This window comes from Ochotona princeps, chromosome 23 (genome assembly GCF_030435755.1).
Source record: "Ochotona princeps isolate mOchPri1 chromosome 23, mOchPri1.hap1, whole genome shotgun sequence".
NCBI classification, from domain to species: Eukaryota; Metazoa; Chordata; class Mammalia; order Lagomorpha; family Ochotonidae; genus Ochotona; species Ochotona princeps.
Window position 1 is genome coordinate 7,067,869 of NC_080854.1, and position 144,179 is coordinate 7,212,047.

Sequence of the window (144,179 nt, forward strand, 5' to 3'; positions counted from 1 at the left end):
TGTCCTTGGCGTAAGCTAACCTCTGTTATGGACTACCTTGAAAGTACACGTCAGAGTTCAGCCAGCTTCTTTTACCAGTACATTGAATGGCATACTTTGGGGAGCTAATGAACATTTCAACTTAAGTTAGTGGTACTGGTAAAGATCAAATTGCACGATTCATCTTGTCAATACCACACTGGCACACACACTGCATATATATGTATTACCCTAAGATAAAACTCTTCTCAGAATTTCGTTGCTTTTTATTATACACCAACTAGTTTATATTTTAGTTCTTTACAAAGAAAAAGGCTAAGAAAATTAAAATCACATGTTATATGGTTTAAAATCATAATTCCAGATTTTATACATATAAGATGGAATGGTTCAGCAGCTATGTCCACTGTCACAGACTTACGTTCTGTTCAATGATATGGCACATCCTGCAAAATGAACTAGTCACACACAAAAAATGTCTCAAATACAGTAAAAATGTACACACAGTAACGGTAATTTACAATGATGGATAAGGAATGTAATTTTTCTCGGCTGTGCTTCAGCAACTCGGGGTCGTAGCCCTGGTCAAGGCACAGAGCAGGAGGAGTGAGCACAGCTGTCTAGGAGTGGCGGAGTATGTACAGTCACGGATGAGGTATGCATGCACGCTAAGGGTCAACTGCGCGGTCTGGCTATGGAAACTGAACCGAGTTCAAAGGACACACTGTGGCTTCCCCTAACAGCCACCTCTGGATCAAGTCCACAACCCGACTCCCTCCTTTAGCAAATGAAATTGGCAAGGATCTCCAAAAGCAAACCACTACTGGGTAAATGAAATGTAATGCTTCACCAATCCCAATTCTTGTTTGTGCCTCCTGGACTAGAAGCATTCTGGAGGCGGAGGTGGTTCACAAAACTGAAATGTCATTCAGGTGAAGGACAAGACATTTTCCACAGACACGTAAAATCTTAAAACTTTCAAATGGCCCTTACAGCTAAACCATGTCCGTTACAGTATTAAGGGTGCTGGGGGGTCCTTCAGCAGCAAGGCCAACTTAAAGGGCACGGGGTCTCTTCGGGTTGATTTGCTTGCTGGCTTGTTCTTCTTCTTGTAGGGCAGCACGAAAAGATTTCACTTTATCTTGGAAAAGGAAAAGAATAAGAGAGTAAGTATTGCAGTACATGCAATATATTGTTCAGTGTTGAGTATAATCAAGTCAACTCTCTTAATTTATTTTACGAATTCCTTTTGGAATATAAACAGGTTTATGGATACATACAATCATGTCCAAAGGGAAAACTGAGTCTTTGTGGTTTTTGCCTCCTAAGGGAATGTCTAGAGACATTTTTGATCACCATTGGTGTGGTGCCACCGTCACCTACCAGGTGAAGACCATGGACGTTGGCAAACACTGCACAACATACAGGACTTGGCTCAGAATTTAAATAATGCCAAGCTTCCAAACCTGCTCCCTACTCAGAAGACAGGAGGACAGAAAGCCACAATCCTGACTCCCTTCAGCTTTCAGATGTGCAATGATGTTTAAAAATTTACAAATGTAAGGAAATGTCTACTGTTATTCTAATGTTCTGCTAAATGGTGAAAATAAGATGCTGAATTATCCATCTAGAAGGCAAACTTCTTCAAAGTTATGGGAATTTGAAAAAACTGAGAGTCAAGTGAAACGTTACATATTACAAAGAAAAACATACTAGAGTGTGTATGGTCTCCTGAATAAAATGCACATAAAATAAAAAAAGCTGTGAATTCTTGCAGATTAGCAAAATGACCAATTTAAATCAAGGCATGCATATGAAAAGCATGTACTATATAAGGAGACAGCCACTGATGGCTTCCTAAGAAATAATTTTGTATAACCAACTTATGAAGGACTTAAAAAACGTAAACAGTTTATTTACTGTTAAAAACTGGCAATTTAAATCTGATTTCATGTGCACTCTGTATACACATACATGGAGATGCCTCCTGGCATCTAAACGACCAGTAATTTGCCAGTGCCTGAGAAATTCACATACAAGAAACAAACACTTGAGCTAAATAGGTAAGCCAGTTAGAAAGCCAAAAATACATGGTGTGTAGCAAAGCCACATGCTTCCCTTCATCGTTCCACTTATAACGAAGACACATGTCAGGTGCACCGAAGGCAGACACATCTGAATAGACCTGGCCCCAGACAGATGGCCAAATCAGAGACCTGAGAGGGCAAAGAAAAATGTACAACTTCTCAAATCCCTCCTCTTTAATCAAATGTAAGCTGTCTTCATCTCAAAAGGATAAAGACAAAATATGATAAGAGCGAACTGGAAGTGACACTCCATATTTTTACAGAACAGAACGGCTGGTTTGTCTAATTTGAGGGACAGTGCTAAAGATGCCAGCGATTTTCAGTCAACATGTTGTCTTGGGATATGAAAGCCTCCCACTAATACACAGACTAACACCAAGCAGATTTCAAATACTAGTTCACCAGAGTGGAAAGAATCACCTCGCAGCTCAGTTAATATGTCTATCTTCTGCTCAAGAATTGCTTCGAGTTGTGTAGCATATGAATCTACGTCGTAGTCCACTTCTTCAGTCATCTCGAGGAGAGCCTTTTCGTCCTCCAGCCATCGGATCGATTCCTGAAGAACATTCAATAGTCCAGTAAGCGATTTATAATTGTTACAGATAATCCAATGTATTTAAGATGGTATTCTCTTAAATATTCAGACATAAAACAATTTACTCAGACAGTAAATTATGAGATAATTCATACAAATACATAGGAGGAGTCAAGCATGATGACTTCATTTCTCTAGTCTATCCTGAGTGGGGATTTGGGGAAGGGAATGAATTAAACAATAAATATGAATGAGACAGTCTCAGAACGTTAACATCAATCCTAAAATAAGGGAAAAACAGGTATGCTTCTAAGTTGTCTGGAAATAACACCTAGCCCAAGAGGTGACTAAATTCTGAACACTGGCTCTTCAAAAATACTCAGGTTTCTTTTCATTTTATTTGAAAGATATACAAGTGACATACAGAGATCTTCCATCTGTTGGTTCACTCTCCAAGTGTCCACAATAGCGAGTGCTGGGCTAGGCCAACAACTTTCATGTGGGTGGCAGGAACTCAAGTTTGTAAACCATCATCTGCTGCTTTGCGGGGCATGCACTAATGCATCAGAAGTGGAGTAACAAAAAAAAAAAAAAAAAAAAAAAGAAGTGGAGTAACAGGCTTGATCCTTGCTTTGAACCTGCCAGGATCCCATATGGGTGCTGGTTCTAGTCCCAGCAGCCCCACTTCTCATCCAGCTCCCTGCCTGTGTCCTGGGAAAGCAGTTGAGGACAGCCACGTGGCTGTGGCTGGGGGAACCCATGCCGGGCCAGCTTTCCTGCTGGGGATCACAGCTCCCCATCCACTGTTGCTAGAGTTGGGGGGGGGGCAGGTCCTGGGCTTCTGGGCGGCCAGAGTGCCAACTGGCGCTGGGCTTTGCCTGCTGGCTGCCTAGTGGCAAGCTTAGGGGTATTGGGGGTATGGTATTACTGTCTAGGAACATCATGGATAAGGCCACTGTACATATAGGTGAGAAATGAATCCTGAGGGATACCCAATGACAGGGCCATTGTACTTGCAGGTAAGCGAGGGGAGAGAACAGACGTTAAGATCTTTATTGGTCAGAATGATACACCAGCCCACAAGACAGTCCTCGGTTGGGCTTGTTAGCATGGAACATGGCTGACCACCACACGCCAGCTTATATGCAAGCTATGGCTGGGGGCCTGTCTGGCAGGGTTGGATCTCAGTACCTGACAGTTATGGTCAGATCAGTGGATGGGTCACATTTGACTGGGCCATGACATCAACCAGCATGCAAGAGAACCAGGTCTGGGGTGGATTCTGTGGGGGAATATGCAGGCCCAACCCTATGAAACTACAAGTCCTACTAGTTAGCTTGAGAGTTGGAATGGTGATGGGCTGAGCTAGCATGACCATGGAATTCACTGATGCTCACCAGTACTGGAACTGGGAACAAGTAGAACAGGTCCAGGCTGCAGCACCTGCATGAGCACCTTAAAACAGGGTGTGGGGTGGGATGGGCTGCACCAGCTCATACAAAGGCTGGCTGGATGGGGCAGGCTATGCTGGGTAAGGGCCAAGCATCCATTGACATGTATGAGAACTGGGTCTGGGAGTGGTCCAAGTGGGGGAACCTGGGAAACTCCCCTAGTGAATCATAGTTCCTTCTGATAAGCACATGGTACCAGCCTGGGTGTTCGGCAAGCTTGGCAGGATAGCTCCATCCATCAGCAAGTGTGTGAGTTGGTTTTGGAAGGGGGCAGACCAGGTAGGGCCGAGCAAACCACAGCCCACTGGTAAGTGCAGAAACCAGGATGGAGTACAGGTCATGCTAGACTAGGCTGCCACAACTACTGGTTTGCATGAGACAGGGATGAGAGCAGACTGAGCAGGACCAGCACCCACCAGCGAGTTAGGACTAGGGGCTGGCTGGGTCAGGCCAGGCTGCAACATCCGAAGGCAAAGGCCAAGACAGGAGAGAGACTGTGCCAAGCTAGGTACAGCAACCACTGGCATGCGCGAAATCTGTGGCTGGGAAGAGGTCTGACTGGGTAGTAAGGAGGTGCCTTGGCTGGGTTGTGGGTCCCACTGGTGAGCGTGGGCTGAGGTTTGGTCTGGACATAGCTACAGTCTCCCTCTGCATGGGTGTGCACTGGGTCTGGGGTGTGCCAGACTGGGCTAGACTCCAGTACCCATTGGAGTTTGTCAGAACCATGATGGTTGCAGGATGGGCTGGGCTGGGCTAGATCCCTGTCCCTGCTGAGCCATGTGTGAGCTGTGTCTGGGTATGGACCAGGCTTAGCTGGGCTGTAGTACCCAACAATAAGAACCAGAATGGGTGATGGCCAGTCAGGAAAGACTATTGTTCTTGCCAGGACAGGAGGTGGACCACATAGGACTGGCCCATGGACTCGTTGGTGTGCGCTGATATCTGGCACTGGGAGAGGTTCTGATGGAGTAGCGTGGGGAACTCCTCTGTCAGGACAGTCCCTGCAGGTGAGTGCAAGAACCAAGAAAGGGAACAGCTCAGACCAGGTCAGGCTACGGTACCCACAGGCTTTCCTTTGGCTCAGGTCTGGGGCGAGCCAGGCTCAGCCAGTTCATATCACCTGCTGGCAAATCCGAGAGCCAGAATGGTGTGTGGGTCATGCCAGGTTGGGCCGCAATACCAGCCAGTTCATACTAGGGCTGGGACTAGGGGCTGGCTGGGCTGGCTAGGCTGTAATCCCCACCAGCGTGAGCTGGATCTGGGGATGGGCTGGGTCAGGCCAGACTATAGCACCCACTGGCAAATGCCAAAGTGAGGCAGGCCATGCCAGACAGGGCTGCAGCACACAACCAGCACATGTGACACTCAGGGGGAAGGAGGCAGAACTAGTAGCAGGCTGCAGGGAGCTCTCCCGTTGGGCCACTAGTCCCACTGGCAAGCATGAGCGCTGGGACTGGGGGCAGACCATGTTGAGCAGGGCTACAACACCTGTTGCCCTACATGTAATCTGGATCGGAGACAAGTCAGGCTGGGTGAACTGTACCTATTGATGCATGCATAAGCCAGAGTGGGTGAAGGTTGGTTGGCCTCTCCCGCAGCATCAGCTAGCAGATGCTGGCACGGGGGGAACTCTGTCAATCTAAACTGCAGTACCACCTGGACAGAGAAAGATCTAGGAGTAGGAGTGAGCCCATTAGGAAAACAGTGGGCACTTCCGTCTTGGGTTGCCACTCTGACAGGTGAGCATTAAAACCAGGATTGGGACAAGCATGGTTAGACAGATTAGCACCCGCCAGCACAAGTGTGGGCTTGATAGGGGGACTGGTTGGGTTGAACAAGGCTTCAATGCCCACTGACATGTATGAGAGATGAATGGGATGTGGGACAGACTGGACCAGGCTGCTATACATACTGGCAAGCACGGGAACCAGGGTAAGGGGCAGGCCTGGTGGGGGTTATTTGTTGGTCACTCTGACTAGGCTGCAGCTGCCACTGGTTTGCACGGGGGCCGAGTGTGTGGTGGGCACGATGAGCATGGACTGCAACACTCATCAATTTGCAGAGAAGACTGGGCTGGAGACAAATGACCCAGCAATTGCAACTAACAGTGTGAGTATAGGCCAATTTGGGCAATGGACTGTACCGGACCCTGTACTGACAAACACACACAAGAACCAGGTCTGGGATCGCCTCAAATGGAGTTTCTTTGTGACTCCCCCAACAGAACCGCTGGACTCATATTCTGACCACGGAGGAAATTGCAGGTTCCATGGTCGGATCAAGGAGTGCAAGTGTCAGAGCTGGGCCTCCTCAGTGGCTTAGATGGAGCATTGGACAACATATCCAGGTGCACATGGAGGATATGGCAGTACACTGGAGCCTGCCGAGGATACCTGATACCATAACAGAGGATGGAGGACAGAACAAATCAATCATCCCCCCAGCAAAGAGCTGGCAGTGAATATCTGGGCAAATGGAGACTCTAGGGTGGAATGTGTCAGCCAAAGGTGTCTGGAGAGATTTCATCATGATTGGAGTATCAAGCTCGGCAGCAGTACAGAACTGTTGAACTATCGAAACTACTTGTGCTGGACCCTCAGAGCATGCCCCACGTCAATGACCCTGGGATGGGTGGGAAGCCGGGCGTGGCTTCTCCCCTTATCTCTCTCCTCCCCCAGATACAGGAAGGAAACAAAGAGAATGTGAAAACAATGGTCTCACCCATTTTCCTAAAGCCCCTGACTCTTCACGCCCTAATCAAATACGTAAAAATTATAAAAAATAAAATGTATACAATTAAAAAAAAAGGTGGAATTGCGGGCAGAGCTGGAATTTGAACACAGGCATTCAGCTATGGAGAGTAGACACTTAGCTGGCCGCTCAAGTGTTGGGCTAAATGCCTGCCCTCAAAACCCTATTCCAACAAAAGGAAGACTGGTCCTAGGAACAGTGCACGGACTTGAAGAGGAGTGAGACTGGGGCGGGCACTGGCACTGGCACAGGGGATACCATGCTGCCTGAGGCACCTGCTGCCCACCTGGGGTGTCTGGGGTCAAGGCAGGCCCCGCTTCTGGTTCCAGCTTTGTGCTGCGGAGCAGAGGCGGCAGGGACGGCTCACACTCTCAGCCCCTGCCACACGCGTGGGAGACCTGCACTGAGCCTCGGGCTTTTCATTTACTGATTTTGTTGTTTGTTGTTGTTGTTAACAAAGATGTAGTTTTTAAAACTTATTTGAAAAAGGCAGGGTTAGAGAGAAGAGGAGAGACACAGAATGTTCCATTTGCTGGTTCGGTCAGAGAAGTTCACTCTCACCTAAAGACCGGCTTGTTAAACTGTCCCAAAAAACACTTTTTCTCCTCTTTTTTTTTTTTTAATTGCATTAAATAAGCTGGTCTAAACTGAAGAAAAGAGAACTCATGGGCAGAAGTTCAGCTCTTAACTAAACTCAACAGCTGACAACAAAGGAGAAAGGTTTTTGCAAATGAAGCACATCTTCTCAACTTGAGACAGAAGAAATATTCGCATCCATCATTCTCCTTTTTCTTGCCCTCTAAGCACACACACGCGTATATACAAACAAGTATCTTAAAGACACTAAGATAACTGTAAAAGCTAATCTCCAGATTTCATTTTCTCAAGATTCTGAAGGAAGGTCCTTTGCTGCTTTACCTGGAACACCGCTCTGTGATCTTCCACAACCTGTTCTTCCATTTCCACCATTTGGGAGACCGCTTCATGGAAAGTAAACAACTGTGGAGACACCTCTTCCTCCTTAAGATAAGAAGCGGACAACACTGACATCGAGCATAAACTTCAAGTGTTATACAATTAGTTTTTCAATGTCACTTTGAATTTGAGGAAGCTTGAATGATAAGGATGACTTAAAGTAAGTGCAAATACGATGTCTTTAATGACTGTGGCTATGTTTAGTGTTCTGAGAGTCTCAACTCTTACTCAAGCTGAATTTTCTAATTACAGTACACAATTTGCTTACCAGTTTTTATGGATATTTGAATCGGTCGTTAACACCTTTTCATTACCAAAAATAAAACAGGAAAATCAAACCCCACACACCACAGTCTTGCAATGCAAAACGATGATCCCTTAAGATAAAATGGAGCTTAAAAATTCCTATCAGGCTGTAGCCATTTTAACATAGTGGTACAATACCTCATATTTATAATAATGTTGGCATAAACCTACTGTGCATCTAGTTACATAAAATAAACACATCCAATTACGCAGAGTACATAAGATTTGATATTGATCACATTACTGGCTAATTGATTTCTATTTCTCAACATTATTCAACTTCTGTATTTATCTGAAATCTCAGTGTGAAACAGTATGCTATGCCATGCCAGGAGCAGCTACACACCTCCTGTTTACCACCTCTACTCTTGCACCTGATTCAACGTCAAGCTGTTTTGTTCATCGCAGCTCTTGGGACAACAGGTGCGCGCACACACACACACACTCATACTACTGCTGACTGAGGCATACAGCCTATGTGTGTAGCAGGTTATTCCGCAGCCTGTACTTTGTGTAAGCACCTCTTCTGTCACACAGGCCCAACAATGAAACTGCCTGATGTATTTCTCAGAACATTGTTGGCTGAAGGTACACAACCTGCTCTCATTTTGGTCCAACATCAAGTCAAAATTTCTCTGGTCTAATTTTTTTTAGTACGTCTCCTTCCCAGTGTGTCTGATGACATAGACAACCATGTAGCCTATTTAAAATTGTTTTGTAAAACAAGTAGTTTTTTAAAAGACAAATGTGATTCTAAACATATGCACATATTTTCATTAAATCATTTAAGTATACATTTAACTCTTTCATCAAGAAAGTTTATACAGGGCCCGGCCCCGTGGCCTAGTGGCTAAGTCCTCGCCTTGAATACACCGGATCCCATGTGGGCGCCGGTTCTAATCCCAGCAGGACCCTGCTTCCCATCCAGCTCCCTGCTTGTGGCCTGGGAAAGCAGTCAGGGACGGCCCAAAGCCTTGGGACCCTGCACTCATGTGGAAGACCTGGAAGAAGTTCCTGGCTCCCGGCTTCGGATCGGCGCAGCACAGGCCATTGCAGTCACCTGGGGAGTGAATCATCGAACGGAAGATCTTCCTCTCTGTCTCTCCTCCTCTATATACTTGATTTTAGCCAAAAGGCCTAGAAGTGATCTCCTCCTCTCTGTATATCTGACTTTGCAATAAAAACTAAAAAATCTTTTAAAAAAGAAAGTTTATATAGGGGTCAGTGAGGTGGCTCAACAGGTCAATCCTTTGCTTGTCCATCTCAAATGAGTGCCATTTCTAGTCCCAATTGCTCCATTTCTGCTCCAGCTCCTGGCTTATGGATTGGGAAAACAATGGAAGATGGCTCAGTTTTTGAGCCCTTGCATCTAGATGAGAGACGCATAAAAACCTCCTGGCTCCTGACTTCAGATCGGCCGTTTGGGGGCGTGAACCACCAGATCGAACATCTTTCTTCCTTTCTTTGCTTCTCTCTATAAATCTGCCTTAAAAATAAAAATAAACAAAACTTTTCTATGTAAAGCTTTATGCAATTGAGTTAGTAAGAATTTTCTCTTTGGGAAAACATGTACTTATTTTTGAACAGGACATGCTGGAAGTTTATCAAATTCTCCCTATACTTTGAATAAACACACACATACTCTCTCTCATATTACGCCTTTACTTATTTTTCTGGCCACTTCCCCAAATCCTATTTCTTTCCTTTGCTTCAAAATTAGACAAGTGCTACTACTTCCATAAAGTTTAGTTCAAATATATATATACATACATATATATATATATACACACATATATATGTGTGTGTGTGTATTTAATATCTGACTACTTTTATTAGAGAGATTTATATAGAAAAGGAGAGACTTCCATCTGCTGGTTCATTCTCTCAATGGCCACAATGGTCGGAGCTCAGCTGCTCTGAAGCCAGGAGTTCCCTTCGGGTCCCCCACACAGGCGTAGGGTCCCAAGGCCCTGGGCCACTCTCCACTGCTCTCCCAAGCCCCAAACAGTGAAGGATCAGTTGAGTGATCGCTCTGGCCCTGAGAGAAAAATTCCTAAATTTGCTTTTTAAAATCCCCCAATTTTAATGCTGGCATTACCTCTGGAAAAGCCACCATTTGCATCAGGTTAGTGAACCATTCAGTGTGCATTCTGAGCTTGTGAGCTATACAGCCTGTTCTCACTGGTGTGGGTGCTACACAGGAGTAATCATGGCTATGTTTCAACAAAACTTTATTAGTAAAACTGGTTGAATGGTCCATAAGCTATCATTTGCTAACTCTTGATTTAGATGATGATAACCTTCAATCTAAATCAGTAACTCTGTCACCACGAAATAAACCAAGACTGAATTAATCTCAGGTATAGGAAATCACTCACATTTTGTTCACAGAGCAGCTTGAGATCATCTCTCTGAGGGGAACTCCCCACACCCCACTGGGCCTCGACATCGTCAATCTGGCTGGGTGGGTGATGTATTACTGGACGGACATCACCAGCAGCAGTGGGATCTACAGTCAGTTCTTTCACCCTAGAAACATACAGGAAGGACCGGACATCAACAAACACTCCCAAAGAACACGAACATACCAACCTACTGAATAATACAAACACAATTCAATTAGCATACTATGATTGATGATGTCACCTTTATGTCTATTTTAACAGAAACGTGTGTCAAAACCCTTAAAGGGGAGGTTGGGTTGTTTAATTTTAGGAATCCACTCCACCAATTTTATAACTATTTCAAAAATAATTACTGTACATAACAAATGGTAACCAGCAAACTATATAGATGCAGCATGTAAAAATACTCTTTGACATTGAGGTCAACAAATGGATCATTACTTTCTGGTCATAGTAACGCTAATTAACAGAAGTATGAGAAAAAATTTTACATTCCATCACTTAAAAAAGTGTTTACTCAGTACACTTAAATTTAAACATCTGGGCAAGAGTACATTTTCAAAGTCATAGAGATCTTCGATTTTTTTCCTTGCCGACAAAGAAATCTGTAAGTGCATAGTGAACAAAGGTAAACTCTTCATTTTAAACAAGACAATTTATTTTTTAAAGATAACTGTGCAAAAGTGACATCATACTTAAAAAACATGAGGGGAAACAGGAAGCCTGAATTTTAAATGAATACTTTAAAGCAAATAAATTAATAAAGGACATAAAAATGTAGGCCATGCATTACAACCACCACCTGCCAAATGAAATGAACAGGAAAAATCAAATGACTTAGGACAAAAGTAAATGAAATGTTTATATACAGCACAGTTCAAAAGAAACTAGTAGAACAAATATCTTATGGATAGAATGAAGTAGACCTGGTAATCGAAGGAGAAAAGTCGTCATACTCATAGGAAGGAGAGAGATCGGGGCGACTGCCAGTACCCTGTGAGAAGGGAATGTCTGATGGACTAATTCCAAACTCCTTTACTCTGCAGCACCAAAACAGCAACAAAGTACAAGAAAAATGCTCTTGTAAACATAGCAACCCACATTGCATGTTTTCATTTAGTATGCAGTTTTGTTTAGAAAATTACATCAACATTATGTGACAATGTATTCAGAATACCAACTTACAGAGAATCAACTTTAAGAAGATTTATGAATCCCTCTGTCCTATTGTCCTAAATCCTTCCTTCTGGTACACTGTGACCCTCTCTCATAATCTTGCTTAGAAGAAAAAAAAAGAAAGAAAGAAAGAAAGAAAGTCAGAAAGAAAGAAAGAAAGAAAGTCAGAGAGGAAGGAAGGAAGAAAAGAATGAAGGGAGGGAGGGACAGAGAAAAAAGGAAGGAAGGAAATAAATTAGTTAAACTAGGCTACCATCTAAATCTGAAATGTCTTGATCTAATGTCCTCTCATGGTTAGCTCATGAATATTTTATTAGCATTAATCAATCTAATATTTTTATAATCTTTCTCAAACAAAAAAAGACATGAGAGAATTAAGTTCTAATTATTCAAACATTCAATGTACTGAGTTAATCTGTGTCCTACACCCTAGAATGGGATCAGCTATGCAGCATCCCTGGTCACTCAGTTCTCTGTGGTTGGTGATTCAGGCGAAGAACCTCCATGAAGAACAATCTTCAGCGATGGAATTAAAACTGTTTTTGCGGGGCCCGGTGGCGTGGCCTAGCAGCTAAAGTCCTCGCCTTGAATGCCCCAGGATCCCATATGGGTGCCGGTTCTAATCCCGGCAGCTCCACTTCCCATCCAGCTCCCTGCTTGTGGCCTGGGAAAGCAGTCGAGGACGGCCCAAAGCCTTGGGACCCTGCACCCGTGTGGGAGACCCGGAGGAGGTTCCTGGTTCCCGGCTTCAGATTGGCGTGCACCGGCCCATTGCGGCTCACTTGGGGAGTGAATCATCGGACAGAAGATCTTCCTCTCTGTCTCTCCTCCTCTCTGTATATCTGACTTTGTAATAAAATAAATAAATCTTAAAAAAAAAAAAAAACTGTTTTTGCTAACGTCTCTCACAGTTACAATTAACCAGACTATAACTTTTCTCACCCCTTCTACATGATTCCCTAGGTCCTTTCTGGCTCAATCGCATTTTAAAATAGCAGGTGGTATTTACCAAGTATGCCAGGTATTAGGATTGGTAATTTTTAGGCATTATATTATGAAATCCTAATAATACCTTATAGTATTATCTCCGTTTTAAAGATGAGAATACCATTCAGAGAAATGAAGTATCTTAACCAAGGCCTCACCTCAGTAAGGAATGCGGCTTACGAGGCCTCACTGAGAACCAGTCTTATGCTACTTAAATATTATAACACACTATCCAAATTCTTTTCTCCTTACTTCTTAGAATGACTAAATGGGATTTCCGTTCTGTATAGGTCAATAACAGCCAGTCATAACAATTCATATATATTAAACTTAAATGAATATATCTTCAAATCCACCCCCCCAAAAATTTTTAAAACCATTCATTTATTTATTTTGATTGGAAAGGCATATTTCCAGAAACAAGAAGAGAAAGAGAGAAAGATCTTCTAAGCTGATCTGAAGCAAGGAGTCAGGAGCGTCCTCCAGGTTTCCACATGGGTGCAGGGTCCCAAGATTATAGACCATTCTCTACTGCCACTCCAGGCCACAAGGGAGCTGGATGGAAACTAAAACAGCCGGGACACAAACCAGCACCCACCTGGGGTGCTGGCACTTTAAGGTGGAGGACAGCCCATTGAGCCCCAGTGCCAGCTCCCTGAAATCCAAAATTTTTGGAGCAGATGCCGCAAGCAGAAAGTTCCTTATATGATCTCATCTGATGAGTCACAAAATTCAAGTGCATGTACACTAAAAATACTAAATACAATTACCACCAAGCTATGTGTATAGGGTGTACATGCAACATAAATGGATGTTGATATCTGGGTTCCAAACCCAAGATATCTCACTACATACATGTAAGTATGTAAGTGTTCCAAATCTGAAACACATTGACGCCTCAAGCGCTTCTGGGCCCAAGCACTCTGGATCAGAGACGGTCAACTCGAATGGCATTTTTATGATGGGGAAATTCTTTGAAAATGAAATTTCAAAACACAGAGGGGCTTTTGCATGTTTTAATTCTTCAATATATTTTACTACTAATAAGCCTTCACTTCCTCAGAAAACATTAAAAAAATAAGCACTTTGCTTGACATTAATGATGGAAAAACCCCACAATCAAAAAAACACAAGTTTTCAGCTAAAAGTTTATAATTCAAAATTTAAGAAATTGAATTTTTAAAATGAAGCTATGTTACATGTTTTTAACAAAAGGTTTATACTTTCCAGCAGTGCTTACTATCTGTGAGACTGCTCTGTTGAGGCAATGCAGGAAGTATAAGGAACTAAAAGGCCTGTCTTGCTAAGTTTAGGCTAAATCCAAACATAGCTCTCTTGTCTTTCAAGAACAGATACACAGGTAATAAAAAATCAGTTTTAAAAGGAGAAGAAATAAAGAAAGATGCTCCAAAGAAGTGAGAATAATGGTTGTGGGGCAGAGATGAATGGACTGGGTCCTGTTAGAGTGCGTGTTCACGAAGGAACACGCATGAGCAAGGCTGGGGGACCCGGGGGACTAAGGCTTTACCTCCCAAGGTGACGGCAGGAATTTCCCATCTTGTGACTATTCAAATATTCATTACCATTCACTTACGGTTTGGATAGTTTTCTGTATATACATATACTTCACATTTTAATAAAAATACAGTTCCGTTATTAAAACAAAGAGACAGGAAAAAACATTAAGGAAATCTCCGCACTAGAAATGCATTGTAAAGAGTAATTTTGTCTCTCTCTATTAAAATCACAAATGCTAACATGTGAAAATAGAAATTTAAAACTATATAAACATGAACACTGGGGAAAACAAATCTACAGACCAAATTCCAAAATAACCCCAATTCCAAGATACTCCATGAGTATAAGAAATAAACAGCTTCGCTAGTGTGTGATGTATTTTCTTTCTCTCCATCAATTCTAATGCCAGGAGCAACAGAAGTAAGTCACACAAGAACACCACAAAGAACTGCGCGTTCACGCCCTATTCAGACCTAGACTCCTGATACGCAACATTTCACAGTGTCCGGAATAACGGCGAGCACACGCCAGAACAGCTGAAGGAACGCTGACTGGCCCCAGGGTTCCCACTTCCCCTTGGAGGGGTGGGGAAAGAACATTCTGTGGTCTCAAGGCATTTGGTCTGGTCTGCGCAAGGCAACTGCAGGCAGGATTTGGAAATTCAACCAGTCTATACCAGCTGATAACTTTGAGTGGTCCGTGAGTTATAAATATTCAAATTGCTGTTAATAGAAAAAAGGCCTTCCCACCCCCTGTCTGAGAGTGTTAATACAGCAGGAAGACTCTATTTGGTTTAAATGTAATAAAATATCATAAAATATAACTTGCTGAAATGGACAGAAAGACCACTTTTACTAAAAATTTCTGTATCTTTTCCTAAATTTTAAAACACATTTCCATTTATTTTTAGAATTGGACAAAAATGAGTCTAAATATTACCTAGATTAATTCGAAGGTTTTTTTTCCCCCAAAAATTGAAAGAACAACACAGTTAAGATATTAAACGATGCTATGTGCTATACGGGGTCCCTCAAATGTCAGACTTCAGAAACAATTCTCCTACCTATTTGCATATCTTAATGTATTGAGAGTATTTTCACAGGATGCCATTCCTGGAGAGATTGTGGCAATCTAGGAAGAAGATTTGGAAGTTAAGAAAACATAAATGAGCAAGACAGTAATACTGACAAAAAGCTTGCTAACCCCACAACAGCCATTTAAGGTTCTCACGATGCTCTTCTGAACTTGCAACATAACTTGCCATTTCATACCCACAACCAGATAATAAACATGAAGCCTGGTTAACACATAGCAACTGTCTGAAGGCATGAGGAAATCATCAACTCCAGTAGAAAAGTTCGATGAACATCTAGAAGGAAGCAGCTTGTGGGTCTCCCGACACCCACACTTTACAGCCAGTTAGTGGCGGCACGCACTGTGGCTGCCACATCACCCTCTACCAGAGGGACAAGGCACCGCATCTTAAAACACTACTGTATTCCTCACAAAGGGAAATCAAGCTATTGCCATTAAGACACTTTGACTTTCTACAAATACCAGGCAGTTCTTTCTTCAGGATCAAAATGAAACAAACAAAAGCCACAAGCACAAACTTACCATGCAGGTACGGGAGTTTTCACCTATGAAGGAGTCCCTTAACACCTGAGTGAGTTTACTCGCCCGGAAAGGAGTGTGAGGTTTATTTCTACCTAAGGCTCGGATGCACTCCTGCAAAATAGGCAAGCAAACCTCACAGATTAGACTTTCTTTTCATCAAGAGAAATCCTAATGAACATTTTAACAACTTTATTGCTATAACTTTTAACCCTGAAGGTCTGGTCATTCTGAAAATAGAAAAGCCGCTTTACAACATATTAAGATGCTAATAAAGTGAATAACAAACCAACTATACAATTCCAAAGGATAATCCTGGAAATTATGACTGTCTAAACCTTTTTAAAAGTGAAAAGCAGTAGGATTAACTAGAAACAATTACATTTTGAAAATGGCACTTGCAGGCAGCACTGTGGCATACTGGGCTATGCCCCAACTTATGGCACTGGCATTCCATATGGATGCCACTTATGTTCAAGCTGCTCCACTTCCCATCCAGCTCCCTGCTGTGGCCTGGGAAGGCAGCGGAGGATGGCTCAAGTCCTTGGGATCTTGCATCCATGTGGAAGACCCAGAAGAAGGTCTGGCTCCTGCCTTTGGATCAGCTTAGATCCAGCTGTTAAAGCCATCTGGGGAGTGAACCACTCCCAATCTCTCCTCTCTGTAGCTCCGTCTTTCAAATAAAAATAAGTGCAAAGAATGGATTATTGTGTGTGTGTGTGTGTGTGTTTTTTCACCTTGTGTTTTATATTTTTTTTCCCTAGTAAAGGAAGAAATACAATGTGTGCAAATGAAAACTAGGTGGACTAAAATCTAAAACTGTCAAGGGCAAGTGACTGAATTTTAAAACTCTTTTTGTAAGGTAAAACAACTATTTTGTACTTGAATAAATGAAATTCAAGTCAACAGTACAAGATCTTTCACAACTGAACGCGTTCTCCTCACCTTGAGTGCTAAAAGGCTCTTATTAATTTCAGCACCTTCAAGCCGCGTTTGCCTGTCCGCACTGGAGGTATCGGCTCCTCTTTCGTTTCCAGCCAAGTCAATGAGAGAAAATTTGCCATGTAGTTTTCCTTTCCTTCTCAGAATAATCTGGAACACTGCATGGCTCCGAGATGAATGCGCATTTGCAGATGTTTGACCAGATGTTCTACAAGGCAATCAAGGACATCTTGATACACAAAGGTTTTCATTTACATGTTCAAAGCATGATAGTTGTGTTAGAATAAAAAGCAACATACCCTCCCCCCCCTATTTAGCTAATGTTAAGCACTAAATACAGAAGAGACGCTTGGTATAGCCAGATTCAAAATACACACACATACACACACACCCAACAAACTTGAAATACATTAGCTGGTATGGTATCAATACAACAGATGTCACTCAAATCTATACGTAACACAAAAATCTATAATGATTTTTACTTCCAACCTATGCAAGCCATGTTAAAGAACTTATCTGTTTTGTTTTCTTTTCTTTTTGTTTTTTTTAAATTTAATTGGAAAGTCAGACACACTGAGAGGAGTGGATCAGTGGACGGAAGATCTTCCTCTCTATCTGATTTTCTAATAAAAAAGTAATAATAAAAATAAATTGAAACTTCCCTTTCTTAATCAAAATGAGATTTACCTGCAGCTGTTGCCTATGTCAATGAGTTTCAGAACATCTTCAACACATTTGACCTCACGTTCCTGTAATCCTACCACCTGAACCTGCTGCTTTCCATCTTCCAGAACTCTTAATTTTGTTTTCCTATTTAGCAGGTCAAATACCTGTGAAAAGCCATATTCAAATTAGACTCAATCACCAGAGGAAACATTTCACAAACAAAAATAATTATCAGAATAATAACACTTAATGAGCTTGAAGAATCTTAAGGCTCATTAACAAAGCAAACTCACGACATAAATTCTAAGATAACATTCCAGACACACAAAACATCTCTGTGGGGTGAGTGTCACGGCACGGCCAGAGACCGGCCGCTTGTCAGAGTGCTACCCGAATCCCGCTCGCTCTGTTTCCCATCCTGCTTCTTGGAACGCGTCTGGAACGGCAGAGAAGACAGCCCATCCACCTGAGCACCTGCGGCCCATTCCGGGAGACTCGGTGGAGGTGTCGGCCCCCGGCGCTGCCCTGCCCAGACCCTGCCACACAGCCACTTGGGGTGTGAGTCGGCAGACCGGACCTTGCTTGTCTCCTCTTTTTCTGTCTCTCCCTCTTTGCTGCTCTGCCTTTCACACAAATAAGCGAGTAAAACAAAACATTTGCCATCATGAGGGCTGCAAACCACATGCAACTGAGTGAATCCCCTTTAGAAGCAGTAAAAGTGGGCACATTTTATGCTGTTGTCTAGTTTACTACAAAAGCTAAAATTAAAAATTTCCCCTTACCTTTCCACTGTAAATTTCAAAAAAGGTTGCATATACTTGAAGTTCTAGCTTCTTATAGTTCGGCTTCTTGAGCATTAAAAAGACATCTCGAGCTGTAAAAAAACGTCATATACAGAAAACTGTAAGACACATCAAATACAGCAAATGGAACCTTTTTATAGCTTAGCTACCAAATGACTAAAAGTAATCTCCACCAATGTACCAGACTACACTAACAAAAAGAGCTATAGAGGGCTCAAAAGTTTCATGGAAAATGGAATAAAATGGTGTTTATTTTGACACAAAATTTTTATCCTTGGGCTGGGATTGAGGCATAACGGGTTAAGCTGCCACCTAACACTGGCATCCCACGCTCCACTTCCAAACCAGCTTCCTACTAATGTGCCTGAGAAAACAGCGTGATCTGGGTCGTGTCTTCGGGCCCCTGTGCACCAGTGTGGGAAACAGGATGAAGTTCCGGCTGTGACCTTCCGCGGCCCTGCCTGCTGCAGCCATCTGTGAGGTAAAACAGGATGGATGGAGGAGCTCTCTTTCTCCCTAACTCTGCCTTTCCAATAAACGAAGTCAATGTTTAAAAAAAAGTTGTTTGAAATGTATACCTAGTCTTGTCATAAAACGCATTTTTCCATGAAGTTTGTGAAGTACCCTCATATAGTCACGATTTCTGTCCTCCAAACCTAACAGTTTTTTGTAAGCATTTGAAAACCTAAAAATGATATCATAAATACTGACTACAGCATATAGCTGCTGGAATAATACCCAAGAATGTTATAAACTATATGAAAAGGAAATTACCTGCTAATGCATAAATTCCTTTAGAACAGTCTTGATTCTTTCCTGAAAAGTCACCACCCATAGTCTGTATTTTAAAGAGAATAAAGAATAACAGCTATTATTCAGGAATAAGTCTTGAGATTTAGATCTCGGAAATAAGCCGTAAGAGACAGAAAGTGCAGCTCACACCAGGATGTAACCTGAATACATTACTTACATGAGTTTTTCCACTTCCAGTCTGCCCGTAAGCAAAGCACGTAGCCATCCCCCTTTCGAATATAGTTTCCACTAGTGGTCTAGCAGTAAACCTTAAAAATAAAATCCAGCAGGCAGAACATGTTGACAGTTTAAAAAAAATAGGAAAGTCACAGCAAATAACAAAGTTCATTATTAATAAAACTTATGACAAATTTTAAAACAAATCTTCATGAAAAATTTAAATAACCTCACAGGGGTATTTCAAAAAGTTTGTGGAAAATGGAATTTAAAAAGCAATTTTATTGGCATAGTGGGTAGGGCTGCCAACCTACTGCGCTGGCATCTCATATGGGAAGAGGTCTGAGTCCCAGCTCCTCCACGTCCAATGCTGATGTGCTTGGGAAAGGCAGGGAAAAGTGGCCCATACGGGCCCCTGCACCCATGTGGGAAAGCTGGTCAAGTTCCTGGCCCCCAGCTGGCCCAGCTCTGGCCACTGCGGCACTACAGGAAATGAGCTCACTCTGCCCTTGTCACCTCAGCAACTCTGCCTTCTAAATAATCAAATAAACCTTTTAAAAAAAAGTAAACTTACTTCGGTGCAAGAAATTTTGAGTCCACATACATATAGTATCTGTTCAAAAAATTCAAAAGAAAATATCCGAACTTTTACACAAAAATAAACCTATCTTCTAATATAACTGCTAAAAGCTACTTAAGTTTTAAAGTATAGTTTCCAAAGAATGGCCACGCTAATAATGATGTAAAAACAACAACAACAACAAAAACTAGAAGTATCAATTACAATTCTGACAGAAACAGAATCAAAATACAGTAATTACTTCAAAAATTTACTTTTCATTTCATTCAAAAGACAGAAGACAGAGGAAGAGATTCCATGCACTGGTTTATTCAGCACACAGCTGCAACAGCGAGGGCTGAGCTAGGTTAAAGCCAGGAGCCAGGAATTCCATTCAGTTTCCCACTACGGTGCCAGGCCCCACACTGTCCGCAAAACCCAAGTGTAGGCCAGGCTGAAGTTACAAGCCCAAACTCAATCTATGTGTCCCAAGTGGGTGGCAGGGACCCAAGCACTTGTTGGAGCCATCGTCCGTTGCCTTTAGGATGCCATTAGCAAGCAGAGTAACTGGCACTCAAACCAAGCACTGCGACAGGGCATGCGCATATCCCGAGAAGTGACATCAGCTTCCTGTGCCAAATGCTAACCTCCAGAGTGGTCATTAGCCAATAGAGAAAAAAAATAATCAAAGAGGAATCTACATATATTCTCAATCAGCAGGAAAGTGATGATGATCTGGAATGTAGACATGAAAATTTACACTTAAGGAAAACAACATAAATTATGCTTATAGGACATGGAATCTATCGCTTCTTGACCTTTTGGCTAAGATCAAGCATGGGACATGGAATCTGATTTGACAATTCTAACTCAAGAAGAGGATGACTAAATATTATGATGATTACCTATCAGCAAATTTGTTTAATCCACCATTAGAGTTGGAAGAAAAAGGTGCACAGGGAAAAGAAATATCACTTCACTGTACAGAGCACTGACAAGTATGATACAAAACAAACCTACAAGTAGAATATTATTACATGGATTTCCTGATTTTTTTCCCCCAAAGATTTATTTATTCTTATTGGAAAAGCAGATTTACAGAGACAGAAAGATCTTCCATCTGCTAGTTCACTCCCCAAGTGGCCGTAACAGCCAGAGCAGACCAGATCTGAGGACAGGAGCTGGGAGCCAGGAGCCAGGAGCCAGGAGCCAGGAGCACCCTCTGGGTCTCCCATGCAGGTACAGAGTTCTAAGACTTTGGGTCATCCTCCACTGCTTTCCTAGGTCTCAAGCAGGGAGCAGTGCCCATATGGGACCCCAGTTTGTAAGGGAGAAGATTTAGCTACTGATTCATTACGCTGGAACCAAAATTACAAGGCGTTCAAGTTGAGGACCTCGCTACCGAGTCATGACGCTGGGTCCCCCTTGGTTTTTGCTTTAAAGACAAAAGTGGGTAAGATGCAAAATAAAAGCAGCAGAAAAAGTTTTGGATAAAGACAATAAAAATAAGTCTGTAGGATTCCGAGGCCAAAAAATCCATAAAAGTCTGTGTGTATCACAGGATCAAGACAAGAAGAAGAGCAGCACGAAGAGAGTGAGACAATGCGCACTCAATCCTTTAGATGTACCGCAACGTACACCGGAGTCTTGAGAACCATTCGGAAAGTCAAACACACTGACATTTTCTAGAACAGAGCAAGGGAGGACAGAGGGACAGCACCCTTCTCAGTGAACTACAAATCACGCAGGGTACAATGACACATCCCTAGGTCTCTTCATTGCGTTGTTCACAACACCTTCGTGGGGCAGTCAGACACCAATTCCGTGATCCTCTGTTTGCCACTGAACTCCCTGTATCTTGGCAAAGCCCAGGGAAGCTGGTATTTCATTTGGTTGTTGGTTTTCTTACAATTTTTTTAAAGTAACAGTGGTTTTTCTAATTATTACTTGTTGAATCATTTATTTGGTGGCGGGTTTAAATTATGATTATAAACCAGACTGAAAGTACGTCATTGTAAAAAATTAGAAAAATGGGAACAAGAAGGGAAGGATAGGGTGAACACGCAAGTATCGCTATGCTCTCTCTCTCTCTTTATTTACAACCAAATCTTTGGTTTATTATCAAATAAGAAAATATATCCAGAGAGCGGCTAACTGCCCATGTGGATGGAGTTGAACGCGTCGCAGGAGCAATCTTCATGTTCTTAACTCCATATGAAAAACATTAAAAAAATTAAGATTTCCTTTATTTGAGAGCCAGAAGAGAGAGAGAGAGATCTCTTCTGTCTTCTTGTTCATCCCCAAAGGCCCATGTCCCTGAAACTCAAGCAAAGCTTCCCACATAATCAACGAAAAAACCTGATTTGGAGTTTCACGGCAAAGAGTAACTATTAATATTCATTACAGCATCACTACACTTTCTTCTATTTAAAATCAGAATGAAGAAACCTATTACACCTCCAGAGAACCACAGCAAGAGAAACATTGAGTTTCAGTAGGAGACCAAAATTCTGATTTAAAATAAATTTACCTACCTGTAAACCATTTCATTAGGAGCTGAGTCATCAAAGGCATAATCAAAACGAAACGTTTGGTTTTCCAGGTACCGTGTTAAATCTACCTTTTGTTTCGGTTCATGTACCATCACAACATCTTTGCTAGGGATTGTGATAACGTCAAGATCTTTCATCTGAGTTTCTAAAAGAATAAATGAGAATCAATGTTCAGTAATCTTCACAGCATCTGACTTAATACACAAAACTTATTTAAGGTGAATGCAGAATAAAAATAGTAAGTCCTATAAGTATAAACTGCAATAAATACATCATTCAATAAGACAGAGTATTTCAATAACCAAAAAAAGTCAAGATTTTTGTGAAGCAAGAACTACGAATGGCAATGATTCAAAGCATGAACAAACAGGTCCAGCCACAGCAACATGCGTGTCACTGAAAAACGAAAGAACCCAACATTTTAACTTTTCCAAACCAATCTGATTTGTGCTGTTATCAAAATATAGTATGAGTAAGATACAATGAACCTTGTGGTAGAGCTTAACGAGTATCATACCTTTTTTATTGAGTGGTCGTTTTCTCACACAAACACATATCCTGTGTTCATCAATCTAGAAAAACAGGTATTTTATTTAAGTGAGTGTCAACAATTCTATTAAATCCTAACACAGCCTGCTAACTAACGCGCATCAGACGCTAGGTGAGGTGGATTACTTATCAATTATTCACAATTAGTATTCCCTGTGTACTAAATTCTCATTCTTCAGTAGAGAAGGAGATGGACTAACAAGTTAGAACATTTTCCAGCAAGTTTTTGGTTCATTGGAGCCCTCAACAACCATCATTTATTCAGAGTTAGAAAGGTATTTATTTCAAGTAATGAATGAACTACCAACAAACAGCAGTGATGGTGGGCTCTGCAGTCCAAGCCAAGGAGGAAACGTACTTGGAGCGGGATGAAAGTTAGGTGTGGTTGGGAAGGAATATGGGTTTTCTGACGTGAGTCTTTTTAGTTGCTCTGCCCTCCAAAGGGGACTCCGCTCCGAAAAGAGCATCCTTACACTACAATACAGCAAATCACAGGAGATGAACATGCAAGTGCTGTGCTTTCTTGGAGAGAACACCCACTGGACAGGGAAAATGAACTAACTAATCACAATATCAACTCCATGCGCACAAAATACAAGTGGTTATTTAGAGAGAAAAACAAAACAAAACAACAAAGACTCTTACAGGATCCGCTGTTGTCAAAGGCCTATAATCCAAACTTCCTCTAAAGTCTCTGATCATGCACATTATTTCATAGTTTGGATTTGTAGCATCAACATCCTATTAGAAAACAGAATACAATGATTATAGCATTGTATATGTTGCATCTGTTATACATATGGTTTGAAAATTAAAATAGATTGTGGTATTTGTCATAATCAACCCCAAATTCAAACTGGAGAAATGACCCATTTTAATTACGCTCAGGATTATATTCAGATTAAAAGCACAATTCCATTAGTATGCATGCATCTTGGTAATTCGAACTAAAAGGTTTCTCATTAAAGCCACCCCTTAATTTTTCTAAAAGCCTGTTACACATATGCCTTAATTTTTCTAGAAAATGAAGAAAGCAGGACTGTCTATCTATCTGTCTGTCTGTCTATCTAGCTATCTGGCATGGTGAAACAGCCCTAAAGCATTAGGACACAAAACTTATAGAATCAAATGCCAAAATAATTTTTAAAAACTAAAGTCACTAAATGCTGAGTACAATTTAATTCTTGACTTCCAAACTAAGAGAATATACTAGTAAGTTAGACAGTAACAGTTAATAGCTTCTCCTGGTCATGAATGAAAAACTACTGAACAGAAGTTCTATTTTTTTTAAACACATAAACAGCCTTACTGTGAATGTAATTTAACCTCATTATCATTACTGAAACTTACTTTCAATTCTGCTCTGTGAAATCATTTTAACCATGCCCTTGGAAAAGCGGAACGTGAAGTGAGACTTGAAGAACCAAGATGTATGATGCAGTACTGGGAAGAAACAGCAGGTGGCACCTGTGCTGTTCCAGCGGATCCCTACTGCACACGCCGATTCAGGCTCAACAGAGCACTGGGGACACAACTGAATAGCAAAACCTGTGACCTGGTGGGCCGACTTGGTTAAGGGCGTTTGAACATGCTACTAAATTAATAACCTGTTGTTTTATTATGGGAAACAGCATGCACAGATGGAGGAGTTACATGAACAACAAAATTTCTATTATGAAAAGACCTTAAAAGGATTAAAAACCCAGTTAAAATTTGTGCTACCACCAAAAGGAAATGCTACAGCAACACAATGGAGACCACCTCTCATTATCCAACACAAATCTGAAATCAAGAATTTCTTTCTTCCTATGATGTGTCGAATTTACTAACCATGGAGCTTCTTCTCCCAGGTGGGTGTAGGGGCCCAAGGACTTGGGCCATCCTCTGCTTTCTAAACCTCTTAACTATTTTATAACTCACATCACTTTCATTGATAGTATCGTCTTTGATTCATAAACAAAATCAAATACACATTTATGCCACATACCTGGGCTCTTTTTTCTCTAAGTTCTTGCTGTTGCAGTCTCCTTTTTTCTCGTTTTTCTTGTAATTTTTCTACTTCTTTCACACAATTAGATTTTCTACGTGCTTAAAAAAAAGAAAAGATGAGCTATAGAAGTACAAGTATAGCTTTCTCTTTAGGATACGGCACTTATTATAAACATTTTCTGTATTACTTTATCACATACAGCAAAAAAAGGACACAGTGACGAAGCATGCCTGTGGTAATGACATGAGCTTACTTCTGAGCTGCTTTGAACAGATGTGGGAACAGGACAGGATACAAATGAAGAGTCAAGGAAAAATGACTCCACCATACTGATACATGCCGTCTCTTGGGTTAGGGTCACAGATCTGTGGACTGATAGGATCTAGATCCTTCGGAACTCTTGTCAGATTATCATCTGGCCAGAATTCTAAATCCAAAGCTGGCGAGACACTGCAATTTTACATTTAATTTTTTTTCCTCCAAGACACAGATGTGAAAATTCAATTAGCAGACTAAAGCAGTCAGAAAAACAAAAAAAGAAAATGTTTCATAACTGTATAAAACAAAATCCACAATCCAGTTTGTGAATGAGACTTTGCCAGCAGGGCACTTACACACAGGATGACCAAGAGAGAATACATGTATGTCTAAAGTGACTGAATCTTTGATACGTAATTTACATACAAGGGGGTCCAAATTCCTTTTTTGCAGCTTGAACTGGAGATATATCGGAAACACTACCATTCTGTTGTGCGGAGGAAGACTGCTCAGGGAGCTGAGTGGGCCGGGCACGCGCAGAAGCAACCACTGTGTGTGAAAAGCATTCAGATCAAAAACAAGATTAGCAAAAACTGACCTTGGTAAAAACAAGACACACCTCAAAAAATCCAAAATGTAAATGCTACACTATTAAATTGCCAAATTTTCCACTTATTTATGCCTTAACAGAGAATATATGAAATTCCTAATAAACTGACAATAAGCTACAAGCAGTTTCCAAGGTACTATGTGCAGAACCAGCTCCCATTCAATGTGACTCCAGCTCTACAATGCGACCTGAATAACTTACATAACCAACGGCAAAGGAATTCTAACAACAAAAGATATGAGTATGAACTTTTTCATTACTTCACAATGAAAAACAATCTCCTTAAAATGCTACGTATAAAACATGAATTAAAACAGATTCTCAGATTGAAACATTTATGCTATTCAGATACACACACTGTAAATCTCAAAATGCCTTCACTGACCCTTACATTCTAAATCTCATTCTTTACCCCTCAAAATATACAAATCTTTACTAGAAAATTTCCCAATGTAGGTGTTGTAAAATTGGAAAAAGGAACCAAAAAAAAAAAAAAAATCAGCAAATGTATAAAGAAATGCATGATTGAAGAGCACAAACGTTGTTCTCTGCCTTTAACCCCTCCTGCCAGCGACTCTGTCAGCCCCTCCTGCGAGCCCCTCCTGCGAGCCCCTCCTGCCAGCCCACAAAGAAAGCTCGGGGCTGCCCACACACAAAGAAACAGCATCGGGAAGGCGAACCCTGAATGCCAACAGGGAAAGATTATTTATGTTTTACATCTTCTGGCTGAAACTATATAGCAGAATACGAGACAGGGGATTAATTAGGAATTCTCCGTAGCTGCTTCGGAAGATAACCATTTTCTCCAGAAGCCCCTTGGCCAGAACATCATGGAAAACACGGTGCTTCATATACTCGTGAAATCGGTCAACTGGCTCCTTCGCCATCACTTTCTTTTGCATATACTCTCTCCAAATACACAAAACCATGAACAAAATAAAATTAATGATTACAATTTTTTTAAAAAACTACATTTTATGGGGTTTAGACTCATGACACGTTTCCAGGTCATTTGTATGAATGCCACTGCATTAGTAAATCAAGAAGAAATAACACTCTTAAAATGAGTCCCACCAAATTTAAATAACATCACTAGGAACATTTTTAAGGGCATTTTTTTTTAAAGATTTATTTATTTTTATTGGAAAGGCAGATTTACAGAGAGGAGAGACAGAGAGAAAGATCTTCTATCCGCTGGTTCACTCCCCAAATTACTGCAATGGTCAGAACTAAATCAATCAGAAGCCAGGAACCAGGAGCTTCTTCCGGGTCTCCCACATGGGTGCAGGGCCCAAGCACTTGGGCCATCCTCAACTGCTTTCCCAGGCCACAGGCAGGGAGCTGGATGGGAAGTGGGGCAGCCAGCACATGAACTGGTACTCATATGGGATGCCACACTTGGAGGAGGAGGATTGCCCAGTTGAGGTATCATGCTGGCCCCATTAAGCAAGTTTTTAAACTTACTTTTATTTCTTGGAAAGGTCAGAAGAAAGAGAGAAGAAGGCGGGCAACAGAAAGGAAGTAGAGAGATACTAACATTAAAACTGTTGTGCCACACGCTTGTCTAGTATTTACTTGTGATTTACTACATTAGAAACTCAGGAGAATAGGCAACACTGAGATAAATTATTACTTTACCTCTGTTATCTCTTGGAGGAGGGTCATTTTTAATAGAAGCCACAGTCCGCCGATTCTAAACAAGAAAAAAAAAAAGTGTGTGCTTTTTAATCTCTTCATACGTCACACTTACATTTATCATGATTTCAGCTTGTTTTTTCTTTTTAGAAAAGATGTATGGAAGTATTTTTATTTGAAAGGCAGATTTACAGAGTGGAGGAGAGACAGCTCAGAGCTCTTCCATCTGCTGGTTCACTCCTCAAGTGGCTGCAACAGCCGGAGCTGAGCTGATCCGAACTCAGGAGTCAGCAACTTTTTGGGGGGCCTCCCACATGGGTGCAGGGCTCCCAAGACTTGAGCCATTCTCCATTGCTTTCCCAGGTCACAGGAAGGAAGCTGGATGGGAAATGGAGCAGCTGGAACATGAACCAGTGCCCATGTGCACTGCTCAGGCAGGCGGGAGGAGGATTAGCCTACTGAGCCCCTGCCCTGGCCTGTGGGTTTATTTTGCCCCCCGAGCTAGCTCACTGTTTCCGCGCATCTACTCCAAGGAACAGGCGTCCTTTCCTTCATACATCTGTCAAGTGAAAATATAAATCAATTGTTTAAACGTACTAATAAAATCCATTTAGGCCCCATAAATACAATTTGATCGTATAATTTTATACAACGTTTTTACATACTCTGATGTTTTGATCCATTACAAGAGCTCAGGTGTGGAGTTTTTCCACGTACACCAGGATGACAGAAAGAACTAGTTTTCTTTTATCTTTTTAAAGGATTGTTTATTGAGAAACAGCGATCTTCCATCTGCTACTTTACTCTGGAAAAGGCTACATGCAACAGCCAGGGCTGGGTTAGGCCAAAGCCAGGAGCTTCTTCTGGGTCTCCTACATAGATGGTAGGGCCTAACCACCAGGGGCATTGTCTGCTGCATTAGCAGGAAGCGGGATTAAAGGAGGAGCAGTAGTTGGGTCTGGAGCAATGGCCTAGTGGCTGAATCCTTGCCTTGTATGTGCCAGGATTCCACGCGGGCATCTACTTGTGTCCCGGCAGCCCCGCTTCCCATCCAGCTCCCTGCCTGTGGCCTGGGAAATCAGTTGAGGATGGCCCAAAGCCTTGGGACCCTGCACCCTCGTGGGAGACCTGGAAGAAGCTCCTGGCTTCTGATTGATTTAGTTCTGACCACTGCAGCCATTTGGGGAGTGAACCAGCAAGATCTTTCTCTGTCTCTCCTTTCTATAAATTTGCCTTTCAATTAAAAAAAATAAATAAATCTTTAAAAAAAAAAAAGGAGCAGTTTAACCAGTTCCCACGGGAAATGCTGGCCTTGCAGATGGTGGCTTACTGTGCTATGCCACAGTGCTGATCCCAAATATTACATTAAATAAAGCACACACATCAATACTTAAATTGCTCTGCATAGCACATCACTACCAAAGCAGCGCGCACACGCACACACGCACACACACACACTCCTTCCTCCGAGAGTCATCACCAACCTTTACAATTTTGTTTACTTTGGCTGAGGCTGTCGGAGGTGGAGGGACTTCTGGACTGGGTTCAATGTCCTCATCAGGGACGAGGTCAGGGTTAAGGGAGAAGATGCTTTCCAGGTCAATCTATTTAAAAAAATTATTACAGGAGATTTTTGACAAATGAATCTTTCATTTTCGAAACAAATTTGAACAGAACAACTCTTAAACGAATTCAGCTTAATGAATGGTACTGCCCAGCTTATATTTAAAATCTCTTACAATAGCGTGTAGTGCATTATAAATTGGCAACAACAGATGAACAGAACCATATAATTAAGCGTTACAGTATCAACATTTTTGAGCTGAGTTAAAACATCTGACATGTGAAATTACATAAAGCATGCACAGAGGATTCTGAGTGAAAAGGTTTAATCATTGCAAACTTTTCAAGAACTGATTAAGAATACAGATATTACATAAAGATGCTTTTTGCATTTTCTTGACTAAGCACGGAAGTGAATCTCTCCCATGGGTCATACCTCCTTGCCTTTCGTGTCTCCGTTTTCTATCCATTCCACAGTTACACTTTCATTGTCCTCATTTAAAGATGTTACCATTGCTTGATGTATTCGGCCTAGGCGGGAACAAAACGCACATTTTTAAAGCCACAAATTATGGCAACCTTAAACTGTCAAATGTGATTTTATACCTAAAAAGATTTTCACAGATCATCAAGAACAGCAAAGAGACTATGTGCAGAAGCCATAAAACCAAGTTACTGCTTGACAAGGCCAGGCTTCAGGAAACTGGACGGGAATTACAGCCTGTTTCCAGCACCTCTGATAAACAGTCACACAGCTACATAGAAATCCTTCCCATTTTTTCTTGTTAAACAGCTCTAATCATTAGCTTATTTACTATAAGTGAATTACCAGATTTACAAAATGATTTACTAAACAACTCTAGAATACAAAGCAAAAAATCTTAAGCCAACTTAATACTATACTGATACACTTTTGCTAAACATTTTCCAAAAAGTCACTTTATCTTACACTACGCAAACTGGTAAGATTGTTCAATATGTCTTTTAAAAAATACTTATTTATTTTTAATTGCAAAGTCAGATGTACAGAGAGGAGAGACAGAGAAGATCTTCTGTCCATTGATTCATTCCCCAAGCAGCCACAATGAGCCACAAAGCGGAGTTGAGGTGATCAGAAGCCAGGAGCCAGGAACTTCCTCCAGGTCTCCCACACTGGTACAGGGTCCCAAGGCTTTGAGCCGTCCTCAACTGCTTTCCCAGGCCACAAGCAGGGAGCTGGATGGGAACCAGGGTGCCAGGATTAGAACTGGCGCCCATATGGGATCCTGGCGCATGCAAGGTGAGGACTTTAGCCACTAGGCCAGCACACTGGGTCCTTAACATGCATTTTAAAAAATTATTTTATTTGGGCATGGCATGATAGCGTAGTGGTTGAAAATTATTTTATTTGAAAAGATTTATTTTATTTGAAAATCAATGTAACAGAACTAGAGAAGAGACAAGGAACAAGAGGAGATCTTTCATCTGCCGGTTCACTTCTGAAATAGCCATAGAAGCCACACAGGGGCTGAGCTGGCCCTCGGGAGCCTGCAGCCCCACCATCAAGTTTCCCACTGGAGAGACAGCAGTCCACACATTTGGCTCATCATGCTGCTTTTCTAGGAGGATTAGTAGGCAGCTGGATCCTAAATGGAGTAGAGCCAGGTCTCAAGCCAGTGACTGGATATGGAGTATCATAGTCTATCCCAGTTCCAAGCAGTGGCTTACCCTACTAAGCCACAACACTGGCCCCAGCTCAAAAACAAAGGCTTCTAAATACAAAAGTCCGAAAAATGCTTAAGAAAAAGTCCTCTTCTATGGGCAGGCTTTTAGTACATCAGCTAAAATATCACTTGGGACTCTTGCTTCCTATATTGGAGTGTCCGAGTATTGCTTCCAGTTGCAGGCAATTTTAATGGGTCCAGTGGTCAGGTCCCTACTTCCCGGGTGTGTCCTGAGACCTAAACTGAGAGAGTCCTGGGCTGCAGGCCCAGCTGTCGTGGGAATCTGAGAACTGAAACAGTGACTGGGACACTCCTATCACCTGCCTTTCCACCAACAAATAATCCTTAAAAATGAAATGTTCCGGGACTGGTATGGTGGCTCAACTGGCAAATCCTCCAGCATTAAGTGCCAGCATGCCAAGTGGGTGCTGGTTTTTGTCCCAGCTGTTCCACTTCCCATCCAGCTCCCTGTCTGTAGTCTGGAAAGCAATAGAGAATGGCTCATTTTCCTTGGGCCCCTGCATCCATGCGGGAGACTATGAGGGGGCTCCTGGCTCCAGATCAGCTCAGCTCCAGCCGTGTGGCCATTTGCAGAGTAAACCAATGCATAGAAGCTCTTTCTGTTTTTCCTTCTCACTATAAAACTTCCTTTCAAAAACCAACCAACCAACCAACCAAAAAACAAAACAACAAACAACAAACAAAAAAACACAACCACACCGTAAATGTTACCTATCTAGATCTACTTCACTCCCTACTTTTCCCTGACTACTTCCGTCTCAGTATCTGTAGAGATGTTATAAATAATGCAATAAACTTGCTTTACCTCTCTTAAAATACGTTGTATTGGGCCGGTGCAGTAGCCTAGCAGCTAAAGTCCTCACCTTAAACAAATCAGGATACCATATGGACGCTGGTTCATATCACGGCTGCTCCACTTCTCATCCAGCTTCCTGCTTGCAGCCTGGGAAGGCTGGAGGATAGCCCAAAGCCTTGGGACCCTGCACCCATGTAGGAGACCTGGAAGAAGCTCCTGGCTCCTGGCTCCTGTCTTCAGATCGGCTCAGCTCCAGCCATTGTGGCCACATGGGGAGTGCATCATCTGACAGAAGATCTTCCTCTCTGTCTCTCCTCCACTCTATATATCTGGCTTTCCAACAAAAACAAATAAATCTTTAAAAAATATATTATATACCTTCCTAGTAAATAATTATGTATAAATAATTACTTTAAGTTATTATCTAATATTCTGTTATCATGCAAATAATACCAAAGACCATCCTTACTTATAATTTGTTTTTTCTTAATGTTTCTTTCTTTCTTTTAAAGATTTTTTTATTATTATTGGAAAGCCGGATATACAGAGAGGAGGAGAGACAGAGAGGAAGATCTTCCGTCCGATGAGTCACTCCCCAAGTGAGCCGCAACGGGCCAGTGCTGCGCTGATCCGATGCCGGGAACCAGGAACCTCTTCCAGGTCCGCCACGCGGGTGCAGGGTCCCAAAGCTTTAGGCCATCCTCGACTGCCTTCCCAGGACACAAGCAGGGAGCTGGATGGGAAGTGGGGCTGCCAGGATTAGAACCAGCGCCCATATGGGATCCTGGCGCGTTCAAGGCGAGGACTTAGCCACTAGGCCACGCACGCCGCCGGGCCCAATGATTTTTTTAAAGAAAGTTTTACTAGTTCATTTTCATCCTATTTTTCTAATTTTTAGTACAGAAGGGAACTCTGGTTAAATCTGCATTTTTAATATTACCTAGTAAAAGCTGAACACATGAAAATTTCCTATGAATTTCTTAGTGAAATCTTTAAGAAATGCATAATTTACCTTAGGATAATTTACAGCTCTCTAAATGATTAAAATAAGTTATGAAGGTCTTTCAAAGTTTATGGAAAAGTTATTTTATTTAGGTATATGTCTATACATAATTTTCTTCATAATACACAATTTTCATGAAATTAAAAAATATTTTATTTTTATTGGAAAGTCAGATAAACAGAGAGGAAGATCCTCTGTCTGATGATTCGCTCCCCAAGTAATTGCAGAGGCTGGAGCTGAGCCAATCTGAGGTCAGGAGCCAAGAACTTCCTCCGGGTCTCCCACGCGAGTGCAGGGTCCCAACGTTTTGGGCCGTCCTCAACTGCTTCCCCAGGCTACAAGCAAGGAGCTGGATGGGAAGTGGAGCAACTGGGATACGAACCAGCATCCATATGGTATCCTGGTGTGTTTAAGGCGAGGACTTTAGCCGCGAGGCTACTGAGCCGGGCCTCAATTTTCATGAACTTGTTGAAAATTCTTTATACGTAGGACATAAGGCAATGTTATTATAATAAGGCACATAATATTTTAAAAATTGCACTGTAATAATTCACAAATTAAATCCATAAGCAAGATTTCCTAAATTGTTAGAGTAGAAGATAAAATGATAAAAGCTGAAAGATGGCAGAAAGAAGGCTGGGCGTGGACCAGCTTCCCACGGTGATGCAGATCTGGAGCCCAGGCAAAGGGGCTACGAGGAGGACTGGGCACAGTAAGCCTCAGTGCTGGACGCAGACCTCACAGACTCCTGGCCAACCCAGCACGGAGCCATACAGCCAGCAGCCCATCGGAGGGGTGCCACACTGCACCAAGCCACACGAGGCCCAGTCCTCACACTGTGCTCTGCCGGAGGGCTCCCAAGTGCAAGAAAAACCATAGCAAGTCAACGTTTTCCCAGAGAAAAATCTACCTTTTACCCTTGCATCCAAAGACAGCATAGAGAGATGGGTGGTAAGAAGATGAAGAAAATCAAAGAGAATCACCCAGCTTCGGTAGTCTCCTCTGAATGCAGACACCCGGAAAGCCAACACCACCTAAAGCAGGGTCACAGGCAGCCTGATCCACCTGCCAAGACTCAAGTCTACCGAGGCTGAGCAGAGCAGAAGGGAGAATAGGTTGTCTTATCTCTCCGTGTCAGAATCCAACTTTCTCATGAGACAAATCCTGAATGCGAAACTCCAGCGATAAGAAGGGAAAGGCTGAAGCTGAGTGAAGGGCTTGCTTTTCTGGCTGGGTGATGAGACAACCAGAAATGCCTGCAGCACTCATGCGACACCTCGACAGCCTGACTTTCCCCAATGTGTCTTTGCAGAACCTTAAAAATGTATTCCTTTTTATCTACTTGAAAAGCAGATCAACACAGACATCTTCCAGCCTCTGGTTCATTCAGCAAAGGTCCATGAAAGCCAGGACTGGCCCAGGCTGCAGCCAGGAGCCAGGAGCTCACTCCGGCTCTCCCCGCCAGGGGCATGGGCCCAGGGGCCTGGGCTGCCGCCACCTGGAGCTTCCTGGGGAGCATCAGCCAGAAGCTGGACTGAAGAAGAGCCGGCTCAGCTGGTTCCCTGGCACTCTGAGCCAAGACATGGGCATCCCCACCAGCAACTAAACCCAGTTATGGCACACACCCCAAAAGGGTGTTTTGTTGTTGTTGTTATTGTTTTAAAGATTTATTTATTTTTATTTGAAAGGCAGAGTTATAGAGAGAACTTACATCCGCTCGTTCACACTCCCAAATGGCTCCAGCAGCAGGAACTGGGCCAATCTGCAGCCAAGAGCTTTTTCTTGGTCTCCCACATGGACGTGGGGGCCCAAGGACCCACTGCTTTCCCAGTCCGCAAGCAGGGAGCTGGATGGGAAGTAGGGCAGAGGGATTCCAACCAGGCACGACAGGTGGAGGCTTAGCCTACCATTCCACAGTGCCAGCCCCTATCCTGCATGGAAGTTACAAGATTACTAAGAACCACACTACAACTTAAGAGAAACCACAACTGGAAGAACCTTTCCTTAGAGCCTGGGACAATGCTTGCAGGTGGCCCTCCAAATATCATTTAACTTCTCCAGCTTAAGGTGTGAGGAAGATGGGAAATGTAACCTATCAGGATCATAACTGGTAACTCACAGACAATAGATTCGAGTCAGCATTAGACAATAGCAAAACTACAAAAGCATATGGGGGAATCAGGAGTAATCCTAACAACCTCTTAACAGGAGGTCATACGCATAGAGCAGGGGGGGACCCCAGAGTGGAGCAGGCGGACAGGAGGAGGCTTTTATCCCAATCCTGAAGACTCCCAGATCCTCACCAAGGAGCACCGAGGACTACATCCCTACTGCCAAGGAGACCACGGGGAAATGGAGTGCCTTCGAATCCCCATTTGGATCTACCACATGGGATGGAAGAAGCCCAAATCCTGCCTAGCAGGTTCCAAGGTCATCGGAACAACAACCAGGATCCCTGAGCAGTCCGCAGAAACAGAAGAACAGTAAACTTCCTTTGGGACTTAGGGAGAGGAGCTTTCTCTGGTCCTTGCCTGCTTCCAACTTTGGGCCCCCACCCCCCTCTCGTAATAACCATCAGGAGTGCTCCAGAAACCCCTCAAAACAAACAAACAAACAAACAAAACTAGAATAGACAGAGAACAACAAGAAAAGCTTAGAACCAGACAGGAAACGGTCAGCGGGGATGCACTTATACCTCACTGAGTGGGACACAAAGATTAGTTACTCCTAACTGGGGTATGGAAGATTTCTCTGCACACCCCTCCTAAACATGCTCACCTAAACTGTTGACATATATCCTGTTACAATTATAGAGTTAGACCACCCGAAAAACAGCCAGGTTCAGCGAAATCATGCTTCAATGCTATAAACTGCTAAAGACTAAAATTAAAATAGGCATAAGACAGCTGAATAGCAATCTAAGCCATTTTAAGGTGTATACAATACGGGTGAATGTAAACCAAAATTGAAATGTCTATGAAGAAGTCACAGGTTGTGGTTGAGAACCTGCATTTTCCTATTAACATATTGGTTAATCAATACCATGTCAATTAATGCCATAATGTCGTAAATGGTTGGAAATATTATGTTGGGACTTTTAATTGATTGGAATGATACTCTGCCGGCTCTACCTTTAGACCAGAGATGGTCTCACCAAGAAACCATTGAACTTACCAAGACAATAAGATGCTGGACTTTATGCTTGGTAAATACCTCCAATGAAAGAATGTCAACTGAATTTGAACTATGGAAACGCAACAAGGTGGAGCAATCCACCGTGGGGGGAGGGTTTGGGGAGGCGCGGGGGGAATCCCAGTGCATTAAAAAATGTATCATATAATGCAATGTAATTAGTTTAAAAAAAAAAAGGAAATGCAATAAAAATATATGTTAAAAAAATAAACTAAATATTTTACGAAAAAGCAAAAAAAAAAAAAAAAAAAAAACTTTTCTAGCTCACTTGAGAAAATTCCTGTATTCCATCTTCACTAATACACCGCTGTTTGAATCCCCCCATTCACCCACAGTTAAGTAAGTCTTGTATTGCCACATCAAAAATTAACTTTTTTTTAAAAAAGGTCAAACACATGTGAATCCATTACCTACCAAGTTAAAAATAACACTTAACCACATATACGCATCTTTTAAATTGAATCTCACTCCCCAGAGGTAATTACTACCCTATAATTAAGACATTCCTACTCTGATGTTTTTTCATAGTTTTACTGCCTATAAACATACAGCATACAAACGTTCAGATCCCAACAGCCCATGCACCTAAAAAACCCCAGTAATTCTCCTATTTCAAAAACCATATAAATGAACTAACATTTAAGACGTGTCTTTTAGGCTCGACATGGTAGCCTAGTGGCTAAAGCCCTTAGCTTGCATGTGCCGGAATCCCATCTGGATGCCAGTTTCTAGCCTGACAGCTCCATTTCCCCTTCACTTCTCCACTTGTGGCCTCAGGAAGCAGCAGAGGATGGCCCGAAGCCTGGGACCCTGCACCCGCACGTGTGAGAGCCAGAGGCAGCTCCTGATCAGCTCAGCTCTGGCCATTGTGGACATTTGGGGAGCGAACCAGCGGATGTAAAATCTTTCTCTCCATCTCTCCTTCTCTCTGTAAATCTGACTCCAATAAAAAGAAATAAATCTTAAAAGAAAAAAAAGAATCTCTCTAGCTCTCTCCTTCCCCACTGTCATTCTGCCTTCCAAATACATCAAATAATTTAAAAAAAAAAAAAGCCGTGTCTTGCTCTGGTATACTACTCTACATGTACACACGCTCCTTTTGGCCCCCGCCCTGCATTTCACGCCTGAATATGCCAAAACACACTCACCTAGCCTACTGTTGACATCTGAGGGGTTTTGGGTCTTGTCTGTGTTATTAAAAACAACAGTGCTACGGGCATTTTCCAGATATTTTCTGGCAGATGCCAGCATGCCGGCACACCAGCAGACCAGCTCTGGGGACCTGCATACATTCTTACAGGCCCATCGGCAGACCAGACTTGGGGACCTGCGCACTCCAGGGCATGGTCTGTGGACTGCTCAAAGAAGGGGTTAGGGGGACGTGTGGGAGGGGGAACTGCTGAAGGAGTACCTTACAGGTGAGGAATGATTTGTGGATGATTTCCACCAACCAGGACACCACACTTTCAGGTAAACCAGGGGACTGAGACTGGGCGGTTTGCAAGAGTAAAATGGAGGATCTTTCTGGGTCAGACCATGTATGTACCCATGAGGGAGACCTGAGCCCGGTCAGTTGGCACTGACCACTGCTCATCGGTGCACAAAAAAGCTAGGGTTGGGGAGGCTGCCTGGCAGGGTTAGATCACAGTACCCACTAATGAGTGTTGGGGCAGGGGGTAGGTCACATCAGGCTGAGCCATGACACCTACCAGCAGGCAGGAGATGCGGGTCTGGAGGCAGATTCTACAGGGGACTTATGGGCCCACCCTATGGACTGTAGTACCCCCTGGTTTGCCTGAGGGCTAAGGGTGCTGATGGTCTGAGCTAGGCATGATCATGGAATTCAACAAGACTCATGTGACCTGGGGTTGGGAACAGACTGGGCTGGTCCAGGCTGTAGTATCCACAGGTGCACCCCCTCCTCCCCAAGATACAGGAGGAGAAAAGGGAAGAGAAGGAAAATTGGAAGCGTTTGTCCCACCCGCTTTCCCCCATACCTCAACCCTTCCCACCCTAATCAGTGTTCTTCATTGGTATATTCCCTCGTCAACTACGTAAACATCAAAAATAAAACTAAACAAATGTGTTATGCTATAAATGTGCAAGGATTCCTCTGGTGGGTGTGTATGTGTATATACATATACAATATATATGTTCATATATGGAATACTAGAATATATACACATAACACTTCTCTAGTCAGTATCATGATTTTTTATATTGAATGCACAGTAAGTTGTAATTCCCCTAGCAGTTACTTTCCATCCACAATAACGCTTAACAGTTGTCATATTTAACATACTGTGATTGCATGATTGTAGTTCCTTTGGCTGCATCTGGTCAAAGCCAGGAACCAACGACCCCATTCAGCTCTCCCACATGGGGGCAGAGACTTGGGGGCCTGGCCCGTCACCTGCTGCTTCCCAGCTCTGTTAGCAGAAAGTGAGAACGCTGGATCAGAAGCAGAGTTGCAGGGGCTCGAATCATGAACTCCAATATGGCATGTGGGTGTCACCAAGTGGCAGCTGTAATGCCTGTTCCAGGTTTATTAATACCCCTCTCTCTTCATTCCTGAACCTAAGCTAGTCGTCGATCTTCTTGGAGTGTGTGTGTGTGTGTGTGTGTGTGTAAAGCAAAGAGATATTTTATACTGCTGATTTGCCCCCTAAAATGTCCAAAATAGCCAGGGCTGGCCTGGACAAAGCTGAAGCTAGAGCTAGGAACTCCGGTACAGGTAGCAGGAGGCTAGTTGCTGAACCCTCACGGCTGTCTCTAAGGGTCTGAACTAGCAGGGAGTTAGCATAAGGAGCTGGCTGCACATCAAACCCTGGTACTTCAGCAAGGGGTGTGAAACACCTTAACTGTTAGAATCACACACACACGTGCACACTTCAAAAAATATGTATACATAAGCCTTAGAATCAGTCTGGCAAATTTTAAAAATCAAACTAATAATAACAAATACTATCTATGGAGATTCTGATTGGAAATGGGTCGAGTATTTGCCTTAGATTTTGCTTTAGATTTTTGCATCCAACAATGATACTGGAGGCTAGAGTTATGGCATCACAGGCTAAGCTGTTGCCTGCAGCACTGGCATCCCACATGGCAGTCAGGTCAAGTACCAGTGGACCACTGCCAACCCAGCTCCCTGCTAATGCACCTGGGAAAAACAGTGGAAGACAACCGATCGCTGGGGTCCAAGCTGGAGAATCCGAGGAAGCTCCTGGTTCCTGGCTAACCCAGCCCTAACTGTGCAGCATCTGTGGAATAAACCCGTGGACAGAGGACCTCTCTGTCCTATCTCCCTCCGCAGGAAATACATTAACTCTTCAACAAACAAACAGCTGTGTAGTAGTTTACCTAAATATCAACTTTGACTAGATTTTGGTGTCAAGGCTAAGTTAGCCTCATAAAATGATTCTTTAATGACAAAGCTCTCCCTTTCCAAACATTTGTGTAAAATTAGCATTTCAACATTGTCCCTTTGGTAGAGACTGATTAAAACTCTCTTAGCTTTGGACACGACGAAATGATCCAAATTGCTTTAATTAAGTTGACAGAAATCCTTAATTGTTTAAAGGTTTGTTTATTTTGCTTGGAAAAGCAGATATACAGAGAGGAGGAGAGACAGAGGGAAGATCTTCGTCCGATGATTCCCTCCCCAAGCAGCCACAACGGCTGGAGTTGAGCCAATCCGAAGCCAGGAGCCAGGAGCCTCCTCCAGGTCTCCTACACAGGTGCAAGGTCCCAAAGCCTTGGGCCATCCTTGACTGTTTTCCCAGACTGCAAGCAAGGAGCTGGATGGGAAGTGGGCTGCCGGGATCAGAAATGGTGCCCATATGGGATCCTGGCGCGTTCAAGGCGAAGACCCTAGCCATTAGGCTACCACGCCAGGCCCGATTTCTGCCATTTTTAAGCTTTCAGTTTACCTTGTGCGTATTTGTATTTTCCTATTTGTTTAAGAAAAATGTTTATTCATCTTATCCATTCTTCTTTCTAATAAGAATTAAGACTCACACTTTCTCCACGAACTGCCTCAGCAGCGCTGTAAAGTGCTTGCAGGTAGTATTTTTGTTATTGTTCAGTTCCTACAATTATCCTAAATTTCCTTATGATTCTTGACCCATCAGTCACAGGAATGTTCTAAAGGGAAGACATCTGATCCATCAGAATAAATAACTAACATGACTTTCTCTGGCCACCCTGGCTGCACATCTTTGTACAAAGCACAAGACATTTGTAGGAGAAAGGAGCTAAAAGCTTTCTATCTTTATGTACAGAATTTTTAAATCCAAGAATACTTTTTTCATAGCACTTTTGGGAGACCTCTTGCCTTTCTTTTCTTCTTCTTCTTTTAAGATCTGTTCATTTTTATTGGAAAGGCAGATATACAGAGAGAAGGAGATAGAAAGATCTTCCGTCCAATGGTTCACTCCCCAAGTGTCTGTAACAGCCGGAGCTGAGCTGATCTGAAGCCAGGAGCCTGGAGTTTTTCTGCCCGGTCTCCCACGCAGGTGCAGAGTCCGAAGGCTCTGGGCCGTCCTCGACTGTCTTCCTAGCCCCCAAGCAGGGAGCTGGATGGGAAGCGGGGCCCATGTGACTCCAGGTGCATGCAAGGTGAAGATTCAGCCAACGAGCCATGGTGTCAGCCCAACCCTTGTATTTATACCTCAATTGTACTAGAATGCCTTCTTGGAGAAAAATATTCAAAAAACCAACTTCCAGGAAACAAATCAGCAGCAATTTTAAATCAGTATCTTTATTTAGCAGAGGAGTCAGAGTTCTTTCCTGCAAACAGCAAACAGTTGCAATTCTTTTTTAGCGCCCTTAACCCTGCAGTCCTCCAGGAGCCTGACTTGGCCATCTGCCACCGCATTCCCCAGCCCTCAGCAGGGAGCAGAATCAAGAGTGCAGCAAGCAGGACTACAACTGGCGCCTAACAGGATGCTGTGGATGTAGATGGAGGATCAGCCTGCTACGCCACTACAAGGGCCCCCAAGCAGCATTTCAACAGCTTCGCTCAACACTGCTCCTCTGACTAAAAAAGTTGAAGAAAACACTGAGAATAGGGTTCAATGGTTAACTCCAAACTCTGCAAGTGATGAGATCCCATGAGTGCCGATTCGTGTTGTGGCTACTCTTCCCATCCAGCTCCCTGCTTGTGGCCTGGGAAAGCAGTCCAGTTTGGCCCAAAGCCTTCGGACCCTGCACCCACATGGGAGACCCAGAGGAAGCTACGGGCTCCTGGCTTCGGTTCAGCTCAGCTCTGGTAGTTGTGGCCACTTGGGGAGTGAACCAACAGATAGATCTTTGTCTTTCCTTCTCTGCACAAATCTGATCTACCTTTCCAATAAAACTAAATTAACTTTTTTTTTCAAATCTTTTTATCTCCTTTTTCTGTGTAACTGTCTTTCAACAAAACTTTGGTCATCAAATCTTTAAAACAAATATGTTAAATCAAAGAACATAATATCTTAAGGCCATAACACTGATTTCAAAATCATTTTATGTTTGGTTTGCAACATTTACGGTTAAACTTTTTATTATGATGGAAGCAAGGGAAAAAGATTTCAGCTTAAGAATCTGCTGGTAGGGCCCGGCACGGTGGCCTAGCGGCTAAAGTCCTCGCCTTGAACACCCCGGGATCCCATATGGGCACTGGTTCTAATCCCAGCAGCTCCACTTCCCATCCAGCTCCCTGCTTGTGGCCTGGGAAAGCAGTCAAGGCCGGCCCAAAGATTTGGGACCCAGTACCCGCGTGGGAGACCCAGAAGAGGTTCCAGGTTCCCCTCTTTGGATCGGCGCAGCACTGGCCGTTGCGGCTCACTTGGGGGGTGAATCATTGGACAGAAGATCTTCCTCTCTGTCTCTCCTCTCTGTATATCTGACTTTGTAATAAAAATGAATAAATCTTTAAAAAAAAAAAGAATCTGCTGGCAAATATTAATAATGCCTTTTTTCCCAAAGAAAATCACAAATGATAGATTTGAAGAACACAGGCCCAAATTCAAGCCATCTTTGTCCTAAAGGAAAAAAACAAAACAATAAATGGATTAAATGATTCAGGACTTTCGAATATTTAAAATGAACATAACTACTTAAAATTGATATTAGTGTTATTTAACTTGCAGTGAGCTCTCATATATATTCAGCTGTCAAGAACAAGTTTTACATATTGACAATTGCCTTTTGGTCTCTGAAAACAGGATCCTATTATATTTTTCCTCATTAACAGCTGAATTCACAGCAGCTGTGAAGCTGAGAAATGCCAGCAACCAATTAGGCTGGCACAAACCTTGTCTAGCATGGAAAGTATAATTTGGTTGCAACTGTAGCTGACAAGAACCAAAATAAATCAGCCAAGAATACTAATAAAAGTTTATTACAAGTATTTAAAAGTCAGAATGTTTAGTATATAATAAACATGTGTATTCTGCTAAAAGGATACAGTAATGAACATCAAGAAAAGTGTGAAAAGGCAATTCTTTTCAGACCTCAGGTTTTTTTTTTTGCTTAAGATTTATCTATTAAATATTTTTATTGGAAAGTCACATTTACAGAGAAGGAGAGACAGAGAAAAAGATTTTCTGTCCACTGGTTCACTCCCCCAAGTGGCCATAATGGAATCTGAAGCCAGGAGCCTCTTCCGGGTCTCCCACACAGGTGCAGGGTCCGAAGGCTTTGGGCCAAACTGGACTGCTTTCTCAGGCCACAAGCAGGGAGCTGGATGGGAAGCGGGGCCGCCGGGGTTAGAACCAGCACCCATATGGGATCCTGGTGGATGCAAGGGAAGAACTTAGCCAGTAGGGTGTTGTACTGGGCCCCAGTAGTTTACTTGAAAAAGGAGCAGTTAGCCCTGATGTACCTAGGATTATAAACTCAAATGTATTTTTCTTCTTCTAATTACTTTAATCATATGGTGGAGGTATACAAGAGCAGACACAAGACAAGTTAATAAGATTAATACTCACTTTTATCAGTTTCTTCCAGAGATGCTATGAAACTTACTCTTCTCAGACTTTTAACTTAAGGCCTTAATCAAAATTTCAAAGCCTAAATATGTAAGACTGCAACACAATTTAACTGATTTGTAAAAGTTGAACTTGAACTACAAAACTGTTACAATGGTAACAAAAAACTGAATTATTAGAATCTACAGGTCCTGTTTAAAGTATCAGAATTTTTTTTTTAAAGATTTATTTTATTTTTATTACAAAGTCAGATGTACTGAGAGGAGGAGAGATAGAGAGGAAGTGGAGCTGCCTGGATTAGAACCAGCGGCCATATGGGATCAAGGCGAGGACCTTAGCCACCAGGCCACGTTGCCGAGCCCCAGAAATTTTTGATTATGCTCAAATTAATGGTTCATAATTAAAAATATAATACCCATATTGGTGCCACTTCACGTTCCACTTCCAATCCAGCTCACTGCTTATGAGCTGGGAAAGCAGGGGTTCATGCTCCAGTCTTTAGGCCCTGCACTCATATGGGAGACCCAGATTAAGCTCCTGGCTCAGCACAGCTTCATCTCAGGTCACTGCAGCCATTTGGGGAATGAGCTAGCAAATGGAAGATTTTCTCTTTTTCTTTCTGTAAATCTGTCTTGCTAACAAAAATAAATAAATTTTTTTAAAGTAGCTCTTTTTTCCATATCTCTCAGGGACTAACAATGAAACCAAGCATAAATACTCATTCTCAGAAGAGAACTTTTATAACCATACTTTCAGACCAAGTGTTTGGATAACAATGTCTCCAGCAGATCTGCAGAGAGGAGGAGAGACAGAGAGGGATCTTCCATCGGCTGGTTTACTCCATAAACAGCTGCAGTGCTTGGACCTACGCTGACCCAAAGCTAGGAGCCGGAAGCTTCCCCTGGGTCTCTCACAACGGTGCTGGGGCCAAGGACCTGAGCTACTCCGTTGCTTTCCTGGCCTCTTGGATTGGATGGAGAGCTGGTGGGACACACACCAGTGTCCATTTTGGATGCAGGCACCACAGAAGAAGGCTTAGCTCACTACACCAAGGTGCTGGCTCCTATCTTAAACATTTTTAAAATTTCCTCTTAAGTAACTAAATATTGTATAAAGTATTTACCATAATTAGCTAGATATTTATAGTTACAGATTACGAATTTTTAAAATTTCCAAACAGTCATAACAAAACATGTTATGCTAATTATCCTTTGTTGCCTAAAGAGGTCTAAAAGATGCTTCATCAGGAACATGAATATAACTCACATATTAAATAAGTTAATACAATGATTTAATATTGTTAACACTAAAGTACAGGAAACTAAGACTGCCAAATACTGCTTTAAAATACACTACACATACAAGGATACTAAAAAACAAACAAACAAACAAACAAAAAACCTCAGAAAATCGGAGATACTATTACCAAGCAGAAATATGCTTAGTTAGATTACTTCTTGGTTTTAATGTTACTATAATCTCTCTTATAGTACATGTCAATCTGTTCTTAGCGTCACACACTAATAAATGAGAAGAGCCTAGCAATCTGGTGATTTGTCAGAAACCATACAAGCAGACCAGTAGTAGATCCAGCAAAGTCAAACTCTCCAATTCTGTGATCCAGGTTTTGTTAGCTAACCTAAGCAGTGATGAAAAGAATTCTTAATGAAGACCATGCAAGCACTCCGCCTTCTCCAAGGGCTTTGAGGGAACAAGGCACCAGTACAGAGGGACACAAACACGGTCTCAGCTGACACAGGGAACAGAGCTGCTGCTGTTCAGTAAGTCCACGGGGAGTGGGACTTGGCCAAACATAGCGACCTTGCTGGTGCGGCTTATCACAGTTAAGACGTTACTGTTTGAAACTAAATTAAAAAGCTCAGGCATTCCCTTCATAGACTTTCAGTACAAAATTGAAATTTTGACAGCACAGAAAAAAAGGAATATTGCGGCTAAGATTTTCAGGAATACAACTTAAAAATGGGTTAAACTTTACTAATGCTGTATACAGACTAAACATTTTCAAATTCTTACCTCATCTGTTCATGTTTTGAAACTGGGTGTGTAAATGTAATATTGCTTGGTTTCGTTCGAACAGCTGAGAAACTTTAAGGGGGTGTGTGTGTGTGTGTGTGTTCTGGATGACTGAACTGTACTGCATAGCAACAATCTGGGTAAAATTATCATCTGCAAGGGCTCACTGTGTAACCTCAGAAAGGTTCTAACTTTGCATATAAGGCAACAACAGAAATGTCACTAGGAGCCTGTCTTTTTTACAAAATCTTAAATCACTGCCTCGCGCAATGGCTCAATTGGCTAATCCTCCCCTTGTAAACTCCAGAATCCCACATAGGCATGGGTTCACATCCCTGCTGTTCTACTTCCCATCCAGCTCCCTGCTTGTGGACTGGTAAAGCAGTAGAGAATGGCCCAAAGCCTTGGGACCCTGCACCTGTATGGGAAACTCCTGGCTTCAGACTGGCTCAACTCTGGCCACTGTGGCCTTTTGGGGGATTAACCAACAGATGGAAGACCTTTCTCTGTCTCTCCACCTCTTAATATATCAGACTTTTCAAAAATGAATAAATACAATAAATAAATAAAGCTGGAAAGAAAGAAACAAAGAAAGAAAGAAGAGAGAGAGAGAGAGAGAGAAAGAAAGAAAGAAAGAAGAAAGAAGAGAAAGAAAGAAGAGAAAGAAAGAAAGAAAGAAAGAAAGAAAGAAAGAAAGAAAGAAAGAAAGAAAGAAAGAAGAGAAAATAAAAGAATGTCATAAATGACTGTCGGTTCTCAGTATAATTTTGCACACTGAGAATGACAGATTTAAAATCTCACCAAGGGAGCAGGTCTAGTTCAAGTCCTGCTTACTCCTAGCTTCCAATCCACCTTCCTACTAACATATCCAGCAGCCAGCAGATAAATGCTCCAGTATTCGGGGTCCCTGAGACCCCCATAGGAACAAGTATGAGTTCCTGTTACTGGCATTCAGGAGGCGACCTAACAGATGGAGGGTAACTGTTTCACAGACAAAAAATCAATCTTATTAAGCCACAACAACAAAACACAACTGCCTGAAGCCACTTGTAAAGAGAATATCAAAACAGAAATTCTAAAATCACAATATTATAAATTGTTAATCTAGCTAAAATTATTTCACATACAGACACCAAGGAAATAAGTTGTCAACAAAGGAAATCAAGAAGTTGCCAGGAAAAAAACAGAAACAAAAACAGGAAGGCGAGCCAATGGAAAAACTGTCCAATGCTATCAAGTCAAAGGAAAGCAATGTCTACAAGCGAGGCCAGGATCGAGAGGGTTAAGACGGAAGAACTATCCGCACTTCAATATGTTAATGAGAGTACTTCAACAGAGAAAACATTGAAAATACAGCACAGACCTACTCTAGCGATGACTTTTAGCAGATCTAGTTAGAACAAAAGAGGAAACGGAAAGGAAGCACCCCATCAAAGTAAAGAAGGCAGAGACAGAAACACAGCTAAGGATGCTGGGAGACGTGGAGCCCGTCTCCAACTGTTTCTCTCTCACAGGTGTAACGGCAAGCAAGATCATCTATACAGTATAGGTAGATCAGACGCGAAATTTCTCAGGAAAGAATGAGAAAAGCTGGTAATCTCTATAAAGTCTCTATGTTGAAAAACTTGGTTTATGCTTGGTAAATGTTTCCATTAACCAATACATAGAACACAGGAAATACAGAAAGACAGGAATAAAACCAACAGACTTTATTTTTGATGAAAATACATGTGATAATGTTTAGAAAGCAGATCTGAAATTCAAGAGAAAAGTTAGGTTGACAGAAGCATTTAAAAAAACACTTATTAACTTGGAAAAGGAACAGAGAATGGTCTGCCATTCTTTAGTTTACTCCTGTAATAGCTGCAATAACCAAGAATGGGCCAGGGCAAGGCCAGAAGCCAGGAACCCCACCCTGGTCTCCAACACAGGTAACAGGGGCCCAAATCTCAGGCCATCTTCCACTGCTTTCCCAGGTACATCAGCAAGGCACCGGAGCAGGAGCTCAGCAGCTGGCATGCTGACTGGCATGCTGGCATCAACTTAATCTGCAGCAACACAATACCAATGCCCCAGAGGTGTTTTTTGAGAACAGTTTTTATATAAAAATTTTTAAAACTAAAGACTGCAATTTCTACAATATAATAAAATACCCCTATATTCAGCTTCACTAATGTTTAAAACATGGCCATCCTCCAGCTACTCCTACCACCAACACTGCTGGATTATCTGGAAGCAAACATCACATGTATCACATCAATTTACCCACATTCACTTTAGTGTATATATAGATAGATATTTCTTAAAAGAGTCAAATGTTATTTTTCCTCTTATCCCAGATGTTACACTACAACTGGTATGCCTTACAAAATTGAATCACATGCATATTTTTTCAAAGATTTAGTTCTTTACTTGAAAGAGTTATGGAGACATGCAGAGATCTTCCATCTGTTCACTCCCACAGGTATAATAATCTTTACCATAGTTGGAGTTTAAACTACACTTCCCATGCATCTTTAAAATTCAAAAACAAAATTACTTATTTGAAAGGCAGAGAGTCAGAGATGAAGGAGATCTTCCCTCCCCAGGTTCATTCCTCAAATACTTAGGACAAGGATGGTCCACGCCAGAGCCCCAGAACTGAATTCAGTTCAGGTTTCTCACATAGGTGACAGGGACCCAGGAACCTGAGTCATTAACTGCCACCTCCCAGGGTATGAACTGGCAAGAAGCTGAATAGGAAGTGAAATAGTCTGTCCTCACCCAGGCACCTGTGATATGCAATGTGGGTACTCCAAGTGGTGACCACAGCCCCTACTGCCACGAGTCTTTTGGGATTTATGTTATGCTTATTAGGATCTCTTTAAATCTTGATCCCTGACACTACACGGTATCATGTGGAATGATCAGGACACGAACCAGTGCCGATATGGGATCCTGGGGCATGCGAGGCAAGGGTTTAGCCATTGAGCCATGGCACTATCAATGAAAAGAAACTAAATAGTTGACTTTTCTTGTTGTTGTTGTTAAAAACTAAAATGCTTATTTTTCAGCAAATTTTACTAAAATATCATTTTCATCTTACAATCAGATTTAATGTATATTTTCCTTTTTTCTTTTGTATCTTATTTATCACTGAATTGAATGTTAATGTTTCCCATGGTATGTCTGGACCTCATATACGCTCTATAAATCAAGCATATCATCTCTTATGGTCAGAGAATTCAGAGAGACATTCCACGGCTGTAATGAGAACTGTAGAATCCAAACTAACAAACCTCAGGCACACACACAATAAAGGTCTGAGGAAACAGGCATTTTGGTAGATGAGCTAAATCTATTCCCTACAGAATCAACTGAAAAGACCTGCCAAATTTACAAATATTTAATTCACTTAACAGCAATTATATTTCCAGGATTTTATCCCACAGAAAGTTATATATGTAGCAAACGACAAAATTTAAACATTTTTCAACAACAGTGTTGACTGCATAGTAGCTACAGCTTAGGTACAAACGTAATTGAGACTACAAGACTAGTTAAATAAAAAGTGGACATGGGAGAGAATCAAACTACGATTCATGTACCCAAAGGTTCAGAGTGTGTCATTATTAGGTGAAAATAAAATTAAGCTGAATCTGTGGGTGCACTGAGCAGACCTTACCCACCAACAGACCTTAGATTTCCTCAACTCTGGTACAAATGAAATTGGCTCCCTCTCAGGGCTACGGATACCACTCAGGTTACACCCTCGAGCCCTTTCCCATCGGGTTCTCTAAGGCAACATCAAATGACCATCCCAGATTAAAGAGGCTGGTCAGAGTGTTCAGGGACACCAGCAAGCCATGCTCAGGCTTTACAGAAAAGGCAACAGAAATCAAGGAACTTTTTGAAGCTCTTGAACAGGTGATCAGGATTCAAATCTGTATGTTTAAATGGTTACTCTTAAACAGTGAACTAATCAAAGACCTGTAAGGAGCTGATTGCAACAATACTGATAAGACTCAACGCCAGCCTTTCCAAAGTCATATCACATGAAGACGCACGTGAACAGCTGACCTGGAGAGTACCTCTAGGGGCCAGTGTTTGGCAGAGCGGTGTAAGCTATCCCCTTCAACGCCAGCAGGTTGTTCTACTTCCAACCCAGATCCCTGCTAACAAGCCTGGGAACCCAGTGGAAGATGACCCAAGATCCTGAGCTTGTGGAGAGCCAGAAGAGCCCCCTGAGCTGCTGCCTGACCCAGCCCAGAGAGCAGGAAAGACAGAGAGGAAGATCTTCCATCTGATGTTTCACTCCCCAAGTGAGCCACAACAGGCCGGTGCGTGCCGATCCGATGCCGGGAACCAGGAACCTCTTCCGGGTCTCCAACGCGGGTGCAGGGAAAGCAGTTGAGGATGGCCCAATGCACTGGGACCCTGCACCCGCGTGGGAGACCTGGAAGAGGTTCCAGGTTCCCGGCTTTGGATCGGCGCGCATCGGCCGGTTGCGGCTCACTTGGGGAGTGAATCATCGGACGGAAGATCTTCCTCTCTGTCTCTCCTCCTCTGTGTATATCTGGCTGTAATAAAATGAATAATCTTAAAAAAAAAAAAAAACAGCTGGTGCTGTGACGATCCAGAGCCAGGAGCCAGGAACCTCTTCCAGGTCTCCCACACGGGTGCAGGGTCCCAGTGCTTTGGGCCGTCCTCGACTGCTTTCGCAGGCCACAAGCAGGGAGCTGGCTGGGAAGTGGAGCTGCCGGGATTACAACTAGCGCCTATATGGGATCCCGGGGCGTTCAAGGTGAGGACTGTAGCTGCGAGGCCACTGCCGGGCTTGATTCCTAAAACTCTTAAAATACCAATCCTATTTCAAGGTGGACTTGATTTGTAACCCTTAATGTTTTTATATCCTACCAAGAGGAAGGTACAGAGATTTCCATATTCCTCTTTCCTCCACTTACACACAGCCTCCAGCAGTAAACATTTTATACCATGTACACCTGTTACAACAGATGAACCTACATCACATTGTTACATCCAAAGTCCACAGTTTAGTTTATGGTTCACTCTTTATGCTGCACCCTCTAGGGTTTTGGCAACTGTATGACATGTATTTATAAATATCATGGAGAATAATCCAACTGCCCACAAATCCTCTGTGCTCTTTTTAATCCCTTGCATATTAATTTTTTTAAAAAGATGCATAACCGGGCCCGGTGCCGTGGCCTAGCGGCTAAAGTCCTCGCCTTGAACGCCCCGGGATCCCATATGGGCGCCGGTTCTAATCCCGGCAGCTCCACTTCCCATCCAGCTCCCTGCTTGTCGCCTGGGAAAGCAGTTGAGGATGGCCCAATGCATTGGGACCCTGCACCCAAGTGGGAGACCCGGAAGAGGTTCCTGGTTCCTGGCTTCTGGCTTCGGAGCAGCACTGGCCGTTGCGGCTCACTTGGGGAGTGAATCATTGGATGGAAGATCTTCCTCTCTGTCTCTCCTCCTCTTGGGATAAAGAGGAAACTCAAATGCCATCACAAAAAAATAGACCAAGACGGAGAGTAGAGAAGATTTAAGGATGAAGCAGCTGCATTTCAAGAATCAAAACACTCCATCCTTTACAGATGAAGCCATGTTCTTTAAGCATTCACTTCTCCCTCCCATCATCTTCCAGGCACTCTGAGAAGGTCTTGGCTCGGTCTTAAGGCGATAGCAGAGCAGCCAGTTACAGCCCAAGTAAATTCCTACTGCTTAGAAACATTTGTTGATAGTGTCCCAGATCTTCAATTTCCAGATACCAGTGGCAAAAGTGATAAGCTGGTCAGATTGGATACTACACCGTACACAGGCTCTCAGGTTCTCTATGCTGTGTTCATGAGTAGGATTAACTTGATTAAACGCAAATAAAAGAGATTTTATCACCTAGACTCAAAGACTCCTCAAATGTGAAGTCCATTCGTTTCAACTCATCCGTCCTTTATGTGACACAATTAACACATGACTGTATAACACCTCACAATGTTCTAAATCTCACCTGTTCTGGACTATTCCTCACCCTCCTAGATGGATGCAAACACACCCACATTTAGCTCTCGTTTTCAGGGCCACCACCCCTCTAGCCTAATCTATCACTAATCACTGGCTGACTCCTGTTACTGCTCTTAAGAGATTAAGTCCTACAGTAGTTTCCAAGTGTCCTTAATTCCATGATCCCTATCTTTGTTTCCAAGCCTATAACAAAGTGTCCCACGTTGTCCTTCGTTCCTCATTTGCTATCCTTCCATCTGTGGAAAGTTTTATTTTGCTTGAAAGGCAGTGTAGCATCTCTCTCTCTCTCTCTCTCTCACACACACACACTCTATCAGCTAGTTTATTCCCTAAATGCCTGCAATGGTCAGGGGTGGGTTAGACTAAAACCAACAGCCTGGAACTCAATCCAAGTCTCCCATGTGGACAGCAGAAACCCACCTCCTTGAAAGTTATCGGTTGCTGCCTCCCAGGGGACATATGGGCACCTAATACAGGATGCCCAAGTGACCACAGGCCTGGAATGCCTCCCTCCCCTCAGGCAATCAGCTGATCATCTTCTTCTCCCCTTTTAAACACCATTTTCCAGGAAGCCTTATCATATCAGAATGTTCTTTTAAAATAATGTAGCCCAACCTCAGATGAACAATGAAATCAACAGTGTGTGACACACACACAAAATGCTATAGCCTGGGTTCCACAACAGACCCAAACAAAACAAAACAAAACACCCAGAAACTCTAGGCAAAAGGCTCAGCAGTTTTTTTTTTTTCTAAAGCCTTCTAAGTGATTATGAGAGCCCAGTATGTAAGCCATTACACTAACCCTACCCAGTCTAGAATTAGAACTCCTGAAACTCCATTGATGCAATATGTCCTCTGACTGTACTATATCACACCCCTAAAATACACTCAGCCACCCAGTCTTGGCCAATGCCTCGACCGTAAACAAGTGAAGCAGCCTTGACCCCTCGTGGACACCCGGCAGCACAGTTTCTATGCTCTGAGCATCAGGTTCCTCTGCTGTAAACTGGGTACCTTACAGGCTCTCAGGGAAATCAAACAAGACACAACAGACACACATTTGGCAAATACACATTTTGGTTTCTAAAAGGTAAAGATGTTACATCCCTTCAGACCTTAGGACTACCCCTGGATAGACTTTCAACCAAAGACAGTTCAAGCGGCAATGTGAACAGACAGACCCTCTAGAGGAGGCTGACGAGAAAGCTGGCCATGTGCAGCACGGCCACCATTTGGGCTCCCCTTGGTATCTCACTTTCCTTTTTTACAAGTTTTTAAAGATTTTTTTTTTTTTTTGGAAAGTCAGATTTTACAAAGAGAAAAATAGGCAGAGAGAAAGATCTTCCATCCGCTGGTTCACTCTGGGGAGATAATAAAATAATAATGATAATTCTATTTCACTTAAGCTTGCATTTGATAAGATAATGACCATGAACTTGACTTTATTTAGTTGTCTATATTAACAGGAATGATGTATATGGCACAGCAACTATATATAATCAAGTACTTAAATATTTAATATGGCAAAGTTCTAGTGTCTACTTGCACATGCGTATCCCTTATCTGAAATGGTTGGAAGGAGAGGGGAATTTCCAGTCCTCTACTTCCCCTCCCAGATTTTAGAGTATCTGCATACACACAATGAGATAGCGGGGGGGGGGGGGGGATGATCCAAGTATACATACAAAAATCACCCATGTTTCCGAAATATCCTAGGAACGTAGTCTAAAGGTAATTTTACATACAGTATTCCTATCATATATGATTGACACTTATCCTTTAAAGCCAGGAATAAAATTTCCCTCTTGTGACACTGAGTCAGCATTCAAAAGTTTTAGATATTGGCTCATAGGGTTTCAGATTTTTAGATAAGGATTCAGTATAATGTAACATCATTTTGACCAAAGGTTGACATGTGACGGAAGGGCAATCTAAACAGTATCTGCCATACAACTGGACCAGCAAGGGCTAAAAACTATGTCTTACTTTTTAAACTGGCGTGAAGGTCTCGTGGCTAAATCCTCATCTTGAACATAGTGGGATCCTGTATTGGCACCAGTTCATATCTCAGATGTTCCACTTTCTATCCAGCTCACAGCCTGTGGCCTAGGAAAGCAGAGGAGGATGACCTAAAGCCTTGGGACTCATAGCCATGTGGGTGACCCAGAAGAAGCTCCTGGCTCCTGGCTTAGGATTCACTCAACTCCAGCAGGTACGGTTCTTTGGGGGAGTGAACGAGAGATGGAGCACCTTTCTGTCTCTCCGCTCTGTAAAACTGACATGCCTTTCCAAAAAAAATAAATAAATCTCTCTTTGAAAACCAGCAAACAAAACAAAAAAGTTATATCTGCTCTGAACCTAAAAATGATCTCAACAACGTCGTTTTAAAAAATTTGGGCCCGGCGGCGTGGCCTAGTGGCTAAAGTTCTCGCCTTGAACACGCCATGCCCCGGGGTCCCATATGGGCGCCGGCTCTAATCCCAGCACCTCCACTTCCCATCCAGCTCCCTGCTTGTGGCCTGGGAATGCAGTCGAGGACGGCCCAAAGATTTGGGACCCTGCACTTGTGTGGGAAACCTGGAAGAGGTTCCAGGTTCCCGGCTTCGGATCGGCACAGCACCAGCCATTGCACTCACTTGGGGAGTGAATCATCGGACGAATGATCTTCCTCTCTGTCTCTCCTCTCTGTATATCTGACTTTGTAATAAAAATAAATAAATCTTTAAAAACAATCGAGTGTCTGAATCTAAGCTACTTTGTAAGTAAGCACTGGAATGGGCACCGTAATACAGCATGTTATGCTGTCGTCTGCAACACCAGCACACGAGATGAATGCCGGTCCCAAGTCCTGGCTGCTGCACTTCTGCTCTAGCTCCCTGTGAACAAGCCCAGGAGCTTCTTTGCAGTCTCCCACAACGGTGCAGGGTCCCAAGGGTCTGGGCCATCCTTGACTGCTTTCCCAGGCCACAAGCAGGGAGCTGGACTGGAAGCGGGGCCGCAGGGACATGAACAGGAGCCCATACGGGATCCTGGTGCTTACAAGAGGAGGATCAGCCAATGGAGCCATCATGCCAGACCCCAGTTACATACCTGTAACTAAAAAACGACTGTATTGCCATGTGATTCATTTTTATTACCTAAACAATGATATATAAAGTTGAACTAGCAGAACAATAAAGTGACAAAGTATATAAGGCATTAGGCCATTTAAAAATATTTTCTAAAGACTGTCTTCCTTCCATGAGCTGCAAGGTTCCTGATGTTAGCTTGAAATCTTCAGCTTGCTCCACATTTCAGAGCTTCAATGAACACAACCTTTTCATCTACTTTAACTGAACAATATCTTCCTCCTACAGTCTGGTATTTTGAGACCCAAAAACGGTATCACTTTTTTTTACCAGAGACCATTCCAATAAGGGTCCATAACACTGCTCTTTCGTGCCTTTTCCAAGAGCAAGAAGTAATTTTCTGCATCTTGCTCAGGCTGTAGAAAGGTGAACGGAACCTAAATAACAGAATTCTTCCCTTACTCCCATACTTCTTGACTTTCATAGACAGATGGGATTTTACTAACTGGTAAAATTTCTACACAATCATTAATTACAATGTTTCAAAACCAAGAACCAGCCTGGCCCTGCATTACGTGGTGGGAGTAGCTGCCATGTGGCCCGAGTTCGGCCCTGAGCAGTTCGTTTGAGCAGGACTTGGGGGTGCAGACTTGTGGGGGACCTGGGGGATGTTGATGGCCAGGGCGTAAGGAGACTGGGGGCCTGGAGTCCATGCAGGCGGAGTGAGTCTGGGGACTTTCCTCACAGGCGTGGTCCATGGATTGATTAGGAAAGGAGGTAAGGAGACGTGTGGGAGAGAAGGCCACTGAGGGAATGTGTTGCAGGTGAGGAATGACTTCTGAGGGACTTCCATAGACAAGGCCACTATATACTTGCAGGTAAGCAAGGGGGCTGAGACCAAACGGTATGGAGGGTGGAAGCCACAGGACTTCAATGGATTACAGAGATGTACCAGCCCACATGGGAGATCTCAGCTGGGCTAGCTAGCATGGATTACAGCCAACCACCACTCACCAGTGCATACTAAAGCTAGAGCAGAGGGCCTGCCTGGCAGGGCTAGATCACAGTACCCGCCAGTGAGAGTGGGAACAGGGCCATGACACTAACCAGCACGTGAGAGAATGAGGTCTGAGGACAGATTCTGTGGGGAATATGTGGGCCCACTCCCACGAACTGCAATTTCTGCTGGTTTGCTTAAGAGCTGGCGGTGGCGACAGGCTGAGATAGGGATGACCAGGGAACCCCCCTACCACACACACACTCATGGGTTGGGAATAGGCCAGCCAAGTCCAGGCTGCCATATCCACAGGTGAATCCAAGGGTGTGGGGTGGGCTGGGTCACAATATCCACCAGCTCGGAGGAGGCAAACTATGTCGGTAAGGGCCTATTACCCACTGGCACATATGAGGTCTGGGTCTGAGAGTGGACCTGATGGGGGAATCTGGGAAACTCCCCTGGTGCGCTAAAGCTCCCAATGGTGAGCATGTGATTCAGGCCTCAGTGTTGGTCAGGCGAGGCAAGGTAGCTCACCCATTGGCAAGTGTGTGGGCTGGTTTTGGAGAGGGGCAGGCCAGTCAGGACCAAACTGACCTTAACTCTCTGAAACGTTCAGAGGCCAAGCTGGAATGCGGGTCATACTGGGCTAGGCTATCACACTTACCATTCTGCATGAGCCAGGGACGGGAGAAGGCTGGTCAGGGCTGAGCTGCAGCACCCACCAATAACAGCTGGGACTGGGGCAGGCTGGGATAAGTCGGGCTGCAGCATTAGACGGCCAAAGTCAAGATGGGTAATGGACTATGCCGAGCTGGGTCAGAATGACCACCGGCACATGCACAATCTGGGGCTGGGAATAGGTTTCTTTGGAGATCTAAGGGGACATCCCGACTGGGTTGCGATTCCCAGTGGTGAGTGCAACAGCCAGAATGGGGGTGGCGTTCTGGGCTGGACACAAATGCAGTATTCCTAGGCGTGGGAGTGGGCTGGATCTAGGGTGCGCTGGACTGGGCTAGACTCCAGTGCCCACTGGTGCTTGTGAGAGTCAGGGTGGGTGTAGGAAGGGCTGGGCTAGGTCTTGACATTAGCTGAACCACATGAGAACTATATCTGGGTGTGGATAAAGTGTGGCTGGGCAGCAAACCCCAGCTAGCCTGCACCTACTCTGGTTTATGTTTACATCAGTGGCTCTCCCCCAATCCAGCTCACATAGAGGCCAACAGGTGCTGTAGCCCTGCCTAGCCTGATCTGCCATTGGTTCCAGTTCTCACACTCAACAGCAGAAGCAGTGAACTCGGCTGCTGGGTTTCTGTGGCGATTCCCCCAACTGAACCACTGGACTAAGAACTCCAACCATGGGGAGAATTGAAGGATCTGTGGTCTGACTGTGGAGCGCATGTGTCAGTACTGAGCCTCCTCAGTGGCTAAGATGGAGCAGTGGACAACATTCCCATACACACATGAAGGATATGGCAGTCCATTGGGGCCTGCAGAGGACATATGGTATCATAGCAGAGGAAGGAGAGCAGAACAAATTGCTCAACTGCCCCAGCCAAGCATTGACAGTAAACATCTAGGCGAATGGAGACTCTGGGTGGACTGTGTCAGTCAACTGCCCCAGCCAAGCACTGACACTAAATATCGGTAAGTGGAGACTCTGGGTGGACTGTGGCAGCAGAGACACTTGGAATACCTCATATTTGAACTGGCAAGATGGACAGCATTTCAGAACTATCAAAATCACTCGAATGAAACCCTCGGAGCAGACCCCACACTGGGGACCCTGGGATGGCATCGGGTGGCTGTTCGCCATCCCCAGGCACTGAAATGGCATTTGGGACACTGGATGTGGTTTCTCTCCTAATTTCCCCCAGATATAAGAGGAAGAGGGGGAAGATCTGGAACAGTGATCTCACCCACACTCCCCTAGTCCTCAACCCTTCCCACCCTGGTAAACTATGTAAACATCATCAAAAATAAAAAATGAAATTCAAACACAAACCAAAAAAAAAACCGGGGCCATGATTGTAGAGTAGCAGGGTTAAGCCACTGCCTGCAATGCCAATATCTTATGCAGACGACCCTTCAAGATACAGGCTGCGGGCCCGGCGGCGTGGTCTAGCGGCTAAAGTCCTCGCCTTGAAAGCCCCGGGATCCCATATGGGCGCCGGTTCTAATCCCGGCAGCTCCACTTCCCATCCAGCTCCCTGCTTATGGCCTGGGAAAGCAGTTGAGGACGGCCCAATGCATTGGGACCCTGCACCCGCGTGGGAGACCCGGAAGAGGTTCCAGGTTCCCGGCATCGGATCGGCGCGCACCAGCCTGTTGCGGCTCACTTGGGGAGTGAATCATCGGACGGAAGATCTTCCTCTCTGTCTCTCCTCCTCTCTGTATATCTGGCTGTAATAAAATGAATAAATCTTTAAAAAAAAAAAAAAAAAAAGATACAGGCTGCGCCACTTCTAACTCAGCTTCCTCTAACATGCCTGGAAAAGTGGTGGAGGATGGTCCAAGTATTTGGACCCCTGAAGCCACATAGGAGACCCAGATGAAGTTTCTGGCTTTGGCCTTGTGATGAGGTGCAGCCAGTTAATACCCACTTGCCAGGTTAATTGACAGCATGGAAAGTGCAGAAAACGGGGGTTCTCCCACCCTTCCTATCTCCTCTCGCACCATTCAAGTTTGAGTGTGTGAAACCAGCTCCAGAGGTTCCTCTCTTCCGCCTCCCCATCATTCAGATTGACTGACAGCATGGAAACATTTCCAGAGGCTCCTCCTGCCTGGTCCCTCTGGCACGACTTTAGATTAATTAACTACAGGAAAACTTTGGGCTCCAACAGCTCCCTTCCTGCCTCCTGCCACTTACTTAATTGAATGCGGAAACTGTCCACATTGGTCTAAGTCCGACTGGAGAGTGGCAGCTTAAAAACCCCTGGCTTGGCCCTGCTTCCCATCCAGATCCCTGCTTGTAGGTTGGAAAGATAATCGAGGACAGCTGAAGGCCTTGGAACCCTGCACCTGTGTACCTGTGTGGGGGACCCCAGGGAAGCTCTTAGCTCCTAGCTTCAGATCCGCTCAGTTGCAGCAGTTGTAGCCTCTTGGGGAGTGAATCAGCAGTTGGAAGAGCTTCCTCTCTGTCTCTCCTCCTCTCTATATATCTGACTTTCCCATAAAAATTTAAAAAAATCTTAAAAAAAAAAAAAAAAAAGCTGATTCCACTAAGGCCTGCTCAGTGGCTCTGGGAATCTAACAGGAGCTGCTGCCAACAAGCTTGGCCAATAAAGACTCCTCCTAACATCCCACATTTGTGTCCAGTATGATCTTTTTTGTACTCTACAACAGTCTGACTTATCCCTTGTCATTGTGGGTTTTGGGGAGTCAGCAAATGGAAGATCCCTCCCTCTAATAATTAAATAAATCTTAAAACAAACAAACAAACAAAAACCAGTAATGAAGACTCACTCTATATGCAAGGGCCAGCACCATGGCATAGAGGGGAAAGGCTCTGCCTTTGGTATGAGCATACCATATGGGTACTGGTTTAAAGTCTCAGTTGCCTCACTTCTGATCCAACTCCCTACAATATGTGTCTGGGAAAGCAGCATAAATGGTACAAATCCTTGAGTCCCTGTACTCTTGTGGGAGTTCTAGAAGAAGCTCTTGGCTTTAACCCAGCCCAGCTCTGGTCATTGTGGTCCTTTGGTAATTTAAGAATCTACTAGCTGGGCCCGGCACAATAGTGGCTGAAGTCCTGGCCTTGTGTGAGCTGGGATTCCATATGGGCGCTGATTCGTTTCCTGGCTGCTCCACTTCCCTTCCAGCTGCCTGCTTGTAGCATGGGAAAGCAGTCAAGGACTGCCCAAAGCCTTGGGACCCTGTGCCTGTGTAGGAGACCTGGAAGAAGCTCCTGGCTCCTGGCTCCTGGCTTCGGATTGGCACACTAGTTGTTGTAGGCATTTGGGGAGTGAACCAGCGGATGAAAGAGCTTTCTGTCTTTCCTCTCTGTAGATCTGATTTTCCAATAAAATCTTAAAAAAAAAAAAAAGAATTTACTAGCCAAAATATTTTAATTCTGCAATACCTTAGCTTTGGCTGAAGTGGGATGTGGGGAGCTGGACACTGTTCCTTTGCATTCCCTACACGCCCCTTGTCCCCAGTGCAGCTGGAAAACATAACAGAAGCGCCATGGACCCAAGTGTTAACTTAAGGAAATATGCTGCCTCATCAGTGATACAGAGTGACTTAGGGATTTGGAGGCTAACAGGCCATCTGGTTTAGTCATCACTGAAGATTTATCAGGGTGTTTTGTGTTTTCCAGCAGTGTCTTGAAAGACAGGATAAGCTCATTTTGGCTCACCTGTTCACCCTCAGAATCTGTTTTATTAATATATGAGCATTACTGATGGGAAAAGCGTGGCATGAAACAGACACAAGGATCACTGCCAAGGAGCAAAAACATCAAGTAACAGATAAGTAGCGATCCTTTTCACTCCTGTGATTTTCACTGCCTCAAACATTACATCAGTGTTCATCCAACTAGGAAGCTTATTTCTGCAACAAAAACCACTAGTGTTTTATCTAACATAGGTCTGTTACGGGAGTGGGAGGAAGCGAAACAGCTTTTTGAAAGTAAAGACCAAAGGAAAGTCTCCTAAATTTTAATTTTTACTGTGAAACACCCTCGTCTTAACTAATGATCATTTCCTTCTTTGTAAGTCCTCCACATACTATTTGCCTTCCATCAACTCCATCCGGCATCCAAGATATACTTCTAAACCTGTATGTTAGGATGATACTCAATACAGTGATGTCCATTTCTTATGGGAAAATACTTTCAAAATGTGTGTTTTCCCCCCAAAATGTGGTTTTAAGTATCACTTATATATGAACATAAAACTGGGCCCAGCACAATGGCTCAACTGGATAATCCTCCCTTGCAAACACTGGATCCCATATGGGCGCCTGTTCATGTCCCAACGGCTCCACTTCCCATCCTGCCTGTGGCCTGGGAAAGCAGCAGAGGATGGCCCACGGCCTTGGGACCCTGTACCTGCGTGGGAGACCCAGAAGAAGCTCCTGGCTCCAAATCAGCTCAACTCCCGCCATCGTGGCCACTTAGGGAGTGAACCAGCAGATGGAAGATCTTTCTCTGTCTCTCCTCTCTACAGATCTGCCTTTTCAACAAAAATAAATGTTTAAAAACTTAAATATATATACAAACTCTTGTATGTGAAGGCTGAAAGATTATTAGAAACCTATATCCTAGGGGCTGGCTCTGTGGCATAGTAGGCTAAACTTCTGCTTCAGTGCCCATATGGGTACCTGTTCATGTCCTGGATGCTCCATTTCTGATCTAGCTCCCTGTTTATGCCCCAAGAAAGCAGTGAAGGATGGCTTCCTTGGATCCCTGCACCCACGTGGGAGAGCAGGAAGAAGCTCCTGGCTCCTCCTGGCTTACAACTGGCTCAGCTCAGGCTGCTGCATCCATTTTGGGAGTGAAACAGTGGATAGATTTTTCACTCTGTCTCTCCTTCTCTCTGTGTAACTCTGCCTTTCAAATAAAAATTTTTAAGAAATCTATATTCTAGAACCCTCCCCAAGAACCAAAAGTGCTTCATGTCCAGCAAAAATCAAAACAAAGATATCTCCTGAATGCTACACTAAACTTAAGGATGTAAAAATGTGTATCTTTTGTACCTACAATTCTAAAAATAGGCAAACCATTTGTTAGTAGAAAGAATTGGCCTAAAGATGAAATAAAGCTGAAGCGAAAAAATATGAAAGAACTCCAAATGCAAGTAAAAGAGAGCTCTCTTTTCCACTCGTGTCACTGTTAACTTCTACACCTCTAGACAGTATGACTTATTTCTTCACACATAGGGTACTGCTGCTCCAGTTCTTACCACAAGTGACCTCAAATAGAAAAGAATCATTAGCACAGTGGGGTCTCCCAGTAGGTCCAAGAGCCAATGTGGAAAGTCAGCAGAGCTTCATACAACTTGCTCAGACCTGGTCAAAACTGGGAGGGTGTGAATGTGGTTGGAATGTTACTACTGACCACGCTAAGAGCCATGAATAAAAGGAATAGGTATAAAAGGGATGGAGGTCAAGAAGGCCTCCGGATGCTAAACCCTACGCATCTCCTTTGGTGCTCAGACTGAAAGGGAGAAAAAAAAAAAAACTCCCTCTAAGCATTTTCTCATTTACAGCATAAATGATGTCCAAAGCTGGCAAGCTTATCTCACTCCACACCCCAAGTGAATGACATAAAACATTTTCCCCCAGAGGAAGCAACAAGAAAAATACATAAGCCTAAGGCTCTGAAAAATAATACAAGGGGAGGGAAAAATCCCAGCCAGGCTCGTGCCAGCACCTTGTCATACACTTTACTCAGCCACCTCTCTCTCCCCTGGGTGTGAAAATATCAACATCCGGCACCCACCCCCACCCAGAGGTCGCGCGCGCGGCGCCCTGACCGTGTCCATCTCAGAACCGTCACCTTGGAGCGGCTGACCAGCTATTTCTCCCCACCCCGATTCACGGCCGAGCGCAACATTCCCTCTATCCTTCTCCCAAGAAAGGAAAAAAAAAAAAAAAGGCAGCGAGCATGCACAACCGCGAAAAGCCTCAGAGGCCTGGCAACCACACGCCAGTGTAGACCCATCGGATCGGGTCAGAAAGGCCCTCGCCGGCGCTCGGTGGTCGGCTCCCTACACCCCCAAATCCCCGCTCCCCCACCCCATCATCACCCCTCCACACACACACACACAACCCCGCCAGGTCAAAGGAAGAAGCCAGGGCGCAGCGCGCGAGGCAGGCTCATCCTTCACGAAGCCGGCTCCCTCCCGGGCTCACGTCCCTGGGGAGGATGGAGATGTTGGGAGCAGCCAGGGGCGCCCGCCCGGAGCCCCCCCAGGGACGGCCGGGCAGCCCGCGACACCCCGGCCGGCCTCGCCCCACACCCGCCGCGCACCGCAGCGGTGCCCGGGCGGCCCCCACGCCGGCCTCGCCCGCCACACACGCCACACACAAAAGCGCCGCGGCCGCCGCCTTCCCGCCCCCACAGCCCCGCGGAGCAATCAATGAGGCGGCCGACGCCCGCGTCCCCAGGCTCGGTGCACACGCGAAGGCAGGGTCCGGGCCCACCGGGCCAGGCGAGCGGCTCACCATCGCTCCGTTTGATCTCCACGTAAATCCCGATCTGGATCTTGCCGAAGTTGGCCGTTGCCATCACCTCATCTGGAGCAGAGGCAGCGGGCCGAGGGAGGGGACCAGGAGGGCGGAAAAGGCGGGGAGGGGGCGGGGTAGGTGCGGGATGGGGAGCGGTTGCCCGCGGCCGCGCCGGCCCGGGCGACAGCGTGGACGGGAGGAGCGGGGGCGCCCCGCGACGAAGAGCTGCGGGCGGCCCGAGGCAGCCGGAGGCCCCGGGGCCTGCAGGTCGGCGGCAGGACGCGCGCGCGCGCGCCGGGGCGTCGGGGTGAAGCGAGGGCCGGGGCCGTCAGGGCGGCGCGGGGAGAGAGTGGGAGGGCCCGCGCCCGCCGGCCGGCAGCCGACGCTGAGGAGGCGGGGCGCCGCGCGCCTGCGCAGAGCGCGCCTCCGGCGTCCTGGCCGGCGGCCTCCTCCCCGCCGGGCCTCGCCGGCGGCCTCGAGGCGGCCCCGCCCAGCGCCGGGCACGGGCGGCGGGCACGGACGGTGACCTGCGGCGGGCGGCGGCTCGGCGGGTCCGGCCTCCCCGACGAGCCGGCGTCGCGTTTGATTTCGGCGCGCGGCCTGGAAGACGCGGGAAGCGGCGGTCCGCTGCCTTGTGGGCCCCTGGTGTCTCGGAATGGACGCTGTTGGAATGGATGAAGGACCGCCGCCGGGGCCTCGTTGCTTTCCACAGCTAGCGCCGGGTCGGCGGGCGGGGGGGGAGCGTGTGCCAGGACCTGCCGTTGACATCATGAGCCCCCCTCCTTGTCGTCTCTGACGGTGGTCCCAAGTCTCGCCTTTCAGAGGTGACTGGCCCAGTCAGTCCTCAGGACAGACACACCTGCACCACGTGTCCCATCCCTTGAGGGGGCGTCCACCCCTAAGTGGGAAGGAAGGTCCGCTTCTGTGTGGCCTGGTCTTAGGGCTCAGCATCCCTCCAGAAGGACGCCCTGCACTGGGGGAGGCCTTGGCTGCCCAGTGTTGCATGCATCCCGTGCTGTTTGTGCTGCGGGGGGTCAAGACCTGTTTGTTCCTGGCCTGGCTAGGCAACAGCTATGACTCAGGGACAGAGGGCAGCGATGAAGGGTTGACTAAGCAATGTGCCACTTGTGCAGTTACTTGACCAGTCGGACTACATCAGCGAGGTAGAGCAGGGATCTTGGAGACTGTTTATAATCGCCAAATAAAAACAACCCAAGCTTGTGACTTCTGGGCCTGAAGTCTTGGGTCATCGTATGGCGGCCACACACTTTTTTTTTCTCGTGCTGTATTTCAGTAAATAATAATAATAAGTCAATCATTGGTAGCTAAATTTCATCTATGAGTGTGTGTGTGTGTGTGTGTGTGCGCACGTGCCTGTGTGTGCCCTTAGGGGTTTGTCGGTGCCCTTAGACTTTTCAGCCTTACAAAAGTGCTCAAGTAGATCTAAGAAGTTGTTCAAACCGAAGTCAAGTAGAACCTAAAAAATAGTTAACTGCTCCATCTGCAGTGCCACTATTTTAGAAGGTATACTTGCGCAGGAACAGGCTGTAGAATCCATTCTAAAGAAGACAGAACGGATAGACAATGTCTAAAGCAAACTTCTGCTTTTCCATCCCAGAAATGACATCACGCTTCATGACTTCCGTTTCGGAACCAGGCTTGACAAAGTCAGCTTTCCGTTGGCTGTTTTCTTTTTGTTTCATTCTCAGATGTCCCTGTCATTGAGAGACAAGGCATGAGTTCTTTAAAGAAAGCGAAGAAATCCGCTGTGTGACTGCATTTTGGGTTGTTCCATGAAGTACTAGGTGTTGTGACAGTTGCTGACACATACTTTCACCTTGCTGGCTGTGCAAGAAATCCTAACCCTTAATCCACAAAAGGCATTTCAAAAACACGCACGTCATGCTGTTCCCAAAAATGTGTGAGACGTGGCACTTGTCAAACACGGAAGTCTTTCCTTTGCAAGTCTTACCCAAAAGGCTCCTGACTTTTGGTGCGCTCCAACATGTGTAGTTAGCAAGACTTGCATTATGGGTTTTGTATGCAGGTGGCTTTTTGAAGAGCAATTACAGCTGCGTGCAGCAAGGCAATGTTTCCATCAGTACCAGGATCGGAGTTTCTGACGCTGAGTTAGGAATGAACAAGAAATATTACCCTAACTCGCACTGCCATTATTAAATGCTGCAATAACAGATTACTGTGATAAAGGGCCAAAATTCTATTTTCTTTTTCTTTCTTCCTTTCTTTTTTTTAATTTGTTTATTTCTTGGAAAGGCAGATCCACAGAGAAGGAAAGACAGAAAAATCTTTCATCCACTGATTCACTCCCCAAATGCCTACAACAGCCAGAGCTGAGCCAATCTGAAACCAGGAGCCAGGATCCTCTTCCGGGTCTCCCACATGGGTTCAGGGTCCCAAGGCTTTGGGCCGTTCTCCACTGCCTCCACAGGCCTAAAGCAGGCAGCTGGATGGGAAGTGGAGCAGCTGGGACATGACCCGGGGTGTCCATGTGGAATCCCAGTGCTTGCCTGGGAAAGGATTTAGCCATTGATCCATCACACCAGGCCCCAAATTACATATTTTGATGAACTTTTTGAAGTAATCTCATATAACTTTGCTGAGAACTACATTAATAAATATCTTCTATAACCTTACTAGGAACTGCTTTTCTAGCTAAAGATTGTATAGCAGACATTGAGGCATTCGATCAATGAGTTATTTTTTTAAGCAGCCTGCATCTACAATTTCCTTTCTGTCAGTTATGGAAAATTTTTGTGACGATAGATGAAATCAAATATGAGTACTTTGATGTTTATAACAACTTAAAGTAACAACATCCTATAAAAATAGCCCAGTACTCTATTATAATCCTCAAATGATTAATTAAAATTTTATGTGATATAAAATTAAGCACACATTGGCAATTTGGCACTCAACCTTACAACCTCACATTAAGAGGATAAAAATAGCTTTACAGATCTGTTAGTATTCTTTCATCCAATGTGTATTCTTTAATCCACCCTACGCTTAACCAGCAAAAAAACCTCAGAGTGGTACATCAGGTAAAACCTCCACCTGTCGCAGTGGCATCCCATGTGGGCACCTGTTTGAGCTGGGCAGCTCCACCCCCGATCCAGCTCCAGGCTAATGTGCTTGAAAAAGCAACAGAAGGTGACTCTGGTATTTAGGTCCTGACCCATTGATTTAGACCTGAATGAAGCTTCTAGCATCGGACTGGCCCAGCCATAGCTGTTATAACCATTTGGGGAGTGAGCCAGCAGATGGAAGATTCCTTTGTGTCTCTTCACCTCTATTTTTTTTTCTAAGATTTTTTATTTTTCTTGAAAAGTCAGATTTACAGAGAAGACACAGAGAGAAACATCTTTCGTCCATTGGTTTACTCCTCAAGTGGTCACAATAGCTGGAGCTGAGCCAGTCAAGATCAAGGACGCTCCTCTGGGTCTCCCACTTGGGTGCAGGGTCCCAAGGCTTTGGGCCATCCTCCACTGCTTTCCCAGGCCACAAGCAGGGAGCTGGATGGGAAGCTGGGCTCCTAGGATTAGAACTGGTGCCCATATGGGATCCCAAAGCATGCAAGGTGAGAGTTTTAGCCACTAGGCCATTGCACCAGGCCCAATTCTGCCTTTCAAATAAATAAAATATAAATATAAAATCATCAAGAATAAAACTGCGTAAGAGAGACATAGAAATAATTTCATCAAGAAATGGGAAGATGTTAACCAAAGAGTACAGACTTTCTTATAAGATTACCAAGTTCTGGGGATCCACTATATGAGTGCTAACAAATACTTTAATTAATTTGATTGTGAAAATCATTATATAGTATATGCAAATATATCAAGTTATTACTGTGTATGCCTTTAACATATACAATCTTTACTTGTAAATCAAATATTTTTTTACAACTTTCAGAAAAAAGAAAACCACAAGCCATATATAGTGGATTACTCAACAGAAGAAAATCAGTAATATAAAGAAAAAATAATTTAAGTAGGTTTTTAAAGTGGAATCAAACAAATGCTTGGATATGCTCATTTTGGAGTCAAAACTATAAAGAAATATAAAGAAGGTTCTATTAGAAAAGTTAGGACCCAGTGCAGCAAGCCCTACTGGCTAACGTCCTCGCCTTGCACACACCAGGATCCTACATGAGTGCAGGTTTGTATTCTGACGGCCCTGCTTCCCATCCAGCTCTCTGCTTGTGGCCTGGGAAAGCAGCTGAGGATGGCCCAAAGCCTTGGGACCCTGCACCCACATACGAGACCCAGAAGAGGCTCCTGGCTCCTGGCTTCGGATTGGCTCAGCTTTGGCCATGCAGTCACTTGGGGAGTGAGTCAGCAAATGGAAGCTATTCCTTCCTCTCTGTCTCTTCCCCTCTCTGTATATTTGACTTTCCAATAAAAAAAATAAATCTTAAAAAAAATTTTAAACAATGAATTGATAATTTTGGAGAGGGAGAGAACTGGGTGGAGTAGAGGTACTTAGAGGGCAAAGTTCGTTCCAATTTTAGTATATATGCCGCCTAAGCGGGCACTGTGGCAAATTTCAACTTCTTGGTGTGAGGGAGGTTACAGGGAGTTACCTTGTAATATTTAATTACTGTTAGTGAAGCATTAATAATTATAGTTTCAATAATAAAATAGTACTGTAAAATTCTATATAACAATTATATAATTATATAAATTATTAACATTAATATTTGTTAAAGAAACATTAATATTTGTTTTTTTAATTTCCTGGTTTCCTATTTTAATTTATACTAAATAAAAGTTTGGTGTTTTTTTTTTTTTTTTTTTTTTGAGAGGAAGAATTACACAGAGAAGGAGAGAGAGAGATTTTTCATCCATTGGTTCACTCTCCAAATGGCTGCAGTGGCTGGGGCCGAGTTGATCTGAAGTCAAGGGCCAAGAACTCCTGCCAGGTTTCCCACATGTATGTAAGGACCATTTGAACCATTTTCTGCTGCCTTCCCATGGCATTGGTAGGGACCTGGATGGGAACCAGAGCAGCCAGAACGCATTTTGTAACACAAGTAGAGGCTTAGCATACTAGGCACTATATAAAGGAATTTAAAAGAAGTTACAGGCAAGCAAAAATAAATGCAGGACCCTGTGTGATGGTCTAGTGGCTAAATCCTTGCCTTGCAGCCACCTGGATCCCATGTGGGTGCTGGTTCATGTCCTGGCTGCTCCACTGTTCATCCAGCTCCCTGCTTGTGGCCAGGGGAGGCAGTCTAAGACAGCCAAAGGCCTTGGGACTCTATACCTGTGTGGGAGACCCAAAAGAGGCTCTTGGCTCCTGGCTTTGGATCAATCCAGCTCTGGCCATTATGGCCACTTGAGTAGTGAACCAGTGGATAGATAACTCTCTCTGTAGCTCCTTCTCTCTGTATGTCTGTCTTTCCAGTAAAATAAATAAATACATAAGTCTTAGTAAAACAAACAAAAAACCCACATGTAATGAATATTATAACCAACATGTGTACAATACGCTTTTTAAAAACAGCAATTAATTTGATGCTTAAACTTTAAAAAAAAAAGATTTATTTATTTTTATTGGAAAGACAGATATACAGAGAGGAGGAGAGACAGAGAGAAAGATCTTCCTTCCAGTGATTCACTCCCCAAATAACCTCAACGGCCAGAGCTGAGCCGATTCGAAGCCAGGAGCCAGGAGCTTCTTTCAGGTCTCCCATGTGGGTGCAGTGTCCCAAGGCTTTTGGCTGTCCTCCACTACTTTCCCAGGCTACAGGCAGGGAGCTGGATGGGAAAGAGCTCCGGGATTAGAACCGGTGCCCATATGGGATTCCATAATGTTCAAGGCTAGGACTTTAACCACTAGGCTACCACACTGGGTCTGAATTTTTTTAAAATATAGAATACATACACTCACATCAATGAAGTCAACAGAGAACTGAATGTACACTATTTTTACAATATTTAATTGTTGTAAAGCTTACTCTGTGCTACCCTCACTCCACTGATATTATTCTGGGTTGAGTGGAAGAAATTCGATGAAAAGAGACTTCAGCTGTGCCTTGGCAGGTGGGCGGTTGAGAAGAGGCAGAGAATAAAAGAGAAGGGCAAATCATTCCAGTCGCTGGAATGGATGAGTTCCATGAGGAAAGAGCAGGTAGGCCATCTCCAAAGGAGTTCACCCAGATGAAGAAGGCAGAGCGTCAGGTGCATATAGTCATCTAAAGGCACCTGCTGATTGTTTTTAAAAGGCATCAGTAGATATTTTAAACATATTTGATAGTTTTAACATACCCTCCAAAACGCATGTTACCATTCACTTTTTTTTCCCAAAACATTTTTTTCTTTATTTAAGCATAAAACAAATTTACAGCATGCAGGTTAACTTAAAAGTTATATGGTGGCGTGGCCTAGTGGCTAAAGTCCTCGCCTTGAAAGCCCCGGGATTCCGTATGGGCACCGGTTCTAATCCCGGCAGCTCCACTTCCCATCCAGCTCCCTGCTTGTGGCCTGGGAAAGCAGTGGAGGACGGCCCAATGCATTGGGACACTGCACCTGTGTGGGAGACCTGGAAGAGGTTCCTGGTTCCCGGCTTCGGATCGGCGCGTACCGGCCCGATGCGGCTCACTTGGGGAGTGAATCATCAGATGGAAGATCTTCCTCTCTGTCTCTCCTCCTCAGTGTATATCTGGCTGTAATAAAATGAATAAATCTTTAAAAAAAAAAAAAAGGTTATATGGCGTCTTCCCAAACCAGTATCTTTGAATGTATCTTTGAGCACTGAAAACAAACCAACATTTTCCACAGGCCGACCCAGATTCTGCTGTCATCTCGTGTCAGATTGAGAGTGGTGCACGGTAGTTAGTTTTCTTAAGTTAGGCAAATAATTTAATTGATCACCACGAATAAATACTACCTTTATTTCATTGAGTTTGTCTTCTGAACCATTTTACCATTCACTTGTAATAACATTAAGAGATGTGATGAGCAGTTCCACACACTGTTCGGGAGTGCATGGTTCGAGTCCTCGTTCTACCGCTATGAATCAAGCTTTCCGTTGTTCATTTTCGGAAGCAGCAGGTGCTGAGTCCCTGTCACTTCTGTGGAAGAGCTGGGTTGAGTTCTAAGTTCCTGGCTTGGGTCTGGTTCACTTGGGGCTACTGCAGGCACTGGGGGAGCGAGCGAACCAACAGATAAAAGATCTCTGTCCTTCAAATGGAATGAAAGGGAACAAATAAATCATTTAAAAATTTTTTGAAACTTTTGTTTTTACTCAAGGTTGGATCTCTGCAAGGTGATTATTAGACTGTGAGCTCTGCCCTCATAAATGGCTGAAGTCATCATCGTAGGAATGAGTTAGTTATGGTGAGGTAGGCCTTCCATAAAAAGGATGAGTTGGACCCTGTCTGCTTTCCCTCGCGTGCTCATGGGCCTACCTGCCCACGTGCCCTGGCTCCACATTATGACACACCCCAGCAGCCAAGAGTGCCATGCTGCTGGAATTCCGACCATCCTGAGCCTTGACAAATACATTTCTTTAATGATTACTCAAGCTCAGCTATGCTGTCAGAGCAACACAAAATTGTCCAAGACAGCACTTGTTGCAGAAGCTGGCAGGGGAGAGAAAGTAAAAAATAGAATGGAATTTAAATAGGAAGAGCGGGATCAAGAGTGGCTTTTTTGTTCCTCCAAGAGAAGAGAGCCCAAATATGTTTGCAAGCAGTGGAGAGGAATCCAGCGGAGAAGGGATATTTTAGAGAGAAGGTGTTTTTAATATACTTGTTTTAGAACTTGAAAGTAAGTAATAGTGTGCTTACACCAATTTAATCCGAGTGAAAATGTGAGAAAATTTCATAGAAATTGGAATCGTAGATTTGCAGAAAGGTTCAAGGCATGAAGTACATGATAAAGGAAAAGGAGTTTTGAGCCAACTCTACCCTCGTGAATTTCTCCCCTGGATTCCAGATCCACAACCTTTATGGAAATAATTTGGCATAGATGCAAAAACTGAAGAGCCGTACTCTAAGCTACAAGGTACAGACAAGTGTGTGTAACTTGGAGCAGAGGTGCAACTGGTTGCTTCTCTGCCCTTCCACAAAGGAGCAGGCAACTAGTGAGATGCTATCATTTTCAAGCTTAAACCTCAATCACTAGCATTTTTTCAAAGATTTTATTTATTTTTATTGGAAAGGTAGATGTACAGTGAGGAGGAGAGACAGAGAGGAAGATCTTCCGTCCAATGATTCACTCCCCAAGTGGCTGAAATGGCCAGAGCTGAGCCAATCCGAAACCAGGAGCCTCTTGAGGGTCTCCCACGTGGGTGCAGAGTCCCAAGGCTTTGGGCCATCCTCGACTGCTTTCCCAGGCCACAAGCAGGGAGCTGGATGAGAGGTGGGGCCACCGGGATTAGAACCACGAGACTCTGGCACGTGCAAGGCGAGGACTTTGGCTGCTAGCATTTTTAGAAAGTGATTTGAGAGAGTTAACAGAGAGAGAGAAAGAGAGATTGAGATTTTCCACCAAGCTGATTTACTTCCAGTGATGGCCACAACAGCCAGGTTGAAGCCAGGAGCTAGGAGTTTCATCCAGGTCTTGCAATGTGGGTCGCAGGTACCTAAACACTTGGCCATCTTCCGCTGCTTTCCCACCCTCTACCATGGAGCTGGATCAGAAGGGGAGATGCTAGGCAGATGCTCTGCTCTGATCTCAAAGCTCCTTTCTGTCTTTTAACAGTTGTCATTTTTGGGGGGGCCTGGTGAGATGGATTAGTGGCTAATGTCCTTGCCTTGTACCCGTTAGGATCCTCTTTGGGTGCTAGTTCATGTCTCGGCTGCTCTACTTCCTATCCAGCTCCCTGCTTGTGGTCTGGGAAAACAACAGAGGATAGCCCAAAGCCTTGGGACCCTGCACTTGTGCTGGAAACCCTGGGTCCTGGCTTTGGGATGGCTCTGTTCCAGCCATTGTGGTCACTTGGAGAGTGAACCAGCAGATGGAAGATCTTTCTCTCTGTAACTCTCTCTCTCTGTATGTCTGCCTTTTCAATAAAAAGAAAATAAATGTTTAAAAAAAAGGCATTTTTTCCCCAAAAGTTAGGATTGTTTTTTCTCAGCCCTTTCCTTCCTTTCTTCCCTTCCTTCCTTCCTCTCTTCCTTCCTTTCTTTCTTTTTAACACTTTTTTCTCTAAACATCAAAAAGCTCTAGCATACACAGATTATTACATATGTAATGAATGTTCATAAAAATGTTAATCCACAGAAAAGGATAAAGTAAAATGCAAGAGAAGGACTTCTTTGCCCTCTCCAGAAGTAGCCCCTGTTTGGCACCCCAGTAACCCAGTCACTCTCAAGCTCTGCACAGCATGAGATGTCTCTTGAGTTGACTGCTTTTCAGATTCTTGCATCCTGTAGCCAGACATGTGATCAGAAGATCTGATTGAAATCTAGGACTATGTATTTTTTTTCAAAGATTTTATTATTATTGGAAAGCCGAATATACAGAGAGGAAGATCTTCCATCTGATGATTCACTCCCCAAGTGAGCCGCATCGGGCCGGTGCGCGCGGATCCGAAGCCGGGAACCAGGAACCTCTTCCAGGTCTCCTACACAGGTGCAGTGTCCCAATGCATTGGGCCGTCCTCAACTGCTTTCCCAGGCCACAAGCAGGGAGCTGGATGGGAAGTGGAGCTGCCGGGACTAGAACCAGCGCCCATATGGGATCCCGGGGCGAGGACTTTAGCCACTAGGCCACGCCGCCGGGCCCTAGGACTATGTATTAAAAAAAAAAGAAGAAGAAGAAGGCTTACGGCCCATTGCAATGGCCTAGTGTCTAAATCCTCACATTTCAAGCTCTGGGATCCTGTACAGGTGCTGGTTCTAATCCCAGCTGCTCCACTTCTCATCCAGTTCCCTACTTGTAGCCTTGGAAAGCAGTAGCAGTTGGTCCTAAGCCTTGGAATCCTGTACCCACATGGGAGACCCAGAAGAAGCTCCTCCTGAATTCTGGCTTCAGATCAGTTCAGCTCTGGCAGTTTCGACCACTTGGGATGTAAATTGGTGGATGGAAGATCTTTCTGTCTTTTCTTCTTTCTGTAAATCTGACATTTCAATGAAATGATTAAATCTCTAAAATAAAAAAATTATTTATTTTAAGAAAGAGGTTTCGTTACATACTTGAAATAGTGACAGAGAGAGTGAGAGAGACACACAGAGAGAGGAAGATCTCTTTGTTAGATTGTTCTCTGGAGAGCCACAGCCTTGGGCACTCACCCAGACCGAAGCCAGCAACAAGAAGCCCGGGCCGGGAGCTTCCTCCAGGTCTCCCGCATGGGTGGCAGGGACTTAAGCACCTGAACCATCCTGTGCTGCTTTTCCTGGGCCCTCAGCAGGGAGCTCAGTTGGAAATAGAACAGCCTACACATGAAAGAGCCGAGTCAGTGCTCTTTGGGGATGCCAGCAGTTTTGTTGGCTACACCACAGCATCGAACCCAGGAAAATGTCTTATTAACATGTACTCCAGATGATTTTGACACACATGGTCAAGTGAAGGTGCTTCAGAAAGTGTTTTTTAAATACCATTAGGTATATATGTATATCTTCCCTGTATGGTCTCCATTCCCACTTCCCCAGCATGTTGTAATGCAGTCAGTATAGAACCATACTGTTCTGATTTTCCAGCCACTAGAATCATGAGCCAAATGAACCTCTTTTCCTTTACTAGGAACCCGGCCTCGGCTATTTTGCCATAGCAACACAAAGCCGACTGAACCCCTCTGTAAGCACATTCTTGGTCTTGATTGCTTAGTTGCGACTTACAGACCATGTACAAATCTTTTCTCAAGATTTGCCTCAAATCTTTAGTCTAAATTCGCAACCCATTTTAAGGAAAAAAAAAAAAAAATTGGAGGGTTTGTTTTACAATTTCCCAGGGCTAGCTTTTTGCCTGCTTGCCCTTGTACTCATCAGCTCCATATCCACGCCCTACTCCAGAGCAGCATAATGTAATTCCGCCCACATCCTGTCACCTATTCTAACACGCTCAGAACAAACAATACAATAATATATAATTAAACACTAATTGTGCGGTACAGACTTGAAGTTGAGAGTTGACAAAAGTCATTGAGAACTAGAACAACTGGGGAAGGCTTCCTGGTGCTGAAGGCTTTTAATGCTTTTATGTTTTGTTTACGAGTAGTGACGACATTCGATTTAAAAGGCCATGCTTGGATGTGGTCATTTTGATGCCAGCAAGGATAGCCCAGTATAATGTAAAGACTACCACTGCTTCTTCAACTAATGTAATGCAAGCGACCAATCATGGCCTGAGTTCCAACCCAAAGCTCGCTGCCAACAAGGTGGACTTCATTTTCTATTCCAGTTATTGTTGTGTCACTTGGTGTTCAAGTCAGTATGTGTTACAATCTAGAATTTTTTTTCTCAAAAAGGAGGAATCATGAGTGTGAGCAGATTTTGAAGAGTCATCGTTGATGACAAATGCACCTGTTGAAAGTAGCTGGAACAATCTTTAGATAGGATATAACTATGGTAAGCCTTAAAGGGCAGGCAGAGATGTTTACTGTTGATAGATCATCAGTAGGAAACTCATTTGAGAGCAGCCACAGCATGAGGTCATCAAACCACAGCATGACATGATGGAAGGAGCACCTGCTTGGAGGTGGGTTTGACCTGGTTTCCAGGACCAGTTTTACTGCTGCTGTCCATGTGTGTGGCCTTGGACTACTTCCTGGCTTTTCTGCATCTCAGCCTTCTCAACTATAGCATGCAGATATTACACACACTGTAAAGCTTTACTGATGATTAAATGAAATGAGATGAACAGGCATTGTGGTACAGATGGTAGGTTGAACTGCCTCCCATGTACGTATGTGTGCATCCCATGTCTGAGTGGCAGTAAGAGTCCAGGCTACTTCACGTAGATCCAGCTTCCTGTTCGTGCATCCTGTGTGACAGAAGATGATGGCCAAAGCATTTGAGCCCCTACTGTCCGTGTGGAAGACCAGGATGGAGTTCCAGCCTCCTGGTTTCAACCTGGCCAAGTCCCGTGGGTGGAAACTTTCTCTCTCTCTTCACGTCTCTCTCCCTCTCTACCTTTCGGGGAGATGAAAACACAGAAGAGCTATAATGTAGAAATGAGACCCCTGAAAAGCAGTTGTTACAATTCCTTGAGAAACATTCGTAAAGAAGTATTTTGCCAAGTAGATTTGAGATTTGATGGAGAAGAGTTTTATGTGAGGACAGTGAGAAGGGAGGAGCCATGTGAGAAATCCAAAGCGGAGATGATCAAATGGGAATCAGTGGCTGATAGGGAAAAGAGAAAGGACCAACAGGCTTATGAAATAACAAGAATGGAAGACAACGAGGCATAGAGGATTAAAAAAAAGTAGTATAAATCCTGTAATTTTTAACATTTGAGAAGAGTGTCATCAGATTTTGGTGACATTGCTTGGGAGGAAAGAACCTGGAAACATGGAAGTAAATAGTGTATAGATAGCAGATAATCTAGAGGAAGATGAAAAAGATACAATTGCAAATGGCAGGGTTTTGCAGTAAGATTTTATTCTGGTTTACTCAGATTAAGTACTGATAACATGAAAAACTTTCAAACACATTTAACACCTGTAAGTAGAAATTTCCTACCAGTAGCAAAAGGCAATTAAAGTATATCTTCACATGAAATTTATAGAACACAAAGCAAACCTCATATTATATAAAGCTATATGTATTTTATCCTGGTAGAAATTCCAAGAAGGTAGCCAACAATGTGGTACAGCAGGTTAAGATGTTCCCTGGGATACCAGTAACCCCTGTGAGCTCTGGTTCTGATCCGGTTCTCTGCTGATGTGCCTGGGAAATCAGTGATCACTGCTACTGTATCACCCACAGGAAAGTTCCAGATGGAGTTCCAGTTCTAGTCCTGGCTGCTTCACTTCCAATTCAGCTCCCTGCTGATGGCCTGGGAAAACAGCAGAGGATGACTAAGGCCTTGGCATCATGTACCCACACAGAAAATCCAGAAGCTCCTGTCTACCCAGCTTCCAACCAATCTACTTCTGGCTGTTGTGGTTATTTGGGGGAATAAGCCAGGGGATGAAAGATACCACTCTCTTTTGCTCTCCCTTTCTCTCTCTCTTTCAAGTAGGGGGTGGATGTTTGGCCTATCAATTAAGACATCAGTTAAGATTCTTGCATTGCATGTTGAAATATGTGGCTTCCTGTTGTAGTTCCAGCTTACTGCTAACACAGACCCTGGGAGGCAGCAGTTCAAGGATCTAACTGAAATCTTATCGCCTGCATAGGAGACCTGGACTGAGTTCTGGCATGAGACAGAAGATGACTGTTCTCTGGCTGTCCCCCCTTGCTCGCTTTCTGTCTGTAAAATAATGCATTTTTTTTTTTAATGGGGAAAGAAAAAAAGGAAAGAAAGCTCCAAGTCAGCAATTTTAAATTTAGTTGTATAGTAATTAGCAGCAAAGTAGTGTAGTGATTGCCTTTCCTGAAGTGTCTCTCTCTTCTTAGCTGGCTTAAAATTTCTCAGCCCTATGTAGTGTAGGACTGACCCTTCCTCCAACAACAGGTCTCGATGAGCTGAGTGTATTTCAGTGCCCTACCTTCCCCATCCCAATGACGGGTTTACAGGTGGAACCATCACCCACTCTAGGCCAACAGAGTGCCACAAGTCTCAATTCTCAGAGTCATTCTTGAGGTACTGGGGCTACACATTCTCATTTGTATTAGAAATTGGACCTGCAAGAAGAGTAGCTCCAAAGTTACTTTTAACTGTCTTGCAATCGCAAGGGTCTGTTTTGAAGGAGCAGAGCCGAGAACTCGGGCAAGAGAAACTGGGTGCTAGGGATCACTGTGGAGCTCGTAGGTGGAATGAAAACTCCCCTGAAGTCAGTTCTATCTCAACATTTTTTCTTCAGCATGGTCTACAAATTTACTGTAATGTTCCAACGAGGTTAAGCTGGATTTCCATCTTAACCCTACCACAAACTGCCCCCACAAAAATAAGTGCCGAGAGACTTGGGGATGCCATTATTGCCAATATCGTATGTCACACACAAAAAGGGGATTTTACATTAGGGTGTGAAATTGTCTATGCTTTGTCAGGATTTGTGGCAGAGTTTGAAATCATAGGGGTACAAGTTTCCATGAAATGTAGAAACTTTAGTAGGCTTTAAAATATCATTCTTGCTAGCAGATATAGGCCAGCTTCTAGACATATTTCCTGAAATTTGTCAAGCTTTGTTTTACTGTTTAAGTGAGCACTTGGAAAGAGGGTGCTAAAACTGCAACATAATTGCAGTGAACTTAAGTTTATTTTCTAACCTATTTATAAGAAGTACACGTGCTGTTCAGGTAAGAGGAAAAAGTAGAATTTTAGTTTTAGAAATAAACTCCCGGGCCTGGTGCAGTGGCCTAGTGGCTAAAGTCCTCATCTTGAGTGCCCCGGCATCCCATATAGGTGCCAGTTCTAATCCCGGCAGCCCCGCTTCCCATCCAACTCCCTGCTTGTGGCCTGGGAAAGCAGTAGAGGACGGCCCAAAGCCATGGGACCCTGCACTCGTGTGGGAGACCTGGAGGAAGTTCCTGGCTCCTGGCTTCAGATCGGTGCAGCACCGGCCGTTGCAGTCACTTGGGGAGTGAATCATCGGATGGAAGATCTTCCTCTCTGTCTCTCCTCTCTGTATATCTGACTTTGCAATAAAAACAAATAAATCTTTTTTAAAAAGATTGATTTTATTTTATTTGCAAGGAAGAATTACAGAGAGATGGAGAGACAAAGAGGTCATCAAACTGCTGGTTCATTCCTCAAATGGCAACAATAGTTGGAGCTGAGCTGATCTGAAACCAGGAGCCTCGAGCTTCTTCTGTGTTTCCCTTGTGGGTACTAGGGCCCAAGGATATAAGTTTCCCTCTCTCGCCTTCCCAAGCCGAGACAGGGAGCTGGATCGGAAGTGGAGCAGCCGGGACACGAACTGGTGTTCATATAGGTTGCCGACATCACAGCTGAAGGATTAGTGTGATACACCATGGTGTTTGTCTCTATTCTATTTTTTTTTTAAAGATTTTATTTTTTTATTACAAAGCCAGATATACAGAGAGGAGGAGAGACAGAGAGGAAGATCTTCTGTCCGATGATTAACTCCCCAAGTGACCAAAGCGGCCGGTGCTGCGCCAATCTGAAGCCGGGAACCAGGAACCTCCTCCCATGGGAACCAGGAACCTCTTCCAGGTCTCCCACGCAGGTGCAGGGTCCCAAAGCTTTAGGCCATCCTCGACTGCTTTCCCAGGCCACAAGCAGGGAGCTGGATGGGAAGTGGAGCTGCCAGGATCAGAAATGGTGCCCGTATGGGATCCCGCAGTGTGCAAGGCAAGGACTTTAGCTGCTAGACCATTGCACCAGGCCCCGTTCTATTTTTTTTTAAGACCTTTATTTGTAAATGTTAAATCAAAAAGAAGAACAACAAATGAGAGACAAAAAAAAAATCTGCCAAAATCTCACAGAGATCTTTGTTGCTATGGAGAGAATATGATTCCTTTTGAATCTTTCACAATGAGGGATTTAAAAAATCCTTTTACGTTGAAAAATAGTGGAAGCATATCCCAGGTGATGGAAACAAGAGATTTGAAGATCGCAAGTATTTCATAAATGTGTCGGAGAGTTATCTCAGGCGTGTCAGCCATGATCACTCGATTCAGTGTGGCCATGGGACAGTACTGGCCAATTAAATGTTAATAGCATTGATGCGTACGCTTTCAGGCTACCCACTGTCTCAGGCATTTTGTTTTTCCATTTCCTTAATCTGTCAGCTGAAGGAGATGACTTCTAGGAAAAGGTGGAGCCAAAGGCTGGAAAAAGCTTGGATTCCCGCAGGGTTGTGGCCAGCTGGGTCTCTGTCCTACGTTCCCTCTGTAATGCACTCTGCGATAATTAAGAAGCAAGAGTTGTTGGGTTAGGTTGGCGACATCATGGAAGCGCTTAGTGTGGAGGCAAGTCTACTATGATTAATACATCCATCTTTTAGATTATCAGATGATAACTGAAAGCGATTGATGGTGACTGGAAGAATTTCCTCAGGTCAGATTTCCCAGAATCAGACTCTGTAAGAAATTTACCAGGAAGTGATCTGAAAAAGACAATATTTGTGAAAGAGTAGACACAGCCCGACTGGGCAGAAGGAGCTAACTGTGATGAGAAAGGCCCAAGCCAATTCCAGGGGCAGTCTTGGAGCTAGAATGTTCTTTCAAACCTGTCTCCAGATGAGATAAAGGGAAATAAATGCTACTGTTCCACATGGATCAGTTTTTGGACATGAATACGCAGAGGATCTTGGGCAATTCCTGAAGTTAAATTAAGCTGTCAGCCTTTGTAGCCAACAGTCCTGCAAGTGGACAGAGAACTGCTTTGGTCTGTAAGCTGGATCTGCGCAGTGCAACACACATCCACTGTCCTTCTACTGAATAGACCAGAAGCCTGTCTGTGGAGGCTGGGGAGTCAGCGACACCTGCGTTACACGCCGAGGGGCTTGAGGAGGTCATGAGTATGAAGGCACTGGAGGATGGCAGGATTCCTCCCGAGGTCCTCACTGGGGGAGACCTGGCCCAAGACAGCTGCATAGAACTGAATGGAGCTGCCAGTGGTACCCTCCAGTGACTTTTTAATTTTTTTATCCCAGAGGAGAAGATCAATTTTGAAAGTGAACAAGTGAATGTAAAAACAGGACCAGGAAAGCACCTCCTGGAGAGATGAGATGTCTCCTCAAAGGAGAGAGAAAGAGAGACACCTCTCCAGTGACTTTTTGACTAGCCATTGGATATTAAGTTAAGTTTTATCAAAAACCAGTTGTAGGGTCCGGCACAGTAACCTAATGGGTAAAGTCCTCGCCTTGCACGTGCCAGGATCCCATATGGGCGCCAGTTCGTATGGATAAATCTTTAAAAAAAAATAAATAAATAATTGTAGGCCAAAAAAGGCCACTCACTGAAGTTTTTTTTTTTAAGATTTTAAATTTCTTTTCATTGTTAAGTCAGATATACAGAGGAGGAGAGACAGAGAGGACAATTTTCTGTCCATTGATTCACTTCCCAAGTAATCGTAACAGCCATTGCTACACTGATCTGAAGCCAGGAGCCAGGAACTTCCTCCAGGTCTACCTTGCAGGCGCAGGATCCCAAGGCTCTGGGCCGTCCTCAACGGCTATCCCAGACCACAAGCAGGGAGCTGGATGGGAAGCAGGGCTGCCGGGACCAGAACTGGCACCCATATGGGATCCCAGTGTGTTCAATGCGAGGACCTTAGTCACTAGGCCACTGCACTGGGCCCACTTTTTTGTTGTTGTTGTTGGAAAACAGGTTTTCCAACATGGCAATTCTCTCCTAGCCCCATACTTTCTTTTTTTTTTAAGGTTTTTTTTTTTTAATTGTAAAGTTATATTTACGGAGGGAAGAAGATGCAGAAAGATCTTCCATCCATTGGTTCATTCCCCAAAAGACCACTATGACCACAACTGTGCTAATACGAAACCAGGAGCCAGGAGCCTCTTCTGGGTCTCCCACGAAGATCCCAAGGCTTTGGGCCCGCCTTCACTGCTTTTCCCAGGGCACAAGCAGGGAGCTGGAGTAGAACCTGCTCATATATGGGATCCTGATAGTTGCAAAGTGAGAACTTTAGCCATCAGGCTACTGTGCCAGGGCCTACTCACTGAGGGTTTAAAACGCAGTTCTTATCAGTACATTTTAAAAGAAGACTTCCTTTCTCTTAATGAATCTTCCTTATTTATTACAGAATGATATCTTGCATGGATAGGAAAGCTGCCCAAAGATAAACCACATTTTTTTTAAAAAGATTTATTCATTTTATTACAGCCAGATATACAGAGAGGAGGAGAGACAGAGAGGAAGATCTTCCGTCCGATGATTCACTCCCCAAATGAGCCGCAACGGGCCGGTGCGCGCCGATCCGAAGCCAGGAACCTGGAACCTCTTCCGGGTCTCCCATTGGGCCGTCCTCAACTGCTTTCCCAGGCCACAAGCAGGGAGCTGGATGGGAAGTGGAGCTGCCGGGACTAGAACCAGTGCCCATATGGGATCCCGGGGCTTTCAAGGCGAGGACTTTAGCCGCTAGGCCACGCTGCTAAGCCCAACAAACCACATTTAGAGTTTAAGTTTCCACTTGCTTCACAGAGCCTGAATGAGTGATGGGTGGATTGATTGAGGCAACATTGCTCTAAGGGTCACAAAAGAGCTTCAGAAATGCATATCTACATTTTTTCTTGGTGTTATTAACATATCCCAAAAGTAAAAGAACAATAAAATTAACATTTATAGTCCCACTGTCCCATATCAGGGATTAAGAATTAGTTCTAAAAATCCTATTCACCAGGCCAATGATCTTATTTATTTACACAAGTCTTTTTAAAGTATTTTCTCTGTTGTTTTTTTTAATAAAAACATAGCTTTGAATGCTACTCAATCAAGATTGCCTTTCTAATTTACATAATGACATTTACATAGCCTTTGCTAATTCTTCAGACAAATCATGAAAAAGCTCACCCAAGAGAGGCAAACCCCCTGGGAATCCAGAACTATAAACATAAACCCTTAGGGTCACTCCATGGGGTGTTTGGTTGATCTAGTTCATGTTTCATGAAGTGCTGACTTCAAAGGAAACTTGCAAATACTGACCTCTTTCAGGAGCTGCTACTATGAAACGAAACAAAGTTTCTAACAACTCCCTTTGCAATGAATTGTACTTGGGAACAGGCAGTTCCTGTTAGAAGTAACTGTACCCTATCATCAGGCAAGCCCTCCTGGCTCACCACACTTGAGAATTTCAGGTTTGCTTTTTCTAAATTTCCCATTTTAAGTAAAATCACTCTTTCCCATGGACATCTCACGGAAGCAGAAATAACAAGGCTCATCTGTGGAAGAGAGCATCTTCTTGCTTAGAGGTGTGCATGACGTAGATATTAACAAGCATTATGCCGAATATTCCACAGAAATACATGACCACTGTCTTGTTACTGGATAATGTAAGTTATCGACCTTCCGCTGAATCCACTGCCCAAGAATTTTTCCCAAATCACTTTGGGGACTGAAGGTCTTGATCAGTGAATGTCTGTAGAATTATCCTCATCGAGTTGTCCACTTGTGCATTCAACAGATGTTTACTGGATACCTATTGTGTGCCAGGTGCTGCTGGAGGTACGTGGGTGCGTCAAGGCACGAATGCCTCACATCCCACAAAGTCATTAAAAATAGAAGAAATAAGCATCTACCTTATAGAGCACACTAGACACTGGTCAGTTCATGGAAAATGAAAACAGGAAGGGTAGGACAGATGAACAAGGTCAAGGGTGTTGGTGAGGGTGATAGGCTACAGTGTTCAATAGGTGGTGCGGGCAAGGCACCCTGGGAAAACACATCTAACACAAATGCCAAGATGGGAAGGAGACTGACGCTCTACCTCCTCGGCCAACCAGGGATCAGGCACACACAGGCCTGCCGCTCTGGTCTGAGCAGCAAGCAACAGGAGATGGCAGAGGGAAGGGTCAAATTATGTTACAGGCTTACCAATAGGCATGGCCAACTCTGTGGCAAGGCAGAGCTGAAACAATCCCTCAGGGTTGTTGGAGTCAATCAGAAAAAGCCAGGCCTATCTGTCATCAGATGTAGGACCCCATATCCCATCCCGAACATGGGTGTGGCTTGGAACGAGGTCTGGACTTAACTCATCTGCTCAACACTTTGAGTTATCAAAAAAGTCAGTAGGCTTCAACTAAGTCTCTAATCATAGCCCCACCATCTGAGGGTTGACTCACAGGTCAGGCACAAGCCAGCTTTTGTTCTTCTCAACCCTCTTTAGGCTGAGGGTCGCTCGTGGAAGGCAGAGACTGAATTTTCCATCTGATCCACCATCGGCTGTTTCTGGTCCTGCCCCACTCTGGCTGGACTCTGGCCTTGGAGGGAGATTTTTCTCTGGGTACTTCTGAGCCACCTTGGCCTCTCTGGTGCTGACGACCCCCTTGGCCTCTGCTTCCAGCACCTTCTCTGCAAGGACAGCATTTCTTTTAGATGATGGCTTCATCTGTTTCTTTGGGGATTCCGCCCCCCCTCCCCAGCTGAGCTACTGGACTCAGAACTCCAATCACGGGAAAAATCACAGGAACTGTAGTCTGACCATGAATGCATGTGTCAGAACTGGGCATCCACAGTTGCTCAAGCCTGTACAGTAGATGCTCATGGGGGGTATGGCAGTCATTGGGATCTGCAGAGGACATCTAGTACCATAGCAGAGGATGAAGGACAGAAAAAATTGTACAACTCTCCCAGCCAAGTATCTGGGCCAATAGAGACTCGAAGGTGGACTATGTCAGGCAATGGACCTTGGAAGGATTTTTTCATTCTTGGAGCAACTAAATAAACAGCATTTCAGAACTATTGAAGCCACTTGAACAGTACCCTCGGAACATGCTCCATATTGGGGACCCTTGGATGACATGGGGTGGCCGTTCCCCATCCCTGGGTACTGATACAGTTAGGAGACTGGTTGCGACTTCTTCCCTTGTCCCCCTCTTCCCCCAGATACAGGAGGAAGAAAAAGGAATTTGGAAACAGTGGTCTCAACCACTTTCACCTATTCCTTGACCCTTCACACCCTAATGAGTGGTCCACACGAGCATGCCTCCTCCTCAACTATAAACATCATCAAAAATAAAATTTTAAAAAGTGCGGAAACTAAACAAATTCATCTATCGGGTAACTCCTCTGGGGAAAGATTTCTTGTTAGGAAAATTCTTTTGGGGGGGATCTGCAAAGTCCCTCAGTATTTGGCCTCTATCTTCACTATAATTTTTTTTTAAAGATTTATTTATTTTTATTGGAAAGGCAGATTTTTACAGAGAGAAGGAAAGACAGAAAGATCTTGCATCTTCTGGCTCACTCCCCAAGTGACTGCAATGGCCAGAGCTGAGCCAATCTGAAGCCAGGAGCCTTGAGCTTCTTCTGGGTCTCCCGTGCTGGTGCAGGGTCCCAAGGCTTTGGGCCGTCCTCGACTACTTTCCCAGGCCACGAGCAGGGAGCTGGATGGGAAGCAAGGCTGCTGGGATTAGAACAGGCACCCATATGGGATCCTGGCACGTTCAAGGCGAAGACTTTAACTGCTACGCTATCGCTTTGGGCCCCCCACTATAGGCTTATGTAGCCATTCTCATGTTGGACAAAATATTTTATAAGTCATGCTCTTCCTTTATCCAAAAATTCTTTCACAACCATCCTCATCAAGAACACATTTTCACGCTCATAACCATTTTCCATCTTAATATAAAAACTTGCAGATAAAAGAATATGGGTTTATCTCATACCTTGGAACAATTTAACAACTTAACAATTGATTAGATTTCAATTCTATACCAGTTTAACTTTGATATAAACGTTAAATTTTGGAGGATGCTAAACAATACTTTAACAGGTATATTGATTCATATACAAATGTTCACAAAGTATAAGAGGCTTACTGTTCTTAGGTTTACATCTGGGAAACATTTAAATAAAAAAAATTTTAAAGACTCATTTTATTGGAAAGGCAGATATATATAGAGAAGGAGATATATAAAGAAATTCTGTCTGCTGGTCCACTCCCCAAGTGGCTGCAATGGCCAGAGCTAAGCTAATCTGAAGCCAGGAACCTGGAGCCTCCTCTGGGTCTCCCATGCAGGTGCAGTGTTCCAAGGGCTTGAGCCATCCTCGACTGCTTTCCCAGGCCACAAACAGGGAGCAAGATGGGAAGTGGAACAGGTGGGATACCATATAGGATCCTGGTCCATGCAAGGCAAGGATTTAGCCTCTAGGCAGTAGCAGTGCCCCTAAATAAAAATTTTTAACTTAAAAATAGAAATGACTCTAGAGGGTCTCTAAAGGAAGCTAAATATCCATTGTTTTTGTTGGACTCTGTTAAGTTACAGAACAAGTTTAGCAAGTGAAAGCGGTTTTTTGTTTTGTTTTGTTTTGTTTTGTTTTGAACTGATGTTAGTTCGCTTATCTCTGCCCCTCCTGGCTAAGGGGTGGGGGTGGCAGGGGTGGAGTTGACCAAGAGAGAAGAAAACAAAAAAATGTAAACTGGCCTTTCAGGCAACTGTAGCCTCAGGGAGCTGACGGTTTAACAGAGCAAGACTGAGGGAGAAGAACTGGTGCAATGGTGGCTGCTCCTGGGAGGAGGGGAGAGAGGGGGCTGGGCAGGAAGAGGGGGCAAGACTGGGGTTTAGTGGCTGCGCAAGGCTGAGTCAGAGAGCTAGATTCTCCTGGCTGAAGGGGTGGGAGGGTTCAGAGGGTGCTAGAGGAACTGTGGAGGGAGAGGAGGATTGACAGAGGGTGAGAGAGAGAGAAAGGAAGGCCGGAACCTTGGAACTCTCTAGCCATTTGCCAATGCAGTGATAGGAGCTATTTAGATCATGGAAAATTTGGAGCTTACATTGAGTCTGATTTGTATTGAGTGCACACCACGTTGCAGAAGAAAATTAGTTGGATTAGTTGCAAACTGTTGCAGAAGAAAATTAGTTGGTGTGGCCAGAGGTCTGAGAGTTGTATGGTTTCTGGCATGTTTTTTAGGAGGCAGCCAAGTGGAGACTCTGTAGGGAGCTTGAACTCTCCAGCCCAACAGGGGTGTTCAGAGCCCAAGATGGTGGGAATTGTGTAACCTCAGAAAGGTAGGAAAAAAGGACATCTCCACAGTCCCACTGGGCCCGTTATGAGAGAGGGTTGGGCTGAGCAAGGGAGGCGTCCTCTCCACCTGCCACAGCCCGAAGCCCGGTTCATTGGAGTTCCCGCACCTGGTACCAGGGGTTTTCATAGAGGGCAAAGCTGGAGAGCTGAAGTGTGGAGAACCGTTGAGAGGGAGGTGACATGCACCCATCACCCACACTGAATAGAAGGCCACTATTAATCTGATTGGTGTGGCATGTGGAGTCAGCCGTGGCCGAGAGGCTAGGAAAAGTTTCCTTCACAAGCTAGTCCACGAATCCCCGAGCAGGGAAGGCAAATGCACGAACTTAAGACAGAGGGAGATGAGAGGTAGGCGACAGGAAAGGCAAGATGGTGGATGGGATGCAGCCACGTGGGACAGCCTGGTGGGACAGGGCTTGCGGGATTGGGTCCCAGGTGGATAGAGGGGTCCACAGGGCCTGGGTGCTCAATCATCATCCTGTGGCCCTCACCTCCTGTTTGCTACAGAAACAAAGAGAGCTGTGAGGAAGAAGAGGAGTTTGTGGAAGAGCGTTCTTGGCTCCAACCCGGAGAGCTGGCCAGGCCCTCATCTCCAATCAGGTTCAGCACTGAGATGTTAAGCTAGGAGATGGCGGAGAGGGGCTTTTAGTTCAGGCAGAGTTTTATTGCTCAGAGGAGGGAATCCGTTGGCCTGTTCCCTGGTGGGGAATGGCTCGGGACCACTTCCACATGGTGGGGTGGCCGCATGAAGGAAATGGTTGCCCAGGGTATACAGCATTGGGCTTTTTTACATCTTAGGCTCAGGCAATGGGAGAAGGTAGCAGCTCCATGAATTGCACATACTTGTGACTTGTAGCATGGGCAACTCATTGTGATGTGTGCTGACCAAGAGCTTCTTCCAGGTCTCTGACATGGGTGCAGGGGTCCAAGGACCTGGGCCATCCCCTGCTGCTTTCCCAGGCCATAATCAGGGAACTGGGTTGGAAGTGGAACAGCTGGAACTAGAACCAGTACCCACAACAGACTCCAGTACTGCAAGTAGAGAGTAAGTGTACTGTGCCATGGCTGGCCCCTGAGAGCTTCATCTTGATTTCCCACATGGGTGGCCGGGGCCAAAGCACTTGGGTCATCTTCCATGCCTTCCTAGGTACATTAAAGGAAGTTACATTAGAAGTGGAGTAATTGGGCCATGAAATGACACTGATCTGGAGTACCAGCATCATAAGCACTGATTTCATCCACTGTACTACCATTGTGGCCCATCATCCCAATTGTTATACTACAAGTACCTCTGTAATTCGGGTTCTAGGTAGGAAGAACAGAATTTCTTTTCTTTTCTTTCTGTTTTTTTTTTTTTTTTTTTTTTTTTAGATTTATTTATTTTTGTTGGTAAGTCAGATTTACAGAGAGAAGGAGAGACAGCGGAAGATCTTCCATCTACTGATTCACTCCCCAAGTGGTCACAATAACTAGAGCTGAGTCAATCTGGAGCCTAGTAGCCACAACGGCCAGGTGAGCTGATCTGAAGCCAGGAGCCCCTTCTGGGTCTCCCATGCAGATGCAGGGTCTCAAGGCCTCAGGCATTCTCTACTGCTTTCCTAGGCCACAAGCAAGGAACTATATGGGAAGTGGAGCAACTTGGAAATGAACTAGTACTCACATGAGATCCCAGTGTATACAAGCAGAGGGCTTAAGCCACTAGGCTACTGTACCAGGCCCAGGAAGAACAGATTTTTTTTTGATTGATTTATTTTTTACTGGAAAGTCAGATATACAGAGAGGAGAGACAGAGAGAATCATTCCATCCAATGATTCATTCCCCAAGTCAATCCGAAGCCAGGAGCCTGGAGCCTCTTCTGGGTCTCGTATGTGGGTGCAGGGTCCCAAGACTTTGGGCCATCCCTGACTGCTTTCGCAGGCCACAAGCAGGAAGCTGGATGGGAAGTGGGGCCTGCCAGGATTAGAGCCTGTGCCCAGATGGGATCCCAGGACATGCAAGGTGAGGACCTTAGCCACTCTAGGCTCCCACGCTGGGCCAAGAACTTCTAGAGCTCCTACGTGGGTACAGGTGCCCAAGCACCTGGGCCCTCTTTGTCTTCTTTCTCAGGCTATCACCAGAGAGAGGGATTGGAAGTGAAGCAGCTGAAACTTGACCTGGTGGCCATATGGGATACTGGCTTTGCAAGTAGTGGTTTTATCTGCCATGCCGTAACATTTTCCCTTCCCATCATATCAGCCCAAGTTAACAACTTTAACAATAATAAGCATTTATTATCTCACATAGTTTCTGTACAACATGGATTTGTCTTTGTGGGAGATCGCCCCTGAATCTCTGCCTTCTATCTGGTATGTGTGATCCACAGCCTACCTGCTAGTTGTGTGTTTGCATGTGACCCACAACATGATTGGAGTGTCTGAAGAGACAGACGTGCTTTCTATCCAAGTTGTTGGGTGGGAGGCCTGTCAGGAGATGCCCCATGCCTTTCCCTTTCTTAGTCTATATAAGCTTGCACTTATATTACAATAAACAGACATGCCTGATGAACACTTTGGCCTCACCCTGTCTTCGGTTTCAGAAGCTTGCTGGCAAGAAAACTCCCAAGAACTGGCACCTGAACAGGGACATGAAGACGTCAGGTGGGCTCAGGTGACCCGTCGCTCTGGTGAGTGGGCTCTAATTTGTCCTGGGTGGGCTCCTGGTCGGCCTTGGGTAGTTGGCTCCCTCGGGCGATTTCTCCCTGGCTAGCTCACCTCACTCCTGTGGAGCTCTCGGAATTTGCCCACCTCTTTCCGTCCCTGTGTTGAAGGAAAATCACCCTTCAATTGTGCCTCTGTGTCAAAGGAAAATTTACCTCTTTTGTTGGCTCCTCACTGGACGATTCGAATGGAGACCTGGTCTGGAGCGCCCAACAGGCACTCCTGTTTGTAAACAGATTCACTGCGGCCATGGGTCAAATGGATTCAAGGGATTGAAAATCCAAAATAAGGACCCAAAACGCCCCCACAGACAGATTCCTCTTCTGAAACAGAGGGAAGTGAAACTGAATCACACTCTGATTTGGACGGAAGTGAAACCCTGCCTAACAACGCAGACCAGCAGCGGAACACTGACCCCTCACTCCCTGGGTGGTTTCAGGGGGCCTGTTGGCAGTGTTAAATTTGTTGCTCGCCGGCCACCAGGGAAAGAATAACTCAGCCGAATATATGAAAAAGAATGTAGATGGCCTTTATTTCAGAGACCCACGGTCACGGGCTGCCCTTCCCCACGCAGCAGAGGGACAGACGGGAAGGAGGAGGCTACAGAGGAAGAAGAGCTCGGAAGAGACAGGAAAGGGGCATTTTAAACTCTCCTTGACCCGGAAGCAGAAAGGGAGAGGGCGGTCACCTCGTCCCGTTCCGGGTTTGGTTGGAGTCAAACTCCACCCTTCTCCGTTACCGCGGTAGCCATGAGGCAGGAACTCCACATGCCCCCTACCCCAAATGTCTTGGGTTTAGAGGGATCACAGAGCAAGTAGGAACTGAGGTTTCAGCTGGAACTGAAGTTGTCAGTCGGCTGGAGACTCCATTGCCCTGGACACTCAGTCCTGGAGACATGGTAAGGGTTGCTGGCGGGAGGCCTTAGTTTTATACCATGTGGACATTGTTAGTAGTTCATCGATGGTTCTCATGAGGGGACACCTGCCTTCCTCCGGAAAGGGACACCCAAAGGAGCGAACGGATGCTGTGACATATTATCTAATCTGCATATGAAAGCCATGCTCTCCTTTTCCGGATTATCTCAATAGTACATAGGGTGGCCTCATCCAGTGAGCAAGGAGAATGTATAGCTGTGTGCATTGGCAGGAGGTAAGAAGCATTGGGAGTAATTTGGAGGGTAGGTAACAAGACACCATAACTTGCATAGCTTGCATTAGTTTGCTAACTCTCTTTTCTTCTTTTTAAAAGGTGTATTTATCTTTATTGGAAAGGAAGATTTACGGAGAGTGGGAGAGACAGAAAGATCTTCCATCCGCTGGTTCACTTCGCAGATGCCACAATGGATGGAGCTGAGCTGAACTGATCCGAAGCCAGGAGCCAGCAGCTTCTTCTAGGTGACCCACATGGGTGCTGCATGTCAATCCTCTGTTGATCATCCTTGTCTGCTTCCCCAGGCCACAAGCAGGGAGTTGGACGGGAAGTGGAGCTGCCGGGATATGAACTGGTGCCCATATGGGGTCCCGGCACTTGCAAGAGGAGGATTTAGTCAATTGAACCATCATGCAGGGCCCATAGTTTGTTAACTCTTAAGGCCAGGATGGAAGTGGAAAATAATAAAACAAGGAAGGACATTCACCTCCCTGGAGTAAAGGAATAGGCCCCACTGTATGGTGGAGAAGGTAAAGGGACAATGGAAAGTGTGCAGCGGAGAAAATGACTGTTGGCTGGCAGCCAGAGCCTTAATGATCCCTTGGTCGTAGCTTGATTGCTCCTCTGTGATGTTCTCTGGGACACTGCATCTTAATTATTTGTACATAAATATTTGCAATCTCATAGACTGTGAGATCTCTGGCTTCATTTTTGGGGTCTATATCACCAAATGCAGTATTCTGACACCAAGCAGGAAATCAAAAGCGTGCTAGAACACAGTTAGACTAAGGCCTTAGAGCATATGAACAGAGCTCTTGGATAAATAAATGTATGCTTAGGTTGAATGCAGAAGTATCAGAAGAGTTTTTGACACTTTCAAGATGTGTCTTTTAGATGAAATAAAGTTTATGAAATATGTATCATTAAGAGGTAAAATAGCCTAAGATATAAATAATTTATATCAGATATTTTCTATTTTTTAAAAGATTTATTTATTTTTATTGAAAGGCAGTTATACAGAGAGGAAGAGAGACAGAGAGGAAGATCTTCTGTCTGATGGGTTACTCCCCAAGCTGCTGCAATGGTCAGAGCTGAGCCAATCTGAGATCAGGAGCCAGGGTCTCCCATGTGGGTTCAGGTTCCCAAGGCTTTGGGCCATCCTCCCAGGCCACAAGCAGGGAGCTGGATAGGAAGTGGGGCTGCCAGGGTAAGAACCGGCGCCCATATGGGACCCTGGCATGTTCAAAGTGAGACAGCCACTAGGCTATTGCGCCGGGCCCTATATCTTAGATATTATATAACATCATTGATTCAGTGAACATTAGTTTGGACTTACTTTGCTTTGAGGAATAGACACCGACTTAAATTATTTTGATAATGAAAGGTGGGGGCAGAGGGTGGGAGCTGGCGCTTTGGTGTACCAGGTTAAGCCTCTGCCTATAGCACCAGTGGTGGCCTGGGAAGGCAATGGAGGATGGCCTGGTTGCTTGGGCCCCTCTGCACCCACAAAGGGGCTTGAAGGAGGCTCCTGGCCTCAGCCCAGCTCAGCTTTGGCCCTTGCAGCCATTTGAGGAGTGAACTAGTGGATGGGATCTCTCTCTCTCTCTCCTTCTCCCTCAGCCTTTCCAATAATAAATAAATAACTAAATAAATAAATCTTAAAAAGGGATGGAATTTTGAAGATTACTGGAATCTGAGTGACACAAAAGCCTCATGAACAGAACTACCAAGTGGAGCCCAGGAATAACCCCCCACTTCTCCCCTTCTCCCCCTGCCCCCTCTGTTTCGCCTTCTCAGTGAACAGCAGCTTTGCTGTTGGCAGGAGCAGTTCTTTCATCCGTGTCGGTAGTCTAACCACCTCAGGAAAGATCATCTGTTTTTATATTTTCCTGGTTCCAGTTTTAAAATTTCCAAGACCCATAGACTCCAAGTCAAGCGCCAACCCTCAGACCTTGATGCAGTGCCGTGTCCCATTATAGGAATATTACGGATTCTGTTGAAACCCTGTGGATGGGGCAATAGGTGAGGCAATTCCTGAAAAAGAGTGGCTGGCCAGCTGGAACAACAGATACAGCTTTGATGAAGACTTAGATAAGTGAAGGGCTGACACGCTCATGGTAGAACACGAAGGTTGTGCAAGGGCCAACAGCAGTCTCTTGAGCTTGACGTGAGTAATCACAAGGGCTTTTTGGCGTTGCTGTAATTAGAATCTTTGAGTAGGGAAGCGTTATGATCTGGACACTTTGGGACGGCATCCCCCTACTTGTGGTGACAGCCCTGTCTTCACCACTACATCTAATAAACATGGAGATTTTCATTTCCTTTGCTGACGAATTAGGGGGATTTTAGAAAAGATAAAGTAGTGCTTGTGGTGTTAACCATGTTAATTGACTCTAAGGAAGGATTTAGATGGTTTTATAACACCTACCTCTGTCTAAGAGCTTGGTGACAACAGCATTGGATTTGCCAGTAACTGGTTTCAGTCTCCAAGACATTAATGCCTATGTCCAAAGTTGAACGTTCTTTGATTCTTTCTTTGTTTCATGTGCTTGAGTTGGAAAAGAAAGTTATCTCTAAAAAATATAAAGGGTAGCCATTATGAGTGTTGCTTTGGTGGCAAGTAGACAACAAATCCAAACCAGCCTCTTGAGTATCAAAGTGCAGAAGAACATTTTTATAACATTTGAATACCATAGCTACTCAAAGGAGGAGGAGATGACCAGATGCAGTTATCTCTGTAAATGTCACCAGTAAGGCAACGGCCTCCAACCAGCAGGGATATTGTGTGCTGAAGGGAGGGGACTGGCAAGAATAAAGATTATTCCTAGCTGCCCACTTGGATGGTCCCTGGTATTTGACACTACTTTTTAGACAGGATCACTGAAGGCTGATTTACAGTTAAGAAAACTTGCCACCAACCACATCGGTGCTCTGGGCCCACTGGGTCTTTTGTACTGGCTTGCTTCTTTTTTTCCTTTCGGCTTCCATGTCTCCTGGCTCCCGAGCTTTTCAAACATTCTGGAACTCTGATTTATGCCATGAGCTCTTTCTATCAAAGCCTAGCCTTCATCTGCAACCTTGACATTCATGGAGTTTCTATCTCGAGGTTCAGATTTTGATACAACCTCATCATTACTGCACATTTTAATAATGATTCTATTTTCTTTCAATAGCCAATGGCCAGCTCATAAAAGTGATGTCTATGAGTTGTGTCAGCTTTTAAGTTTTTTCTCTTCCCTTTCAGATATTTTATTATCGAAATGTCACATGCTTGTAACATCTGTGTGTTCTATCTAGTTGTACATATAAATTTTTAAATGATAGACAAGGTAAATGTGCTATAAACTCCTAGGTAATTACTCCATCCAGTGTCTGTAGGATGCGAAAAAATGATGAAGCCTTTGTCGATCATACTGAGGGGCACATGGCCCCAAAGAAGAAAGACCATTTAAATTCCCCAAGAGTCCGTACAAAGAGTGAGAGGCAGATTCCCAAAGAAAACTTGAATTCACTTGTTTAGACCTGCCCAGCATTAGTCATTTGTCAGCCTGATTATACAGTAATCAGAAGGTTAGCACTAAGAAATTACATGGTGCTAAAAACTCTTTCAAATGGATTTGTTCCTAAATGTATGGCTTTCGTTGTGTCATTATTTTTCTAGCATTCTGTTGTGGTTTAAATTAATGCTTTAATGCTTTAGTTTATTGTATGTTTCCTTTTTAAACCTCCTCTATAAAATTCCTCCCAAACATCTTTTTGAGTTAGGATTTGTCCATAGAATAAAGTAAATTCTTATAAACCCTTGTTAAACAGATGAAGACAGAATAATAGATTCTTTGATCGAAGAGTTCTGAACTTCTCTGAATCTGGACCTGTCAGGCAGTCTCACAAAGCCTGTGTGCTGTTCTCATCCTCTTCTCGGTGTTCTGAATGCATGAAATTAAAAATGACAGATTAGAAAGAAAACAAAATAGAAGTAGCTTGCAAAATATTTTAAAAGATTTGGGTCCAGTGCAATGGCATACTTGGCTAATTCTCCCTTTTCAAGTGCCAGGATCCCATATGAGTGCCAGTTGGTGTGTGTTCTGGTTGTCCCACTTCCCATCCAGCTCCCTGCTTGTGGCCTGGGAAAGCAGTGGAGGACGGCCCAAAGCCTTGGGACCCTGCACCCGCCTGGGAGACCCAGAAGAGGCTCCTAGCTTCTGGCTTCAGCCGTTACGGCTGCTTGGGGAGTGAACCAGCAGATGGAAGATCTTTCTGTCTCTCCTCTCTGTAAATCTGCCTTTCCAATAAAAATAAATAAACATCATAAGTAATAAAAGCAGTCCTGTCTTTCATTGACATTGTGATGACTAATTTTATGTCAAACACCAGCGTAGACTTGATCGTGAAGTTACTTTTTAAATGTGATGAACATTGACATACAGCATATTCCCTGCTATAGTATGGGAGATACTTCTTTAGTCAGTTGCTAGTATGTGTGTGTGTGTTTGTCCTTTTCTGATCTTTTTCTTTCTAGTTTATTTTTAATTTTATGATGCAATTCCATAGGCTCAGTTGCTGGTTTTGAAAGAGAAGACTAAGGAAGAAAGCAAGAATTGTGCCTGCAGGTGCCTCTGTACTGAGTATCACAGCGATAGTTCTTTCTTGGGTCTTCAGCCTGCTGGTTTACCCTGCGGGTTTGGCCTTTCCGGCTTCCATGTTTCTATAAGCCAGTTCATTAGAATCTTTTTAAAATGTCTTTCTCTCCCTCTCTTTATCACTCTGTACCCCACTGAGCTTTCCTTTTCTCCTTATGCACCCGGAGGCTGTTGGCATTCTTTGGTTTTCTTGGCTTATGTCCCCAGCATTTTAAACTTTGTTTCTACTTTCACACTGCTTTGTCCTCTGTGGGGCTACTGTCAAATCTCTGTGCATGTCTCTTATAAAGACACATGTGGTGGCATTTGGGGCTCACTTGGATAAGGCACAATAAATGTCCTCATCTTAAGATAGCGTTCACTATCTTAGACATGAGAATATGGACATATTGGGGGCATCTACAATTTTTATTTTATGTCTTTAATTTGAATTTTTAATTCGCTTTTGAAAGATTTAATTTGATGTGTAAAAACACTTCTCTCTCCTTTTTTTTTTTTCAAGATTTATTTGTTTTTATTGGAAAGTCAGATTTACAGAGTGAAGGAGAGACAGAGAAAGATCTTCCATCTGCTGGTTTACTCCCCAAGCGGCCACCACGGCCAGAGCTAAGCTGATCCAGAACCAGGAACCAGGAGCTTCCTCCAGGTCTCCAATGCAGATTTTGGGCCGTCTTCAACTGCTTTCCCAGGCCACAAGCAGGGAGCTGCAAAGGAGGTGAGCTGCAGGATATGAACTGGCGCCCATGTGGAATCCCAGCTGTGCAAGGCAAGGACTTTTAACCACTAGGCTACTGTGTCAGACCCTGTAGAAACACAGGGACAGTTTTTAATCTACCATGGCACACTTTTGGAATAGCCTACTTTGTCTCTTCAATGTCTCTTAATAGCAGTAACAGTTTCTAGCAAAAAGTCTACCTGAAAAATGGAGTTGTTATAAATTTGTCAATAGAGCATAGAAAATGCACATTTCAGAGCTCATGGGTGGGAACACATCGCATCAAGGCCTAAGCATTACAGCCCCATCCTTCATGGGATTCTTTGCAGGTTCAAGGATACAAGGCAGAGATTCTGTATAAAATTGACCTTGGGAGAGCTTACCCTGTAAAATGCATCAAAAAATGCCCAAGAACAAAGAGTGTCCATCATTTGACTTCTAGTGATTGGAATCATTCATACATAATGATACCCAACAGGTTCAAGATAAGATAGATTGTTTTTAGTATACTAGAGGATTAGCACACTATTAGTACATTAGCTAGGAGTTCAAGAAAGAAGTTTGATCCAGGTTTGACTTCTCAGTAATAAGCAAGGAGACTTTCCACAGCATTTGTGCTTAATAATACAATGGTAATCAATGCAACATTTGTTTAGTGAATATTGACTGAATGAATTTCATGGACATCATGATGTTGCTGAAAGCTGTGAATAGAGCAGCCTGCATCTTCCCCTTGACATTCTAGGGTGATAGGGCAAAATGTTTTTGGAAGGAACATTTACACTTCAGTAGACATCTATCTTAGGAAGTCCAACATTTTTCTTAGGCAAGATTTTGTCTCGTAAGACAGAATTATTGCCATTGCTTTTAGGTTCAATTCTTACATTAATATTCTTTTTTTTTTTTTTTTTAGACTTAAAAGGCAGAACTACAGAGAAAGAGAGGCAAAGAGCCTTCCATCCACTAGCTCATTCCCCACACAGACACAATGTACAGAGCTGGTCTGAAGCCAGGAACTAGGAGCTTCTTCTGGGTGTCCCACGTAAGTGTAGCAGCCAAGCACTTGAGCCATTTTCTGTTGCTTTCCCAGGCCAATAGCAGGGAGCTGGATTGGAAGTGGAACACCCGGACTCGAACTGGGACCACCCCTACCCTACATCACTATTCTTAAATTGAAGAAGTAAAATCTTTTTTGTTCAATAGGATCATTGATGAATTTGAAATAGTCCCATGTCACAGCCATAGGTACCATTTAGCAAAAAACACTTGGTTTATCAGTGCATGTAATAATATTCAATCAGAATTACCATTTCACTGAACAATATTATTTTAAGATGTTTTGAATGTGCACATCTGGATTCTGTAGCCCGTTTTCATTGATTGACACCCACACTGGTAAATCCTCCTCCCCTTTGCCAAAATGCCAAGTGCCACTTGATAAGAGCTAGAACGAAGATGGCTTCTGTGTGTGCGGTTTCCCCAGAGGATAGCTTTGATCTTGGAGGCTGTTGAGCAGGACGCTGGAGAAGCAGGTGCAATTCTGTCTGGGAGTAAAAGCCGTGGCACTTTGGGAAGTGGTACGTGTGAGGAACTGCCCTGACTAAGCTGCCACAGATGTTCGTCGTCGTTGGCTGCTATTTTGGATTCACGCTATCAGCAGGAACCAGGAGTGTGAAGCTTCTTTCATTTGTCAGTTTTAGAAGGAAGTGGATACTGAAGAAGCGGATGGATGGGGAAACTAGGATTAGAACATGTCAGTAGTGGCAAATAGGATCTACATGCTCACCTAAAGATATTTTTCTATTTTAAAAATAGATCCAAGGGCTTATGTAGTAGTATAATGAGATTGCCCTCACAGATATTTTGTGGTTCGAGAAGACACCGATGATGGCACAGGCATTTCTCAGGGCTCCACACAAAACAGGGTGGGGAAGACATCATGCTCTCTTTAACAGCAAGCAAAGTGACTTGCCTACTCGTCAAGTTTTTATTTTTGCAGGAATTATTTTAACAGATTTAAAATTTTCATCAAAATTGGTTTATTTTTTATTGTAATTAAATGGCAGATAGAAATAGGGGTTCACTCCCCAGTCAGGGCTGGGCTGGACTGGATTTAGGAGCCCAGGATGGAGTCGGGGTCCCCAGCACGGCCGGCAAAGACCCAAGAACTTGAACCGTTACTTGCTGCCTCCAAGAAAGTGTATCAGCAGGAAGCTGGATCCAAAGTGGAAAAAGTAGGACCTGAATCAGGCACTCCAATATAGAATTCAGGTGTCCCAAACAGTGAGTGACTAAGTCACAACACCCAATGCTTGTCCCTCAGGTTGTTAATGACTTTGTATGAACTGTGAACTGTAATACCCCTTTCAGAATATCAGCAAATTGAACTTAAGTATTGAAATTTTCTTTTTTTAAAAAAAGGTTTGTTTATTTTTTATTGGAAATTCAGATATACAGAGAGGAGAGAGGAGGAGAGACAGAGAGGAAGATCTTCCATCTGATGATTCCCCAAGTGGCCGCAATGGCCAGAGCTGAGCCAATCTGAAGCCAGGAGCTAGGAGCCTCCTCTGGGTCTCCCACGTGGGTGCAGGGTCCCAAGGCTTTGGGCTGTCCTTGACTGCTTTCCTAGGTCACAAGCAGGGAGCTTGATGGGAAGTGGAGCAGCTGGGATATGAATTAGTGCCCATTTGGAATTGCAGGACATGTAAGGTGAGGACTTTAGCCACTAGGCTACCACACTGGGCCCGAGGAAAAAAAAATTTTAAGATGTACTTACTTTTGTTTGAAAGGCAAATTTATAAAGAGAGAGGATGAGAAAGATCTTACATCTGCTGGTTCAGTTTCTAAATGTCACAACGGTTGGACTAGGCTGGTTTAATGCCAGGAGCCAGGAGTTGTTTCTGGGTCTCCCATGTGGGTGCAGGGACGCAAGGCCTTGGGCTCTCTTTCTTGGCTTCACTAGCAAGGAGTTGGATTGGAAGTGCAGCAGCTGAGACTCAGACTGGTGTCCACTTGGGATGGCGACGCTGCAGCAACTCACAAAGCCACAGCACCAAGGTTACATCAGCAGTTCAAATTTGTGCTTGTATTTAAAGTCTCCAGCATGGCAGCTAAAGGGTCAGCATTGACATTTCAGATCAAATGTGGAAGTGTGAGGTAAGGGGTTTGGACTAGGGATAGTAGCTTCAGGTACAGTGAGCATGCTCAGAGGACTGACTCCACAAGAGGAGCTCCTGGACAGCAACCACAGCATGATAAAACCAGACGCAGCAGAAGGTGGGCCAAGGACCGAGCACGGGAGAGTCCTGGCCGAAGCTCCTGGCTTTGGCCTGGTCCAGTCCTGGCCATTGCAACCATCTGGGGAGTGAACCAGTGGATGAAAAATCTCTCTCTCTGTAATTTTGCTCTTCATGTAAATGAAATAAAGCTTAAAACAAACAAATCGGTTAACATAGATTAGACTTCCTGGAGGTTTGGATGGAGGCCTAAAAGTCAAAGCGGAGTTGAGACAAGTAAGCATGCCCTTGTAGGTAGAAAAGTTCAGTTATAAGTAACAAAGAGTTAACTTAAGCCCCCGGAAGAATGTATAGTGGGGCTCCAGGGATGACACACATGCACACAGCCCAGAGTCAGGAATGCAGCTGCTGTCGGGGCACGGGAAGTATTCCCCTTTGGTCTCTGAACATCTGTTCCACTTATCTCCGTAGAGGGAGGCTTCCTTGGCTCCCAACCCACAGAATCCTTCCCAGCTGGCCCACTGCTCCCAAATTAGCATGTCCTAAGCTGAGCTACACGGGGAGACATTCTCTCTTTCTTTCCCCATCTCGAGTTTGCAGAGTGCAGAATGAAGCTGACCTGGTTGGAACCTGCAGTCCCCCCAGGGCAGGCAACTGTTGCTAGGACTGCAGGCTGATTTAACACAGACTTTGCTCCTGGGAAGCACTTCAAGCAGAGTGAGTGATCTCCAGGAGCATCTAGGTGGGGCAGCCCCGTGTGCAGCCACCACAGCCATTGAGTTCCATGCTGTGGGGGTACCAGGGAGTCCCTGGCCCAGAGCCTTCACTCTGCAAATGTTTATCCTGATTATGCAGAAAACTGGGGGACCCTAACCATGTATTGGAAATAATTTTATATTTTATCATCTTTTAAGCACATAGCCCAAGGTCTGCTCTGGGTGTCAGCCATGTCCCCTCTTCCTGCCAACAATGAGGCACTGCCCATCTGCACTTTACTGTCAGTCTGGTGCCATGCGATAATGGGGTGCTACTGCCACAATGTCCTTTTGTTTGAAATAACTTGATGATCGTGGCAGCTGTGAAATCTCGCCATTTTGGAGGCATAAACTTGATTTTTTAAAATAAATTTTAGTGGCTGAGAAAATAAACTTACCTTTGGGACAGACAGATTCTTTATCTTGGAAAAAAGCCCTGCTAGGAAACAAATCAAATTCTTTCTCGTTGCTCTTTGGAGAGACACTTAATGCAGAAGCACAGACCTATCCAACAGAGCAGCTCTGGTTAATAACACAAACTAGGTGCGTTTTAGGAATGCTCTTCTCGCACTGGAATTTCCCTTAGAGATGCAACTATGAGCCGCTTGCTAACCATCTTCCAGCTTACCATCGCTTGTAACAAGAGTAGTCTCCAGGTCCATAACATGCCTTCTTGGACCATTTTTTTCTTTCTTATAAATAGCCCTTTCTGGATATTTAAGATTCGCCAACCACCAGGGAAAGAGTGTATCAGCCACGGATAGAAAAGAATTTAGATGGCCTTTATTCCAGCGGACTGTGGGTCAAGGGCATCCCTTCCCCTTGTAGCAGAAAGACAGACATGAAGCAGGGAGCTACAGAGGAAGAAGAGGCAGGAAGAAGAGTGCAGGGGAGTTTTAAACACTCCTTGATACGGAAGCTGAAGTGGGGTCACTTCGGTCCTTATTTGGCGGAGACTATTGGTTTGTGTCTGTCTTTGGTGCAGCAATGCCCGGCTGCCTGAGGGGCGCGCCAGACTTACGTAGTTCCGTCGGGCTGGCTGGAAGCAGGTTCTGCACTCCTCCAGTAACTGTGGCAACCATCAGATATTAGGGATCCTCTTATTTCTTTTCTCCAAATCACTGCACCTGCTACAAAAGTCTGTGTGGGCCTTTTAGTTGTGTCTGATTTGCTGACGGCATTCCTAGGCACAGAGCTTAAGTGCACAATGAGAGAGACCACAGGCAAAGATGCTTGAGGTGTAGGCTGGAGCTGGCCTTGGGTACCACAAATGGAATGCTCGGTGTTGTCTTCCTAGTAACAGGTGTTGTGTGTGTGTGTGTGTGTGTGTGTGTGTGTTTTAAGATTTATTTATTTTTATTGAAAAGTCAGATTTACAGAGAGAAGCAGAGACAGAGAGAAAGATCTTCCATCTGCTGGCTCATCCGCAAGTGGACACATTGACCGGAGCTGAACTGATCAAAAGCCAGGAGCCAGGAACTTCTTGTGGCTCTCCCACCTGGGTGCAGGGTCCCAAGGCTTTGGGCCGTGTTCTACTGTTCCCAAGCCACAAGCAAGGAGCTGAATGGGAAGTGGAGCATCCAGGATGTGAACTGGTGTCCATGTGAGATCCTGGTGTGTGCAATGCAAGGATTTAATCACTAAGCTATCTCACTGGGCCCTGGAGTTGTAGTTTTCAATCCTTGCAATGTACATGATTTATTTTTATTTATGTATTTATTTCTTCTTATTATTATTGGAAACGCAGGTATACAGAAAGAAAGAGATACAGAGAGAAAAATCTTCCGTCCGCTGGTGCACTCCCCAAGTGGCCGCAGTGGCCAGAGTTGAGCCAAGCCAGTCATGAGCCAAGAGCTTCTTCTGGGTCTCCCACCTGGGTGCAGGGTCCCAAGGTTTTGGGCCGTCCTCTACTGTTTTCCCAGGCTACAAGTAGGGAGCTAGATGGGAAGTAGAGCAGCCGAGACATGAACTGGTGCCCACATGGGATCCTGGCAGCAGTGAGGTATGGATTTAGCCACGAGGTGGGGCTTGTAAGTCTGATTTTCAAATTAAATAAATTATATATATATATATATATATATATATGTATATGTATATATATATATGTATATATATATATATGTATATGTTTAAAACTGTATCATTTAGGGAAGAAATCAGGTTCTTAGCATGAAGTGAGGGCTTGGGAGGCGAACCTGATGCAAGGGGCAAGGATCAATTTCTGTTCTCTGTTTTGAACATGGCATTCTGTGAAGAAATCTTAGTGGAAATACTTGAATCACTTTTAGAAGTAGAAGTGAACTCACCCCCAACCACGGAATCAGGCAATGCTCTTGAGGCTAAACTCTGGTTATTGTTCTAATGGCAGGGGTGAAACCTCTTATTCTACCTAAGTTTGAGGAATTGGGTAGAAGCAGAGTGTATTTTGTGCCCTTTCCCCAAGGCCGGAGCTCCCTGGGGGAGTTCTCATCAGTGCAAGGGGGAAGTGAGAATCTCAAGGGGCTGTTCTGACTGAGGTGGCAGGAGCATGCTGGGAGGCCGGAGATGCCAAGGCCAAGGATATAGCCTGAGCTCCTCTGAAACTGTTGGAGAAACCCAGGGGTGGTTGGAGTACACTTTAAAGAGAGCTGGTTTCTAGCAGTTAAGCTAAAGTGACTTATCCCTTTGTACAATGGCCTTTGAGAAGTCACAGGCTGAGGCAAGGGACTTTTGGGTTCATGGCCTTCTAGAAAGTTCTCTTGGTATTTTTAGAGTTGTTAATACAAAAGGGAAATGTAACCATGATATGCTGGTTGACAACAAAGATGAAAAACAAACTGGGGGAAACTGAAGGCTGGGTATGAGGCTCAGGATTTCATCATTACCTGGGCCTTGATGAAACACCCTACAGTTAATCAAAAGGAAAAGAAGAGAAGGGATGTCTTGGGAAAAACCACAGGAGAGCAAGAAATGGAAGCCTATGAGTTATTTAAGCTGGAAGGACAGGAGTTCAGAAGCCCAGAGGATGTGGAGATAAAATCTGACCCCACCTGTGGCTCACTCAACACTTACTGGCTTAGCCTTGGAAGAGGAACCCATTGCAAGTCTGTACAAGCAACTGCCTGCTGGCCTGAAAGGCCTGACTTTGTTTTCCATCCTTGGCTAAACAAACCTTAAACCCCAGGAAGATACAGAAACAATAAACAAAGAAAAAAAAAGTGTGGTTTAATATTTTTATGTTGAACTCAAGAAGAAATTTGATCACCAGTGTTGTAATCAAGTCTAGCTAATTTGAAGCTTGGCTTAAGGCTTAGGCTTACGAGGTCTCGAACTTCCACATTTTTTAAAGATTTATTTATTTTTATTGAAAAGGCAAATTTACCAAGAGAGAAGTAGAGACAGAAAGACCTTATTTTTTATTGATTACATTGCATCATGTGACACTGTCTCATAGGTTCTGGGATTTCTCCCAACCCCTCTCCATACCCTCCCCCCATGGTGGATTCCTCCACCTTGTTGCAGTATTGGAGTTCAAATTCAGTCAAGATTCTTTCATTGCAAGCATAGAGTCCAGCATCTTATTGTCCAGATAAATTCAACGGTTTCTTGGGGAGACCATCTCTGGTCTGAAGGCAGAGCTGGCAGAATATCATCCCAATCAATTAAAAGCCACAACATAACATCAACATCAATTTACAACATTCTGGAAAAAAAAATTTTTTTTAATGTGTTTTAATTTTAATTGAAAGAGTTACAGAGAGAAGGAAAGAGAATGAGAGGCAGATCTTGTAACTTCTGGTTCTTGCCCCAAATGGCTGCAATGGCTGGAGCTAAACCTATCTGGAGCCAGGAGCTTCCTTCTGGGTCTCCCACATGGGTGCAGGGACCCAAGGACTTGGGACATTCTATGCTGCTTCCTCAGGCCATAAACAGGAAGTGGAGAAGCCGGGGCATAAACTGGCACCTGTATGGGATACTGGCACGCAGGTGGAGACTTAGCCTACCACACCACAGCACCAGCTTTGCAACTAGTAATTGTAAGTATGCTTTTCTAGATACAGAAATCCCAACAGACAGTGAAAGCTTGTTTGAACCTCAGGTGTTAGAATCCTACTGTCTAGTTGCAAATCCTGGCTCCACTATTCATTCCATCGTGACTTTGAACAAATTGCTCAGTTTTTATTGCTTTCCTTGTTGTAATTTGAAGATAACAGTATTACTATCTTATAGGGTTGTTTTGAGATTTTAATGAGATAACACAGATAAATTCCTTAGAACATTAAATGTTTGGCACACACTATATACTCAGTTAATGAAGAATATTTAGAATATGATGAGTTTTATTTTTAAAATTATTTTTTCAAAGACTCACTTATTTTTATTGGAAAGTCAGGTTTTCAGAGAAGGAGAGACAGAAAGATCTTCCATCCGCTAATTCACTCCCCAAGTGGCCACAATGGCTGGAGCTGAGCTGATCCGAAGCCAGGAGCCAACAGACTCTTCCAGGTTTCCCACATGGGCACAGGAGTCCAAGGCTTTGGGCCATCCTCCATTTCCTTCCCATATCATACGCAGGGAGCTGGGTGGGAAGTGGAGCAGCCAGGACATGAACTGATGCCCAAATGGCATCCCGGTGCTTGAAGGTGAGGATTGGGGCACTAGGCCATTGTGCCAGCCCGATGCATTTTAAGAATGTAAAAATCTCAGGATTTCAGAGGGGCAGCCACACATTTCCACTAGAGCTCCAGAATCTGGGGTCCCAGACATCAAGGGGCCACTAATGATTCCAGCTTGCAGCACCTGAGACCTCCCCTCATTCTTCTCCTCATCAGTGACCTAGCTCTTGAACCTCAATTAACATTTACATTTTTAAAAAGCGTGAATTATTTTTTTAATTTTTTTTAAAGATTTATTCATTTATTCATTCATTACATTGTATTATGTGACTTTTTAAAAAATATTTATTTATTTATTTATTATTTATTTTTTTATTCATTAAAAAAACATGAATTATTTAAGCATGGTCTGTTTACCAGAATGTATTAACCCAGCATTTCAGTAACACATTTCCCAAAGGGAAAGCACAAACGTATGGCCCCTCATTCAGGCATGGAGGCAAAGTGTGATTGGTGGAATCACTTGATCTGGCCAAAGCAAGCACAGGTGTGGCTCCAAATTCAAAATCTATAGCAGGCTAATTAATATATATATATATATATATATATATATATATATATATATATATATATATGAATGTTAGATTTACAGGGAAGAAGAGAGACAGAGTGAAAGATCTTCCATCCGCTAGTTCACCCCCCAAGTGACCACAAGGCCAGAGCTAAGCTGATCCAAAGCCAGGAACCAGGAGCCTCTTCCAGCTCTCCCACAAGGGTGCATGGTCCCAAGGCTTTGGGCTGTCCTTTACTGCTTTCCCAGGCTATAAGCAGGCTATAAGCAGGGAGCCGGATGGGAAGTGGAGCAGCCAGTACACGAACTGGTGCCCATCTGGGATCCTAGTACCTGCAAGCCAAGGACTTTGGCCACTAGGCTAAATTAGCCAAGCCCCAGCAGGCTTTTTTTAAGTTGAAGCTAATCTTGAAAGTTGTTATAAATACCCAATTAGCCCTTGATAGAAAAAAGGTTCCCCATCCTTGGTAGGTAATGATGGGTTAACCATAAGCAAATTTGCAAAATGTATGAATAGAAAAAAACCGTTGACTTCCCAGGAAAAGATAAGAATTGCTGCTCTGTTCCCTGGCAGTTGGCCATAGCTTGGTTGAAGCTGGAGATTGCTGTAGTCAGGTGTATAGAGAAGTCAAGGATGGAAACTGTAGCTCAACTCTGATTTAATAAAAGACTTGGACAACACGTGTTCTTGGTTCATACTCTTCCCATACAAGAAGACTGGAATAAGCAGGGGGCAACTTGAGCAATAAAGAATCGTATCGCCAAATGCTTGAACAACTGGAAGAGGCAGACAATTAACTGTCATATTGCTCTGCATGTGTAATGGTGAATATAGCATTACCGCTTCCACTTAGACGGAAATTTGATTAAGCCTAGAGAAGGTGAGAGTGTGGCTATGGAACCTGGGGGTCAGCTCTATGAACGGATGGATGCTTCTTGTTTTCAATGAGTAGTCCATCTGTTACTATAAAACCATTGAATTACATGTTACTGTAGCCTTTTCAAGTCCCCTACCTCCTTCAAACCCTTCTCAACAAGACTCATGTGGTTTTGCTTTTCATAAAGACTCCCAAGAAAGAGATGTTATTATGGCTTCCCTTGCTAGTGCTCCCATGGCTGGCAGCCCACATTGCCAGGAAATCTCTCTGGGTGTATCGTAGGAAAATCCCCTAAAATTAATGAGGAGCTCAAGATTGCTCCTGAGTAGGAGGGAGAGATAATGGAATCTGTTGAGCCGCAAGTGAATGGTGCCTCGGTTTGTGATTTGACACCTGAGCTTTCAGCAGTGGTGAGGCAACTTCTGCAGGTGAATCACAGATGGCCAGGAGATACGGTTGGTTCCTGACCCCTCCTTTTTGTTTAAGGAGTGAGTGAAATGGAACTGTGCCAGGAAGCTACTGTAACACACAGCAGAAAACCAGCTCCCTTCTCAAACCTGTAGCATTGAAAGTCATGTATATTGTACTTATCACTGTAGGAAAAGAGACCTTGAGGTGTATGCTTTTTTAAAAAAACAAAACAAAAACAAACAAAAAAACGTACTTGGGTCAATAGCCAAGTGTTTGGCCTAATACTTTAGCTAATGGTAGGGACCTGAGTCTCATCTCATGCTCTCAGAGTTTGAGTCCTGGCTTCCCTCCCAATTCAGCTTCCTGCTAACGTGCACCCTGGGAGTCAGAGTGCTGGGTCAAGTAACTGGGTTCCTGTTACCCATGTGGGAGAGTTCAGCTGAATTCCTGGCTGGCAGCTTTGGCCTGGCCCAGCCCTGCCTGGCCCTTGCAGATACTGGGGGAGTCAATCAAAGGATAGAAATTCTCTTTGTCTTCAAACAAGCAAATAAATTTGTATATCTTTATATATATTCAGCTGTTAATGACAACTTAAAAATTCCAACTTGTGATATGATTTAGTATATGTGCTGCCGAAGCGAGCACTTGTGATATGATTTAGAATGGTTTATTCTAAAATCAGGTTGCTGTGCCACAGTCGATGGTGATGGGAGTGTTTTTGAAACAGCTGAGATGATCTAATGACATTGTAAGTCTTGGCCATTAGAGTCAAGAAAAACTAAATGTGTTTCCAGATAGAAGCTACTCAAGGAAAAAAACAAGATATGAATAGAGAATGAGAATCAAATCAAATTTAGCTCAAATGGCTTCTGGTAACTTGGTTAGTGGCAAAGAAATGTTAAACAGCCATTAAACACTTGAAAGAAGGTCTAAGAGAATTAGGGCAGTTTCCAAGCTGGGGCTTGGGAATGGCAGAATGAGACAGACTGGGAAAATGTTGGGCCAGACATCTGCACCAAAGAGGCCCTCTGGAGCAAGGCTAGGAGCCTGGGTATTTGAGCAACCTTAGGCTAAGCAGGGTTTATGGTGGGAAAAGACAGGCAAGGTTCAAGGACCTTCAACACAGGGCTCCAACTCAAGAGATGCAGTTTTTTGTACTAGCGGAAGCAGCAAGAACAGCCCAAAGCTGAGCTTTCCAAAAGGGCAGATAGTCAGATCCTGGGAAGCAGAAACAGGGCTGTTAGTGGTTTATGTTTTAAAAAGATTTTTTTTAGCTATTTGAAAGGCAGAGCTACGGCAGGGTGAGTGGGGACACAGAGAGGAAACTTTCACTTAAGGATACACTCCACAGATAACTGCAATGGTCAGGCCAAATCCAGGAGCCCAGAGTTTCTGTGGCTCTCACATATGGGAGCAGGGGGTCCAAGGGCTTGGGCCATCTTCTGCTGCTTTCCCAAGCACATGAGTAGGGAGCTGGATCTGAAATGGAGCAGCTAGGCCATGAATCATTGCCCATACGGAATGCCAGCGTTGTAGGTGACAGCTTGACCATGCTATGCCACAATGCCTGCCCATCTTCTGGTCTTAAGGTACTTTGGGGCTTCATGTTGGGTCTCAAGGCCTGGTGCGTGAACAAGAGCTTTCATGGTAGCCCAGTAACCTGGGCCCCACGTGCGTAAGCTATATAAATGCACACAGTAGGGCCTGGCACAGTAGCCTAGTGGTGAAGTCCTTGCATTGATCCCGTATGGGGTGTTAGTTCTAATCCTGGCAGCCCTGCTTCCCATCCCTGCTTGTGGCCTGGGAAGCAGCTGAATACAGCCCAAAGCCTTGGAACCCTGCACCAGTGTGAGAGACCCAAAGAAGTTCCTGGCTCCTGGCTTCAGAATGGCTCAGCTCCAACTGTGGCGGCTACTTGGGGAGTGAATCATCCTCTCTGTCTCTCCTCTCTGTATATTTGCCTTTCCAATAAAAATAAATTTTAAGAAATGCACACAGTAGGTGTAGATTCCCAGATTTTGGGGGATCATGTCTTGAATCTGTTTTTTGTTTCCTGAAAACTATTTTTTTTTTAAAACAAACATACTGTCTACTTCTTGAAATCTAAATCAGATATGTGGTGTGGAGGAAAATCTGAAAACCTACCCCTTTCTCCATTTGGCCTCATTCCTGACTTCCTAATACCAAGTACTCCTTGTTGGCTTTGTTTGTGCATATATAAAAAAGGAATCCATTGTCATTTATATTAATGTGTCCTATCAGGTAACAAAATTATGAATACTCATCATAAAAAAAAAACAATGCCTTGCTGGAGTCCAGGCTTTGGGGTGTGGTGATGAAGAGAGCCAATGACGATAGAGGGGCCAGAGGGGCCTGTGCCAGGCAGGGCCCTGGGAGGAAACAAAATTTAGGCTGGAGCTGGCACCTCAAGGAGAGCTTAAAGACTTATTTTTTATGGGAAAGGGAGATTTACAGAGAGAAGGAAAGACAGAAAGATCCCCTGGTTCACTCCCCAAGTGGCCACAATAGCCGGAGCTGAGCTGATCTGAAGCCAGGAGCCAGGAGCTTCTTCTAAGTCTAGCATGTGGCTGATGCAGGGTCTCAAGGCTTTGTGCTTTCCCAGGCCACAAGCAGGGAGCTGGATGGGATGTGGAGCAGCAGAGAGCTGGAATGGAACTGGTGCCCATAGGAGATCCCTGCGCATGCAAGGTGGGGGTTTGTTTAGTCACTAGGCTATTGCGCCAGGCTCTGAGAAGAACTTAGTTAAGGGACTCTCTGCTGTGGGCAGGATTTCAAGGAGTTTCCAAGGGTGGGGAAGTACTTCAGCACTATGATAACTGGAAACTGGAACTCCCCTTAGACCTCGCGGATCTCCTTACCGGTTCTGCTGACAACTCGGCTTCGGGGGATCTGAGAGGGAAAACAGCTGATCTTGGCCTCTCTGCCTCCTGCCAAGGCTCCACACCCATCCGCCCAGCTAGACAGCAGAAGGGAGAGGGAGTTGCTGTGGCCGTCCAGCAAGGGCCACCTGGAAAACCACAGGGCTCGTTAGACAAGGGTATGGGGCGACTGAGGCTCCCTGGCAGGATGGGAGCTCTGGGCAGTATCTATCCAGGGAGCAGGAGGAGGGGTGGGGACAAAAAACAGGGCCCTGGGAGCAAAGAAAAAGAGAATGGTGTTTAGGGACAGTACCACAGCTTTGAGGTCACTCTGATGTGAGTCTGTGTGTGCACGTACGTGTGTGTGTGTGTGTGTGTGAGAGAGAGAGAGAGAAACAGGGATTGATAAACATTGCTGTAGATGATAAATGGAATATTCTTTAATTGTCTACCAGACTGTTATAAAGACTTTCATTTTCAAGTACTCTGGGCTGTTGGAATGCTGTTTGGTTTGTCTCTGCAAATATGCACGGAGATGTTCTATAAGGGGAGGGGCATATTCCTAGATTGCAACTGTATTTACACCAAAGCATCGATAGATTTAATCTCTAGGTTAGATGAGGGACTTCAAAAAGATCATGGAAAATGCACATCCTCTTTTACTTCCACCTGCCGAAGACGTTTTGAAGTCCCTCACTGATGACTTCTGCTTGTTTCACGCTTGTTGCTATTTCCTAAACTTGTGATCATGAACTTACCTTGTCTTACAATACCCCAGGCTTGGAACTGGGCCTTTCCTTGGGTCCCTTAGGTGAAGTGTTTATTGCTGATTGATTTAAATACCATCTGATGCTGAAAACTCCTGTATTTATACTTATTTTATCATTAATTATATATATTTATAAATACAATGTGATACTTTGGTACAGATTTTCAATGTGTGGTGATAAAATCTGGTTAATTAGTGTTGCATATCCCTAACTATTTAAAAACAATTTTTTGACTGATACTTGATAATTATACGTATTTATGGGTTTACAGTGTGATGCGAAGATGTTGGTAGCCAATGTGTACTGTTCAGGTACACATTGAACTTCCTTCCCCCCGTCATTCTTTTTTGCTTAGAGGCTTGAAGATCCTCTTTTTATTTATTGATGTTTTAATACATATCTTCAAATAACTTTATTTATAAAATATGGAAGAAGTTCTTATGAACGTAGTCACCCATTGAGCTCAAGGCCACTAGACCTTATTCCTTCTGTCTACTGTGTTTTTATTTTTGCCCCAGGATTTTCTTTCTGACATTCAGCCTGGCATGACCCACTGCACCCCTGACGTCACCCACAGTCCTAGCAGACATCTGAGTGTCAGCTTGTCTACAGCAGAAGTCTAGGTTTACTCCTTCTCCTGCCGGCTGCCCGGCTCCCTCCTTAGGACTGGCGGTTCAGCAATAAATCCCACATAGTTCGCTCACATGGGACAAAATGTGAAAGGGCAAAGCATTCATTGCCACAAAAGAGTTGCCTGTTCTGCCCCAAGTTGTTTCCCTGTGCTTGTGCATGGACTCCTGCTCCCCCAAAACATGACTGTGTCTCTTAACACTCTCACCATCTCAAGCAAAAGTTAGCATTTTTATCCACTGCTCAGAATCCTGTACTTTTAATGGGCAAACTTGGAGATATCTCTATATTAGAGATAAAGAGCCATTTATTATTTTCATTCTTTTTTTTTTTCATTCTGTTTGAGAGAAAGAAAGAGAGAAATAGAGATATCTCTCATCTATTGATTCATTTTCCAAACCCAAATATTTCGAACAGTTTGGCTTGGGTCAGGAACTCAGTTTGTTCTCCCACATGAGTGGCAGGGGCCCAGGTTTGTGCTTGCTGTCTCCCAAGGCGTGCATTAGCAGGCAGCTTGATTTGAAGTGAAAGAGTTGGGACCCAAATCAGGCACTTTGATGGGGAAGCAGGAGTCCTCAGTGGTGTTTGGCCAGTGCACCATACACCTGCTCCATGTTTATCTTAATACAAGCATAACATCCCATTATGTGGGTGAGGCTATTAAAACATCTTATTTTAAAGCTGAATTGTTTACTTTCCAATTATAAGTAATAAAAAGGATAATAAAAATTGTGCCATACTAACCACACTAATCAGCTTTCTTTGACCTATAATTTTATTACATGCATGTATGAGTGTGCACAGAACTTCCATTTTTTTAAAAATTCACAACTTTCATGTAAAACGGATGTTCAGATTTTCCAATCCTTCTTTGTTTATGAACAGTAGGGATACCCAGAAGGAGCTTAATCACAGAGGACAATGCAAGGGCATTGTGATCATTTAAGAACAACCAGAAAGTCGGATTTGCCATTGGTTATCAACCTGGGGGTTCTTAGTCCTCCCAGGTAACGACAGTATCGACATTTGGAGAGGAGTGAAGGCTGTTGAGACATCGGGGTCCCACGTCAGCATTCCTGTGTCGAGCCCTGGCGCTGCTTCTGTTTCCACTTTGCTGCTCATGAGGACCCTGGGAGGCTGCAGGTGCTGGTCAGGTGCTTGCGTGTCTGCCATCCAGTGGCAGAGCTGGGTTGAGCTCTGGGTTCCTGGCTTAGCCTCTGCATTTGTAGGCATTTGGAGCATGAACTAGTGCATGTGAAAACTCTTTGTTTTTCTGTTTCTTTGTCTTTTGATTTTTGTTAAGTAGTGAAATTAGAGGCTGTAGAAGGAGGCTGTTAGCCTGCCCTGACTGTAAGATTGCAAGTCCAGGATCTTGCTGAAGTATACCTAGTGTCTTTTTTTTTTTTTTTAAAGATTTATTCATTTTATTACAGCCAGATATACACAGAGGAGGAGAGACAGAGAGGAAGATCTTCCGTCCAATGATTTACTCCCCAAGTGAGCCACAATGGGCCGATGCGCGCCGATCTGAAGCCGGGAACCTGGAACCTCTTCCAGGTCTCCCACGCGGGTGCAGTGTCCCAAAGCTTTGGGCCGTCCTCGACTGCTTTCCCAGGCCACAAGCAGGGAACTGGATGGGAAGTGGAGCTGCCGGGATTACAACCGAAGCCCATATGGGATCCCGGGACTTTCAAGGCGAGGACTTTAGCCACTAGGCCACGCTGCCGGGCCCATACCTAGTGTCTTGTATGTTTTTTTGGACCATTCCATTTCTTCATTTATTCAATAAATATTTACTGAATGCCTGCTATGTGCTGCTTATTGTACCAGGAAAGTTACAATCTGCGCCTGGCTCTCATGGAATTTACAATTTTGATACGTTTGTCCAGGAATGATGATCATTTTATTTATGGCTAGAATGGCATATGGGCATTGATGGAAAAAAAAAAAAAAACACCAGCCTCCTTGCTATACTGAAGTGAGAACTACCAGTGTTGAGCTCTACTGAATTTATTAAATTGCTTTATTTTATTTTTCTATCAACACTGATATGGCACCTTCTAGAAGACTGGGAGGAAAACAGGGTTTTGATTTTTCAATTCTGAAGTCGCTATATAGTCAGACACTGTAGAAGGAAACATACAGGGCATCTTCCTCTTCCATTACAAATCTGTGATTTCTGCACATTTTTGCACATTTCTAACTCATCTTGTTTCTCTCACTGCTCTGTGCTTCGTGGAGCCAGTCATGGGTGTTCCATTTCCATTGTATTGACTGATTTGTGAATAACTCTATGGTTCTGTTCTGGTCATGGGCACTTGTGGAAACACTGGCTGGGGAGCTCTCAAAAGACATTTCTTTTTTCTTCCAAAGAGACACCAGGAGCAGGTGTTTAGCCCAGCAGTGAAGGTGCTGGTTAGGATGCCTGTGCTGCACATCTATATGGCTGGGAAGCTGTAGGGGAAGCTGAGAGAGACAGAGAGAAAGAGAGAGAGAGAGAGAGAGAGAGAGAGAGAGGAAGCGCTTGAGAGAGCGCTATATTGGTTTACAAGTGACAGCATCTTGCCACTGTGACAAGGTCTACAGGAAGCGGAGGAAGCTCATGGCATCTGCACAATCCCTCTGTTGCTGAGTCTTTGACCCAGTAGCCCTGGAACTTCCTGTCTGGGCTTGGGATCCAAGAGAACAGATGTGTTGGTTAAGGAAATCCAGTTAAACTTCTTGTTACCTGTTAAAGGCCAGCCACCCGAGAATTTCTGCACACAAATCATCTGATGGCAGCGACCATTAGAAAATGTGTGGTTCTGGGAAGAGACAAAAGGTTTAAAACCCATCACAGAATTGTAAACAGTAGTAAAATAAGGACTCCCGCTGTTGGCTAGAAGATACTTTAAGAGGTTTCCATTGCTTTTGGGAATTCTGAAGAGAAGAATGTGTGCGTGTGTGCTCAAATGCATGAGCTATCCCTTGCTGCCTCCTAGGGTGCTCATTAGGAAACATCTGGATTGGACGCAGAACCAGCACTTGAACCACGCACTCCAGTATAGGATGTGGGTATCCCCATCACCCTAACCACTGTGCCAAACACCTGCATCCAGATTGCAAAGACTTACTGAGTGCTTTCCAGGCCCTGGATACATGCTAAAGGTTTATACACATTACTTTAATTGCTGTGCATAAACCTCTAGGAAGTGAATATGATTCTGTGTCTTTTTTTTAAAGTCATGGGTAGGGGTTTAAATCATTTCCTCAAACCTACAGGTCTGTGTGATTCCAAAGCCCATATGGTTGAGGTTTGTGCTGGACAAGACATCCCAGCCTCTTTCCGGAGTCTTCCTTTGGTAGTTTCGCTCTGTGGACCCAGCATCATTGTCTGGAGGCTGTGAGCTAGACACATAGCAAGGCTGGTTATACAATCAGGAGAGAAGGCCAATGCTGGCACTCATTTCAGGGCAACCCTAGATGTCTTTGATGTTTCCCTTGTACATGAGAACAGAGCCAGTGATCTGACAGCTGCTGGCAGTACTCATCAGCTATGCAGAATTTCAAGGCAGCTTTATCTTCACGCCTAATTATAGCTGGCACAGGGAAATTTATTTTGTAAAGGAGGAGACGTCAAATGATATGAATATAACACACAACCCAATATGATTGTCTTAGTAGGTTTTCCCAGGGATGTTCAATTATAAAATATTGTTTGGAAAAGTGTTTTATGATGGCATCCCCAATCTATTTAGCCAAAACTTTGTCTTAGACATCACTGGAACAGCACAGCCACTTCACTGCTGGATACTCCAAATTTACTTTCTTGTTTTTCCTTCAGATGTAAAATATAACCAGCACTTAGTTTCAAAAGGAAGTGTAATTACAATATTCTTGTCTGGTCTGAGTTTTTACGTCCAACATTACCAATGTGATGGAGCCATAATTAATGTCTTAATTTTTTAATCGCTGAAAACGGTTTTGTATTGATAATGACAGGGAAGCAGTTTTTGAATGCCGATTGAGTTGACCACTTCACTGCCAATCGTCACAGCTGGAAGAGGCTGTGCCGCATCACCCTCACGTGGCTTACACTGTTTTCTTTGGGCGTGCCTGTTGGCCACTAGCGGCTGCTGAGGTTACGGTCCCAGATCTCCTTTCTGAAGGAATTGCTGCCCAGCTGTGGAGGAGTACTCCAGCTGTTTGCGCCCTTGGAGTCAGCCTCCCAATGTCATGCCCTTCTAGGTACAGGCCCCAGCCCCTGAGAAAGCTGGGAGAGCAGTGGCCCGAGGCGTTTCAGCCTGGTGTGGGGTTGCTCTCAGGGGCAGGGCTCATTGCTTTCAGTGTTGGTAAACTTTGATTCCTTCCTCCTCTCTGGTTGCTCTGTGATGCTGTGAGCTTGGCACCCACCTTGTGATGGTAACCGCAGGATTTTGTCCTTGACCCTTCTCTCTTCTACCTTAAGCCACTTCTCACAGGTGTCCTTGTCACGGCTTTGGTCCCTTATAGTCACAGCTGGGGACGCATAGGTTTTGAGTTCACAGTGGACCTTGCTGCTGAATTCCAAGGTCATGTGGTTTTTTTCAAACCAAGGATAATCAATTGGAATGTCTTATTCCCACAGCCTTCCTGTGCAAAACACCCTGGAATGAAGGTAACCATGGATAACAACCTGTTCCTGCATCCCTTCAAGGCAACGCTATTCACTCTTAGCCTGATATCTGAGAGACATCCAGACTCCCTCTCGTTAACGCTGCAAATCCAAGCTGTTTTAAATCCTTGGATTCTCCCTTCTAAACACCTTGAGCCATCCCACCTCTTCATTTCCATGGTCTCTTAGCCCTTCCTCCACGATTGGCTTGGACTCTGCAGGATTGTCTCAACTTCCCCCTTTTCTACTATCTGAGTATATTATGTTACTGCTTAAATTTTTTTTAAAAGATTTATTCATTTTTATTGGAAAGGCGGATATACACAGAGGAGGAGAGACAGAGAGGAAGACCTTCCATCTGATGATTCACTCCCCAAGTGAGCCGCAATGGCCAGTGCTGCGCCGATCCGAAGCCGGGAACCAGGAACCTCCTCCAGGTCTCCCACGCGGGTGCAGGGTCCCAAGGCTTTGGGCCGTCCTCAACTGTTTTCCCAGTCTACAAGCAGGGAGATTGATGGGAAGTGGAGCTGCCGGGATTAGAACCGGCACCCATATGGGATCCCGGTGTGTTCAAGGCGAGGACTTTAGCCACTAGGCCACTGCATGCCGCCGGGCCCACTGCTTAAAATTTTTCCACAGCTTATCATGCAAGATTTTTAATGGTATGGACCTCGTCTGTTTCATCTCATTGTTATTTGTTCTTCAGTGTCTACTTTGTGTCCCAGGCATGAATGCGTCAGGAAGAGTCATGCTCAGGGTCCACCAAGATGCCATCCCTCTGTCTTCTGCATGAAAGTCCTTAATCTCCCTTCTCATCCTCTCTTTAACTCACTCTTCATCATCCTTCAAAACTTAACTCCTTCTGAATCCATCTTTGTAAAGATCCTGTCAGATCAGGCACTTCCTGGCACCTGAGCTCCTGGCTGTCAAGGAGTTGATGTCGTGGTGAAGGGACTTATTTTCAAACTGGTCTTCAAAGCTCCTTGAGGGCTCCTTCATCAGAGTTTACAGCAATAGACATAGATGTCATAGTGCCTATTGAATGACAGGCTTCAGGACGCGTTGGTGAGATGAAACTATATGAAGCTTAATTTACCTTCAGTGAACCATTGTAGTGCTGTGTTGCTAAAAGGCATATCTATGTCTTGACATTTTTGTTTATTTGAAAGGCAGAGTTACGAAGACAGAAGGAGAGGCCTGGAAAGACAGATACATCTTCCTTCTGCTGATTTACTCACTCAGTGGCTGCGACACTGGGCCAGGCTGAAGCCAGGAGCTAGGAACTCCAAACAGAGCTGCCACCTGGGTGACAGGGCCCCTGACTCTTAGATACATTAGCAGGAAGCTGAATTAGAAGTGGAGCAGCCAGGACTTGAACCAACACTCATAGAATACTGACATCCCAGGTGGAAGTTTAACCTGTTGCACTACAACACTGGCCCCACCATGTAAATCTTTCACAAAAACTTTTGAAACAATGTTTTAAAATGATGACTACAAGTTAAACACACAGAGACAGGTGTGAATAATGTCTATATTGGTTTTTACTTTAAAAAGTTTCCCATAACGTAAACTTACTGGTACATAAATCATATTCAAGAAGGTAATTTTCACAAAACGAATAACCTATGGTATTTATTATATATGTATATAATATAAATTATTTCTTCAAACTATATTCATCTTCATACAATGATTTTACATCACTTAACACTTAATGGCTACATTCACTGTAATACTTTCTGTAGACTCTAATAAAAATTTCCATAGCCAACTAAATTATAGCTATTATAAAATATTTGTATGTCATGGATAACATGACATATATAAAATATGGAATGTTTTAAACATAATTCTGAAGAAGAAAAGCCCATGCAGAGGGTGCTCATGGGGACTAATGAGTAGGTGTAGTATTTTCCATAGAATAGTTGACAGTCTCTCCCTGTTCAAACCGATTGTCAACACACGGGAAATAACAATCTACTGACTTTGAAAAATTAGCTATAATCCATTTCATATGACGCATGCAAAGCACAGCAGGCAGTGGCCCATAATTGAAAGATTAGTTTTGGGCTGTAGGGTGGTTCTTAAAATTCACTGGCTGAGAGAATGTTACACCCCATATGGAGCCAGACTAGTCTCAGCAGGAGTTCCCTGTGCTCTGTTGCCTCCTGCGTCCCTCCACATTCCCTGTCCAGGGGAGGGAGCTTCCCCCATCCATCAGTAGAGCAGCTGGGGATCTTCCCTTGTGCTAGGTGTGCAGGAGGCTGAATGTACCTTGCCCACATTTGGAAAGCCGCTTACGTCATTTCTTTGAGTTCTGCTCCTCAGAGCACATGGAAGTGTTTTCTTGTCTCATGCCTGAAACATCCCGCTAAAATTACTAACCATGCTCTGGTTTTAGAGACTCCTGGGGTGGAATAAAAGTGAACCTCTGGGCTTGCATTCTCTTACCTTTCTTCTCTGTGTTTGCTTTTGTAAACTCTCATCCGCCTGCCTCATTTTGTGCCTCTGCCTCCTGTGATTTGGGTATCTGCACCCTTGGGGGCTCTAGATGCTACAACCCTTTCCTATTTGTAATTGTAGTGCCTCTGGAGGGACCTTCTAATCCCAACCCTCTTCAATTAGGACAGAGGGAACTCTGACTGTCCCAGGCTGCAGGGTGCTCTTCATTCTTGGAGAGGGGCGTGCTTGTTTTCTCGAAGCATTCTCATGAATATGCATGACCTGGACACGGCAATGATCCAGCAAGCTGGAAGTCATACTCCTAGGCAACACAGGAATTCAACACTTCCTGGCCAAGCATCCTGGAAGCAGGTTGAGGCTGAGGAGCAGTGAGCCTGGGTTCTCCTTGCTGGGACTAGCAAGGCTGCAGAGTACTTGTTAATCGGAAGATTCTTTGTTTAAGAGGTTAATATGCATGCCACAAACACGTATGTACGTGGATAGGATTCCTAAGTTATTCATCACGTTTTGTGCTATTATTAGCAAGAATGTTTGAATTGGTAAGTAAAACTTAGAAACCATATCTCAGATGTCCTCGTGAAATGAAACTAAAACATGGTTTACAGAACCAAAAATAACATACATAAAGTGATGTACAACTGAATCAGGAATGCATTTGGCATTTTTGTAAAAAAAGAATAATTGGTTAGAATTTAAATTAATATTCCTTGAGAATCCAGAGCTTAAACAATGAGAAGAAATGAGGAGTTGTGCTGGGGTGTGAGGTGTGGAGGAGGGGACCAAATGGGGAATGACATTTCTTGGAGAAAAATCTAAGAAATGGGTCAAGTGCCTGTGGACGGAGTGACATCATGGAGTGGGAGGGGTGCAGAGGAACACAATGAACCCAGATATGCTTCCCCAGGAGAGATGAGCTCGCTTTGCTTGGAATGGCTGGAGCACTGAAAGTCTGTTCCATCCTCTGGCTCAGATCTTCATCTGTAATGTCATTGCTTTTGGATATATCTGCACCTCTTCATGATACCAAGTACCTTTCTGTGTCCGGCATACTAAGGATGCCCATTCATTCCAGGTGTCTTGGCACATTCCTGACTTAGGCAGGTTGCCACGGGTTAATAATTAACAGTACTCTCTTCTGCCCTTGGCTGTGTCCTGGTTTAGATGATAAATGATAGCGCTTCACTGGATCAGACGGGAGTCTTCAAGCTGAAAGCCCCTATGTCAGTCAAGGTCCTCACAACAACAACATTCTACTGGGATTGTGAAGAGACTTGCACAAAGGGGCTGTTTACAAATGTGCAGGCAGAGTTCAGGGCTTCGGAACATAGTGCTGAGACACTTGCGAGAAGAGGTAAAGAGAGGAGGTGATGTTGTGGAAGCCCAGCTGGGATGGGGAACCTTAGAACAGCAGCCACCCTAGAGAAGCCTTGGTCTCGAAGGTGTCAGGCGCTGCAGCACTGGCCAAGCTAGGGAAGAAATCCTCTACCACTACGCCGCTTTTCTCCACTGGTCTCCTGTTCTGTTGTCCATCAGCTGAACCCAAATGCAAGCCAGAAGGCAAAAAGGTCAATCGTGTTCGGTTCCTTAGAAGAAAGGGTAGGGGAAAACAGAGACCGGGTTGAGGAGGTTGTGGATTATGGGTTATAGGAAAATGGCAAGTAGAAAGTCAGTTCCCTATAGAGTGTTTAGTCTTGAAATCAACCTGAAGCCTGCCGGGCACTGCAGGAAAGGCATAATGCAGGAGTTGGTGGCCTTGCGAAGAACATGAAGTCTGTGTTGGGGAACAAGAAAGATAAGATACAAGACTGAGAATGAACAACAGTGGAGCGCAGAGATAGCATAGCTGCTTAGCTGTTTATGGGGATGGTCAGATGAGCTAAAGGGAATATCGGTAATGGAATAGAGCAGTGGGTAGAAGGAGAGGTTTGCGATGGCACTGAGATTAGAGCTGACTCACCTGGCAGGGAAAGGCAGACTTCTCCGGGAGAATGGCACAGGCAAGGGCATGGGTGCTGGCCTCCAACCTCCCTGCCCCTGTTAGGAGGGCTGCACCCCCAGCTGACGTTTTCCAAGCTTTCCAAAGCACCATATGTTTAAAGCCTACAAGGCAGTCTATAGGGAGTTTAGTGGTTTGTAGGAAGCATGAAGTGTGAGGGCAGGTATCTGTTCTTTCCATCTACGTTTATTTAGTACTTGCTGTGTCAGGTAAGCTTCTGAGGGCTGCCGATGCCAAGCCAGATCCGGCTCTTTGAAAGGTAACCAAGCAAGCAGGGAATTCTTTTGTCCTGGGATTGTAGAGGTGTGCACAGGCCATGTGCAAGTGGGCAGGACATCAAAGTGAGACTCAGGCAGGAGGTGGGGAGGGAGGGTAAGGGAGACTCCCGGCAAGAGGTAGCACACCGACGTTCTGACGTGAACAGGGACTTGGCCATCACACTTCTGATGATTTGTCTGTCCTACTGCACTCTTCAAAAAGGAAGTCCAGTGACCTTGGCAGGCCTCCAGAGAGTGTGAGAACGCTGGTCCCCCGGGTGTCCGGGAGCATTGCATGCTACAAGGAGTGTTCTTAGCCAGGAGGGTCGCGTGATGGGACTGGAAAGGGGAGTGAGGATGGACTCTGAAATTTCCTCTGCACTTGAACATGTGGCGGCTAGGGAAGGCATGTGAGCTGGGGTGACACTGCGCGTAGCATCATGGATCTTAAGAACCTCACTCGGATATACAGGAAGTCTGAACCAGGAGAGGTTAGAGGGAGGAAGGGAGGCCAGGCAGGGGAGTGGCTGCAGGCATGGGGCAAGAAAATGGTAGCAATGGGATGGAGGGGGCTGGAATTTGGGATCTGTGATGGAGAAACAGGAAGAGGTGGGTACCTGGTGGAGGGGCACCTGACACGAATCCTCATTGGGTGGTTTGTGTCTCATTCATGAGCCAGAGGTTGCTTGCAGGAGCGGCAGCGAGGGTTAGGAGGCCAGGGGAGTTCAGGGTATGGCTGCTGTGGCCAACTAATGATGATCTGCCATTTCTGCCCAGTTGCTTAGTTTATTATAGTTTTATTAAAAAATGTGCGAATCTCAAAGAAAATATTATCCATATCACATATATGTTATAGACAATATAGAATATATAGTAAGATATATATGGTAATAATATATAATACTTTCTATTTATCAAGCATATAAACATATTTATTTTGATAGGTTTTTTAAAGATTTATTTTTGGTTTTATTTTTGGTTTTATTTTTGGTTTTAGTTACAGAGAAGGAGATGAAGAGAGATATCTTCCATGCCCCAATGGGCAGAGCTGAGTCAATACAAAGCTAAGAGCCAGCACCTTCTTCCAGGTCTCCCATGTGGGTGCAGGGTCCCAAGTACTTGGGCCATCCTCTATTGCTTTCCCTGACTGTGAGCAGTGAGCTGGATCAGAAGTGGAACAGCTTGGACTTGAACTGGTGTCCACAGGAGATGCTGGCACTACGGGCAGAAACTTGGCCTACTGCACCATGGCTCTGTCCCCAGTTTTACTGTTTTTACTTGCAAAAGTAATGCAGAGAATTTATGAGACAGAGACAAACTTGAAAATATCGTTGTTACCCAGACACAATCTCTGTAACTTGTAACATTTTAGTGAATACAGTTTTTCAAGTTTTTTTCAAATGTTTTTTACACACACACACACACACATACTTGGTCTTCAAAAATAGTTATGGAAATGAGTGTTGTGAAAAAAATGCATGGCTTTCAATAAACTTATCTTTTGATTCCATTTCCATGTGTATGTTTTTCTAAAAACTTGAGTGATGTTCTTGTGATTAAATATATTGTGTGTGTCTTTCAATGGCATTAACAGATCTCTAAGACCATTTAGGAGACTGCTTGTGAACGCACTGTGTTCTTATTGTAGATGTTTAGGCGGCTTCCAAGTTTTTAAACTATTATAAACAACACTGTAATAAAATAATTTAAATTTACGAATTAACCTTTGACTATTTCGTAGTGCAGTTTAGATGGTGAAATCAAGTTTGGACCTGTTTTGTTTGTATAAAACGGTTATACAAAGAACAATTGTTTTTAAAGTACTCTGAAATAAAGGACATTCTTTTTAATTCTCAGGTATGAGAACCAAGTTTGTAACTGCGTTGGAGAGAAGCAATTGTAAAGGAATGTAGCACAAAGCTTAAGCAGTAAGTATGGAAGCTCACTGTGACCAGCGTCACTCTGTGGACAGTGAGGACAGAGACCCCATTTCCTAACCGGGTTCCTTCGCTTTAATGACTTTCTCAACATCTCCCTATAAAAGATGTTACTAATTCTTCAAAATGGCCTGGGAATTGAGCAGCTTTGTGAATAACTGCAGTTGTTAAATTCAGCTTCCTTTTGATTGTGCGCAGTGAGTCTCTTACATGCATCTTTGAAATGTTTCCTTAAGTTAGAAGCAACTCCTTGGGAAAGGAAATGGACCATAGACTGTCCTGCCATGACTGATGCTCCGAGCCCTACCAGGTACCTCTGTGGCAGGTGTCTGCTCTGTTCTTGTCAAGTCAAACATATGTAATTCCTCTTCCCTGCTACAGATGCTGCACCACTTGAAGAGCTGATGAGAGGTTTCTGACTGGTCCGAAAATGGTTAGATTCTTGATCCCAGCAAAAATGCGATGTGGGAGGCTAGTGGTAAAGGGTGGTTTCCATTCAGACATTAGAATGTGTCCATTCCCCAGAATCTGACAGCTGTGACTGCTGAGACATCTCGGTTAGATGAGATATATTTTAATCAATATCAATATCTGCTTCTATTGAAATACCTCCTAAACAAAATACATAGTGAATATTACCTAATCATATGCAAAATTCGAAAACATAGTATTTTGAGTATAGTATAAATGGAAGTAATTATTATTAATAGAAGTAATTTTGAATAAACATGCATGATAGATGATAGATACTTGTATTTATAGACGGAATCACTGTGGATGAGATAGTTACAATTTGAAACTGATTAACAGGATATTGTATTCATGGCTCAAACACCACACGTGGCATCATGACTGGTAATGCACTTTTCCAAAATTATTACTCATTTGTATGTTTGCTTTCCTACAAATTCATTACATTAAAAATCAGTCAAAGATGCTTTGTGCTGTGGCTGAGTGGATGCACTAAGGTGGACTCTGCCAATGTACTTTGGAAGGCTTGTCTTCACCTTGTAGCAATGAGACCAACAGCGCTTCGGAACTATCAAGATCACTCAAACAATATCCTCATGTGTTCTTCTCCACCTCAAGGTTTCTACAGTGATATCAAGTGGACATCCCCACCCCCAGGGGCTGATGTACCCGGCAGCTGGGAGCGGCTCCCTCCCCACCTCCCATACAGAAGAAAAGGGAAGAAAAGGAAAGTTGGAAGCATTTGTACCCCCACATTCCCCATGCCTCGACCTTTTCCACTCTGGTGGTCCTCATGGGACTGCATTCTTGTCAACTATGTAAATAACATCAAATATAAAATAATCTTAGTAAATACACAAATAAAAATATCAACTTATGCTAAAGTATACATTTGAAAACATTTACCATTTTAGTCACTGTTGAAAGTTCAGCAGCAGTAAACGATCACGTTGTGTAAATAGTGTCACCATCTATTTCCTGAACTTGTCATCTTCCCCTTTTGGTTCGTTGAAGATGTCACATAGTCTGTTTTCCTTCTCATTTTTTTCTAGAACCTCCTTGTGACAGTTCCCTTGGGCATTGACCTGTTTCTTGATTCTGATTAGGCCATGTTTGTGACTCAACTTTGGTCTCTGGTCCAGTTGATTATTGCTTTATTGTGTTTTCTGTTATCAAAATGGACTACACAAGGCTGTGTATTCTAGCAAGAGGTTTGTTTAGTGCATGGTGATGAGCGTCCAGGATTGAGCAGTGCCATCTGTTCAGCGCTGGTGAGGTGTCCTGGCAGATGGCATCTCATTGTCAGGAGCATGGGTGGAAGTCACATGGCAAGACGGGAAGGGGACATAAGAGGCCAGGCTTGCTCTCTGTCTGACCACTCCCTCCCTTGGGAGCCAGCTGGAGTCTTGCAAAACTTCCCTTCATCTCCTCCAAGGGTGACACCCTGATGACCTAATTACCTTCCCCTGGAAACTACCTCCTAAGGTTCCACCACCTTTCAACACTGCCACACTGCGAACATAACTTCCTTTGGAGAACACATTGAAACCATCTCTGAAGGATGCCCCATTGCCCTCTTCTTCCCATGCTGACCAGGCATTTGTCCCTGGCCACATGGTCACTGGACCATGCTCCAGCACTCCACGGCATGGCTGCTGCAGTCCAGACTGGGTAACTCTGTGACTCCTCATGCCTTTCCATTCTAGAAAACTCACTGTTCCTCAGCACAACATTTCCCATTCATTTGGTTATTTCAGACTTTCTCAAATTCATGTTTATGTTCCTATTTTGTTTGCTATATCTCACTGCAACCATTATTTGGCAATACATCTTACCGGAAAGAATGATACACCTTAAGTCAGAGAATGCCAAATGTGGACATCCAAGCATAAAAACCATGATGGCTCTGAGGTTTGATTTCCACACCCGAGAACAGGCAGTCTTATCATTAGATGATGTTAGAATTTATAAATTAATTTCTATGAAAGAGAACATCTGTGTCATAACATTGTCACAGGTGTCAAATATGACAATCATGAATTTAAGTTATTATTAAATGGCTCTTACTATTATAAGAGATGCTTAACACATGCTTATTTGAAAGTCATCATTACATGCAGAGAGAAAATTCTTCCGTCCACTTGTTTGCTCCCTGGATGACCACAATGGCGAGGACTGGACCAAGCCAAAGCCAGGAGTCAGGAGTCTCATCTCGATTTCTCATGTGAGTTGCATGAATCCTTGGCTCATCTTCTGGTGCTTTTCCCAAGAGCTTCAGAAAGAAGCCAGACTGGAAATGGGAGACCTGAGACACGAACCAGCACCCATTTGGGATGCAGTGGCTTCACCCGCTATGTTCCAATATGTGCTTTCTGCAAGACAGAACCTCTGTGTGTGTGTGTGTGTGTGTGTGTGTGTGTTCTCTCTGTTTCTTTGTAACTCTGCCTTTCAAATAAAATAAATATTGCAAAAAGGACAAAATCAGCAACTGAGACACACTATTCATTGGTATTCACACAACACAAGCCTGAGTAATACCAGCTGCAAACCCAGCAATGATTTGTTTACTTAGCAGAATCTAGAGATCAATAAATGTGTGTTACACTCATGTGTGTGTTCCAGAAACAGGCAATGCCTGTGTTTCCTAGAGCTGAAGGAGTTAGTGCCTCTCAGCTCGTCAGCACCGGGCTGAGCTCGGGTGTGCCATGGGAATCACGGAGTGAACACATGTGTGGGAGGCTGATCTACCCCTGCTGTTGTGAGAGCACGCCTTGTCCTCACTGGCCGTTGGCAATGCTGTGCCCAAAGTTAGCCTGGCAGTGACTGCTGACCAAAGGAGCTGGACTAGGAGCCCTGTGCAGCCCAGTAGGGGCACAGGTCCTATTCACAATGACGGCTCCCTTGCAATGTTGCAGCTCACTTGTTGGTGGTTCTGGTCCAGCCTGTGTTAGGCTGAGCCACTCCAGAAAGAATGTTCACTACGGAGTATACAATTTTACCATGTATCCTTTTTTATGGATTTTAAGAAATGGTGATTGGCTTTAAGAAAAGTTTTACACAATAATTTGCTTCCATTTAAATTCAGAAAAGTAAAGTTATAATAAATTCTGATTTTGATATTAATATATATACATTTAAAATAACATGAATTTTTAAAAGATTTATTGATTTTTATTGGAAGGGCAGATTTACAGAGAGAAGCAAAGACAGAGAGGAAGATCTTTAGTTCGCTGATTCACTCCCCAAGTGGTCACAATGGCCAGAATGGATGAGCTGATATGAAGCCAGGAGCTTCTTCTGGGCCTCCCACACAAGTGCAGGGTCCCAAGGTTTTGGGCCGTCCTCCACTGCCTTCCCAGGCCACAGACAGGGAGCTGGATGGGAAGCGGAGCAGCCGGAATATGCCCACATGGGATCCCAGTGCATGCAAGGTCAAGATTTTAGCCACTAGGCTACTGCAGCAGGACCATAATATGAGTTCTAATGCACGTTTTTTTAGCTTTAAAATGTCTTCTTAAAGTCTTTTTTTTTTTTACTTTTTTTTATTCATTAATTACATTGTATTATGTGTCACAGTTTCATAGGTACTGGGATTCTACCCACCCCTCCCCAAACCCTCCCACCATGATGGATTCCTCCACCTTGTTGCATAACCACAGTTCAAGTTCAGTTGAGATTCCCTCATTGCAAGCATATACCAAACATAGAGTCCAGCATCTTATTGTCCAGTCAAGTTCAATGGCTTCTTAGGTAGACCCTCTCTGGTTTGAAGACAGAGCCAGCAGAGTATCATCCCGATCAATTAAAAGCTCCAACATACCATCAGCAAAAATTTACAACATTATGAAAGTAATTGACATAGTAATGAGTAGCCAATATGTTAAAAATAAATGCGAGTTCTTAACCACCTTCTGTGACCACCTCATTGACATTTCAATTTTAGTTTATACACAACATGTAACATATATAACATAACATGTTATATATAACATCATATCATCTTAAATTAAGGCGAACATGTGGTATTTAACCTTTTGGGATTGGCTCATTTCCCTTAGCATTATGGTTTCCAGTTTGGCCCATTTGGCCACAAAGAACTGCATTTTGTTTTTTTTAATAGCTGAGTAGTATTCCATGGAGTAGATGAACCATAGCTTTCTTATCCAATCCTCTGCTGATGGGCATTTTGGCTGCTTCCATGTTTTTGCAATTACTGATTGTGCTGCTATGAACATAGGGGTGCATGTTGGTTTCTCATAAAACAAGTGTTCTGGATATATTCCTAGGAGTGCTATTGCTGGATCATACGGTATGTTGAATTTGAGTTGTTTGAATGTTCTCCATACTGATTTCCACAGAGGCTGTACCAGGCTGCAGCCCCACCAGCAGTGGAGTAGGGTTCCCTTATCCCCGCAACCTCGCCAGCAAGTGTTGTTGGTGCTTTTATTCATGTGGGCCAGAACTCTTACCCACTGGTTTATTCCTCAAATATCCCTCAGCAGTGGAGATTGGGCAGGACCAAAAGCTGAGAGTCAGGAATTACATTCAGAGTTTCCTCAGAGGTGGCAGGAGCCCAGTGACTTGGGCTGTTGGTGCTGCCTCCCAGAATCCACATCAACCAGTAGCTGGCATCGGGAACCAGAGCTGGGAAGAGCTCGGGGCTTGCAGGTGGGACCCAGGAGTGTTAACCAGTGTCTTCACTGTTGGGCTACATGTCCGCTCCAATTTAAAAATATTGTAAAGCTACACATTAATGTTCTGGAGAAAATCGCCTGTGTGCATTATTTCATAGCCATTATTTTGATACAACATTACAATACTGGTGTGAACCTTTTTCTTTAGCGTCGCTCTCTAAGATCTTGGTTGTTTTTGAACTATTGCTAATTTGCTCATCATTCTTTGTTCTTTAAATTGTTTATTTAAATTAAAAAAAAATTCTTTACTTAATTGAAAGAAAGGGGGAGAAATACAGATGGAAAGATCCATTTTCTCTCAGCTGTTTCTTCAAACACCCAATTTAGCAGGGATTGGGCCAGGCTGAATCTGGGAGACTGGACCTCACTCAAGTGTGTGTGTGTGTGTGTGTTAGGAGCCACAGACTTATGGGCCTTAGACTTGGCCTACCTGACAGCCTGTTGCATTGCAAAAGCCTGCAAGCAGGGCTACAGCAAGCAGGATATTTGGCCAAAACATCCTCTGTAGAGCAAGCAGAATAGAACCTCCACCCTTGTTCCTGTTCAAATAATTAGTTCCTCCCCTGTTTCAATATAGCTGATTAGTTCCTTCCCTGCTTCAGTGAAGATAATTACTCCCAGGGAACCCCTCCCTTTCTCCCCCTCCCCTAGAGAAGAAGGTATATATATGAGGAGTAAAAATAAAGAGAGAGGCACTCTTTTCCACCAGCGGCCCGGGGCTACCAGCCTGGCATTCCCAGTCTACCCTCAGGGTTTGAGCATTGTGTCCTGCAGGTCGGGACATGTGTGTGTGACAGGGACCCAATCATTGGAGCTCCTCCACCTGTTGCCTTTCAGGGTGTGCCTCAGTAGGAAGCTGCAGTCAGGCTCAGAGTGAGGGCTTGGACCCAGGCATACAGGGCTGTGGGCATGGCAAACAGCAATTCAAATGCAATATGTTTATTTTGATGACTCGGTGTCCTGTTCCTTTCTGTTTTACGTCTGAGTTGAATGTTTTTCTTGCCCAAGCGTGTTAGTCGTCTTTTCAGGACCCAACTAGAACACCTGAGCTTCTTGGGAAGGGAAAGGCCAATTGCAGTTCACAGTTTGGAAGCGCTCAGTTTTGATTCAGGGAGTGTCATTAGTCTGGGGTCTGATGGAGCTGGCAGTTACTGGATGGGAAAGGAGAAGCCACGAACCGTTGACCAGGAAGCAGAGAGAGAGAGAGAGAGAGAGAGAGAGAGAGAGAGGAGCCTGGCTGACTTTGGCTTCTCTATCCAACCCTCTGGTAAGAACTTCCTCTGAAGTCAGACCTTTGGGGACCTGAAGACCACCCCCATAGGCCCTTCCTACCAGTCACCATGATTAGGCCAAGGCTTCACCCTCTTCCATCAACAATTAGCACAAGAGTTAGAGATTTAAATATCTGTGTGAGTCTGGGGATCCACCGTCCTGTTGGATCCTTAACACGGCAAACTGGGGTGCTACAACTGCCACCAAGGTGACAGTGTGCTCACCACGTCAGAAGGAACACACAAACCCAGCTCCTCGCTCTGCGGGCCGCCTGGGTGCCGGAGGCCACACAGCACGGGTGGAATGTGTCAACTCTGGAGTTAGACAGATCTGAGTCCAATCCTGGCTAGCCTCCTTCTCAGACTATATACTTACTTAACCCACCTGGACCTGTTTTCTTATTTCTCGAAGGATAAGTTGTTTTTTTTTTTTCTTAAGTGAGAGTTGAAAGAGACTCTGTGAGAGCATCTGTGGTCAGACAGTTAACTTGCCTCTTCTATTTTAGAGAATAAATTGACACAAACACGGAGTCTCCAGATGTGTTCGCAGGAGTGCGAGTGTGGGGCTTGGGGTGCAAACCCAAGGGGCAGCCGGTTCTGGCTGTGACAGGGTCACATCTTCCCCGGTGGTAATTCCTAGTTTAGCTTGGGTTGGCTGCTCTGGAAGAGAGGTAGGCTGTGCGGCATTTCACCCCACGCTAATACAAACAGCAACCCCACTCTAGTTCCAGCTTCTCTGTCTGACTCCACACATATTGATTAGCAAGGCATGCAATTCCAGAAAAGATTCCAAGGGTGGCAAATTACTTGAATAATGTGATTTCAATACATGAGAGAGTCTGTAGTTAGAAATTAAGTGTGCTTAGTAATGATGTATGTTTTGGTACATTTCTTATACTTTACATCTCATCTCACTTTAGAGGCTGCCTGTAGAGTTAGTTAAAATTTGCTTGCTGATTGCTGAGAGCTTCACATGTCTTGGTGCTGCTTATAATAAAATTGTCCTTATGTGTGTCTGGTATATGCCTATATAAAAAAACTATTATTAGGAATATGTGAACCCAACAATAGAAGAATGGTTTTACATATACACACATGCATGATACACTACGTGTAAATGTGACATACTACATGCTGTCATGAAAAATGATAGCTCTGAGATTGGGGAAAATGCTCATGATAAATGTAAAACACAACAAAACATGGGTTATAGCACATTTTCTTATAAAAAACATTTTGGAAAATTTAAAAGGATATATTTACATATGCAAAGATATAAGTAAAAATAATAAAATGTTAACTGATTCATGGTGGGATTACATGTGGTTTTGAATTTAGTTTTTGTTGTTGTTGGAAAGGCAGAACTACAGAGAAGGAGAGACAGAGAAAGATCTTCCATCTGCTTTTTCACTCCCCAAATGTGCACAGCAATCAGAGCTGAGCCGATCCGAAGCCAGGAGCCAGGAGCTTCTTCCAGGTCTCCCACATGGGTACAGGGTCCCAGGGCTTTGGGCCATCCTCTCAATAAATCATTCCCTCACCTGCACTCTGACCTGTGTCCGTTTCCCAATTTACCTATGTATCTAGTTCCAGACCAAGCAGAAGCCAGCAGCCTCTCTGGACCCCAAATGCAAAGACCTTCTACTGCCGAGCAAAGGCTAGGTCAGCCTGCCAGAGCGTCCACGAGAGCCCAATGTGACTGATGTTTGGCCTTCCTGTGGTGGCGACAATCAGCACGACTGCCATTTTCAGCAGTTAATGTGCAAAGAAGCCAACAGAACAACCCCAAGCCAGCTGCAAGCCAGAACTGCATCCGGGTGCTGGTGGAAGTGCTATGTATGGAGGGGGAAGCGCCAGGCCTCCCCATCCCAATGGCACCTGAGCAGCCCCACCTGAGGGACCAGGCCAAACTTGGGCTGATCCAAAACCAGGAACCGGCAGCTTCCTCCAGGTTTCCCATGTGGGTGCAGGACCCAAGGTCTTAGGCCATCGTTTGTCATAAGCAGGGAGCTAAAAGTGGAGCATCTGGGACTTGAACAGGTGCTCATATGGGATACCAGTGATACAGGCCGAGGATTAATGAGCTATGCTACCATGCCAGTGCGGAAACTGATGTTTTAAACACAGATGATATCAAACTTCAGAAGGCGTTGTAGCACCTGAGAGCTGAGGTTCTGCTTTCCCAATGCCATGAAGTACTAACACGTTCAGTTGCCTCCCAATGAAACACTAGCGGGAAGCTGGGATTTGGGAGTGGAGCAGGGACTAGAATGAGCCCAGGCACTCCACAATGGAATGTGGAAGGTTTTATTTTTTACATTTATTTAATTTATTTGAAAGGCAGATTTACAGAGAGAGAGAGAGGGAGGGAGAGAGCTCTTCCATCCACTGGTTTACACCTCACATGGCCACAATGGCTAGGATTGGGCCAGTCTGAAAACAGAACCCAAGAGAATAAATTCTTTCTACGTGGCCAAGAGGCACAAGCATTTGGACCACACTCTGCTGGGTTCCCAGGCCATTAGTAGGGAGCTGGATTGGAAGTGGAGTAGCTGGGACTAGAACCAGTGCCCATACAAAATGCCAGGCCTGCAGTTGGTGGCTTAGCCTGTTACGCCATAGCATTGGCTCCAGGATGTGGAGTTTTATTTGTGGGACCAGTTCCAGGATTCCTGTGGATACTAAAAATCTATAGATGCTCCAGTCTCTTCTATAAAATGATATAGACTTTGTGTAAAACTTGCATATAACCTACTGCATACTTTAAATCTTCTTGATTGTCTGGTGTGACAGTGTAGTGGCTAAGGTCCTCACTTTGCACACCTGGGATCCCATATGGGCACCAGTTCTAATCCTGACAGCCTCACTTCCCATCCAGTTCCCTGCCTGTGGCCTGGGAAGGCAGTCGAGGATGGCCCAAAACTTTGGGACCCTGCACCCGCATGGGACACCCGGAAGAAGCTCCAGGCTCCTGGCTTCAGATTGACTCAGCTCCAGCCATTGTGGCTGCTAGGGGAATGTACCATCGGATGGAAGATCTTCCTCTCTGTCTCTCCTCCTCTCTGTATATCTGACTTTCCAATAAAAATAAATAAACTTTTTTTTTAAAGATTTATTCATTTTATTACAGCCAGATATACACAGAGGAGGAGAGATAGAGAGGAAGATCTTCCGTCCGATGATTCACTCCCCAAGTGAGCCGCAACGGGCTGATGCGGGCGGATCCGAAGCCGGGAACCTGGAACCTCTTCCAGGTCTCCCACGCGGGTGCAGTGTCCCAATGCATTGGGCCGTCCTCAACTGCTTTCCCAGGCCACAGGCAGGGAGCTGGATGGGAAGTGGAGCTGCCGGGATTAGAACCGGCGCCCATATGGGATCCCGGGGCATTCAAGGCGAGGGCTTTAGCCGCTAGGCCATGCTGCCGGGCCCAAAAATAAATAAACCTTTTAAAAAAAAATCTTCTTGATTGCTTACAATACCTCATGCAATGTAAATATATAAATGTTCTATAGATAGTTGCTATACATTGTTCTTTAAGGAATAATGACAAGAGTAAGTTTACATATTCAGTAAGAAGCAATTTCTTTTTCCAAATAGTTTTGACCTACATTTGGCTGAATGTGTTGATGCAGAATCCATAGACCTGGAGGCAGACTGTATAACGCCAGGCTGTCAAAGAATGAGGAAGAATCTAAGAAGCAGTAGCATTTGAAAGGCTGTTCTTAGCAGCTGTCCCAAGTAAATGAGCTGGACTCCGGAAGTTCATACGGAAACACAGGTTCCCATGGAGGATGTCATCCAAACTGAGTTGTCACACATTTTACAAACAAGGAAAATACAGCAACAAGAACAGAAAATATGCAAATGTGGACTCAACTTTTCTTGGTGTCTGACCCTGTACATTCTGGCTCTGTCCCTGGAACTATCTCACACAGATCAGGATTTCTCCAAGTTCATAACCAATGTCAAGTTACTGTGGGAGTGCTGAGGGTCCCCAGAACCCCCCTCTGGCTTTTCCTGACAGCTCAAGGTGAGAGCCATGGCCATCCTTAAGACAGACGCAGGCTGGGAGGTGTCTGAGGCGCCAACGACGAAGTCTGAGAGACTCCCGACCCAAAGTTAAAGGATGCAAACACAATTGTAGCGCCAAGCAATAGCAACACTTGACTTCCTGAACTTGGCTTTGAAAAATCAGAGCCAAACTTATATTTAAGAAATGATAGGATTGAAATTTAGGTGGTGTTCATGCAGCATAAATCAATTTCTGTGAAAAAGTGAAGTCATGTTTCTCCTTGGGGATGACAGAGTAACTTTTAAAAATATATGTATATTTTTAAGATTTATTTATTTTTATTGGAAGGGCAGTTACACAGAGAGAAGGAGAGACAGACAGAAAGATCTTCCATCCGCTGGTTCACTCCCTAAGCAGCTGCAATGGCCAGAGCTGAGCTGATATGAAACCAGGAGCCTGGAGCTTCTACCAGGTCTCCCGTGCTGGTGCAGGGTCCCAAGGCTTTGGGCCGTCGTCAACCGCTTTCCCAGGCCACATGCTGGGAGCTGTATGGAAAGTGGAGAGTTGGGACATGAACCAATGTCCATATGGGATCCTGGCGCATGCAAGATGAGAATTTAGCTATTAAGCCATCTCACTGGGCCCACAGAGCAACTTTTAATTGCAGCTTGGTCTTTGTGACACCTTAAACTTCTTGGAGGTGAAGGTCTATGACTGTTACCTAAATGTACTCATATGCGCGGATCTTTATAGTAAATATGAATGTTTTGGGATATAGGAATCAATGTTTTTGATGTGTGATTTTTCTAAAGTGATTGCATTCACGCTGCAGTGGTGCACTGAAGAACTATAATAAATCCGCTTGTTGGGTAGCCAGCTCAAACTCCCGTCACATCCTGTGCTTCCAGGACTGCAGATCCATCTGTGTGTTAAGCGGGTGTGTCTGGGCAGAGGGGAATCATTGGATCCACAGTGCACATTCTTGTAGAAACTCACTCTCCCTCTGGACAATGAGGCAGCTCCTTGTTTTGCTCTGTTTGTCCTGTTCACCTGACACCGCTTTACACAGAAAATGAAGCAAACTCTCTCTCTTCTCCACCTCATTTCTGAGTTCTCAGCGGGACCGTAGAGCGAACACGTTACTGAACCAGGTTTGACTTTCCAGAACTTGCAGACAGGCTGACCGCCACTGCACTGGTTTTCTGGCCCCCGGGGCCATCTTACTCAAAGGCAGTGTTTATTTCCATGGGAATGATGTCATATTTAAAGATCGCATTTCTTGATCAGAGGTAGTTGGCCGAATACCGAACAATACGATTAAAAGATAACATCAACTTAAGTTTCTAAACCATTTTTTTTTTTTTAACAAAATAGCACAAGTAGCTTTCTGGACCGACTACATCACCACGTTAGTTACAGCAGGGACTCCAGCCACGTGCGTGTGTCACTCCACTATGGTGTAAATTCACTCTAGGGTAAGATGTTGGTGATAATGAACTTCAGCCATTTAACTAACGACAACTTGGCCTGTTCCTCAGAATTGAGAAAGACTTTCGAGTAGCATTTTTGGAAAGCTTAGGTTTCTTTAAAACATCCGTCTAGGGAAATTTGAACTAATTTCTCTTTTATTTCCCTCTCGCAAAAATTCTCGTTGGCAAGCAAATGCATTCAAAATCATTCCATTGATCCTTGCGTACTACTGTGGGCTCTCTGAAGGGCCCTGTGGAAGCGAAGGATCTGGGGAGGGGGTCAGTCACGTCGGGAGAGGCGCCCTTGTCTGTGGCCCTAACAGCACAGTTCCTATTCGGGAAACGGGGTTGGGCTGCTCTCCTGGTATTTCCTGACCTTTTTCTAGGAACACGTTGTGAAACACAACGCCTGCCGGGAACTTACTTGAAGTTATAATGGAAGTCAAAGAGTGATCATAAAATGCTAGTTTTGAGACAAAATCACAGTTTGACATTCTTTTGCCTTTCAAAATCTGACCCACTTCGGCAAAGCAGGCCACCCGTCTGTAACGCAGAAATCTAGCCTGCCTTTCTGGCCCTCCAGCACCTTCCGGCCCTATCAGCTCCGTGCTGCCAATGTCCTAACCATGAGCCGAGGACCAGCGTGTCACTTTCCACTTTCTACCTGCTTATGAGTGTCCCTGTACGTCCTAACCCAATCCTGAAGGGAAATTTGATCCTTTAACCAACTGCAACATTGGGGTTCATCTCAGCAGGTTCAGTGCTGGCTTTGACACATGTGTTACTGTATTGAATCTCTGTGAATTACGGGTTCTTGGTCTCACTTTATCATTAGGGAATCTAAGGTTCAGCAAAGATCATTAACTTGCCCTAGGCTGCAAAGCTAAATGAAGCATCCCAGTGAAACTGTTGAATCCATCTGGACAATGAGATGCTTGCTGGACTCTGCATGGTCCATGCCCGCAATGAAGGAACCATGACTGGTTATGACCTGTACTACTGTAACAATGTGGAGGAATTCAGTGTGGGGAGAGGGTTTGGGGAAGGGTTGGGGGAATCCCAGAGTCTATGAAACTGTATCATATATTGAAAAAAAATCATCTTGATTGCTGGACTCAAAAAAAAAAAAAAAAAAAAAAAAGGAAAGCTAAATGAAGCCGAGACTGGCTCAGGTCTTTGCAGTGCAAAACCTGTGCTTGTAAGCACCGCACCGTCTGATCTCGGTGTTAAATGTTTGTCCTTGTTGGGGTACCTCAGCTTTCTCTGGAGGCACTCCCAGCTTCTGAGATGTCCCTCCAGGGGCACTCAGCCTGGGGTCCCAGCTTCATGTTCTCTGCATTCAAACTGAGCACTTTACACAACCAGTTATAATGCATGCCTTTTCATGCAACCAAGTCCCGGGGAAATAGAGCCTCCTTAGAAACAATTGTTGTCAGGCTTGCTTCAAAAGTCCAGGTCCCTTCCACTTCTATTCTCGGAAAGCTTTTGACCTCAGGGTGGTGCAGAAATTCTTCCTCCTCTTTTTAGACTCTGGCAGGGAGTGGCTCATTCCAGACAGCCCAGCCTCATTCTGCCCATAGCAGGCCTCTCATTTGGCTCATCCCCCCTTACAAGACCAGCATTGAGAGCCGACAGGTGCAGGGCCCACTCAGTGTGGGGGCGTACATGTCCCAAGACAGGACGTGGGCTTCTTCTCAGTGGGAAACCTAAGGGCTGTGTTCTTGTTTTAGTCACATTCTTGAGCTAAGCCCTTCGGGTGTAACTGAGGCCTACTGGGCCCTGAAATTGGGAGGCGTTTTGAGAAAAGTGGGCACAAATGTGAGATTCCAAAGACCCAAGCTTCCGTGCTCATTTAGAGTTAGCACGTAGTAAAGACATCTTCCTCCTGGTCTGTTTCGCCCTCTTTGTGTGTGTAAGTGCCATATAGCCTATTAGTAGTATTCCAACTGGTGCAAATTCCAAGTGCCATAATTAGGGATTTGCATCCCTAAACAGACAGATGCTCTGTCTGCGTATTCAGGTAGTGAGTGGGAAGGAGGCAAGAGATGTTAAAGTCACAGCTTTGTTTGCCTTCATTTCCTCAAACCAGACTGGTATTTGTTCTGATTCTCTTTTCAGACACCCGTTTTCTCCTTGTATTAACTAAGAGTCTTGAGCTAACTCCTACTTCTACTTGACTGAGAGCACTTTTAATACTTAGCCCATGGTACTAAGGCCCAGCATCAAGTTGGCTGCAAGCTGTGGATGTAGGCTGTGGGGAGTGTGCCATTTGCTCCTATGATAGTGAGGAAAACTGCTGACCCAGCTCTTTCACAGTCACATCTTTTCGCAGCTGTGAATTCCACTGCTATTTTTCCTTTTCCAAGATCAGCACACCCCATGCTGATAATGTGGCTAAGCGTATCATGAAAACTAGCATAACGTTGGGGTTAAATTAAGCTGGAGGATTTCTTCGCTGCAGCCTGCCTGAGCCTTTGCATGGTGAATGCGCAACGTGGCTTTTCACAAAGAGGCCCTTCAAGTGTTCCATTTTCCAGCTTGTGACCGGGGAACCTCTCCTTTCAGAGCAAGCCTAGGAATAGCGCCTAGAACAGAGTTGCCACAATCGTTGTGTGGTGAACAGTGGTGGTCTTGGTGAGCAGCATTGAAGGCTCTCGTCAAAACTTGCATATGTCATCCAGGTGAGGGAAGGCAACCTACAGTCATTATCAAGAATAAATGGGGGGAGTCTGATCTGGGAATACCTCAAAGTTTCTTTGGTGATCTCCCCAATCGAACTGCTGGACTCAGAGCCCTGGCTAGGAGAGGACGGAGGACGGAACAGGTCAATCAACCACCTCAGCTAAACGTTGGGCGGCGAAATACTGGGCAAATGAAGACTCTATGATGGACTGTGACAATCAGTGGATTCTTCAATGACCTCATCGAGCTGGGAGTGATGAGACTGGCAGCGATCCATAACTGGAGGACTATTAAGACCACTTGAGCAAGTACCTCAGAGCATGCCCCACATCCGGGACTTTGGGCGTGTGGGAGACTGGGTGGGGATTCTCCCTCAATATCCCCCTTCACCTCAGATACATAAATAGTATAATAAAAATATATATTAAAAAAAGAATAAATGGGGAGAGGGCCCGGCAGCATGGCCTAGCGGCTAAACCCTCGCCTTGAACGCCCCGGGATCCCATATGGGCGCTGGTTCTAATCCCGACAGCTCCACTTCCCATCCGGCTCCCTGCTTGTGGCCTGGGAAAGCAGTTGAGGACGGCCCAATGCATTGGGACACTGCACCCGCGTGGGAGACCCGGAGGAGGTTCCTGGTTCCCGGCTTCGGATCGGAGCAGCACCGGCCGTTGCGGTCACTTGGGGAGTGAATCATCGGACGGAAGATCTTCCTCTCTGTCTCTCCTCTCTGTATATCTGTCTTTGTAATGAAAATAAATAAATCTTTTAAAAAAAAATAAATGGGGAGGCGGGTCAGCACCGTAGTCTAGTGGCTAAAGCCTTCCCTTGCAACAACCAGGATACTGTATGGGTGCCGGTTTGTGTCCCAGCTGCTCTACTTCCATCCAGTTCCCTGCTTGTGGCCTGGGAAGGCAGTAGAGGATGACCCAAAGCCTTGGAACCCTGCACCTGTGTGGGATACCTGGAAGAAGCTCCAGGCTCCTGGCTTCAGATTGGCGCAGCTCCAGATGTTGTAGCTGCTTAGGGAGTGAACCAGCAGATGGAAGATCTTTGTCTCTGCTTCTCTCTGTAAATCTTCCTTTCCAATAAAAATAAATACATCCTTTTTTAAGAAGAATTAATGGGTTGAAATGAGCTAATCTCACCTGACATGGCCTGATGAACCACGTTCTATGTCTTCAACTGGAATGCTTGCTGTGTGTGTTATCCCTTGCGACCGGTGACTCATCTCTGACCCCTCCGATCCTCTTTCAAGCCCGTCATTTATCGTCTCCATCTTCCAGGTGGGTGGCTGTGGTGGCATCCGCCATCTTGGTAAGGGCCCTGGCCACCTTCATAATCCCTCGGACTATAACAGCAAAGTGCTTGTCAGAGGCCTTGTCTATTTCAAACTTTGGTTTAAAAGGAAGAAGGCAAGTTTTTCCTTCCCAAACTGACTGACCTTGGCTGTGACCTGGAAGGCCCAGGAGCCAATCCTTGGCTGCCCCAGGCCCTTCCATTCTACGCACCTGCTCTAACTGTGGTATATTTGTTACAATTGCTGGGCCAATGCTGGTGCATTGTTATTCCATGAAGTCTCTAGTTTACAATGGGGTTTGTTCTCTGTGTTGTACAGTTCTATGGGCTTTTTGGCAAACAGAAAATGTTGTGCATCCACCAATACAAAGATAGGTTAATTTCATGGCCTTAACATTGCCTGGTGCGCCAACGATTCATTGCTGAACTCCTGGAAGCCCGTGGCGTTTTTTATATCTATAGTTTGCTTTTCTCAGCAGGTTCTCTAGTTCTGTAGATGGACTTCAAACTTCATGACAAGGTGGTAGCTGGGCAGGTTTTATTGCTGCTGCTTGGAAAGGCTGTAAAGGCAGGGAGATGAAGTGAGGTGAAGGGATGTTGTTTGAAGGCCTGCAAGTCCAGGGTGGCCTAGGACTAGAACCAGCAAACAGCAAGCCTCAGAAAAAAGTGGACAGCTGCGAACACACACTTGGCCCAGGCACTTTAGTTCTTTTGAAACTTTGTCTGCAGTGCCTGAATGTCAGAGAGACAGAGACAGCCAGCCAGAGACAGGGATCTCCCAGCAGCTGGTCTGTTCCCCCAAAGGCCCACAGCCTGGATCAGATGGAAGCCAAGAGCCTGAAACTCAGCCTGGATCTGCTCTAGGGGTGACAGGACCCTACGTTCTTGAGCCCTGTGCCTCCCAGGGTGCACATGCGTAGGAAGCTGGCTTGGAAGCAGAGCCGGAACTCCAGGCACTGTGACATAGGACGGAGGAGTCCTAACACTGTCCTAGGGCTCCACCCAATGCCCAACACACTTTAAAACTTCTACTGGAAGTGAGGCAGACGGCACGTTTCCGGAGGAAACCAGACATGTGGTGTTGGTTAGGTGAGGCCAGCAATGACCTCAGAGGTGATGGTCGAGTGCCCCATAATTAACAAGGAAGGCCGGTCCTTGCCTGTCTGACTCAGGGCTTCCTGACTCATTCTCTTTGTCCTCTCTGTTGCTATTTACGGATTTCCCAATTGCTGATGTTTGTTGGTTAAATGCTCACACAACCAGTCTTCCTCAAGCAGTGGCGCTTACAGAATGTTGAGAATAAATAGGGTGACAGGTGTTGTGTGTGGGTGGGTCATCTTAGAGACTGGTTAGTGGCTGATTCTTCTGCAAAGCTCTCTATGCTTACATGGTCAGTATTCCGAAGGGAAATCAAAGCCACGATTCTTTGTGTAAGGAGCGGCAAAATACTAACATTGTCTGGGAGTGCTGGCCTTGGCAGAGGCGTGGGCCAACACGGTTGAAGTGGAGGTGGGGAACAACTTGGGGGACGAGGACAATGAAAGTGTGGACAAGCTGCAGTCTGAGATGTAGTCACTTCAACAACTTACGCTCTGTTTATCGCTTGGGAGAGACAATGGCAGCGACAAGCAGCCCCTCCCCGAACACAAGGCCCCAAATTTACACACTCAAAAGGAGTGATTGGAGGCACGTGTTCACCCCTGCCATCCTGAATGGAGGGGTGCACGGATCCCCACCTCAGGAGTCTCACTCTAGCTTCCCCCTAAAAGCCCAGCCTGGCAGGCAGCAGGCAATGGCTCAAGGAATTGGAGCCCTGCTATTTCCCTGGGAAACGGGAGTGGAGTTCCTGTCCGCCACCTTCAGTTCACAGCTGCGGCAGGACATCTGGGGCATGAACCAGTTAATGGCAAAAATGGAAAAAAGTCTTTCTGAAGGAGGGGTTGAAGATGGACTATGTGGGTGTGGTCAAGGCCAGGGTGGAGCTCCTGAATCCAGATTTTGGCTGTGGCTCAGCTCTGTGGATGTATGGGGAGTGAGGAAGAGGATGGCAGCTTGCTCTGTCACACACACACACACACACACACTACATCAAAACATTTTAAAAAGCATATTTCACAGTATTAGTACTGTATGTGGTAGCACCTCCTTGTGGTGGCCATGTGGAATTGCGGATGTAACAAATTGCAAGCCCAATACTGTGAATTCTTGTGATGTACTTTTTTTTTTGCATTCACAGTAGCCATCGCTTACATTTAGAATCAAGCTAGTTAGCTAGAGCCAAAGGGGATGGCAGCTCCCACTTCCTCAGTGGTTGTCTGGAGAGAACTGTCAGAAGTATTTAAGATGAAAACTAATTGAAACGTTACAAGTAATAATTAATTAGCAATTACCATGTCAGAGAGCAGTAACAGCTCCAAAGCCACAGCCCAGCCGGTTATTAGGGTGCGATGAGATTGGAATAATTGCAGCTGTGGAGCTAAGATAGAGAGGGGAAGTGGCCTCTTCCCAAAGTCCTGGGAAGCCAGCACCCACGCAGGCAGCCAGGCTTCCAGCGGCCATGGGAGGGCAGAACGACCACCAGGGAGAACCCCACTGAGGCGGCTCCTCTGTGGAACAGCGGCAGTTCGTCATTCGGGGCTGGAGCCCACGCCCGGAGAGCCCAGGCGCTGTCCAGCCCTTTCCGGCATGTGTTTGCCTGGCTGTTTTAGGACACCTCCTCCCCCGCAGGCCTTTTGCAAAGGGCAGCCCTGGCCACGCGGAAGGAGAAGATTCCAGAAGGGAGGTGACTGTGGGATGCCTCCCTCCCTGGGCCTTTCTGTTGGACACCTTCAGATTCGCCAGGAACAAGCATCATGCCTTTCCTAACACCCCCATGCTTCTTCTCACACGTCACAGGCTCCCATCCCAAGCAGAAAACCACCCAGGGCAACATTCTGCGTTGGTGAGGCTGCTGGCTGACGCAGAGGGGGCAGAGCAGCTGTCACCTGGGGCCAGGACCCCCATGGCGCCCCTGGGACCCTCCCGGGTCAAGTCAGCCCCACCAGGTCGCCCATCCCTTCCTTCCTCCCCACCCCAGCCCCACGCTCAGTTTCTTCTTTCTGTAAACCCCTTTCCCCTTTCCCATCTTCACAAGCTGGCCAAATAAGAAACATCAGGCTAACCGAGCTCTTGCAAAGCCTCTCCCATTTTAAAACACACTCAAATGAACCCTCAGTGGCCCCACCTTCCCCGGCTAAATTATACGGTCTCTACCTGTGTCACCTCATGTCAGCTTATTTTTGTGGGTTAAGCCTCTGAGAGAGAAGGAGGAAAAAAAAAGGCTTATTTGTGAACAAGAGCATGAAGGAGGAAACAGCGAACAAAAGGAAAGGTGAGCTGCGGGATTGCATGACTAATGAGGGGAACGCGAAATACAAATCTGGGCATGCCCGCGCGTGTTTTTCCACCGCCCCAAGGAGCAGGGGGTGTGTTTGCTTTTCTCCCTGGCCGGTTTAGGAGGGCCCCGAAGGAAACGTCCGCGCGCCCTCTAGTGGTGCCCGCGAGCGCGTGGCGGCGCAGGGACAGACGCTGCCCAGGCGGGAGGGAACGCAGCAGGTGCGCACACCTGGAGACAGCCGCAGGTGCACAAACTGGAACCATCGCGCTGCTGACGATGGCGGAGCACCCAGAGTGCCCGAAGCCAAGTTCGTCTGGAATGTATTTGTGATGCTTTGTATTTCCTGCTTGTTTTAAAATTCTTGAATAATTCTGGCACTGGATCTGACTTTGGTGAAATACGTTTAGCGTGCAGAGACTGGGGTGGGGCCCGCTACCAAGGTTAATGACCCACAGCTTCCGCCCTTAGGATTTGCCCTCTGATTGGGAAAAGAGGTGGATACATTTAGACATAATTATAGCTGACGGCAGAGGTGTCGACAGAGCCACCGTTCACATTTTATTAAATATTTATCATAACGATGTCTTTTTCAATAACAGAGCAGAGATTCAGAAAGATGATGTCACTACTTCAAGTTCAAGTAGGGACAAAATAAAGACAATTGGAATCTGAATTCAGGTTTTCTGATTTCACCTGTATGTGAAGGAACTTCAGGGGCTGCTGCGTGCCACACACGGGTACATGAGGTTCCAGCAGCCAAAGGAGCAAAAAGCTAGAGGACATTCTGTCACAGGCCTTGGAGTTGTAGTCTTATAAATGACTGGGCTGCTTGTTACAACTTTTATGATCTACAATAAAGCCATAATAGATGAGTGTGTAAGTTGCCTTCTGATCACAGCAGCAAAGGCCACTTTCAATTCATGAATTGTCATACTTCCTGTTGGGTTAAACTGATGAGGAATCTGCCTACTGGCCAAAGGCAGGTCTCCGTGGGTTTATTGGTAAGATGCTGGGGAGGACAGCTCCCAGGCCACTAGCCATCAGGAGAGCTGACACACTGATCCAACCCAGAACCTCTCCTAGGCAGTCCCCACGGTGAGAAACCCGGAACACACACACACACACACACACACACACAGAGCAGCACAAAACAGAAACCCTAGTGGAGGGAAGAGCTGAAGCGGTAAACCGCGGTGGCAAGTGGAGTTTGGTCACTTGGCTGCCACTTCCGGGCCCCACAATATTACTTCTGATGAACACAGCCCTAGAACTCGTCTGAGATGTTCAGCAAAATCTGTACTTTAGAGACAGAACAAGAGTCTACGTGTTCAGAGGAGTCACCCTCCTGGTTGTAGCCTCGGGCTGACGGGGTTTATGTTGCGCAGCCCTGTAGGGAATTTTGAGAACATCTGGAAAAGTGCCAAGCTGGGTTTTTGCTGCAGCTTCCTTACCTTGTCTTCGTTCTGCCCAGTAACTGTTCAGGGTTGCCTGTTGGTGAGGCTGTCTGGATCTCAGCAGGGAGCACCTGTGCTTGCTGCCTGCCCTGAGCCCTGGCTCTGGCTCCCCAATAGTGCAGATGCCAGCAGCGGCAGGCACACATGACTGTGTCCCTGGCAGTCCGGGACTGGAGGCTTCCTGCTTCAACCCCGACAGGGGCTTCTGAACCCAAGATGGGAGTGAACCTTGCTGTCTCTTTCTGCCTCTGCAATAAATGAACAGAATTTTAAAAAGATTTGTGCGGTTTGAGCCTAAGGAAAAAAACTTGTAAAATTGTGTTAGGAGCTGTGGAACGGGCCACCCTTACACTTATTTCCAGATGCAAGCTCATTGGGATTGGTGCATTCACACTGTGGTGCAGTACAGTTCCAGCATTGTTCATTTTGCATGATCGACACGTTACACCATCCAAAGCACTCGGTTTCCACTCCCTGACTTTCGGCGCTCTGCTTTCTCTCGCTAGGAATTTGACCAGATCACAGATGTGGCCTCGTCTGACATTTGTTTTTTTGTAACCATCCCACTCCACTTAGTGTAGTGTCCGTGGTTCATCAGGTTGCAGCCTGTGACGGCTTTCCTGTTCTTGAGAGTTGAGTAAGAGCCCCTTGCATTTGTGAGTTCTGTTTATCTCTGCCACCTGCTGAGAGATGACTGGGTTGCTTTACCTCTTGGCTGTACAGACGCGGGACAGGGAGTGCACACACGTCTCCTTTGAGACAAGCGTCAGTTTCCACGCCCACCAACAGTGGCTCAGGGCTTGACATCTGTACGTCTCTACTGACACTTTTGACTTCCTGCCTTTTTTTAAAAAAAAAATTATTTATTTTTATTGGAAAGTCAGATATACAAAGAGGAGGAGAGGAGGAGAGAAAGAGTTTCTGTCTGTTGATTCCCTCCCCAAGTGGCTGCTATGGCTGGAGCTGCGCAGATCCGAAGCCAGGAGCCAGGAGCCAGGAGTCTCTTCCGAGTGTCTCATGCAGGCGCAGGGTCCCAAGGTTTTGAGTCATCCTCGACTTGTTATCCCAGGCCACAAGCAGGGAGCTGGATAGGATGCGGGTCCGCTGGGATTAGAACTGGAGCACATATGGGATCCTGGCGCATTCAAGGCAAGCACTTTAGCCACCAGGCTACCAAGGTGGGCTCCCCCACCTGTTTTTCCTTAAACAATGGCTGTCCTACTGGTTGTGAAATGACTTGTAGATTGATTTTAAAGTGTTATCTCCCTTTGAAGTGGTAAGGGGAAACTCTAAACTTTCTGCCTCCCGGCAAACTTTGATTTTAGCTGTCAGCTGAGATCATTCGCTGAGTATTTGTCATTTTGATGTAGACATGCTGTTAGGACCCTGGAAACACTCTATATTTCCTCAAAGATGACAAAAATCTTAAAACTTGAAGCCCGGGAGCGGGGACTGATGGAGAAATGCCATTGGTTGTTTTGCCTGAGGACATTTTTTTTTCATTGAATAGAAACCAAATGGTTTCATCAGAAATACTCCAACATTGCAGAGCTGCTGCAGGAATTATTTTCTGGGAACAATGTTTTTTTTACTGTTATTGGAGGGGCAAGCAGGAGGGAGATAACATCCCATCTGTGGTTCACTGCCCTGGGTGGCCAACACGGCCAGGGCAGGGCCAGGCTGAGACAGGGAACCCATCCATGTCCCGCAGGTTGGATGGCAGCAACTCTGGCACCTGGGTGTTCACCTGCAGCCTCCTGGGGTCATTTTAGCAGGAAAATGGATGGAGTGTCGGAGCCAGGATTTGAACCCAGGAACTCAGCTACCGAGTGCAGGATCTTATCCACCCACCCCCTGGGGACCAACTCTCTTGACTTCACTTATTCCTTGAATCAGATGTCTTACTGCATACTTAAGATTTTTATTTTCTGAAATAATGTAACTTGTATTCAATAAACACATTTTCTGTCCGGTTTCAATGTTCCCAACTTTAGCTTCAGCAGTTTCGAGGTGTGTGTGTGTGTGTGTGGTCATTGTATTAAAAATGTCAAATTTTCCTAGGTCAGGTTTCACAAATTTAATTTTTGACTAAAAACTGTGATGTTCTGGGCCCGGCACAATAGCCTAATGGCTACATTCCCACCTTGCATGTGCTAGGATTCCATATAGGCACTGGTTTGTGTCCTGGCTGTTTCACTTCCCATCCAGCTCCCTGCTTGTGGCCTGGGAAAGCAGTCGAGGACGGCCCAAAGCCTTGGGACCCTGCTCCCATGTGGGAGACCCAGAAGAAGTCATTGTAGCCACTTGGGGAGTGAACCAGCAGATGGAAGCTCTTTACCTCCCAAGCCCACTCAGCCAATGCCCTTTTTAATTGAGCAGCTGCTAACCAGGCCCAGGAGCACCTGCTGACTGCCCTCTGCCTGGATGCTGTAAGATCAGAAGTGCCATGGCGAGCCACCTCCCAGTCCAGCTTGCTTCTAACGCCTTGCTTCTGAGGCCAAGCATGGCGGGAGAATCATGAGGTTGTGGTTTAGGGTAGACTGAGCAAGCGTGGTGAGGCGGAACCCAAGGGCATCCTAAGCAAGAAGAGGAAAGAGAGCAAACCAAATCGATGAGGGACTCTCCTACCAGGAATCCAACAGAAAACTGATAGACCATTGACATCAGAATAATTAGAGGGTTTAATGAAAGAACTCTTCCAAAGCGTAAACAGTATGTCGAGAATCCATAAAGGAGAGCTCAGTGCCTCTGGGTTTATTTACAGCCTGGGCTGGAGAAGGGGGAACCTGGGTGGAGACCAACCACAGGGCCATCCTGCAAGGAAGGGAGGAGACGCGTGATTGTCTCAGCACCCTTTCCCCCGCCTCTCATCTTCTGGAAGAGGCTCCGATTGGCAAAATGCAACAGGATGTCATGGGGACCTATGAGTCCATTGATGAAATCCATCCAGTGTTCTCAGGAAGAGAATGGGCTGAGAGGTTGGAGACTGACTCCAGGATGGGACAGGCAAAACTTGACACAGGGCCCGGCGTGGTGGCCTAGCAGCTGAAGTCCTTGCCTTGAACACCCCGCTGGGTGCCAGTTCTAATCCCTGCGGCCCCGCTTCCCATCCAGCTCCCTGCTTGTGGCCTGGGAAGGCGGTTGAGGATGGCCCAAAGCCTTGGGACCCTGCACCAGCACGGGAGACCCAGAAGATGCTCAAGGCTCCTGGCTTCAGATTGGCTCAGCTCTGGCCATTGCAGTCACTTGGGGAGTGAATCAACAGATGGAAGATCTTCCTTTCTGTTTCTCCTCCTCTCTGTACATGTGACTTTGCAATAAAAATAAAGAAATCTTAAAAAAAAAAAAAACAACTTGACACAGTCCCTTCCAGGCTCACCTCTCATGGAAGCCGAGCACAGAGGACCACTCTTGTCTGGGAGAGTCCGCACACCCACACCTGTTTCTGCTGCAGGCGACCTTTGTTCACCTCAGCAGGTGGCTGCGCAGGCGCTAACTCTTTCTTTCCCTGCCAGCTGCAGTCTGAGCTATGACCGGTGAGCACCGCCATTCTGGGAGCTGCAGAAGTCTGGTGGTGCGTGGCTTAGCTCACTTTGCTCGTCCCTGGGGAGCCGTGAGGCGTTATCTAGGATGGAAG

The 144,179-nt window shown here is 44.7% G+C and overlaps 1 protein-coding gene across 3 annotated transcripts; it reads right to left on the reverse strand.

The window, feature by feature from the left end:
- Window positions 1-227: 227 nt before the first annotated feature.
- On the reverse strand, window positions 228-62,193 carry KIF2A (kinesin family member 2A). 3 transcript variants are annotated; one of them, XM_004583733.4, is made up of 20 exons: window positions 61,862-62,193; window positions 29,320-29,414; window positions 28,805-28,924; window positions 27,324-27,378; window positions 25,559-25,624; window positions 24,815-24,915; window positions 23,473-23,568; window positions 22,796-22,850; window positions 22,261-22,423; window positions 19,169-19,259; window positions 18,973-19,036; window positions 18,178-18,269; window positions 17,417-17,559; window positions 16,730-16,934; window positions 15,788-15,898; window positions 15,234-15,301; window positions 10,463-10,613; window positions 7,722-7,823; window positions 2,487-2,622; window positions 228-1,120 (listed from the first exon to the last, which is right to left on the reverse strand). In XM_004583733.4, the coding sequence occupies exons 1-20, from the start codon at window positions 61,923-61,925 to the stop codon at window positions 1,035-1,037; spliced, it is 2,064 nt and encodes a 687-aa protein (XP_004583790.2). In that variant the 5' UTR covers window positions 61,926-62,193; the 3' UTR covers window positions 228-1,034. The 3 variants fall into 3 exon arrangements, with proteins under 3 accessions (XP_004583790.2, XP_004583789.2, XP_058535992.1); XM_004583732.4 differs by having other exon boundaries at window positions 25,502-25,624; window positions 61,862-62,191; XM_058680009.1 differs by lacking the exon at window positions 25,559-25,624.
- Between the last annotated feature and the right edge of the window lie 81,986 nt (window positions 62,194-144,179).

What these genes read in the sequence shown, in the direction of transcription:
- KIF2A (XM_004583732.4), bottom strand. Translation starts at nt 61,925, where the DNA reads ATGGCAACGGCCAACTTCGGCAAGATCCAGATCGGGATTTACGTGGAG. An exon ending in AAGTAAACAAAATTGTAAAG is followed by an intron (nt 27,379 to 28,804) that starts GTTGGTGATGAC and finishes TTTCTTGTTTAG; the next exon opens with AATCGGCGGACTGTGGCTTC. An exon ending in ACGACCACTCAATAAAAAAG is followed by an intron (nt 22,424 to 22,795) that starts GTATGATACTCG and finishes TTATTCTTTTAG; the next exon opens with AAACTCAGATGAAAGATCTT.